Source organism: Gymnogyps californianus, chromosome Z (assembly GCF_018139145.2).
Source record: "Gymnogyps californianus isolate 813 chromosome Z, ASM1813914v2, whole genome shotgun sequence".
NCBI classification, from domain to species: domain Eukaryota; kingdom Metazoa; phylum Chordata; class Aves; order Accipitriformes; family Cathartidae; genus Gymnogyps; species Gymnogyps californianus.
This window is the reverse complement of record NC_059500.1, coordinates 12,248,712-12,392,890: the sequence shown is the minus strand read 5'-3', so window position 1 is coordinate 12,392,890 and position 144,179 is coordinate 12,248,712.

Genomic DNA, 144,179 nt, shown 5'->3' with positions numbered 1-144,179 from the left:
CTGGGTATTACAGTATTGCTTTTCTAACCCTAGCCCCTCACTGTGGGATTCTTTATATATTTGAAGTCTGCTAGAAAGAAGGACATACTCTGTGTCTCTCTCTGTGCTATTACATGGTATTGTACCTGATAATGTATCTATCTAAGATAAGATGGCATCATGACAGAATATGAAACAGAAAAGCCAGATTTCAAGTTAATGATAACTTTGGTTTAGATAAATGTGAGTAAAACAGAAACGGAGAAGGGGGAAAACACTTAATTTGAATTCAGAGGTACTGAGCAGTTCAAACAGCTAATAAAGGAACTGGGAAGAAATACAATTTGCAGCAATTTTGAAGAAGAAGGGGGGGAAAAAAAACATTACAAATAGTTCCGGGTTTATGTCTAGCCAAGCAAGTAGGAAACCAGAGGCAGATAATAATGTGATTACTTTGGTAATGATATGCATTAGATACATTATGGGAAACAATAATACTCCCTACTGAATGCAGTCAATCCAGTTATTGATTTTTCTTAATGGTAAAAGCGCTGCTCCAAACCAAAAAGAGATATCTTTTATTTATTCTCCCTCCCTCATAAGCCCCATCTCCACAGTCCCCTTGATGCAGAGTAGTAGACAGAGATAATGGAGTAATGTATATCTAATCTGACACCTACTGGGCCAGGCTAATGTTTCAAATAAAAGTTGCCTGGATCACTGCTGCTATTGAAAACAAGATGTATGAAGAACAAAAATTAAAAAATCAAACTTCATTTTTGCTTGAAACATTGGTTAATTTTATTTTGTTTCATTCACCTCCTTTCACTCCAGTTTTTAAGGACCTATAAGCATACACTTCTTGCAATGAGTTCATCTGACTGCAAAGCTAGCTAAACCTCTCTGATGGGCTGCTCCTTGCACTCCAAGGAGTCCTTGCACTCCTTATCTGCACTACTTCAACTTATATTTAATATGGTTAGATTTTTAACAAGCTTGCAAAATATAGATTCACCAAAGCTTCATCTTCTATGTCACCATACCCTGTTTTCAGTAATGAGAAAGATGTCTGACACACAGAATCAAATCAAGCTCTATAGCAAACTAAAGTTTTGGTCTTGACTCTTTTTTTCCCATGACAAGAATAAAGCCCCTGAATAGGTAAAGAAAAAGAATAGAATTGAGTCAAAAGTCACTTGCATGATTGATCTGATACATCAGTAAAATCAAAGTATTTGTACCAACCATTTTTATTATGGCTGATTTTCATTCCTATTCACTTCAAGTTCCATTTTCTGAGAGTAAAGAGAACAAAAAGGCTCTATATCATGCTGTTATCCCTTGAGCAGATTAATTTAACCCTTTCACAGATGTCTGGAAATGTCCAAGACGACAAAGCTCTGATCAACTAGAGAGAATAGGCTAGCCATTCAGTATCCTCTACTATCACCAGTATGGATACCTTTATGATAGGTGCATAACTAATGTATTTTCACATAAAGTAATAAAACAGGACACAAGATACAAATACAAATTAAGCTTAATAAATATCAAGTCTTAGTGTAATGTTACTAATTAACGAATGGCCCAACACATTTGTTGATACAAATATGTAGCTTGGTATTCAAAATCATGGATTTGGGACAGAAAGAATTATTATTTCTGGATCAAAAATTATAATTATATTCAGTATAATCTATTTAAAATATCTAATTTTGACACTACCCTCTCAAGAACTGAGAACAAATAACTAAACAAAGAAATCTGTTCAGAATCAATATATACAGCATATGATTCATGGGTTCCAATCTTATTATGTAAATGTAGGCCTCTACATCCATATTTAGAAACATAATTCCTCACAAATACTGGGTCTTCACAGTTTCTTTTGACTTATGTTGAAAATCTTTCACTGAAATGCCTTTTTATGGTGCTAGGAGCCTAAGGAGGCAGCCAAATTTGACTGTTACTACTGGGGTCCTTTGAATGCATTCTCAAAAATTTCTTATTGTGAATTCCTATCTCAAAGGTACGGCAATGATTTTATAGATCTTTCACACTGTTCTTAAATGAGATAAGGAATCTCCTCCAGGATCCATAGCTGAGGCAAAATGTGAGACCTTGACAAAGAACCTCAAAGAACTGCCAGTCGTCATATGAAATCACACCAGCCCTATGCACGATCTGCTCCTCTTGTGCTTCTGAGGACTGCTGTGGATCTCACTACAAAGAGAAAAGCAAGTGCATGCAGAAGCAGTGGAAAACATGGAGATGCCAATCCAGCTGTCTGAATTGGTGAATAGGTTATGTAAAAGGGAGCAGCAATAGGAGCTGCCCTTGAAATGGAGAAAAAAACATGCAGCAGGGAGGACTGTCAGAACCAGTCAAAGTGACGACTGCGAGTGGAGGAGGAAAGTTCTAGCAATGGAGGAAACAGGGACAAAAAAAAGAAAGGTTGAAAATCTGAATATTGATTGAAGAGTGAAAAGAGAAGCAGAATAGAAGCAAGAAGGAAGAGAAGGGATGACCAGATGCAAAAAGAGCAACAAAAGTTTTCAACAAAAATTCAGTTGTAGTTTTGTGTGGAAAAAAACCCAGCAGTAGCATGGCATGGAAGGTGGTCATTAAACAGTATGTTCTACCCGTTTTCCCATGGGCCTGTAGCTCATACCCTCATTTTTAAAAATATTATAATTATCAGCCTGGAGCTGAAATACAGTTAATATTCAGAATTTACACTGCTTCTGTGACCAGACAAAAATGAGGCACTGTAGGAATGTGGAGATCTCTCCTTTCAGTAGACTTTAACTCCTAGAATTTTTAGACTGATTTAGGAAACTAGATTATTTTAAAAGTGTAATTTATGTCTCCTCCAACACTTACATGAGAGGCACGCAACAAAACAAAACCAAAACATAATCCCACCACCAAACAATGACAAAAAGGGCGTGACTTGACCTCCAGCATCTCAGGTTGGTAACCCAGTCAGTGTCTCAGCTTTAGCCTTTGAAGAAGTCATAGAGGAAGGAAAACAGTGTTTCACTAAGGCCAACAAGACAACTTGTTTCTGCTGACTCCATCCTGAAATCCATGGAAAAACTGGTATATATTTCAGGCCTTTTCAGATATGTTCATCATTCACTTATACATTGACTTCAACCAGTAAGTTTGGCATTTAACACCTCTGCAAATCAGCTCCAGTGTACAGCTGTAAAACCTGAAGAATTAAATGCTTTAGACTTGAAAATATTCAAGGTGGGGGTTGAGTCTTCTCTTTTCGTGATCACTAGTTCTGATAGAATTTCTCTGATCCTATGTCAGTAACAGAAATCAAGTGAGCTAAATACTGATACTTGTATGCTTCAGCTGAATAGCAACTCATTCCCTGCTCCACTCCCAATATGTAACATGGACACATTAAGAGGAATAATGTTTTTTAGAATCCAGTCTATAACTGCCAAAATCAATTTAGGTCACTCCTCGGATAGGCACATATTCTAAAATAAACCTAATTTTGTGTGTTCTTGTACAATTGTTGCATAAAGAAAGCTAAGAGGCTTTTCATATCACAGGCTGTAGTTTCACTAGCATGCTTCCAACTATTGTTTTACATGTTCCTCCAGTATGACTCACACTTTTTTCCTGAATGATTAATGATTGAGAATATATTATTGAACACATAAGAAAATCTTTCTCCCCTTATAATCTAGTTCATTTTCACTGTCATTAAAATGAAAAGATAGGGCATCTCCATTTGCAATATGATAATTTTGCTGGGAAACAGCAGGAAAATATTGCAGGAGAAAATTTAACAGTTTTTTTTTTTTATGATCCACCTACAAATTTAAACATTTCTGAGAGGTTAAGCTAATAAAGCAAGGAAACATAAAGGAAAAAAAAAAGTGCTAGCTTTTAAGGATTAAATTGGGAGAGTGATAAGACCTACAATTAAATCGTTATTTAAGAATCTAAACAATTTCTTGCATCTTCAATATTAAAAGGAGTTACCATTATTTAAAAGTACCATATTAAGTTCTCTTTTTCATTTGTCTTTATTTAGAACCTTCCCAGCTTTAAAATGTACCTAGTTAGTTCTCCAGTTTAGACAGAGATCATTCTTCAAAGGTGAAATGCTGTCTTTTTCCAGCGGTTGCACTTCCTATATCCCCAGCCAAACATGAATAGAGAGCTTTAGCAAAAACTCTTTGTGCTATTTTTGAATAGAATACTAGAGAAACATTTTCATCATTTTCACATTTTCCACATCTGGAAATGCCCAGAAATCTTTGATTCTGCATTTTCTTCCGTCTATCCTTAAACTTCAGGGGTTCAAACCAGAGCTGATACTGTTATTTTGAAATGTGCACTGAAAATGCAGCTGTTGATGTTTGTTTTCCTGCCAAAGCCTATTTGTTGAATGAAAGAAAATCCTTAGACAGATTTTGAAATTTCTTTATGTACTCATAATAAGCTATAAGAATGTGATCTCCCTCCTGGTTCCTTAAAATGACATTGTGGCAGTCTTAAGTCAATCAGCTTCAACAGGCAATGCAGCTATATAGAATAAATAGATTCCGTATGATTAGAAAGCAGGCAAAAATATAAAAGTATTAAGCATTCATACCCATATGCTTAATTCATATTCATATATAAACATTGACAAAAACAATGAAAACACATAAAGTTATATATGCTTAAAAATGGGAAAACATTATAGGTTGTAACTGGGCTTCCCAGGTTAACATGTTTTTTAAAATACCCAGCTTTGATTAGACTGAACTAAACCAAATCCGCATTTCTTCTTTTTTAATACAAGTGTGATTTTGTCAAGGTATAACTTTTCTGCAAAAAAGATGCAAATCAAATGAGGTAGAAAGACGAAAATTCTAGGCATCCACAATGACAATATAGCCGTCACCCTCATACCTATGATTCCTATAAAAGTAAAAAAGTCTTCTAAATGAACTTAGTCACATATGACATATTTATTTTGTTAAGTAATGATGCTTTGACAAAGGCAAAGAAATTGGGAAAAAATCTTTAAGGGATTTGTGGCTGCTGCTGTACATAAATAAAACATATGGTGAGTTACATTTAGAATATGAACATTTTCTTGGATTTTCGTAGCCTTTTTTTTTCATCTTAACATCACATGTTACTTAAAAGAGAAACAGTCTTAATTTGGAAAATATAAATTTTAATATCTTTCATAGCATTTTGTTTTCTTGCTACTGGTTTATATATTATTATTATACTGTCAGAGGTACTTGCCCTTGCAGAGTGCTTTGCATTTGCAGCAACTCTACAAGCTTGTGTTGTGGCACAGTTTATATAAGGAGAAATATAAAATCAATATTATTATTTCCACAAGAGAAATAACCAGCTTTGTTAGCGTCCTGCCTCCATTGCATGAAACCTGCTACTGCTGATAAAAACTAAAACCCTCTGTCATACTTCACATGTTTTTTGGTTTTGGATATTGTGGCTGATGGTGCTGGAATCCTCCTTCTGCTGCAGGATAACCAGCCCAGGGAAAGGAAAAGTGAAGTTTAGCTAAAGAGATTGGTATTTCAGCTTTGTCCTGAACCTCTACGTGGAAAACCGGGGACGATTTAGCATCCGCTCTGACAGCAACTGTTGTCTTGTCTGGTCACTTACATCTTTTTACTGTGGCTGTAAAACCCTACCGAGATGAGCTTATAGTATTTCAGATGACATCTAGCACTAATTTTTCACACAAAGTATGGCAGCGAGTGGAGAAGCAGAGGGGGGAGGAGGAACCAGCCCAGCACAGGCTGCAGAAATGCTCCCTGCAGTCATTCCATCCCTGCCATTGAGAAGCACAGCTGAAGCACATTCTCGTATCTCGGGGAAACAGCTCCCTCTCCTTCTCCTTGTGCTGTGAATTAGGGAGACCGGCCTTCATCTACAAAGACACTTTTCAAATGACACGCAGAGGCCTGCTGTGCATTTGCAGCCTAGTGCAGCACCATGCAGTGGCAGAAACAAAATGCTGCAGTCTAATGAAATGCTTTGAAATCTATTTCTCTGGAGAAAAAACTTTGCTTGGCAAAGGAAACAGCAAACATGAGTACATTTGAGAATCCAAAAGCTGAATTTTCTAGTAATACAAAATATAAAGTTTCCTATTTGATAAAAATTGAATTTTTTTTGTGATTTCAGTAGTGAAAAGTGGGTGTGGGGATATGCTCTAAAAATGCTGAAAATAAAAAGGGTTTCTACCATGTTAAATGCTTTCAGGGGAATTCATTCAGCTCTATGTGAAGGCCTATGTATAAGTGAGATGCATTTTAATTAAATTTTGGGGGACAGCAGCTCATTAATTTTGTATTTCCATGACCTTTCACATAAAAGATCTATACTAGGGTTGTTATTACTATAGTAAAAAGAATAGTTTAAAATAGAAAAATAAAGCATTTAAAATTTCCATCTGCAGCACTAAGAAAGGGAGTAAAATGAAATGTTACATACTTCCCTCTTATTGGTAATCAGCAGAGTTTAGTAAAGTGGAAATTTTGTCCAAGTGAACTAACAGTTGTTTTATTATGGCTGTTACGTTATCAAGATCCTACACAACTACCTGAAAATTTTCACACAGATCCCACATTTTGTCTTTAGCCTCAAAACACTGATCCATTGAAGCAGATCTTGAGAGAAGTTCATTGAATAAATCTTAGAGAGGAGTTCAGATCTGGCAATGAAATATGTGTCTCATTCTCCTGCATGCATCTATGTGTGTGTGAGTAACATGCAAAACCCTGAAACATTCATTTTGCATTCTGCATATCGGTCCAATGCCAAAAAGAGCTAACATGCAGAAATAGCACAGTGCCCCTGGAAAATACCTTAAAAAATTTGCACATATATCCACCAAGACATATGATAAGGAAGAAACAGTGAAATGCTAATGGAGAAAGAGATCATTTCCCCATAAGAAGGCAAGGTAAGCTTTAAAGGGAACCAAATTATGTCTGCAGGGTAAGGACAGATCTGCTGGCAGCACTTAAGTAAATTTGATTGAAAGCAGCTAATAATTCCCAAGTGTAGAAATATTAGACTGCTTGTACTAACAGAAATTATATTCCACTTTGATGATCTAATTCTTGAAATGTATAGCAGAAATGCATAACAAACACAAAGAACTGAAACCCTCTCCAGGGAGGCACTCAGCTGACGAGTCACTGGCTTCCAGTAATTTTTGGCACATTCCCTACATTTCAAAAGGCCAGCAATGGCCTTTTGAATACACTACCATTCCTAGTGTATAAGAATGTTCTGTATGCTTTAAAGCACAAAACCAACATGGCATGCAATTTAACTTATCCAGTGATATTCGAAGGGCTTTAATGAGCAGGATTTTACAAATCTGTTACTGTGTTTTCTCCTCCTCTTCGCTGGATTTATTCTGCTCCTGCATTGTAACTCAGAGCAATGATCCCTAAAAACTTCCGTGATCAGCTAAATGAGCTTACGTGTTGATCTTCAGCATGAGTAAAGAAAAGAGACATCGCAGAGGACTACCTTTGTGTGTACCCCATACTCCTTAAAAAAGTCTCATGTTCTCAGGAAATTTCACAGTGTATCATGATGACAGTGATGTTCTGGAGATGGGCTTTGCACTGTCAGCATATTTAGGCCATCAGTTCTATTGATGGACGTTGTACAGCCACCCTTAGCATCAGCAGCTTGTGGGCCATGGAAACAATTCTCAGCTCCTTTAGTAGGATTTCCATTTAGGGTTTTGGGTGGGCTAATAACATTAGATAAGAAATACTCGTTCAAAACAAAATATAAAAACTTGCAACGTTAAATGACTTATAGTAATTTGCTATTCCAAAGTCTTTCGTAGTCCTCCTTTTCCCCTTTTATCAGTTCCTAATTACAACTTGTCTGTGACATAGATACTCAGTTTTCTCCCTGTTCAGCTGAAACAGAAATATAGACATATAAGTTTGCATTACTCTTCACTGAGATGTTCCATTATGCTCTTTATTAAACAGGTACGGTTTCACCTTGTATCCAGATATAATCACTGGAGCTTGCAACAAGTACACATGTCACTTACTTATGTGATTTGACTTTTGCAGACAGAGTATAAAATGGAGGAGAAGGAAAAGGAATTCAAGCAATAGCTTGATATGTTCATCATTCATGATGAACAAATATTGTCCTACTTGTGTCCTACTTGCATCTAACTTGTTTTTGTCTTGTAAGAAATAAAACAAATCCTGACTAAAAGCTCATTTAAAAAAAAGAAAAAAAAAAAGAAAAAGAAGCTTCAGTTCCTTTCATTGGCTAGTAAAATTGCCCCAAAAATTCTTAGGTAAAAACTTATAAACGGTATATTTTTTGTAGATACATGAATACTTAGAGCATAGGGTTGGAATTTCACACATCTGACTTTCTGTACCACCACCTTCCTTTTGCGCACTGGATGATGCTGAATGGGTCACTTGGTGTATTGTCCCCACCAGCATGCTTTAGGCATAATGCATATAACTCTGGAAATGCTGGGTGGTGCTGCCAAAGTTAACCTGACTACTCATCTTCACACAAAGTTAGGGAAGTGGAAAAGTATTTACGGATCCATTCTGAATAAACCCAAATATTACAAAAATAAGAGATTTACTTAAAAATCTTAAATTGAAACTCAAATTTTTATTTTGTTTTTATATGTCCAGTGCTGTTTGAGCCTTTCTAGGAGCAGATGGGTTGTATTTACACATTTGTGTTTGTAGGAGTAAATGAACAAATAAAGATCACCATATATGGATGTAAACTCCAGAGGCAGGTTTCTAAGAATAAAACCTAATTTTGCACAAAATACTTTTTTGCAAATTTATCAACTCTAGAGCTCTCACACCTTCCAGCAAGAAATTGCATTGGATCAAGATCAAAATATCTAAAAAATTTTAGTGATGATATCTGATTGTCATTAACTTTTTTTAAGTCAAAATGGTAAGAGCTCTTAAGCAGAAGAATGAATGAAAACAGTAGTCAGGGACAGAGCATAAACAGTTGGTTACTTTTTAGAAACCTTTAAAATTGCTTGATTTGACACTTCATGACTGTCTTTTATGATCAATGTTATCCTTGGAGCTACTAAAAGTGTGTTGTCTTTCCAACAATTGTTTCTGTGATTCATTTCTGAAGTCGGTGGAGCTGCCTTGACTCCCTCATTGCGAAGAGTAACAGTTTGGAGACTGTGGTCTGGTCTCCTGTCAATGCTTTGAGGATTAACATGCAACACTGCTATTGGCATGACAGGTGCTACCTGTGTAAGTCCATGTGTCAGTGGGAAGAGACCCCATAGCATCAGGTTGTTGAACAGATAAGAGGATTATAGTTAAATAGTTCCTAATGGTGTGAATGATGCTCTTTCTTTTTGTTGGTTTATTTTTTCTTGGCTGGGGCTGACCACTGAAGGCAAGAACAGAATATTTTGACAGACACAGAATAGCCTGATCTATAACTCTCTGACAGTTTTCTCTAGTTTTCTAAGGATGGACAAGAAACACTGTTTATTCCATCAGGAAACATCGTGCTTTCTGTCTGCATGATCTGGTTAGTTAGTAGAGTTTTTCAGTTTACATTACAGAGACCTTGCAGACGCTACATTTGAATTTTCAAACAAAAAACATTCCAAATGGGTGGCTGCATAAATTTTAACCATTAATTTTTAATTATAAATGTCAAAAAGTGCTCAGGCCCATAACACATGCATTGTGGAACTACACAGACTGCTCCCTCCCTCACTAGCAGTGGATTTGGCCCTTTTTTTGCAAGGCACTCTATTAAAACAAAACAGAACATTTAGAAGATATAGATATATAGGTATATAAATATACGCACACATATATATTTCTCCCTCAGAAGCTATCCCCACTGCAATAATCCACTATGCACAAAGAGAAAGTGTCTGCAGTTTCAGTCCTGCAAGTGTTCAGACTCATGGCTGATATTCAAAAGCATCAGAGCCTTAGCATCTTATGAACAGTAAGAAGTAGGAAGAAATGAAGGTTATTAGGTTTATACAGATGACACATAGTTCTCCATTATCCTTTTTTGTCTAAATCCACCTTTAAAATACTGAATTTAAAATCTGTGGCTACTCGGATGTGTAAAACTTAGATGCTCTTAACATAAAAGCATTTGAAAAATATATGCAAGAAGTGACACTGCCTTGAAAGACAAACCAGCCATGACATTTTTTGTTGTTATTATTTTTATTGTCACATTTCCTCTCCACTTTAATTCATCCCACAAGACACCACAGCAGCTGCCTTAGAGGCAAGCTGCTGGGAAATGCAGGGTCTAAACCAACCTACTATTTAATTCCTATCCTTAGTTATGAATCAGTGAACAGGCACTACACAGTGTTTTGCCTTATAGTTTTTGCCTTCCTGATTGAATTTCCTCCTTTGTAATAATTGCTTTTAGCACCAAGAACACCGAGTTCCAGAAAACAGTCTCACCAAGAGATGAAGTCCCCAGCTGGGACGTGAACTTGTGGCACTGAAGTGCAGGGGAAGAAGTGCATCGAAGCAGTGACAGAGCTTTGTCTCACTAAAATAAGAGCTCTTCTGTAATTAACTCAGTGCTGGCTGACTCCCTATGTTTGCTCTCAAAAGAAGGGGAGGTTGTACAGTAGCTTGAAAAATGAAAGGCCTCTCATTTACACACGAAAAACTATCCTCTGGAGCTCACCAGGGCAGATTGTGGTGCTGTGTACACACAGTGTACCCAGGGGCTTGGGTGGCTGCCTGCACGCTGCCCGCACGCTGCCTGCACGCTGCAGTCCCACGGCCCCCCAGCAGCCTGCCTGCTGCCATGCAGCAACAGGCTTTGCAGCCACATCTGATTCCCTTTTGACTTTTGGGGTTTTTTTTCATTATGATTGTCTGAAATCCAGCATTTCACTGGGCGTCCACTGTGAGAGCTGCCAACAGAGCTGAGAGCCAGAAGGTGCAGGCTAGTTCATGCATTGCAAGGCTCATCACAGGAAAATGCAAGTTTTATTTTCTCTAAGGCCTCTCTTAGGAGACAACGTCTTCTGTGTATCGCTGTGTAAAGAGATTCATATCAACATAACAGGCTGTCTTGCTGAGCTGATAAAAAAACCCAAACCCACAATAACTTTTCCCCAGCTCACCAGAGCTAAACTGGGCCAGTGATGTGAAATGCAGAGGGAACTTGCTTTGAAGTGCTTTCTGCACCTGCGTTATCTCAGAAAAAACTGAAGAAGGATATAATTCCAGTTGCAAAAGCAGATTTTTTTAGACATATAGACTGGTATTACATCAGCGTTGCTGAATTGTACCCATCCAATAGATGTAATGGTCTTTTCCCTCCAGGAAGGAAAGTAGAGTCAAAGAGAACATTTACACTTTGTCCAGCTGGTGTACCAACACCCTTCCAAAGAGGTGGAACACAGCCACCAAAACAATATTCACTTTTCCTTTTTAAGGTTGAATTATTAGAACCATGAGACTAATTCCATATAAAGATACCTCATTTCCTTGCCAGAACACAGATGCAAAACTGTCTTCAAAATCATAACATTGAAAAAAAGGAAAATGGCAGTTTTTTCTGAAATTATTTGTAGAGGTCTCTTACCAAGTTTGTTTTCCAGTCACTTTGTTTTCTCCCATTCTGTTGCTCTTTGCTCACAATTTCTTCCAAGAAACTATATTTTCCCTTTTTCTTATCTTGATATTTTTTAAACAATTTATTAAACATTTGTCTTCTGTGACTGTGATAGAGCCTATCTTTTTTTTATTTATTTGCAGGATTTGCATCCCAAAATAGTGGAAGGACACCATCTGAATAGATAAAGCAATACAAAATAAAAACAGACAGACTGAAATATTTGTCAAAAAGGCAACATTTGCCCACACAGTTATCACTGTGTGAAAACTAAGACACTGCAATTATTTTGTATTTTAATTTAAAAATCTCCATGCATAGAGTACAGGCAGGGGCAGTAATAGGTAATATCTTTGGCCACATTTTCCTTTCCAGAGAAAACATTTTCCTTTACAAGCATTTTATGACCTTTTAAAAAAGTGCTCCAGAATTACTTTGATTTGCTGTATGACTTTGACATTTGTCCAGGCAGCAGTCCTAGAGTTTGCTGCATTTCAATTTGAGAATGAATCTTTTCAAAGCAAAGGAGTTGCACTTCAGTTCACATTTTTCCACTGCCACCATCGTCAGTTAAGGCCAGATACATAAAGTTATTTAAAGATCTAGGGAGGCAGATAAGTGACTCAGATGCCTAGCTCTTAGTACTTAATGCCTTCTTTTGTGTACAATTACCTGAATGTTTCCATTCTATTTGTCATGTTTATTTGCATCAATATGGGAAGTCTTGTAATATCACATGTTCAAGATCAGCTTGGATATCAGACAACAGCAATCAGCATCTTAAGCGACTTAAGATAAAAATATGTCAATATTAAGTTAAGTGAGTTGCTCAAGGTGAAGGCAGAAGTTTGTACTCAAACAAGGAGCGTGCTTCACATGGGTCATCAGTGCCTGTCAGATGAGCCCAAAACAGGCATTCTGAATTTGGAAGAAACTTCCTGCTAACGTCTGAAAGCGTATTTCCAGTCTTGCATTTATGGGAATCAAAGCTGATTGTCATATTAGCAGAAACAAACCAGTAAAGAAAAATCCTAAAAATTGTGCAGAGAAGCCATCACTTAAGACCAAAAGGTTCCTCATGTCCTACGAGTCCTCCAAGTTCAAAACTGAATGTTTTCCAGAGGCACAAGCATGTCCAACAAACAGCCTTCCCTATCCATACGCCTCCATATGGTCTTAATTTTAAAAATATTCTTAATTCCATCATTCTTTATCCAAAATAGATTTCAAATGCTGGATACAGTACTTGGTTTAATTCAATGGCAAAGAAGTATTTTGCTCCCTTTTCAACTTCAAGTATTTTCATTAGTAAAACACATTTTGGAGAGTAAAAAACAATTTGCCATCCAGAACTATCCATATTGATAAAAAATGTATTCATAAAGTTGTGTTGGTGTTCTGCTTGAAGCTAACAGCTCTTTATTTCCTGACTGTTACTGCTAAAAGCATCTTTCTGTAAAATAAATGGTGATATGTAGGCCATAAGGCAAACGTTCCCTGAAAGAAATTGTCCCGAAATTGTGGTTTACTGAAATCTTCTGGCTTCTTAAAATTAGTTTAGCATTGATAACCTATGTGATGACAGGAGGTCTTGAACTAATAAAAGTTTGGGAGAGAAGATGGCTTGGGAAAAGAAGCCTAAGTATTATTTAATATAACCCATTTAAAACCAGAAATGAACCATTAGGTTGGTGTTCAGGCAATCTTTCTTGTGGCATATGATCTACAAAGTGCTATAAGAGCCTGTGTTTCAATATTTCATACCAACAAAATTATTTTCTAGAATTGTGGTCATATGCTGCAGTTATTTTTAATATCTTTTCTAATTGCATAGTACTTTACTTCTGACTGTCCACTATAAGTAATTTGAAACTTCTTCTGGATGAACTACAGTAATCCTTATAGTGATTATTTTTGTCGTTACTGATGGCTGCAAAATATTTTCTCTATTTGTCTCTTTATAACAGGTGGCACTTGGATAAGTGATGAATAATAAAATCATGATCACTGCGGTTGCCACACTCCATGTATAGATCTAACGCTACTAGTTTAAATAAATAAATAAAAAATAAACAAATAATATTTGCATTGAGAATTTGGTTATTATCACCTTATCTGATCTGCCTTCACTGTGTGAATAAACAAATTACATAAATATTTTACAAATATTATGCTATAGAAAACTATTAACCCATATTAAATTGATGAGGTAAAAATCATATCTTGCTTAAAGAAATCTTGAGTGTCCTGCGGCTGTGCTTCATTCAGTTAGATGAAAGCTAATCTGAAAAATTTTAGAAGAAGCTTTTCAGATTTCAGTGGTGACCGTAGCAACTTCTTTTATGAAATACATGAAGAAGTTTGATTTTAGCAAGGGCTACTTAAATGTAAACTATCGTTTGGCATCAAAATACACAGGACAAGAAGACAGAACTGTCCTAAGGTGGTTTCACTTCCAAATCTGGTGTATTACAGAATTAAACAGTGAGCTGTGCTCTCCAAAGCGTATCTGCTAATTGATTCCCCTTGCTCCAGTGAATCAACTGAAATTCCCCATAAGGTGGAAATCGCAGTCGTCCTGCCACCACTGAGCCCTGCCTTTATAATGAAGTGTATCCTGCCTCACCACAGCAGGAAAGGCAAGACTTTCTGGCCATGTAGGATCACGCCGCTCTCCGAGACCTAGAATAAAAGTTCTGAACTTCTTGTATACAGGGTAAGTGGACCCGCTATTTTGTATATTCCTGAAGTCCACCATGCCTGAGTGCTGCATCTCCAGCTCCACATGCTGGTGCTGGAAGCTAATTCTGAGAGGTAGTGCTCAGGAAAAGTTTGTATCATAACTGCTTTCCACAGTTGAGAAATGCCTTGAAAGTCTTAGGTAGAAAACTAAAGAAGTCTACAGTCAGGTACACTCAAAACCTGTTTTTTCTGTTCTTGCTTTTTTCTTTCTGTAGCTGCATTTACAATTTTCTAATTGACTATTTGAATTGCTAGAAATACACATTGTTTTTTCTCTCAATGTTTGCATAGCATTTCATCCATCGAACACAAATAATTCCTTTCTCTGGAAGTGAGGATCCAAATATAAAAAAGTGGTTGTAAACAAATCCCAAGAATTTTTGTGTATTTGTCAAAAAGCTACAAAGTTTGGCTTGAATTTCAGTGTGAAAGAGTAAGTTGCCAAGTGAAAAGAAGGAGGTCTACTTGCAGGTGTAATTGAGGATCCTTCTGGCAAGGACATGCGATGGAGAAACACGCAAAATCTTCAAGCAGTCCCCAGTTTATTGTATCATGGAAGTGCCACAGACACCTCCAGTTTCTTCAGTGAGACTTGCACATAACTGACCAAAAGCATATTCATGTGTTTCCACATGCAGGATTCTTGTTGAACAGGACTCTGGAATACGAATTTTCCTCACACCTTGCTTGCAGTATTTCACCTGTATATTCTCCCAGATGCTCTGTGAACATGTGTGATCTCTTTGGCAATTCTACCTTTCCCCCAGCTCCTTTCCCCTTCTCTCGTCTCTGTGAACTAACATCAGGGCCTTCAGCAGTTCACAGTAAATTTACAAGTCATTTAGCATAATCTTTGGACAACTTCTCAAACATTTACATGCCTACAAAAAAAAAAAAAAAAAATCCCTAATTTCTTAATACAGAGCAGATCATGCTGCAGTTAAGCGTTCCTGAGTTTGATGCAATGATCTTCCCTTAAAATCAAAGGGAAGACCTGAATTCTTTCAGTTAATCCTGATCTCCAGATGGGATTTTCTTGTCTTGTTCTCTTGTCTCTGCTGGGTGTTTAACTTGAAAAACTGCAGATTGTTACAAAAACATCACTGTCTTTTAGAGAATGAGCAGTTCTCACATCCCCTTCCAAGAATTTCAATTGCCTCTGTTTTGAAGGCAAGCAAGTTACTCTTTATCAGTAATATTAATTTGGGTCATGAATCTGGAAAACTTAAAACTTTATGGAACTTTATGAACCACAAGAAAATCCACGCTTCTGTTTGCAGTGCAATAAAGTTGCATATGTAATTCTTTGCATGATGTTAAAGCACTAGGATTAAGGTTATGAAAACCTTCTAGAATACCGTAAGTAAGGATATATGAATCTTCCAGGACATAAAGAATCATAAATATATTGATAATAATTTACACATAGATTTTTTCACATCATAATTTTAAAAAGATCTTCATAGACAGTTTTGTAACTGTTTACCTTGCAGATTTTTCTTTTAATTAGCTCATCCTCAGCAACGCAATTTAATTGTGTAGTGGTTTAACCCCAGCCGGCAACTAAGCACCACGCAGCCGCTTGCTCGCTCCCCCCTGGCGCAATCAGGGAGAGAATCAGAAGAGTAAAAGTGAGAAAAATCGTGGGTTGAGATAAAGACAGTTTAATAGGTAATCAAAAGCTGCACACACCAGCAAAGCAAAAGAAGGAATTCATTCACCACTTCCCATCGGCAGGCAGGTGTTCAGCCATCTCCAGGAAAGCAGGGATCCATCACGTGTAACAATTACCTGGGAAGACAAACGCCATCACTCCAAACATCCCCCTCTTCCTTCTTCTTCCCCCAGCTTTATATGCTGAGCATGACATCCTATGGTATGGAATATCCCTTTGGTCAGTTGGGGTCAGCTGTCCCGGCTGTGTCCCCTCCCAACTTCTTGTGCACCCCCAGCCTACTCGCTGGCAGGGCAGTATGAGGAGGAGAAAAGGCCTTGACTCTGTGTAAGCACTGCTCAGCAATAACAAAAGCACCCCTGAATTATCAACACTGTCTCCATCACAAATCCAAAACATAGCCCCATATTAGCTACTATGAAGAAAATTAACTCTACCCCAGCCAAAACCAGCACAAATTGCTAATGGGTTTCTTGAGTGAATAATGAAAAAATGTTTTATTCTTTTACTGCAAATCCTTTTGCACAGAAGTGGTTGACTTAATTCTGCACAGGATTTATCCACAACAGTTGGCTACTATTAGTCTTGCCTTGTCTTCAAGCTTGTAATGAATCTGAAATAAATAATCAGAATGTTTAAAGAAGAGCAAGGTATATCCTACTTATTCCTGTATGCCAACCAATACTACTGGTTGACTCTTGAAGATCTAGCTATACTTTAAACACAAGCTACAACCAAGAAATGCTATCAAATCTTTCTCTATACTTCACATAACTGTAAGCAGCTGAGTTACTACCCAAGATTATTAATTCTACAGTCTTTTCTATAATAATATCTGTTTAATATCTGTTGCAGGTTTTGGCTGGAGGGTTTCATTGTCTTCAACAGTTGAACTAAAGATCTTTTGAAGTGGATTTTTAGTTAAATGTACCAATTTTGCTGGAATTAAAGAACCAAAAGAACTGAAAATTCTGGGTAGCTATTGTAATTTATCTAACATCGTCACTTGTCACAAAAACATAAAGATGTCCTGACTGGCTCGAATATTAATAACTTGTCCTCATAACTGAAGTTATGGCTTCCCTCCTACACCATATGTAGAATAAGAACAGGGCAAGCATATAGGATAAATTCTTGGTGCTATTACTGGCTCAGCTTCCAGTTGTTTACTTTTCAGTGCCTTCTTGGGAAGGGTATGGTTTCTCTGTATTTAATAGCCGCCAATGGATTTTTTGCCTTAGCTCACCTTGAGCTGAGGAAAACACAAACTCCTAGAGTCCACCACATCCTGAGCAAAAACTTCCACAAATCAGTAACCTACTGCATGAGGAATCACTGGTTTTCATTTTTTCTGAACCTGGTTTCATTTGTTTCTCTCTGCTCCCATACCAGAAGAGACATACCCATCCAGGTTCTCCAAGGTCTTTGTAGACTTCTGTGTTATCCCTCTCAACTGTTTCTTCTCCAGACCGGAGTCCTAGCTTACCCACTCGTCCCTCTTTTGGAAAGTATTTAATGCCTTTGTTAATTCTTATTGTCTCTCTGAACTTCTTTGAGTTCAACAGGTATTAAACTTTGAAAAGACTAAAAAATGCTTTACAAGGCAAAATATAATGGGACTTCACATCAGAGAATTTGAGAAATTATGGTAAGGAAGAGAAGATAATAGTCCAGAATTAAGGTGTAATCAAAACAAACAATAAAGTCAAGTGAAGTCCCCTTACAATATGTTGCTAAAGTAAAAACTATACCCAAACTAATGTAAACATTAAGCAATCTACTTCACAAATTACCAATAACATGATCCAATGGTGACTGAACTGCTTGAAAAAAATCCTGTTGGTTTCACGGTCCACAGTGTCAATAAAATTCTCTTTTGTGGCACTGGTGCTATCACGTCTGAGAAGCAATAGAAAGGTGTTGCTTGGCTGTTGGAGAACTTTCATATAGGATCGAGAAACTGGGAAGGTTTGGCTTGCTTCTAGCTGAGAGATGGAAGGTGTTGGTGAGTTTTTGGGGAGGCTGAGGAGTGGAGGGACAGGGGTCTCCCTGTCTCCTCTTCTTGTGCCCAGTCCCTTCGTACACTAACCCTCTCCCCTCTTTTTTTTTTCACTCGTTTTGCAGAAGGAATGAAGGGGAGAAGAAGGAGCCAAAGGCAGTCCTGCAACAAGAGGAAAGGGTTGTGGAATAGGAATGGAAGTGAGACAGAGATTGATGCTCACGGCTTCTTCTGCTGGGGATAAGCAAGAGGGCTTTACAGGCAGAAAGAAGAATCAGTGGTTGGGAAAGCAGGCGTTGCTCCAGCAGCCAGCCTCCATCTCTGCTGGCACGAGCTCGGCAGGCAGTTTGCATCCTGCCTGCTTTGCCAGTGCTTAAAGCCAGCCCTCCCTGGACCATAGCCTGACACCCAGATACAAAGCTTAAATTACAAGAGGAAAGTCTGAGCAGTGCATACTCTTATGCCAGCTTGGAAACACGATGCTTCTACTGCATAAACTGAAGCAATTTAGTTTTGTACTTGTCTCTGCATTTACTGTAGTTATCACGGGTATATTGCTACCTATCCCTAGATTTCTAAATAAATGCATTTACATGGCAGCAAATGGTTACTCTAATCAGTAAAAAGAAAAAGAATAGGAATCAGTGTGGTGTGCAAAATATACAAATAAACTCTATACCATTCTGATTAGCTGCTAAATATTTTTAAATGCATATTAACTAAATATAACTGTATTGTTAAAGTTGAGATTCAGACCATTCAAAAAAAAAGCTCACTGATTCTCACATGACACAGCAATCTTATGAACATTGCATGCTGAGTCAGCCCATTGCCCATGGGCTTGTCTTAGAAAAAAGTGAGTTTTTTGAGCCAGGCTTTGAAAAATGATTCGCCCACGCCATACCTAGAGGATGCTATCACTGACAAATGATAACAAATGGCAAATGGTTTTGTAAAAGCTTTGAGAATATAACATAAGAAGGCAAAACAGAATCTTAGAACAGAAATAGTGTGTTTCCTAATCTTAATGTAAGAACAGCATTCATGGCACTGGTGTCAAGTAATGGACCAAAAATTATGAAACATTCTCAGTAGCACACTAATTTCTCATCCTGCCTTTTGCCAGGGTTATTAATTTTTTACCATAACTTATTGATAAGGAATTATTCTAAAACAGAGTAAAATTTCTCCAGTGTAAATCAGAAAGTACTGAGATTACCATGCTAAGGGACCTGCAGAAGTTTATAACCTGAGGGAAAAATGGTAACAGATTAGAGAATTAATTTAGAAATTTTAAGTGCAAAAAGGAAGCTCCAAGGTTTTTCAAAAATCATTATTGTTAATTGAAAAAAACAGTAGTGTTTATATTTTGTTGTTATCAGTCAAGTATTGAAGGAAAGGAAGAACATATATGTGTGTGTTTAAAAAATATCAACATAAAAACTAAAAAGAAAAAAAATAATTTTTTGATCTGCTGTGAGAAAGACTTCAACACATTACTTTTGAAAGTATTCTTTGAACCTGTTACATCAATGACTGATTCTTATTAAGGTTGCACAGCTAGACCAAAGAAACCAGGACTGTACACCCATCTAAGCAGCCTTAACAGCAAAAAAAATATTAGCCCTTGCAGGTGTAGAAACAGAAGTTTGCTTAGGGAAAGTCCTTATTTCAAGTGTAACTTTCAAGATAAGTGGGAGGGCTAGGCAACATGAGAAAGGATAGCCCTAATCCCCTGCTTGCTCTGAGTGTATTTTAACAAAGTAGATTGTTCCAAACAGCTAATTTTGGCTTGAAACATTTTTAATACAGTAGTACACATGTGCTTCTGAAGGATAGTCTTTTTGTGCACTAAGTAACCGGTCTGCCGAGTCTATCATTGCTGAGACTGTGCAGTCCATGCTTATTCTCAGCATATCAGACTCTTGCTTGATTCCTACACAGGCTGTTTACTAAATCATCAGTCAAATTGTTCAGATTGAAAAGACGTCTCTGCCACTTCGTGGTTATACATCAGAGATAGAGAAGTCTAATATTAAGGAAAAAAACTGTTTCTCAGCTGCTCATTCTCCTTTTTTTCCATCCTTCCCCCCTCCTTCTTTTTATCTTATCCTGCCTCATTTTCTTTTATAAAACCAAAATAAAAAAGTTCCTGACAAAAGGCTTCCATGGTGCAAAATTACATGTACTCCCTTCACCCTACTGCAATACAAACAGGATTGCTGTGTCAATGAACTGGGTGGACTGCAGTATCAGACCAAGGTCAAGTGAAGAAAGGTAGGAAATAAATGGATACGAGCTGGAGTATGCTAAGGTAAAGAGATACTGTGAGTAAGTGGCCAAAGAGATGGGTGTTAGTGAGGTAAATCCTGTAGGGAAGGGAACTAGTGAGGAAACCTGTGCGATCCACCTGTAATGCTAAGAAAAAATATTGCATGTCGGCTTCATTATTTTTCACTGTTGCTTCCCACAATTGTTTTTTTTCAAAAAGGGGTCAAAGAGACGGAGAAGGAGACTGACTACATGAGTCTCAGGGAAACTTCCTAAAAGCTACACAAGAATTACGTGAAGCCTGGGGCATCAGAGGGAAGTTGTACAGATTGTGCAGAACATGAAAACTGAACTTCATGGCAAATTGCTTTAACCAGTCAACACTGTGTCCTGTTTTCAGCTCAGATAGAGTTAATTTTCTTCTTAGTAGCTGGTACAGTGCTGTGTTTTGGATTTAGTGTGAGAATAATGTTGATAACACGCTGATGTTTTAGTTGTTGCTAAGTAGCACTTATCCTAAGTTAAGGATTTTTCAGTTCCCCATGCTCTGCCAGCAAGCAGGTGTGCAAGAAGCTGGGAGGGAGCAGAGCCGGGGCAGCTGACCTGAACTAGCCAAAGGGCTATTCCATACCATGGAACGTCATGCCCAGTATATAAACAGGGGAAGTTGGCTGGCAGGGGCAGATCGCTGCTCAGGCATCAGTCAGCGGGTGGTGAGCAACTGCATTATGCATCACTGGTTTTTTTGCCTTGAGTTTTAGTTGTTTGTTTGGTTTTTTTCCTTTTTTTTGTTATATTCCTTTTCATTACAATTATTAGTATTATTGTATTTCATTATTATTGTTAGTATTATATTTTACTTCAGTTATTAAACCGTTCTTATCTCAACCCACGAGTTTTACCTTTTTTCCCGATTCTCCTCCCCATCCCACTGAGAGGGGGGCAGAGTGAGGGATTGGTTGCGTAATGCTTGGTTGCTGGCTGGGGTTAAACCATGACACACCAACAGTTACCAGTTGTGGATTTAAATGTCTAAAATATGTGTAAGAATAAAAGCATCAGGCTACACATTTTGGTTCTTCTTCCGTTGCTTTGGGTATAGGAGAAAGCAGGGTTGCCCTACACAAATTCAGAAAAAACATAGACCATAAAGCAGGCATTTCTAGCCAAATTTTTACATGCAAGATATGCTTTAGTATGATTAAATTAATATGTAAATAGAACATCTAACTTTGTAATTCTGTTTTTGTTAATTCTATGTATCACATTTCTTTTTACAATAATGCAACATTTATTACATTAGCTAAGTTTTTTCACATCCTGTGCTTTCTCAGTTCTTGAGCTTAAGTGGAGGTATAACTTTTTGTACCTAATTGTTCTTTTCTTTTTTGTTTCTCTTCATTATATTGTATATGCATTCTTTTCCTCTAGACAGGAACAAATGGTTCTGCCAGAAGAAGCAGCTCCACAACTTTAATGAAGTTTCTGGATGGTGCCCATGATTGATTTTAAACTAATCCAATTTCTTGTAAAGACCATGTATCTCTTCTAACATCACAGCATTTGACATCACAACCAGCCAAAATCATCTCACAAATGAGGGATGAACAGCCTCAGAAGTACCACTGACAGCACGCAGAGCCTCAGTGCTTTCCACAAGGATGTCAGGAGAGAAAAGCACTGTCTCCTATACAGGAAGTCTATTTGTGAGTAATGTCTATTCTTTCAAAACTCAGAAAGTTCTCAACAGCTGGTTTTGCAGCCAGATTTTGCAGTCATCTAATGCATACTCAAAACAAATGAAAAAGTTTGTGTGAACTAGCAGGGCTCAGGACTTAAAGCCCAGCTTTTTAACTCATGCATCTGCTTCGGGGCAAATGTAAATGGATGGGGTTACAATGTGTTTCACTTATGCCTATTGTATCCTTATACCAAAAGGTGAGTTCCATGAACCTATATTATTTGATCACCTCGGTGCACCCCGAAAAAAAACCAATAGGAATATATCCATAAACTTCAGCGGAAACTGACTCCAGCTTGTAAATTACTCACACACAGACATACGAGCTCAATAACAATTTAATACTAGGTTTTGAAATAAAATCATGACATTTCGTCAGTACTTTTAATTCTTCCCTCCTCACTCACACTTCCCCCTTCTAAACTTTTAAAAAGAGCAAAATATTATTGAGATATTTTAACAGTGACCATATCAAAACTGCTTCCATAAGTTTTCAGGGCAGTGGGGCTTTTTGAGTTTAAAGATCTAAAATATTTTCAGAAGTGTGGGCAACATCTCAGTGACATCTCATTACCCATCCTGCACTCACAGGACACTCATTTATAACAATGTCCAGTTGATGTTTAAGCTTTAAGTGAAAGGACAAATAATCACAGTATGAACCATTACAAGTACTAGCAATAAGGGAACCATCCATTAAATCAACTGTACCATTTACTAAAACCACTTTGGAGGGAAAATGCTGCTCTTACATTGCTAACTTCACAGCTGGTGTCTCCTAAAGATTTACGGTATATGTCTGCAAAATGTGAGGTTAAAAAGTCATACCACTGGATAGGAGTGAATTAAAAAAATCTTCCTGATCTGATTACTAGAATTAAAATCATAGAAAAAGAGGACTGGAAAGGACCCAAGGGATCACCTATTCTTTCCACTGTTCAAAAGATAGGATCAATTATACAATTTTTTTCATGACACAGACTCCTCAGTCTTTGTAAGTCATTTATTGTACACTTTCATTACCTTTATCAATTGAAATAAAAATAAACTGAAAACTCCTATAAGAATTTTCCTTACTGCAGTTTAAGCTAATTTCTTTTTCCTGATCTTTGCAACAGCCTTTGCATACCTGACTTCTTGTTTTTCCCCCTCTATTCTTTCATCTTCTTCGGGTTTAAATAGTCCCAGTCTCTTTTCAGACAGATCTCCCAGAGTGATTTTCGATTTTCTGGCATTCATCTGAATACAGCCAGATATTTGAGGAGGTAAGGTTTTCTCTTAAAAATTTTCTTTTAAAGTCCTCCTGAGTCTTCTGATGAAAATAGATCCTTATTAATGTATTATAACATTTCTGATTTTTCCATTAATAATGATAGCATTTCTGCTTCAACAACAGGATGTTTCACTAATACAGGGCTCAATTTAATATAGAATTCAATATTTTTTTAAAAACTATGTACCATTAAAGTGAAATAAAGATGCAAGTTACAATATCGCCTCTTGCTCGCTTTTTATTCATAGAGAATTAGATGGACTGGAAAGTATTGCTAAATGTCAAGAAAAGGTATTTGGCTTACATGAAGAAAATAAAATTCCGAAAATGCATAGGAAATCTAAATAACTGTTTCTAAGAATAGATACTGTGCTCCTGCTTGATTGCAGTGAAAAGCCAAGAACTTTTAACCTATAGTAAGCTTAAGTATAGGATTTAAAATAGCTATTTTATAAAATACTATTTAAAATAGTATGGGATTTAAAATAATAAATTATCTCTCTGCCCCACAATATTATTGACAGATCTGAAGTTACTGAAATAACTTTTTTGGTTTTGCTAGGTCTTTCTGTACTCGCTTAAGGTAATAACATTTTCTCCTTTTTGTTTGTCATTCATTAGTAGCAATTAGGACTACTTGAAAATCAAAATCTTTTGTGAAAAAAAAAACATTTCTTTTGCAATGGTTGGAAGACAAACTAGTTTTCAAAAAAAAGTGGTTATCAAAACAGATTAACGTTTAGATTATTGACATTTAATTTTGCCAATTCTCTTTATTTCTATTTTGTCCCCAGTAAAAGTGTACACATATTAAAACAGAATTCACATTTTGAAAAAATGTAAACAATTCATGAAAACAATGAGCATTATCAAAATATTTATCTTAGGAAAAAAGGGCTATTTGGGCACAAAAAGTTGTAACATCTAACACTTTTCATTTGAAATGTTCAACTTTATTCTAGCAGCAATGGAATATAAAAAATATTATGCACTTTACTTTCCACTAAAACCAGCCATATGATCTTTCATTGTACGGGTTGCTAACAATACTACACTGTTGCCTCTGTATGCAGTTGCATTAATTATAGAGCTATAGTTATATAGTTATTTTAGAAAGAACATTGCAAAAGACAGATTTTGGCCTCTGGTTTGCTTTCTGTCTAGTGCACCACTACACATGAATCAATACAGATTCCAAATGTAAAATACTGATTGATTTAGTTTGCTGCCACTCATGATACAAAAATTCTGAACGGTCACTTGTGGGTGGCCCACATGCTATGGAGATCTCAGGTAGCAAGGAGGAGCAGGTTGCCCTCACCTGTGCCCTCAAAAAAATTGGCAAGTACAAACTTCTTTCCTTGGAAACAATTCAAACCACAACACTTTTTTCCAAAATGTTTCCTCCTCCTTTCATCCTTTATTTTAAGAAACAAAGTAATAAAGGATTTTGTAGTTCTTTTACATTAAAGAGGGATGCAAGAAACAGATTGGTGTCAGCACCTCCCTACAACCATAACACGCTAGACTGGTTCACATGAAGTATCATCTACCAGTTTCTGTGAGACTGCTCTCAAAACAGGTATTATTCAGTGTAATGATGGCAGAATCTATTCCTGAGGGAATGCAACCTTGTATGTGTTCAAGGAAAAGAAAGAGAGATACATACATACAAGGAGAATAGAAGAAGGACAGAGACACTAATGTACTTGAGAAAATATATTCATTTTTATTTCTCTGTACTGTTTCAATCTAAACCAATTTCTTTATTGTCACAGGCAAAATTTAGCTTGGACAAGTGCAGAGAAAAAACTGCTATGAGGTCTGAAAAGAAAGACTGCTTTATTCTAAGCTGCCTCCTAGTCCTCTGCATTAGACGGCTGAAAAGTTAAGTATACAGCAGTCACTGACTTCAAATTAAGTGCTAATGTATGCAGATTTCCATGAAGATTCCACGAGTCAGTAATTACAGTTTTATTGCAATTGGAAATGGTGAAATAAACTCAGTCTCCACTGTCCCATACATGTAATTGATGAGTTAATTTGTCTTCAGCACTCACAGTTTTAATATTTCTGCATCAATGTCATGAAAATTAATAGGATGCAAAATGTATAAAACATATCCCCCAAGAAACCACTGTTCACTACCAGTGAAGTTTATTTATTTCATTTGCCTTTGGTGTGGGGTCACTATCTTTTTTTTTTCTTTCTTTTTCTTTTCTTTCTTTTTCTTTTTCTTTTTCTTTTTCTTTTCTTTCTTTTTCTTTTTTTCTTTTTTCTTTTTCTTTTCTTTCTTTTCTCTTTTTCTTTTCTTTCTTTCTTCTTCTTTTTCTTTCTTTTTCTTTTTTTTTTTCTTTTTCTCTTTTCCTTCTTTCTTCTTCTTCCCCCCCCCCTTTCTTTCTCTTTCTTTCTTTTTCTCTTTTTTCTTTTCTTTCTTTCCTCAGTGACATCTTCAGTTTAGCATTTGTGACATTTTCAGTTTCATATTGCTAACGCTCTGGCTGCAGAATTAGAAGTACACCCAGAGGAAGAGTTGCATTCAGGCACATCAGCAGAGGTTTATATGGGCTCCTGTCCTTATGAATATTTACAAGTAGACAGCTTTCATATGAAAAGGCTAGGTTGATTTTTCATTTTCTTTTTGTCTCTATTGTGGTTTCTGTCGTGATTCACTTCATTTTGTAAAACCTGTGGCTCCATAGCATTCCTCTGGGATTCAGTCAAGCAATAATAAACCAGAATAAAAAGAAACTACTGCTCTGCAGCGGACTGTGGTTGTACTAGGTGAGGGGAGACTCTGACAGAATGGGGAAGAAATAATCCTCATGCAATAATTACTCTTCATCTCTGTTCTGCACACATCTGGAGGAGTGACCTGCCTTGCTGCTTTTTGGCAAGAGTATCATCTGCATTTCTGCAAGGGGTCACTAAGGTCCCAGTAGCTGCTGTGCAAGCTATGGTGCTAATCTATTGCCAACAGCAGCATTTTGGGGGGCGGGGATAAGTATGGTTTTTAATTTTAATTGATGTGTAGTGTAAAATATTACCTCAAGAACAGTCCAAAGCAGTCCAAGAAATGCGTCCTCATTTAACCTCCAGGAAGGTGAGGAAATAAGGTACTTTTTATGGGAAGGGATGAGTCAGGACTGTTTGCCCCTGCCACAAGTAGTTTTCTTCAAAGTGAGGCTTTTTACCTTAATAATTTCTCTAAGGATTTACCTTAATAATTTCTCTAATATCTCATCTAAGGAAGAGATATTCATTCATCTGACCTGCAGGGCTATTTGCTTCAAGGTCTGAAAGTTTGACTCCATCTATATCTGCAGGCCAAGATAAAATTTAAATCTAATTAACAAACATCTCATTCAAGTAACATTTAGGGTTTTTTTTTCCTAACCTCATATTGGTGTGAAGCTGTTCTTGTGTCTGTGTGATATCTAGATGTTATTTTTCCATCAGATATTTTTCCTGTGGCAAAATGGCTTTTCTGCTACACAAGAATGCTGGTGGTACCCTCCCCTCCTTTCCATTTTTTACAATATTGTTGAAGTAATTGGGTTTTAGTTTGTAGCAATTGTTCAAAGAAAATAGACGAATGTTTAAGAAAAATTCAAGAGTTTTAGTATAAAGGAAAGGCATCATAGGAAAAGAAATAATTTCCCAACATGCACTATGAGAGAAAATGAACAAATACTTCTAGTTTTCCAGAGACTTATTTAGCCAGGGGGGAGCAAACAAAAAAAATCTAAATATTCAATGTATATAAACATTTAACAGTACCCTACTGGATGTTAATTCGGAAAGAGGTGTGACAAAAAGACACTCAACAAGATACCATGTCTCTCTTTTTCCCTCCATAGTGTGTATTCCCCCCAAAAGTGAGCACACAATCTCATGTGATTTAAACAGTAGAAGAAGAGAAAGAAAGAGCAAAATGTAAGTCTAAAAACAGGCAGGGCTCATTGACAGAAGATAAATTTATATCTACCTTGATACCAACATACTGATGCCTTCTTGCTGCAGTTTCTTTATGGAAGTCACTCAGTGAAGACATAATCATTAAAAGTGCCAGGTTGAAGCTTAAGTAACAGTGGGACTGTCATACTTATTTATATCTACATAGATTTATTAAAAGCATCCCAGCTATCCTCCAGGCACTAGTATAAATATTAAAAATATGAATCAAATGGCTGTGACACTCAGGGCTGCCACTGGTGGGTTGTGAACCTACCGTACAAAGAAACACCCTATAACTGGCCATCTTGGTCACCTCTGCCTGTGTCTAGCTAGGTAAAATGACCAGCCCTGAAGGTCAACAGCTGGAGGCTGTGCTTATCTAGCCAGTGAGAAGTATATCAGATTTATAACCACTGGATAGATAACAGAAAATCCCTTTCCTGCAGGTTTATCTACAAAGCCACTGTGCCTCCTCTTTTTATAGGTGAAGACTGGGAACATGTCAGCATCAGCAAGGTTAAACTTAGCATTACTAATGCATCTATATAAATAATATCAGGCATGAAGTTTGTTGATATTTTCTTTTACAGCACAGTTGTTTTAATGATCATGCTGTGTATTTTGTGGAGAAGTCTAAAAATTCCCATTTTCTTGTGATTTTAGGGAGCATTCAAGTGTGAATAGTAGCTGTTTTTCCCACAGCGTTTGTCTCCTGTCCTTATCATATTTTTTCTCTAGCAAATGGAATATTCTGTCAGCATACATAGCTCCATCTATTTTCATTACCCTTCTACTTTTCTTCTAGATCTAATTACTCTATATATAACAAAGACCATACCTGTTATGGATAAGAACTTCTTAAGCACAGAACAGACTTTGCGTTTGTCTCTTCACAGTTTCCCAGCATGCAAGTATGGTTTAAAGTTTATAACTTTAGAAGGCAGAAAACCGATTGATTTATTCCTTACTTATACCTGCAATATTCTGGCCTACAGCCATTGCCTAGCATGCCTATCAACTAAAAGATCTCCTTCCCTATTATGCCACTTGCATAATCTAGTCAGCACTAAAGCAGAGGTATTATCACTGAGGTTTTGTCTAAAAAGGCTCACAATATGAACAACAACAAAACAAAAAACTCCATTTTTGTATTTCTAATATATTTGTGCTAGCACTCCACAATTTCTTAAAGTGGAGGGAGAAAATCTATTCAGTGGCAAGTCATAGTGTGTCACTGACGTTACTTACACAGCTATGGTGGACTAGCAATGTTTCAAAGTAATACTGTGAAAACCACCTCTAATCCAGTGCTTTCACTTCTCAACCACTATGTACAGTGCTGGTGTCTGCAGCTCCAGAATGCAGATAATGTAGTTTGAAAAGATATAAGAAGAGCTAATAGAATTATTAGGAAGAGGGACTAGTTGCCTTACAAGGACATAATAAAAATGCTAGACTTCTTTCTCTGTTTGAAGAGGAAAAGGCTGCAGAGGAATATAGTTAAGGTTTGCAAAATCCTGATTGTGTTGGTAAGATGAATGCAGAACTGCTACTCAGGAAATTCTGCAACACTGGAATCATGGGGTGCATGCTGAAACTATTAGGAGATCATTTTGAAAAGAAAGGAAAGTGCTTTTTTATACAGCAGATAATAAGCTTCTAGGATATGGTGTCACAAAAGGTTTACAAAGGCAAACAGTGTTAGCAAATTCAAAAAAGGATTAGCCTGATTCATGGATAACAGGTCTTCAAACAGACCTATAAAGTAGACAGGTACTGGGTAACCTAGTTAATATGGGGATGATTGTGGGAGCTGGAGGGATATGAGGGGAAAGGACTGCCAACACCACTGCCACTGCTGGAGGGAGACTACTGGGTCAGACTGACCATCAGCATGACCTCCTGGGGAATTTCTAACTTTTCTTTGTTTGAAATGTAACCCTTTTCATTTGCTTGCAAAATCTGACCTGCAGATAACTTTTCATAATTAAGTTTTCAGGTAAAGCCATGTTTTCTTCTTTAGTGGTGTATTCACCAAGTGCCTACACAGTCTTTGAGAACAGCTGAAACTTAAACAGTAATCTATTGTGGCTCTTTTCCAAGTGAAGACAAATCTTCCCTTGGAGGTGAGTCCATGACAGCTTTATTAAACCGTATTTAACATTTTTTACTAATCTCACAGTTCTGATATTTGAGGATTCAAATTCCAATGATTTGACTTAAGATTTTTAATAGGAAACTCATTTTTGTCTCAGGTCTGGAAAAATTTCCATGTCACAAAAAAAAAAAGGTAGTAAAATTTGACACCAAAGTCCACCTGTCCTCATGAGAAGCCAGCACAAAGCAGGTAAGGGATTGGCTTGTCACCTATAGGACAACCTATGCATCAAATCACAAAAGCACATCTTCACTGTCCAATAACTTTCCTCACAGAGGTTTGGTCTATGGATAAATGGGGAGACATATACCCACGCACTGTTTCCAATCTTTTAATCATCATAAACCACTAAAAATAGAACAAGAAAAAGAGCAGCAGCAAACAGCAATAAATACTAAAATAAGAGAAAACAATTTTTAAAAAGCAGTAAAATCATCCTTCAACATACAACTTAAAGTATGCAATTTAAGTCGGCTGAATGATGTGTAATATTTTTTTGAAGTCGCAGTTTGTTCTCAGCATTCAGCAACAAGAAAGGGAAAGGGTCAATGTAAGAATACCTCCTTCTTTCGAAAAATAATAAAAAAAATTCTTCTATTTGTCAGGGATGACCCAACAAGAGTTAAGTTTAATCTACAGTATTAAGCAGAGTCTCACACAAAGCAGAAGTATATTGTATTGTAGGAAAGCAATATCTCTTTTAAAAGGTACTGTTTGGTTCTCCCTGTTCCCTCCTGCTTGTGTATAAACTCTTACAGAAATGGTGCACTGCACCAAAATTCACCTATAACTGGCAGTTCAAATAAAAAAGAAAAACAAAACTGTAAAAAATACAGTGAAATGAGCACTTTGATAAATGAGTTTCCTCAGTTTCTTAGGCAATGACGCATGCAGGGTTTCTAATTTTAACATAAAGGCAAAAAATACACAGTACAAAACAAATTTTAAAAATCCTTTTGTTGAAACAACCCTTTACTCTTAAAGAAAAATGAGATCTTTATTATGGATTTAGTTTTTTTCCAAAATACAGTACTTCTGTTCACACAAGGGTGTGAAGGATCAAATCACTGTCTACAACAACTTGGAAAGAATACAGTCAGACTTGATGGGCATAATGATATTTATAAGTGCAGCCAGAGTGCAAAAGAAACAAACCCCTCAGGTACCTGTCAGAGGCAGGTGTGATCTGCCTAGGACAGATTCACACTGTGCTTTGGGCTTTATCCACTGTGTCCACTTGTCATTAGTGCCCATTTCTGATCTGGTGAAAGGTTGTTACATAGCAGCATGCAGTCTTTGCCATTGCTCTCCTTTCTCTCGGAGTTATTCACATTTTTTCCCCTTCCTAAGTTTTGATGAAAAGCTTTTGATCATTTCTGATAATCTGATGAAATAACCTCTTTTCATGTTTTTGTGCAACTGGCCTATTTCTTGGTCCTGCAAAATAGTTCCTGCAAAGGGAAGGCGATAGTGGTTCAACTTCTCTGGGACAGATGTCCCTCTGCTGTAGAAGCAGCCCTGTGTGTCCAGCATTCGTTACAGATCCTGACCATCAGCAGCGTGCTAACGAAGCATCGCAGTATTAGCTAACAGATGGTAAGGAAAACAGCCAAAGCTCCTCACACTGTTTATTTTGAGCTGTGTCTATCACACCCATGACCATTTGCAATTTTCATAAAGGAAGGCGTGCAGGTGAAGCAAAACCGAATCTGCCCCAGAATTTACAGGTGCCTGAAGGGACTTTTTGACATAGCAGTCATGGAGCTATTAAATGCTGTGATAACAAATTTATTACCTGGAAGGAATTTACAGATTGAGAAATTTAAAAGTTTGTTCACAAGAGCTAGGCCAGGTCAGCACAGCAAAATGGGGACATGTCTTTGTTAATTAAAAAAAACTGTGAGGTAAAAGATAGGACTGGCAGATTTTCTGGCAAAAGCTTTAGCATTGATTCATCTTATAACAACAACTTAGAATACATTTTCTGCTATAAGTTATTTAATTCAGGGGAATGTGGAATAGACTGCTGGCAAAATCTTAATTTCTGTAAGTTACATCCAAGTGCTTTTTTAGTACACTAAACCAGTTAACAACACTGGCAAAGCACTTCAAATGTAGTCAGCCCGAATCTCCCTAGGCTAACACCTAACTCTTTGCAATAAAGATCCTACTTGCACATATATGATACTGTGATCATACCTTGATCACATAGTTTATCTTTTTCCATATTTCAGACTGTATGCATTTCAGACCACGGGACATTGATTCCTTGATATAAAAAGAATGAGGTTCAATGTGCAGACTAGACCTCCTGTGAGATAAGGAATACACAATGATTTTTAATCCATTGATTTCAACAAAACACAACTGGAAAACAAGCGGAAGTAAGTATGTTCCTCTAGATTTATGTTTCACTTTAACAAAATCAGAAATGTTTTTTGTTGTAAATCTACTTAAATCTACTGTCGGAAAAGCAAGTAGAGCTAAGAAAATAATGTGAAAGTGTTCTAAGACAGGTATTGGCTTGGTCATTATGCATATGTTAAGCTTAGCATCTTCATTTTGATTTTATGGCGGGGAGGGGGTTTCTTGCTTGTTTGCTTTTTACACAAATGTCTGTTTTCATGTTTAAATCTCAACAAAAATCCAGACATTTGCTACTTATTTTAGGCCTGCCTTAATATTGTAACAGACAAAATAGCAGACAGATGTTATTAAAGGATGTACACTGGTTTCTTTTTTAAATGTCTGACTGGTAGAATCTAGTGAACTAAGTAGGATTATTGTAAATTTGTAAGTAGGAATTTGTAATTTTTTGTAAATGTTAATTTAAGGATTTCCAGAATGCTTTCAACACACTGAATTGTACTTGAATTGCTGCTCCATGATAGTACCTTTCCTGATTTCTGTAAATGATGATAAGGATTTTCTTATAACTGAATGCTTGCCATTGGAAGAATGCATATCTGCAAAAAGTAACAAACACTATGAACGAAATCAGAGTCACATTATTGGCAAAGAGAGGCAAGGATTTTATGATTCCACGTGCTTCCAAGTTTACCAAAGCTACCAGCAGACCTTACCTAGCCTTTCCAACATGTGACCTGACGGAAGGCAGGGAAAGGGTTTTGGAGTTTATACGAAATGCCACCTAGCCAGAATGAAAACTTGGTAGAAGCAACATAATTTACAATTTAAGGTTATTGTATATTAATGATTATTAAATTTTCCTGAATCGGCAAGTGAACATGAGGTCTCTGGTATACCCTCTTCTTCCGATTTATCAATCATTAGTAGCCAACAAGAAAGATATTCTTTCCTCCCCAGCATTCTTGGCTAACCCAAAATGTCCTATATAGCTATAGCAATAAAAGTAATCTGTCCAATAAGTGTTGCCAGCCTCTAAGCCTCTTGAGTTCGTTCCAGCTACTAACATTTTCTGGGAAGAAGGATGTGTTCACTGATACTTGGCAAAGTACAGAAATTCAGGGATATCTATTTGGTTGTACTATTGGAATAAACTAGTAACTAGAAAATTTGTTTCTCGTGATGTATAAACAAACCAATAAGCTGAAATGAAGCATTTGGAGGAAGAAAACAATACTCTATATAATTAACCAGATATGGTATCCGTCAATACATACATCACAGCAAGCACAGGAAAGGCCCCAATCCTGAAAAGCGATTAAAAGTAAAGACAGGTTTATAAGTGATACTGGATCTGCAGCACATTGATAATCTTGTTGAATCACTGACATGACTTGACTTCTCTGTGTACATTATATCACAGACATTATATATTTAAGGAAAAAAAAATACTTGGTCAGTGTCTCTTTTGAATGACATGATCCTTCACTGTTTATAGAACCCTAACAAGTTGAACATTTTGAAGATCAGGAGAATAAAATTACCCTGTGGAAAATAGTATATATGTGGACTTTATAGGAAAAGAACAGGAAAAGAGATTATTCTGTTATATACTATTTTTTCTCTCAAATTAATAATGGAAGTTATATGAAATGATCAATCTGTTTTTAAAGCTCCCCTTTCAGTTCCAATCTATAGAATATCTTGCTGGTTTTTCGTATGAATAAAGTAAGGAACTCTTCTTCCACTGATCTTAAACCTGGAGGTTTATTCCCAGAACCTGTGTAGGTAATTATTACATCAAATCGTGTTCTGATTTCTAAATGGTGATTGAAAGTTGACCAGTCACTCTTGCTATGATCAAGGCAGCAGCCAAGACAACTTTGTCAATGGTCTATCACAGAATGGCAAAGAGTAGCATTGACCATTTGCTTTCTGTTATATGTTAATGGTTTCCAGAGGCCAAACATTTTATTTTGTTAAAGATAAAACCACATTATTCTACTGCCTTTCACTCTTCTTTTGTCCCCATACCTCTTTCCATAGCAGCTTTCTTAAACATGCAAAAATTACTCTTTTACGTGAAAGTAACTATAAAAGCTGGGTAGGTTCATTTGTAGTTTCAGAATTCAAAACTGAACAATATCCATCTTATATAATTTATAGTTGAACCAACCTCTTTTAAACAAATTTAATATAAACAACAAAAAATTCTCTTTTGTTACAAACTCAATAAACTTCACTAAAAATAACTTAATTCGTCCCTTAAGCAAATCATATGATTTATTTTTTTAAGAACAAAACAAGAAGTTGCAAGTGCCATGAGAATTACAATGTACCACCTTGCACAAGTTAGCCTGGTGATCGCCCATGGCTGCTAACTTTTGTGAATGCACCTGTTTCTATAAGTGCTTTGTCCTCTCATCCAGCTCACCATCTGCCTTATCTACCTGTTGCATGATGCCTAAATCTTAGGCTGAAGTCTCCAGTGTAAGGACTGTTTTGTGCCATTTGTGAAATGCTTGGGACAATTAAATTCTGACCCCTGTTGAGATCCTTAGGGACTTCTATCATTCAGGTAATGAATAATTAGAAGATCAGAAATATAAAATACTCTATGATGATTTCACATAGTCTCAGACATAAACTTAATATTTTCAGCCAACTTTGCTCTCATCAACTATGAAATCAGCTTAAAACTCTAGCATCTGTAATGCTAGAATACAGGCCAATATGCTCCATATTTTACGTCACATGGTCTGTGACGATGACCTAATCTTGAGAAAGGATAGCTGTTTGAAATAAGTATGTCTCTAGAAATGGCAGAATCTTGGAGTCAAAGGCACGTATGCAGAAATATTTTATAAACTGAAAACATTTTCCATTTTCTCTAATTTAACAGAAGCATATAATTAACAAATACTCACATCTTGGATTTAGAATGAACATCTTGACTGATAGTTCAGTAATATCATACATCATCCAAACGTGAACTGCAGTGACTCTGTAGTCCTGATGTAGTTTATGGTATGAATTGTCCATTCAACCCTAAACTAAAATTCTGGTAGAAAAACAGTGGTAATTATATATTTGACAGCATTAAAAAAACCATGAAATTGAGTTAATATCTTTGCATTTTGAAGAGCAGAACTGAATTTACTTTTTGGTAAATTCTCTGAATTTAAGTTTCTCAAACTATGTAGTATGCACAGCTTAGGCTGAAATTTAACTCAGAAAGCAGCAAAACTACTTCTGTATTTTATATTTTGGCTGGGTGAATGGTGCATTTCCAGAATGTACACAGGATTAGCTGAAGCCAATTTGGAAACAGGGTAGAAGGAAAAAAACGTACATTTAAAAAGGATATGAAAACATACAAAATGCTAACAAAAGTGTTAACAGATGCTGGAAGGCAGCAGATGATAGCCAAAGTCTACCTACCATTGATCAGCAGCTTTGCTCTGATCTGACATCCAAAAGAGCTTTTGAGTTTTAAGAGGCTTTGGTGAGCAGCTCAACCTTCACTCTTGGCAAGAGTGGGAAGAAACATCGTTCGTTTGGATTTTTTCCCTCTGCCAATGGCAATGACCATTTGGGCCAGCGTTTGGCAAACAAGAGTTTTTGTTCAGCTTTTATAATCTGGCTGTAATTGCAATTGCCTATAAACAGTAAGCACTTTCCAGTTCAGTAATATGTCTACTGAGGCTCTTGTTGCTCTGTCTGGTACGAAATATCAATTTTCATGATAGACATCTCTCTGGGAAGGTGAATGACTTCCTTTCATTCCTAGTGATAGCATTTCAACTCAAAGTTGAATATGGACTTGAATGCCTGCTCCTGGATTCCTTCTTCAGGCAGGCAGCTTGTGTCCCTCATAAGCAACAAGGAGTCCCAATACTTACAGTTTTGTGGTTTTTATCTTAAGACACTAACTTCCAGAATTCAGAAATTATTAAGAATTACATACTGTATTTTTCTCCTGAACACAAGTTGAAATTCATGCTGCTCCAGACTGAAAGAGGGATACTTACAGACAGGTCACACAGAATTATGTGTATGAGGTATTATGTCTTTTAAGATTTCAGGTTCTTATTATTTTTAGAATATTTTGGTTTAAATATATGCAAACAACAATGAAAGCCTGTTGTCATCAGGAAACAACTAATTTATGCACAAAATGTACCTAAATTCCTCGACTCATCACACCAGCTGCTTAAACCATGGACTTAGGAAAATAACTAGGGTTAGTCTGTCTACATGCATAGACAGTTTGGCAAAGATGTTTTGTTCCCAGCTATCTTGCTGCTGGATGGTTTCATTTACTTTTGGGGAAAGAAAATGTTGTTGAACTTTGACATACATGTTTCTCCACCTCTTGAAAAGAAAATTACCTTGTTCTAAAACTAACTAGTGCTATCAGTAAAACACAATGCAAGTCTGTAAAAAAAGACAGAGAGGTGACATCACAAAGACTTTGGAGAGGGAGATTTGCCAAATGTGTAAAAGAAATCACATGCCTAAGTGAAAAAAAAAGTGATCTTCACACACAAATACAGCTTGTTGCTTGGTGTGTCTCAGTGGTACCGTTCCCTTAAAAAAGACATTATTTTCTGTGATATTGAGGAAAGTGAGATTAGCCAATGAACATAATTTTTAGTATTAATTTATTATAGGAAACAATCGAATCATTAGTATTTTGCTTGCCTGTTTTTTATAGATAAATTTTCCCATTCCTTGTGTTATCTGCTAACTTGCATTTTGTTGACTTTTCATGCTCTGAAGCAAATAAAGAAATCAGTGAAAATTTCATTTGGCTTTCTTTACATTATGACTCCTGGACCACAGAATCATTTAACACTTTAATAAATTCAGCTGTGTATTTTCTAATTCTGATATGTTACAAAGAATTAGCCAGAGCTAACACAGTGAGGGTCAGGGCCCTGACAGCATCTATAGGTCTTAGCATGCCCTGCCAAATCTCCCTTGGGATGCCTCACACCCCTCACCGTGGGACTTGGACCCAGGCCATACCCTTGTCTCCAGTCCTGCCACTGGCCCTATTTCCTGCTCCTGGTCTGACCCTGGACCTGACTTAACCCCTGGTCATGTCCAGCACACAGCTCTGCCTATCACATATTAATAATAAAACTGAACTCAAAATCCTGAACTGTGTACATAAGAATGTAACTTGCACATCCACCAACAAATGCACAGCTCTGTCCTAAGCTATGTGATTTTAGTCCACAGGGTCTAAAGACTGCTTAGACGCTGCACATTCAGTTACTGTGGTAGTGAGCAACAAGGTACATCAGTAGCTATTTATGTGCCTAATTACCCTGTCTTCAAACAAACTCACAGCTGCATTAGCAAATTCAAGGGCATGTCTACGTAGCTTTTGATGATAAGCACTATAGTTAAAAAATATTAGCTCAAAATGCGAGCACAAAGATTTACTGTTTGCATTATGGTACTTTTTATTGTAATTAAGAAGAACACCTCATGTGTCATAGTTGACATATTAATTTACAAGGAGGGAGAGTCCTGACCAGAAGAATTTACTATACAAGAGTAAAGGTAGAAACTTACTTTTAGTGACAGTTTGAGACAGCAAGATTATGTAAGCTGAGTAATACTACATGGGAAGTCCACCCAAGCTGGGTCCCTAACCCATATTTTCTGATACCAACTCTTCTTTTTTCTCTTCTGTGTGCTACTTACTGCAATATGTCTTTCCCCTTATAAAGATTAATCACAGGTGGTTTTGTTATACCTAAAAAGGAGGAATTCTAAAACTGTTCAAAAACTATTTATTAGTACAATGTGATAAACAAATACCCATGAACAAAAAAAAATATTACAAATGCTATTTCTTTAAAATAAGGCCCCAAATAATACCTTGCAAAATCCTTCCAAATGATGATTCTAATTTAAATAATTTCTTTGGTATAAATCATATACTTGAAGTGAAGAACCAATTGGTGTGATTTGCATACTTTTTACGTTACTTCTATCAAAAGTAAGTGTTTCACATACCTTCACTCACTGTACTCAAAGTCAGTGCATGGCAAATATGAAGACCAGTATAATTGTCTGTAGTTATATTCATTGATAAATTCTATACGTGATATCAAAATGACCCAAATAAACCTTTATCAACTAATGAACTTCAAATTCTGTCCTCTGACCCAAAGCTGTGGGATCCTTTCCAATATAGATAACTTCTAGACTAATTCCTTATTGTATTTTATTTTTTCACTGTAGAAAGAGAAGTAGAAACCTTACCAGTTTATTATGCTGAATGAAGCCAGCTTAAAAATTTATTGCTAATCATCAGACCATGAGTTTCAGTTAGCTTTACCTTTCATTACTTCTATAAATATATACATGTATATAGACACATACAGAGTTTTGGCCTCCTGAAGCTATTAATGTATTCAAAATGAATAACTGTTTTGAAATAAAATCGGTTTCGCCATTATGGTGACATTGGTTTCTACTGTGCAAATGGACTGAACAAACTAAACAACACTGTTAAGAATAAAAGCATATTTTCTGTATCTCTGTATTAACCGTTCATGTTGGTCTATCCACATCTTACAAGTATACCTAAATTATGACAAATTAAAATTTTTTGAAATGAAATCTAGAGTTAAAATCACATGTAAAGTATATCTACAAAATTTAATTAACACATCTCAGTGAAAACTTCATGAGAGAAAATGCAAAAATAGAAAAATGTTTTTAATGGGACTTGTAGGAATGTATCTTATCATACCTTGGTCTGAAGGTACGAATACAGAGAAGGCACTGCATTGCTTAAATAATCTCGCACTTTCTATAACAAGACAAAACTCCAGTGCAGATATACCCAAGTTACCTTTAAGCCTGCCAGCTAAGGTATAAAAAACCATGCTAGCTACAGCAATAGGGAGAGCTCAATGAGGACTAATTTACCATCTCAAAAAGCAGAATTATACTGTGCTGAGTTCAGTACCTACAAGAAGCCTGGCTCATTTTGGTAATTAAGCTAAGGCAGAAAGCTAAAACTGGACAGGGAGGGATGTGGGGAGCTGCGGTTTGTGACTGCAGGACTCCTTTCCGCTCCTGTACCTGAATGTGTCTCTGCACTGAGCACTTCTGGTCAGCATCCCTTGGCCTCCGAATCAATGAATCCCCTGACTCTGCATCCACCTACTATTTCTCTTTTCTGTAGCCATTTAGCTCCATATCCCATTTCCCTCCATTGTATCTAAGAATACTTTTCCCCCTTGATATTCCTGGGACCCAGGGTGGGTCAGCAAGTACCATCCTGTGAAGCTGGGGCTGGGCTTTAGGAGAAAGAGGGAAACTTTAGCTGCAAATCTCTTTTCTGGAAGGGAGGCAAAGCAGGCGGAAAGGCAGTCAGTGACAGGAGGCAGATTCCTCTGTCTGGGCTGAGATTTGGGAGGACATGAAAGCTGGAGTTCCTGGCATCGTTCTGAGTCTGGCTTCACCCCTGGCTGAAATCTCACGGATAGCACCCACACACCCAGACTCCTGAGAACTGGCAACACCACAGCCTCGACATGAAAAAAGGCATGTGTTAAAGCTGCCAGCAGTTATGGGCACTGCGCCCAGTGTTCAGAAAGAGAAATGATTGGGATGTGCTGGGGAACCGCTTTTTCATGTTTCCTACCTGAGTGTCCCAGCAGAATTTGGGCCTTTTTAGACCCTGTATCAAGCTAATATGGATTTCTGGGGGCCATCTCAAAAGCATGTAATTTCCACACTCTGGAGTGACTGAGGTATTCATCCTACTTGTGTATCCCCAGCACAGCTGTGCAACCACCAGCTCAGTTTTCACTGAGAGACAACAGATAGAAACTGATGCGCCCGTAAGCTGGTGTTGTTATGGATGCAAGTAAGGTTTAATAGTTTTATCAGCTTCTCAGCCAGTATGAATTGATACAGCTTCAATGTTCACGTTGGCTGTGGGTCCAGCCCTTAAAAATGAATGTAGGTGCCAAAAGTGACAACGCGGCACCTGGAGCACACTGTTCATCTACACAGTAGCAACAGCAATGAGCCATGCAGGCGGCCCTATATCTCACAGCAGTGCATTACGGGTAATCATAAAGGCTCTCTGTTTCATCGGAGTGGGTAATAAGAAACATGGCACGACACCTATCTGTTTCTTCAGCTGCCTTATCTCTTCTCCCATTCAAAAAAAGAGAATACCAATTACAGTAAATTGGGGTGATGGTTTTATGACACGGACACCTGCATGTTAGGAACTGAACTGAAATCACATCTTTCTGCCATGGAACAGACATCATATGTAATGACTTTCAGTCATCCTTATCTCACTGTGGACTTAAACCAACAATTTAGAGATGAAGAGGTTTGGATGTCCTTAGCAATTCCCTAAACTGGAGCAGAAGGAGCCATTACTAGTCCCCCGAGTTCCGAAAGTTATTCTACTGAAAGATGGCAGAGCATCCGTATCTTCCCAGCAAAGGAAATACCACAAATTGTTACCTAATTGCAAAAAAATAAAAAGAAACATCATTGTGAGAATGAAAGCAAAACTCAGTAACTACTTTGTATTTTCTTACAATTTACATATTGCACTTTAATCAATGAAAGTAAAATATAGTGTTTGTTTCTAGGAATCTAAAACATTGGAGATGTTAAAATCTTCATTTAGTCCTTATTTTATGTCAGTATTTATGTAAAAAATGTATTTACTTCAGGATTATGTTTGTGTTATTGCATAAAGTTGTAACTTTAATCCAAAAAAGCCTATGTAACATCAGCTATTCTGTTAACTTTGTGCCCCATAGAAAGTGTTCCTGTCAATATTTTAATTTCAATGAGTCTGACTGAGAGAAAAAAAACAAAAAACCATGTCATTCTAAGCAGATGGCTGTCACAGACTGCATACCACAACTAAGAGTTAGTATACAAGTTTTTGCAACTTGATACACTACAAACAATTCCTGCATATAAATGCTGAATGAAATAAGCCTTGAGTAACACTTCAGCAAAATTCATTTTTATTATTTCCCTGTTTCTCAAAGTGTTTTTTAACATTTCTAGATATATAACAAATAGATTACTCATGCCCACTGGCAGATGTAGAGTTTCTGCAATGTTGTGGCTCCTACAGCAAGTTCCCTGTATCTCTACCTTTGCACAAAGTGTGAAAAACAAGCAGCCGCCCCTCCACAGCAGGACTACTGCAGGCATTCCTTCAGGCCTGACAGTAGAAATTCTAGTCCTGAAAATAAAATTATAAAGAAATGCAAGAAGCACCAAATGGCTTTCTGAAATGTAACCTAAATATAAGCCATTGTCACTTTGCTTCCCCATTTACTTTCTGAATACCAGGAATTATGCAGAAACAGTTCCATTAAGGTAACAGAGGTCACATATATGGGCATGCACGGGAGCAGTCTGTGTCTTCCAAATGGATGCATCATTTAGTAACTTTGAGGGGATTTAGGTAATCCCTTCACTCACAGGGAGGCAAGTGAACTTTGGTGAAAAGCCATGTAGTAGCTACACACTGTTTACAAGCCTTTGTCCATATATTTAAACAATTATATGAAACATTGCTTTGCCTATACAATATTCCTTCATTTTCTCTTTCTTCAGCTACCACCTTCTCCATGTTTTTACCTCTGAGCTCCTCAAATGAGTCATCTACTGTCATTGTCTAGTTTTCTTTAAATTGCTGGTGAAAAATCACAGGACCTCTTAAAGTTTATCACTGTACCCCAGTGTGCTAGGCACTGTACCTACATGATAAAAAGACATGTGCATCACACTGAATCAGAGAACTATTGTAACTGCCAGCAACTGTCCATGGCTAAGCAAAAAATGAGTTATCCACTCATGCAAGTGTCCAGCCAGTAGCAATCACTATACGATATCCATGTAAGAATAATAGTGCATATTTTGATTCTGATCAAATTATCTACTCCTGATGCAAGGAAGTAAAACAACTTGTGTAGGTTCACACTGATAAACTGATTGAAATTTTTTTATGACAGAAAGAATGAAATGAATTTTTCTTGTCTACATGTCTCCCATTAAAAAAAAAAAAAAGAGGAGGGCAGTTGCTGACTAACATCAGGTATGAGATTATTTTTTTAAATTGAGATGTTACTGGGGGAAAGGGAGTTGAAAGGTTCTTTTTGGAAAGCCATATGCTTCAAAATAACATGGCAACACGTTCTGGATTTTGTCACGCTGATATATAGAAGAACCCAGCAAAAAGCAGTATGTACAGTTGTGCTTTGTAGAGATCACTGTACACATGATTTAATCTGAAAGGATTTCATGTAAAATTACCATCATCACATTTTTTATATTTCTGTCCAACATATTAAATGGCAGCTGATTGACCTAGTTTGAGTTCACACTTCCTGATTTTTCTCAACAAGTACTTTTTTTTTTTGGCAATTACCAGCTATGGAGATAGTCCAGAAAATCATCCAGTTTAACAGACTTGGGCTATTTAAAACTTAACTCTGAAAACTATTTCTTATCCTAAAGAATAAGATCTACTAAATCCTGAGCAAAACACAACATAGGTGTGGCTACTCTGATACGCAAGACTAGTTTTCCAGGTGACCTAAAACTTTTCAAGCCACATCTTTCTTATGCAGGTCCTGTCCCCTTCCCAGGGAGGTGCTCAATGCTCAGGGCTAGGGCTGCCCCAGCTGCCCACCAGCCTGTCCTGCTCCCCAGCTGGGGGTGGTGGGACAGTTGCCACAACCCCCAGGAGCCCACAGCCTCCGCAGTGCCCTGAGAGCCTGAAGGGAGATCTTACAAGTGAAATCTGGGACAAAAAGATGTGTTGAGGACTTCGGCTTTTCAAAACCCTTGGTCACGAGGTTGCCTGCTGAGTAGCAGACCTATGTTAGTCTTAGCCTTTCTTTTGGGAGGAAGCTTCTCTTCTCATCCTTCACATCCCTCAGTGGTTTCTAGTCTGGTTGAGGACTGGATTGTTTCACCTTTCCATGTTCAGGGAATGTCTCTATGTTCCTCCCAGGCAGCCCACTCCTGAATGCTTCCTGTTCACCCCTGAGCTCAGTCAGGAGCTCCCTGTTCTTCTGTGCTGGCTCTCTGTCTGTTGGAAAGGACTGCTCCTGTGATTTGAGGAGTTGTCCTTGAAGTTTACCAGCTCTCCTGTTCACCTTTACTCTCCAGCACAATTTCCTGTGGGATCCTACCAAGAGAGTCCCAGAACAAGCTGAAATCTATTGTCCTGAAGTCCACAACTGTGACTCTGCGAAGCTGGAGAAGGGTCTAGAGAGCAAGTCTTATGAGGAGCAGCTGAGGGAATTGGGGTTGTTTAGTCCAGAGAAAACGAGGGTCAGGGGAGACCTCATCACTCTCTACAACTACCTGAAAGGAGGTTGTAGCGAGGTGGGTGTTGGTCTCTTTTCCCAAGTAACAAGTGATAGGACAAGAGGAAATGGCCTCAGGCTGTGCCAGGGGAGGTTTAGATTGGATATTAGGAAAAATTTCTTCACCGAAAGGGTTATCAAGCACTGGAACAGGCTGCCCAGAGAAATTGTTGAATCATCATCCCTGCAGGTATTTAAAAGACTTGTGGATGTGGCACTTAGGGACATGGTTTAGTGGGACCTGGCAGTGTTAGCTTTACGGTTGGAGCTGATGATCTTAAGGGTCTTTTCCAACCTAAATGATTCTATGATTTTATGATTCTGTTTTCTGGGCTTCCCTCAGGATCTTAGCTCCACAGTTTTGTGGTGACTGCAGTCAAAACTGCCCTTGGCCATCACATACCCAAACACTTCTTCCTTGCTTGTGACGAATGAGGCCAGCAGAGAATCTCCCCTGGTCAGCTCTTCGATTATCTGTGTTGAGAAATTGCCATCAATGCGCTCCAGAAATTGCCCAGATCACATATACCCAAGTCTATTGTCTGCCCAGCAGATACCAGAGGCATATGTGCAACAGATAGTTTTCCTATTGAGGACGCCATAAAATTTTTTTATCTTATTCAAAACTATGTTTCTGAAAAGTAAATACTTTCATTTTTGATGATGTTAAACAAAATAAATCATTAAAATTAATAAATGTAAGAAAGAGCTGCTTCAGATAAATAAAATAAACAACATATAATAAAACATAAGTATTGTAAATATTCTGATTTGGTAGTAGTCTTGTAGTTCAATGGGCTTATTATTATTACATCTCTCATTCCCTCTGAAAGCTAAGATTACATAGCCCATCCCGTGTCCTGCCTCACTTATAGTTTGTAAGTCTGGCACTTGGATAAGGATGTATGGCAGCTTGAGCTATCTATGAACTTTTCTACATTGCTCAAACCTTTTCTGCAGTACATACAGCTCACTGGAAGATGCTGAGAATGATTCAGAGTAGTCTGCTGAACAAACCTTTGCAATATTTTCTTGACAGTTCAATGGTAAAATTTCCCATGGGGATGAATGTATCAAGTTTTACTCAGCTCTAATTCAAACCTGCAAGTGCAAAGGGTGCTGTCATTTTCAGTATCCTTGCACCAGTCAGACAAATTCATCCTGAGTGCCTCTAAATAAGGCATGTGCTTAAAAGCAAACACATACATTTATACATGCAATACCAGCATAAAGTGTACTTAGTGACTCCAATTGCCAGAGCGATTGCTCAAATTGAACGTTTCTGCCAAATACATCACACCCTGTTTCTATCAGGTATATGGAATTCAGATATCCTCATGCGTTAGGAATACAATTAATAAATAATAATTAAATACAAATAAGTAGCGATCAAGAGAACAAACAGCTAAGGACTGCTAGATAGAAAGATTTCTTATTATTCATCCATGTAATTCAACTAATTTCTACAAAGCTAATAATACTATTATTCAAACCCAAAATTCCTTGTCTTCATCTAGCAGCAGAAAGTGATGTGGATTGGCAGTTATGCAAGTGTTGCCCATATACCAAAATCTGAGTCGTTTGTGACTGTGCTTTCAAAGAAAAAGTTTAGTTTGAGTTTCTGCTACTGAGACTAAACTGGCAAGCACTGCGAGAGGTCTAGGTTGCGTAACACTCAGGTTCAAGTCTGGCATTGTCAAATATCTCTCAATAATCTCTAACAGCTGAAGATGGAAAGAATATAATGGATCAAAACGTCTCCATCTCAGAATACTCTATACTTGAATTCTTCAGTTTGCCTTAGATACTTCAGTTGGTTTATTTTCTCAAAACACATCCCATTGCTTCTCGTGAATCTCCTGGTCTGATTATATGTTTGTATCATGCAAATGTCTCATCCAAGGTCAGTTTTCCATTGCACTAGGCTTTGGACAGAGAGATGAGAACAAGTTGCCACTGCAGTTTTAGATACCACAGTGCAATTCTCTTTAGAGAAAAGAATCATGCACATTTTAGGTTGGAAGCCCCTTTGCAACAAGCGAATAATAGGTACAAAATATCTGATCCACTTGAAAACCTAAAAAAGTAGTTACATTCAGTAGCTGAAGTAGAAATAGTTCCGAAATTACTGCTTACTGTTGAAATCCATATTGTGTTATCAGAGTTCGGGATTGTTTCCATAGTAAAATGCAGGAGGAAAAAAAAATGTTAAAAAATCTGTGAAGAGTGATAACATATGTTTCTTAATGGAAGAGGGAAAGAGAAAGAAGTAGGATTGCACTGATGATATGGCCTGCAGCACTCTGCGTATGATAGTCTTTACAGCAAGACACAGTCTGTCTGCATTGGCTGGTACAATGTTTTTACTCATACATTTCCACCAGTGTTGTTCACAGTGCACATGATTTGATATAGCTCCTGCCAACAGTTTTAATGGGACTTATGCTGACTGTGCAGCAATAAAATGTTGGTGCTGCATCGACTGTGCATTTCTGCGATGACAGCTCTGGGAGGCAAAAGGAGCTAAGGGTGAGCAGCGCCTTGCTACCTGTTGCAGAGCCCACTGAGGTCAAGAGGATTTTTTCCAGTGGTCTCTGTGGGGCTTGAATTAGGCATTACATTTCTGGCAGGAAGCCTTCACTCCATCCAACCCTCCTCTAAAAATAATGGGATATGACTTCCCCTTTGAACATATTAGGCATAAAACAGCAAACTACGTAGCAAGTCCACACTTTTTGCTGAGGCACCTTAGACCAGTTCTGTCCATGGCTCCACTAAGGTTGTACTGGGGGGGGGGCAAGAGCAGAATTCAGCTTGATAGATTAGATTTTCACCTCCCAACTTCTAAGAGTGATCCTTCAGTCTCATTATCTTCTGTTAAATGATCAGCCCTGGGAGCAATATGCACTTATCTGGCCAGCTACAGCAAAGCCACCATGGTAAAGGTGGGGTTTTTTTGGCTTTTGTTCAACAAACATAAAGCTATGCTATCTGGTCCTGAGGTAATGGTCAGAAAAACTGATTGGATTCTTTCAAGGTTCATCTGAGAACAAATCAGTATCTCTTCAAAGTCTCAGAACTGTTTTTCTCCTGTTGTTCTAATCTGATTATTTCTTTCAATGTTATATTTCAGCTGATGGGTGCTTTTGTTCTGTTATTTAGTCCTCTCACATTCTCTTTTCCCTCTATGCTATTTCTCCTGCATTTTCCTGTAACTTTGATAAACTTCTTAAATTTTATTTGTAACTATTTAAAAATAGTGTTCACAATAAATACAGGTCATAGGGAAATAAATGAGTTTTATGCTTGTACCGCAGAAATAATTCTCATGTCCTGTACTAAATTCACGTATCATTGCAAATAATAAATAGGATTACGGAATGACAAGTGTACAGATAGGTGCTTAGGAAAGGATTACTTTAGACTATGATTTTATTTACATCACTACACACCAAAAGGTACTGGCAGTATCTAGAAATTCTTAATAAAATCAGGATCTAATTATTTTCCCATTTATATTACTTCACTTCTCTCCCTTGGTTTCTGAAATACAGCTGATATATCCTGGCTGGAGTTTTCTTCTCTCTATCCAAAGTCAGTCACAACACTCCCCAACTTCACAAAGTAAGACTATATCAAATATCTGTCAAGATGTCAAAAAATCAAGCACAGAAAAATAACAAATAAAATGAGTATGTGCATGAGAGTGAGAGACATTCTTGTAGGACTCTTGAATATTTTATTATATAAAGGAGAAAAAAACTAACAGAAAACAGAAATGAAAAAAGCGAAACACACAACACATGTTTACAGCTAAGAAAATATTTCTTATTAAGTTCTCCAACTGAAAATTCTGTTCAATTTAAAACAAAATGTTTAAAATTAAAAACTAATTCTAGTTATTGTTTAGTTTGAATGTTTCAGCAAGAGAATGAGAAAGAGTCTAGAGGAGTCAGCAACTAATATTTAAGAAAACACCTGAAACATAAGCGATTTAGGATTAAGAACCTTCTCTGCTGCATTCAGAGTTTGCTTTGCACCAATCTCATGTGAGTTTCTTAACCATCTTTCTGTGTGTGCATATCTTGTGCTTTCTGGTTTATTCCCTTTGTCTTCACATCCTTTTCCAAAACATAGAAGATGTTGCATTTTTATACCCCATAATGAAAACTAGTTGTGAAATCTCAAAATTCATCACAGAATATTGTTTCTTTCAGCAGCTTTACATGCTTTTACATGGTTTAACAGCTGTAGCAAAGTTCTGGCATAAATCTAATAGAAAACTAGGTAGGACGTTGTGAAGGATGAGTGCAACTTACTCACCTTAATTAAGTAACTGATAAAAAAGTATTGGAAGGAGTTAAAAGGAAATGGTGTGCTATGTATGCTAAAAAGCTCCTCATCGTCGGCTAATGCAATAAGAGCTCCCCCTTGTTTTGTTCTGTTGGCTTTTTTTAAATGGAAAGGTGCTTCATACAGCTGAACAGACTAATGTGGTCCATCTGTAACACCAAAGTGATGCAAGACTTCAGTTAGGATCCATCTTTTTACACTCACACCTGAAAAGAATGTTCCAACAAATTTCTTTTCCAATGGAACTGCTATTAAAGTGGTGTTAGATGGAGTAAAGTGGTTTGTAATTACGATCCTCCAGAACCGGGGGCTTGAAGTCGTATAAATAAAACTATGTTACTCCTGCAAGCATTACAGGAGTTAGTAAAGAAAGAGAGAGGGAGAAAAGGCCTGGAGATGAGAGGCTGTGGTTCAGAACTCCAATTAAAACATATGAGTGTGTGTTTGCGTGCTTTTGCACACAAGCACAAAATTTCCAAAAGCTATATTGGTCCTCTAAACAGACAAGCACGTTGGTCAGGCATGAATGAAAGAAGTTAAACGCAGTGTTTCTCTTAAGGCTTTCTTCAACCTTCTCTACCTTCCAGTTTGTGTCTTAGACTCACAAATGATGTGAGCGGGGGTTGAATCTCTGCAATGTCAAATGATACGAGGCAGAGCTTCTCGTGCTCAATAGCCGTTAGAGTGCTGGACTGATTGAATAGGCTGTTTAAACATGGGCTTAATGCAATTGCTAGAGCTGGCAGTGGTTTAGTCAAGGATAGTTCAGAAACATACCCACTACATTCTGCTCTGCACACTTACATACTGTGGTGGGTTGACCCTGGCTGGATGCCAGGTGCCCACCAAAGCCGCTCTATCACTCCCCTCCTCAGCTGGACAGGGGAGAGAAAATACAATGAAAGGCTCATGGGTCGAGGTAAGGACAGGGAGATCACTCAGCAATTACCATCATGGGCAAAACAGACTCAACTTGGGGAAAAATTAATTTAATTTATTACCAATCAAATCAGAGTAGGATAATGAGAAATAAAACCAAATCTTAAAAAAAACACCTTTCCCCCACCCCTCCCTTCTTCCCAGGCTTAACTTTACTCCTGAATTTTCTAACTTCTCCCCGACAGTGGCGCAGGGGGATGGGGAATGGGGGTTGCGGTCAGTTCATCACATGTTGTCTCTGCCGCTCCTTCCTCCTCAGGGGGAGGACTCCTCACACTCTTCCCCTGCTCCAGCGTGGGGTCCCTCCCACAGGAGACAGTCCTCCACAAACTTCTCCAACATGAGTCCTTCCAACGGGCTGCAGTTCTTCACGAACTGCTCCAGCATGGGTCCCTTCCATGGGGTGCAGTCCTTCAGGAACAGACTGCTCCAGCGTGGGTCCCCCACGGGGTCACAAGTCCTGCCAGCAAACCTACTCCAGCGTGGGCTCCTCTCTCCACGGGTCCACAGGTCCTGCCAGGAGCCTGCTCCAGCATGGGCTTCCCACAGGGTCACAGCCTCCTTTGGGCATCCACCTGCTCCGGCATGGGATCCTCCACAGACTGCAGGTGGATATCTGCTCCACTGTGGACCTCCATGGGCTGCAGGGGGACAGCCTGCCTCACCATCATCTTCAGCACAGGCTGCAGGGGAATCTCTGCTCCAGCACCTGGAGCACCTCCTGCCCCTCCTTCTTCACTGACCTTGGTGTCTGCAGTTGTTTCTCTCACATCTTCTCACTCCTCTCTCCAGCTGCAATTGCTACTCCCCTGTAACTTCTTTTCCCTTTCTTAAGTATGCTATCCCAGAGGTGCTACCACCATCGCTGATGGGGTCGGCCTTGGCCAGTGGTGGGTCCAACTTAGAGCCGGCTGGCATTGGCTCTATCCATCAGACATAGGGGAAGCTTCTAGCAGCTTCTCACAGAAGACACGCCTGTAGCCCCCTGTAGCCCCCCTGCTACCAAAGGCTTGCCGTGCAAACCCAGTACATATACTCTTCACCTAATATAATCCTTCTGTTCCAATACCTGTGCTCCTCTTGTTCATACACACAATAAACTCAAGTAACACAAGTGGACTATTTAATAATAATTATAGGAAAAAACATGGTGGAACATTTACTACACAAGGAAACAAATGTTAGTGAATTCAGAGCAGATCTTGATTATTTTTGTGCCTTTATTTTGTTTTTAAAATATTTTAAACCTGGTAAAAACAATAATCTAAACATGAAGGATCTCTATATTTGCATTATGGAAGATTTCCAAAAAGTAATTGTATTTGTGTGGTTGTTTTGTGTATGGCACTGTTTCCGCAACTACCTTGAGCTGTTTTAATACCTGGATAATCTTGTGAATATCAGCTGCAGTGCATATTAATATTTTTATTTGTATTGATTCTGTCTTATTTTACTGAAGGCATCAAGTTTATAACAAGGATGATGAAAGTACTGCTCGGTCATAAGTTACCATTACAAAACCCACCACTTCTCTTGATAGTATCTGGAATAAAGATGTTCTCCATAAATCCTGGGTTTATTGAAGAAAACTAAGGACACCAAGCACCTTACAGAACAGGAGTAGCATGTGCAGTGGTTCAGAAAGGGCCTTTAAAATTCTGCTGTCATCTTTGTCACAAGGGGTCTAACATATAAGAAAAATGTCCCAATTCTGATTCTCAGGCAGACTTTACACAGTCAAAGTGCAAGTACAGTTTTCTGCCCTATTTCCTCTCAAATTTTATCATAAATCATAAATAGCAATAGACTAATGCTCATGAGACCCTGTTTCCTCTGAAGATAAAAGTGTTCACCTCACAACAGCTGTGTGCAGCTGTGTGCAGAAGGTACAGAAAAGAGTAAGGAATGGAACAGGTGATACCAAAGAATTAGCGAACCATGTGTGTAGGATACAGATTTGCAAAACAGACCATTTTCTCAGTGTGCACTGTAGAGTCTACCAACTGATTTACCCAAGCTGTTGATATGGCTACAGTACTTAGTGTACAATCCTGTTCAAAATCCTGCCATTTAAAAACCTGCAAGTAGGCAAGCTGCTAGAAAATGAGACTATCAGAGTGGGAGCTGGTATTCTGAACTGAGCAGAGTGCATAGAGAATATGATTTAAATAAAGTTTCCCATATGGACAGAGAAAATGAACGTTATATTTCCTGGATAATTCTTTTTCATCCATTTAAAGTACTCATGTGGCTGAAGAAGAGCATAATTTATTTAGGCTTCTAAAAGGGTATGTCATAAAGTTCTTTTCTCCAGAGAGTGCCTGTCTATAAGTGGTGTGCAAAGCCTTTCCTTTTTTCTGAAGTTCTCTAGGTCTTCAGAATAAAAGGTACTGCCATACGTGTCCACATATTTGTTGAGGGAACTTGATAAGAACCTCTGTAATGCCATAAATAGAAATAAATAGCCTAGGCATAGCAAGATAAAGAGATTAATGCTTTGGTTCCTCTTATGTCAGAAGCTTTAAATTGTGCTCTTAGGAACTGGAAGGTGAAGTGAGTAATAGTCTGATTTTGGTGACCCACAGTAGGTCCAGATAAATACAAATGATCTAAAGTTTGAATCTTTTTCAGGCTCTTGTGGTTTTTTGCCTTTTCATAGCTGAGATGAAAATCCAAAGAAGATAAAATCTTCCCAGTGACATTTTATTATTTTCCCTACCCTTCTCAATTGATACATAATTTGTATAAAAAAGTAGAGAAGACTGCAAAAGGCTTGCACCCAAGCAAAGAGACTTTTCTGAAGAATAAATCTTTTTAGCTTCATCAGTAAAACAGTCAGCTTAAGAAGTTTCTGGAGTAGAAAAAAGGGAGGAAAAGCAGTCGCAATATCTTATTTCCCCTCATTTCCCTATTCCCATGCCACTTAGTAATGGAGATCTGTCAATCCTTTTGCCTTCACAGATGGACAGTTCATTCCTGCATCATCCATATTGATGATGTCCTTTCTCATGCACATTTCTGCCCTCTTTCAAGGTTCCAGTCATGCTGTCTCATATTTCTCCTTTGTCATCTGTGTACCCTAATTGTATCACCCTCCAGAAATGCTTGCAAAGTTTAAAAAAGAATATATATGTTCTAGCAAAAATGTTGGTATTTGTTACCTTTCCTCCTTGGGCTACTTATGCCACTGCCCTCTCTACCCCTCATAGCTCCCAACTATCTAAGGGAAAGGCAAATGGCCTTTGGAAGAGTCAGCAACATAGGTTTATATATAAATATGTATGTAGGCAAACTGTATATACATATTATATACGTAGAGAGAGATATATATATATACATATGAAGATTCACCAAGATCATCAGTACTGTGTTTTCTGCCTTTGCCATTTTCTTCCACAGCCTATAGTCTTTCTAGATAACTTACTTGCATGTTCTTTAAAGCAGCAAAACAAGGACTGTTTTATATCTAGATATCTTTCAGAACACAACACTGATTCTTACATCAGTATTTCAATGTTATTGGCATAACTAGTGTATTGCAAACATCAAATAATCCCCTAAATATAAGTGTTTCATAGCCATGCTAAATGACATACATGTAAATGCCTGTATAAAGATCCACAGGTCTGAGGACAGTTGAGTACTAAAACATTTTTCACAGAGTGCTGCAAAGCCAGCGTAAATATTTTGAAAATTTTTATTTGTTATTGTTCAACTTTGTACTATCAACAGCAAACTTTCAATTTCTTAGAATGTGCATTAGCTCTCCAGGCCCCTGTGTACTACTCTATTTTCCCCTGATCTCAGAGGCTATGATGTGGTTTAGGTATAGTCAACCTGCAAATGAGGTTCTGCAAAGAACCAGAAGTCATACTGCAAAGATACTTTAGAAAATCTTTCTTCTATGATCTCAGCTAGTAATAACTCTGGCAGATTCAAGACACTGCTTAGATGATGGCTTTATCAACAACCTGAGGGATTAGGAGATTTTTCAGGCAGATACCACTGGAGGCTGCAAGAAGTCTCTGAGTCCTCAACTCCTCCCACACTGAGGGCTACTGAGTTGCTTTCTCTCACGGTTCTTCCATACCATGGTACAGCCAGTGAAAAATGCCTCACGAAGGCAGCATGCATTTTTTTATTACTTTCAATTTTGTCTAAAGGCTTACTAGTCTTATTCCTCTGGAAATCACCCTTCTCTTACCTGTCTCACCCTTTCTTCCAAACAAGACTACTTTCTACTTTAAGGTTTCTCAGAAAGCGCATGAATGCATTTTCTTTTGTCTTTAATAAAGAGAACTCTGAATATGCTTCAATAGAGTCTGATTTACCATCAGTAAAAGTAACCATGTCAAAATGTAGTCATATGCTTATTGCATTATTGCATGATTTAGATCATTTCTACTTGCCATAATACTTATGATTAGCTAGGCAAGAATATGTTATTGGAGAATTGCTCTAACGTATGTGAAGAAAAATTTTAGAAATTGAGAACATGTAGAGAGACACTTAATGTCCACATAGCACCAATGAATTCTAGCATAGATAGATAGATGTTCATCTTTATCCTCCATTTAACATTAAATTAAGAGAAATGTAATTAATAGCTATTTATTTCATACACTTCATTACTGAAGACCTGTTTTATGAATAGTGAAACCCATATAATACAGTCATATAAATTAGTTTTACACTAAAACCTGCATGTTGTCCTGGCTCTTCCAAATACAAGAAAGACAGGAAAAGCAGAATATTGGCAATGTTGGTAATGTTTTTTAATCCGTTTTTATTTTTGGAGGGATAGATAATAATAAAGACCTGAGCATACAGGTTCATACCCTGAAAGAATACATCTTGATGATCCTACTGTAGACCTGGAGAATAATTCCTTCCAGTCACTGACCAGTTAGCTTCTTGGTAGTGTAGTGAATGTGTTGCAGAAAAGGATAGTGTCTGCTGTTCTGAGCATAAAGATCTATACTAGCAATCCTTAATATAGATGAATATGTGTATCAAAATTTGCCTAAGCATACAATATTGAAGCTGTTTGCCTCTTGTTCCATAAAATCTAAACCAGATAGTGAGGGATTGAAAGAGATAGCTTGCTTGTTCTTTCACTTGCAGAATCATTTTTTAGTTTTTTATTTACCAAAGAGAGATCAAGTCAATAAAAAAAAAATCATATAATTTAATATATATTTTCATTGATCCTACCTGTTAGGTAAGAAATATATTTTTTTTTCATTGAAGGACTAATTTGGTTTTTATTCTTAGATGGAAGATATAGCAGTGTTTAAATTTAGTCACTTCCCAGATTAAATTAGGTGTCAGATCATGCCATGACCTACAATCCGTGTAACGCCACCGCATGAACTAAGGCTGCTTGTAACAGAAAAATGCTAGGATTTGATCCTGTAAATTGCTTTATGTAATGTTCTGCTAGAAGATGGTGCTAAAAGGAATTCTGTTATTACACCTTGTTCTAAAATGGTTGAAAATGATGAAGCACTATCAAATATGAGAAAGTACGACTAAATATAAGTAGGACTTGTTCTATGTACATTTAAAGCCAAATAACAAAATTCTTTTCCACCATGGACAAAGCTCATTCCTGATTTTCAGTCTGCTCCACTTTCCTTATGTACTCATAATAACTTAATCAGTGATTGAGGTGTGTAAACAGCGAATAATGGGGTCCTTTAATCTCCCCAGCTGAAGTGATGGCCGAAGGGGAAACAGGTTGCACACACTACAGATGGACCAAGACCCAGCTTTCTTTAATAGATTTACACCAGGGATAAATAACTGGTCTGCTGTAATTAAAAAACCATCAATATCAAAATGTGCAAATGACAGTGCAAAGATTTAGTGTACACACACACAGAGGATGAAAAAATATTATTTATGTGGTTAGTAAATTAATCACAAACACTACCTAGTCTGTGTGAATTCATCTCTGAACTACCAGGTGCTGTTTATCAAAAAAGTAGAAATGCAAACATCCACAAAGAAGAGAACAGAGAGAGAAAAAAAGATGGGTTGAAAAATCAGCCCTCTGGAATATCTACATCCAATGATTTTACATATAGAAGCATCTTTAAACCTTACTTCCTCGAGTGTAAAAGTCTCAACAGTACTCTTGCAGAGCAAATGTAGCTCTTGAATCAACAAATGTAGTGTTTCACAACAAAATCAGAAAAGCAAAGATCTCCTCATTGCAATGCACATTTCAAAGGCAATTTTTATCTCTGTATCTTGTAAAAAGCTTTCTAAATACTTCAGAATCAAAATGAAAACAAAAAATCACTTTTACATTTGGCAGGAAACAAGGAGATCCTAATTTGTAATTATAATGGAATTTACAACAAGTTCCTTTCATGAAATGTTTCTTCCCTACATAAAGTAGCACAAATTTTGACTCACCAACAGAGAAGAAGTCTTTCTTTCCCTGTAATTAAAAAATAATCCAGAAATTGATTCCATATTTTTAAATTAATCAGAAGACCATAAGATCGATCCTAGGACATTTCAGACTGACAGGCATCATGAGAGGTCTTCCATCCAACCCCCTGCCCAGACCAGGTTGCTCAGGGATTTATCCTGTGGGGGCTGGAAACCCTCCAAGGAGGGAGATGGCACCACCTCCCTGAGCATTGACCCCACTGACCCACCATTCTCAGGAGGGAAAAGCTTTCCCTTATCTTCAGCCTCTCTGGCCCTGCTCAGCTCGCTGCCAGACAGGACGCAGGACCTTCTCCCCAGAGCTGCCCCCAGCCCCACCAGCATCGCTGCCGGGGCTTTGCCTGCCTGGGGCAGGGTTGCACAGTGCTCCTGCCCCAAGTGCATGGGGGTCTTGTCAGCACCTTCGTCCAGCCAGTCCCAGGCCCAGTGAGTGGCAAATCCTGTCCTCACACCTGTTGGCCAAGTCCAAGGATTCAATATTTTTTTCTGACTGTTTAATGAGTTGTGAATGTTGCCCCAAATATTTAGCAATTTTTCATGGTCTGTAATACACAAAATAAACTGGGATGAATTATATGCATATGAACTTCAGAAGAACTTAATCCTCATAAATAAAAGGTATCTGACTATCCGCCCTGTCACCTAACCAGCATGACTGCCTTTCCCAGAAGTGCAACCCCTGATAGACGCGATGCTGGCAACGCCAACAGTCCAGTAGTGTGATGTTACTAGTAGGAGGGACACACCTGTGTTGTGCTGACACAGGAGTACATGAAGTTACACATCTAATTATTCTATTTATTTAAGCAGCTGACTGTTCTGGTGGGGACTGCAAAAATTCAGATAAATTTCCAGGCTCTCTCTGTGAACTCTTTTATCTGCTGAAAATTCCCCCAGAGCACATAGTATCACTCTCTCTAGTTCTCAGGAGCTGTGCAGAAAATCCAGAGAGAAAATGGAAGTAGAGACGGAAAGGCGGAGTGGGGGACAAGCTGTTCTTTTGCCTTTTTTTTTTTTTTTAATTACTACTAATAAATGAACAGAATGGTAATATTTACTAATGCAGATGGCACTTATTTTCTGTGTGCATAAGAGTTAGTATCAGTAGCACTAGATCTCAGCCATAGTCACTGCTTTTTTGTAACTCCAGACAGAGAGTAAACCTTGAAATCTCCTGATTGTCTCATTAAGCAGGCTCTATTAAGGAACTGTAAAACAATTTGCGTTACTTAATCTTCTGAATCCAGATGAGGCTCTAATCAATTACAGCCATTAACTGTGGGTGCATAATATAACAAGAAGCCTAATGCATTCAATTAAGAGTCAGGTGGGTCACTATATCTTTTCTATCATAGACTAAAAGTTATAAAAATAGCTAAACAAGTTATATACCACATGAGGTAAACAGTTTATTGTTCAGAAAACCAAATGATTTTGTTATGTGGTAGCCTGAGGCACAAAGGGACCTTAGTAAACTCATTCTCAGGATTAAGGGATGGAGAATTTGGCTGTAGCTTAAGCTGCAAGTTTAAAAGGAAAGTTAAAGGAAATTCAGTGCAAATTCTCTACCCTATAGGCAAATATCCAGATACCATGTGATGCAGTTACATTGATAAACTGCACAACCCTTTTCCTCTTCCTATTCTTTCAATTAGAGATGTATTTTATCAGCTTCATTTCCACTGAAAATAGGATATTGAGAGGTTTGGGAAGACCAAATACACAATACAATATAGTTACCTACAGTGTTCCTGAGTGGGGAATGGCATCAAACTGTAAGTGTTTAAGTAGCAAGTACCTAGCGCTTTTTGAAAAATGTGTCTATTTAATAATGTCTCCAGTTGGAAACACAAAGTTTTATTGAATTAGCTTACAGAATCAGGTAAATGGAGACAAAAAATAAGGAAAATATAATTTTTGAAATAAATATTTCTGAAATTTGGCATACTTCAGGAATAAAATAAATAACTTAAACTTCAAAAGGATGTGGCATAAAACTATTTTATGCTCAAAATATGCAAGACAATACTTTTCCAAAGAATTCTAATCTGTGAATCCAGAAAAATCGCGGCTGAGACCCATGAATGATAACCAGTACAGGTATAAAAAATATTTGTCTTTTTGTCCTTTACCATTTGCTTTTAGAGCAAATGAGGGCAACTAAAATACACTGAAGCATTACATGTAGCAAAATGAGTTTTGTTCATTAAAGGAAAATTGATATTAAGTTTGAAACAGTGGAAATAATCTCATGACAGCTGAATGAGAAATTAAAAGGTAACCAGCTGGTAAATCAGTAAATTGTGATTTTATGAGCTGTGAATTTGATCCACAGACCATTTTAATAAATAATCTTTGAAATCAAGTTCATGTTTCTTAATTCAAAAGCATGTAGAAGCATTCTTACTTGTTTTATTTATGCCATTCAATGCAGAATGAAATCATGCATTATTGAGATGTTACTCAATTCTTGGTTAAGACACAGCCCAAATCATAACAACAAACATAGCAGCATTTTAAGAACTAGAGGCTAAAGAACAGGAAACTATAATTATGCAGAGAGGCAGGTGGCACATGGCAGAAGGAGTACTGTGTTCTATACTGTATAGACATCATCTTTAGTTTTATAACTATCGTATTAATAAGGTGCACATGGAAATTAAAGTAATTAAAATATGTTTAGAAATTATGATGAAAGATGTAAAGTGTCAAAAAAGAGCTTTGAATAAACCTGGCTTTGTTTGCCACTTCAGATTTGAGATGAGGACAGAGCACTTAGAAATCCTACTATACCAAGTCTGTGTTCCATGTTGTATAAATTTATTACTCTACTAAATGTCATCAATTTGTCAATATTATTTTTTAATTAATATTTGGGTAGGACAGCTACCTTCAAGAAAAAAACAAACCATGCTTTTGAGACTAACAGCTACTGTGCACTGCAGATCAATATTTGATGATGGCCAGCAAGTCTACAGTGAAACACGTCAGACGGTAGGTGATCTTAAATGTGATTTCTGACGTTGTCAATGGTACAGGGCTACAGCTGTGGCAATGGACTTCCCTCTCTCCTCCACTCATATCCATCTATCTATTCCTTTCTATACCATAATTTTCTAGCCTCATCTTCTTAGTCCACCTTTCATGTAAGTGTACTTATTTGCTTTTTATAGGTTCAGCTTTGAAGAACACTAGGAAAAAATAAAAGAGAGAAAGGAGAAAAAATCATTGCCACTAATCTATAATGTACACGTGCTATGAATAGTGTTTAATCTACCTGAGTCTTGAACTGGTCTCCTTCATGAACACTGCATGCAATTATTTTTAGTGCAAAAGTTGCCAAAGTGCACCTGCAACTCCTGTTCGTAAATACAACTGATCATACATTAAAACTCATCTGATATTTTAAAAACAGGTGGGGTTTTTTTCCGTATTTATAATTTCAGCTGAATTTTAAAGCCATGATCAACTTAGACTTCAAAATTTCAAACAAATGAAGAACAATATTTTCAGAAATTATAAAAAAAAAATCTGTTTTCACACAATGCACAGTTCTGCTTAGAGGTTTTCTACAACAGAATGTGATTGAGGTAAAAAAAAAAAAGCAACAAAACCAAATCAGACTAAGGATTGAGGATTTATGCAGCCAACAAGATAAGTAACCACAACTGAAGTTAATGAAGGAAAAGGTTTCTGTGCTTTCCACTAATACATCGGGAACTGACCACTGTCAGAGACGAGGTACTAGACAAGTAAATCCTAAATTACACGATATGGCTCATTACTTAAATCTTGTGATATTCTTTCTATTCTCTTTACTGCCACAACGGGACAAGGTCTCTGTCAGCAAGTTGTCAGCTGTATTATCGCTGGACCATGTGTGCTCCTTATAAAACACTAGCAATATCCAGAATGCCACGACGCTTGTAGACTTGAGTCCTTCTTGATGACAACATGCAGAAACTGGTATTGGTGTTAAAAGTGTTAGAACAAAAAGGATCTTCCAGATGCTTTGTAGAGACCAGAAAATATCCTGCCTAAGATACAAAACCAACTTGTATCCATCAAGCACTCCCATCTGCCCTGTTTGACTCCTGTTAGAAGTGCTGATAACTTGAGTAACAAACCTGAAAGCAGATGAAGCTGATACTTGTCTTATCAGCCCTTATTTCCATCTCAGTGCACAGAATTTGTCACACACTGAGGCGTTTATTTGGGACATGGGAAACCCATCACCCCTTTCTGCCTTCCAGAGCAGATATTGAACCAATTTTTCCCAATTCTCTGCAGAATGCCCCAACCACAGGCATAGAAACTTATTCCCATTTTTCCATTCTCTGGTTCACTGAATAATGAATTTTATTTTCCAGTTGGAAAAGGTTCAGCAGATGATATTAAGGAAAGATGACCCAAAGAGTGTTCCAGAAAGCTAAGGGACTTCTGAATTCAGAAAGCAGAATTTGAACCCCAAACTTCTATGCTTCATTAGGCCCTAAGTTATGACCAAGGGAGGAGGATTTTTTTCCCCCAATTTTTAATTTGATATAATGCAGAAAATTCTTTTCACATTACATTTTTCCTTTTTATGTTCCAGAAGAAACTTCTTTTAATTTATATAAAACCATGGACTCTATTACCAAAGCATCTTGGTTTTTTACCTTGCTGCTCATTATTCAATCTTTTGGGGGGAGGAAGGTTGCTGCCTTGTTGCCTTTTCCTTCACCTTTCTTAAATTTTTATTTTTTTGGTCTCCAGATGACAAGAGAACTTCAGCATGAATTTTAAAGATGTTAGAAATAATCCTGTTTTGTCACTTATTTATTTATTTAATACAAAATCTGACTTTGTGTCATAGAATAACTGTGTTGCTTTCTGCTTTCCCTAACAGTCCAATGAAAGAGTAAGGCATATAAATCATTTTACTGTTTAAAACTTTTGAATAAAACATGCTAACCTTGTCATACTAAGTGACAGACAGAAATGTCACCATTGTTTGCCTAGGACAAATAATCCATATCCTTCATGTATAATTCATCTGATCTTTAAGAATGTTTAACAATATTGAATTTAGATAAACTTCAATAGTATGGTGCATCAGACTCCCTTTATCAATTTACACGTATGCCTCATCAATTTAAGTGTCTATCTATATCACTCTACCTCTATGTTAACGCTGGCAGTTTTGGAGGTTGTTCGTATTTTATAGCACACAGACACTAACACTGCCCAAATTGTATCATTCAGTATCCTCCTTGTGACCTTCTCTCTACCATTCTGAACTGAAGAACCTACAATAAACCAAGGTTGTACATCCATCACAGTGGCATTGGCTGCGGAGACACGTGTCTAGTAGTAGCTTGTCTCAGGGCCGTTGGATTCTGAAAAGGGATTGAAACACTAGTCTAGATAAGATTTAAATCCCTCCCAAAATAAGATTCCAATCCTTTACTAAAGCTTCCTGTCCATCAGACTTGGAAACGAACAAATCTGAAAACAAAGGCTTTTGAGTGGCAGAGAGAAGGGAAAATGTTTTATAGTAAAATGCCCATGTGCACACACATACATACACGCTCACACGTGCAGAGTCCTGCTGGCATTCCTCAGCCTCAGAAGGGAAAAGATGCGGGCCTGGTAGCTTTTAAGGTATCACTTTTGTGAAAGGTACCAGCCCTGTACTGTCCATTTTGCATCAGCTCAGTACAAACACTTAGAGGGCTGTAATATGGCATGATCAGGTACATAAGAGTTGTGGCTGGACATTTCTAAAATGCAGTGATTTTTTTCCCTTAAGACATGCAGTATGCTTTTGAGTAAAAAGGCTTGCACAATGCAAATACAGAGGAAAATTAAATCTATCTGAAGGTTTTATGTGACAACAGCAGACAATCATAAATAGATTCTCTTTCTTCTAGTGCTTAACAAGTTTGCATGATGAATACAGCAGGTACTCTCAAGCTAGAATTTGTGCACAGGCATGGAGAGAAGCTGGCAAGTGGGACAGAATCTCTGTTGCTGTAAACGAATTTTTTCCTAAAATTATTTTTCCCCAAATAGCTTTTGAACTTGCCAAAAGCTTGGTACCTCAATGTGTTTCTATGTCCCTGATGAGGAAACCAAAGCAACAAAGTATTGCAAACAAACAAAAAAAAAGCAACAAAATGCAAACCTGCAAAGAAGCACTGCCTGGTATCTTCACAGATTTTTATTGCTGTTTCCTGGATGGAGAAAATGTAGTCCAAATGTACAAATCCAAAGGGTTGTATGCCCAGGTACAGCCCTTTAGACAACAGGGACCTGGTATATGAATGAAGTTCTTTGCTCTTACCACAAAACTCTTCAAAGTAGCATGAAGTATGTTGTATTGTACTAAAGTGCATTCTGCTTCTACCTAAAAAAACAAAGAAAGAAGAACAAAGAAAGATGATAAAAATAGAAAGCTTTAATGTTTTAGTTTTACACACACACACACACAAAGAGTATCAGCTTTTCTCTGGCCAGATGGACTTAGTGTTTGGCACTAATCTCATTCAGAGGTAGCCCTGTACAGGAAAATCCTAATATCTCTTTTGGCACGATGCTAACTTTTCAGTTGTCCCGGAATCAACAGCCCACTTTTTGAAACACTTTTCCAAAATGTTTGCTACACCAGTGCCAGCAGAGGAGCAGTAACTGGAAGGTTACAAAGATGATTGCAGATGAAGAAGTGGTATCAAGATTTACTATCATCTCCACAGAAAAAAACCCAGTTTTTTTATGAATTTATACCTTAGCAAAGTAGTTAAGGAAATCATGCAATGTGTTTAATAGAGGGAGAAAGAGAGAGAGAGAATAAGGATTATTCCCATATGTCTCCTCTTCCCTGTACATTTCTTTTCTATGTTCTGTCCATGAATGAACACATCTGCATTTGAAACACAATTGTAAGCTGTTGAAAGACTCGTTACACTTCTATTGTGACATATCTAAGAGTATCAACCAGTAAGGAGGGCAATATTAACTGGAAATCCGGATCAAAGGCCTCAGAATTATCTGAATTCCTTAATACAATCTGGATAGCGGAATAATCCAATTTGGCTCCAAAAGTCTTAAATATATAAAGGTCAGCAAGATACTCCAGTTCTCTATGCTTCTTTCAAAAATTTGTTTTGATTTGCAGCCAGGATTCATGGAGGCTGACAGTAATCCTAATACCTCTAAATTATGGTGCTGGGATGTGCTGATCTGTGCAATCTCAAAACTAGAAGGTGAAAGAGAGAGTATTTCTGCGTATAAATTTAGATGGGACTGCAAGTCTGTTAAGGTCATCTGCAGGCATATAAACAGAGATGGGACATGGCTCCTACTCTTTGTACAAAATCTGATATTGAGTGACCTTGGATTTCCACTTCCCCTAGTGTATCAAAGTCTGCTTAGTGCATGGGGTAGAAAACCATTTGTGTTATTACAAAACTTCTTCTGTTATAGGAATAGTTATGGGAGTAAATCAACATCTGTAAGGGCTTTTAAAATCTTTAAATAAAGACTCTAAAAATTAAGTCCAGAACAATAATAAATTATTTCAGTTGAGATCATCTTACCTGTCTGAACATGAGCATACTAACTAATGCAACCCTGATCTGAGTGAACTATTATACCTTCCCATTTACTCGTCACATCCAAGTTAAAAGTTGTAGAATTAGTCAAAAAAGCAGCAAACATCATGACAATAAAAAATTCTAAGGAAGATGTTTTTCTACAATAAAGAACTAAGATACAGAAAACTAAATTAGACAGTTTTATTTCTTCTGGTTTTTCACCTTACTTTCTATGTCTTGCCTATCTTAAACTACTTATCTGCTGGAGTGTTTTACTTTTATCAATGGTAACACACTTTTCCATAGCAGAACAATAGCAGATAAAAAAGGTCAGCTCATTATAAAATGCTAAGACCATTGTCAACATTTCTACTCAGTAGAGATGTTTTGGATGGGATAGATTTCCTTTTTAAAGAAATCATATTTTGGTTCTCTGTCAGGAGAAATCTCAGACATTCAACTGCCATATTCATTCTTCATTGGATCTTTCCCTTAGCAATTTAGTAGGAGTGGTAAGCATTATGAATAACGTGTTAATTAATTTTGATTGGAACCTCCATTATTGTCCCCTGAGTTCAGAGTGAAATTCTTACATTACTTGCAGCTACGTTACCTTCAAAAATAAAAGTTCAAAATAGACGGAAATTTTTTTATTCACTTTAATGGGTTTGGTCATCAATTCTGCCTGACAAAATGCTCTAATCACCGCATGCTTGAAAATCAGCTCTCCCTGTACAGAAGCATCATGTAAAATATTTATTTATGGAAACTTAGCCTCTATAATATTAATACAAGCACACAAAAAATGGATGGCTGAGTCAAACTTAAGAATAGGAAAATACTAACTCAAATATTATTGAGTTTTCACTCTGCATTTGAGGAAGGGCTATAAAGTAGAACTAAGTATTTCAAATTTCTTCTTAAACTTTTTATCAAAGCATCTGGTGCTGGCAATAACAAAGTTGAAAGTAGAAGACTTATTTTTCAAGTAATATAGTTAACAATATACACATATACTGTGGAAGGAATATTTAAGGACTTTATTTTTTCAGAAAGTAATGCTCTGGTGAATTTATAACAAAATACCCTTCTTTCTCTAGGGATTATTACTCATAGTACTTCTGTACCTGTCCCATCTGCACCAGTACAGAACACAGAGCTATGTATATCTAGGTAGAAATGTACTTAGCCATGGGAGAAAGTAAAACATTTATATTGCGCTTTTTTTTTTGCCTGTTTTTTTTTTTCTTTCTCATTCACATTACTCAGCAGTTTGCATGGATAAAAGCACAAACAAATTAGCAAGAATTCCCTTCAAGAAATTAATGGGAAAGAGACAAAGAGAAACCAGGAAAGAATAATTATGCTTCTGCATTCACCTTTTCAGACAGAACAAGTCAGCAGCCCCAAAACTTCTCCAGCCTGTGAGGATCAACATGAGCAATTAACCTGAGGAAAATCATCTTGTTCTCTCTTTCTCCTGCAGTTGCAGTCCATAAGGGAAATCACTGCAGTAGACACCAATGAAAAGGAGAGGAAGGAGCTGCAGTAGCTAAAGGATGTAGCAAAGAAGAACTGGTTCAGGGGTGAGTGTTAAGTCTTGAGACTGATCCTGAGATGGTGGGGTTTCAGCTAAGGTCATGTTTTGTGTCACGGGCAGTCTGGACAACTGGAAAAATGCTACCATAGAAGCTTTTCCGTGGCCAACTATTGACATGTATACTTTTTTAAAAAAGTATAGAAATCTTTACTGAGAGGCAAATCCACTTTTGTTACTCAAGTAAATATTAATGCGTTTTCCTCCAAAGGTTGACCAGCTTTTGAGTCTATTACCCAAACAACTATGTTTGGATATTCTTGACAACATTTACCTTTTCATCTCAAAGCACTATCAAAATATTAAATCTAGTTTCTCATTATGGGAGGGGAACAGGTCAGGGAGAACTATTGCCCTTTACTAGGTGAAATGATAACTGAAATTTCCTCTCTGCAGTTGTGTGATTCTCAGTCAGATTAATTTTTAATTCTTTAATTTCGTAAAGGGCAAATCTTAAAAGTATTTTTTCCATCTTCTGCAATGCATAAAATTTAAAAATATCATGATCATCAATCAAATAGCCATAACTACACAAGGGTATGACTTCTACTATTGGTTCAAATCCAAATAGCTCAGTCCTGAGTAAGTAATGGTCGGATAAGGAATAGCTGATGTCTAGTCTTTCAGAAGATATATATACAGAGCTGATTAAAATAGTAATGGTCATGATAGATTTCACTAAAAAGAAGCAATATAATTCACATTTAAAAGCATAAATTTATACAATACATATTATACATATCCACAAATGCAACAAGAAAACAAATGCACAGACAGACATCTCTCATATATTTTTAATATACGTATACTGCTCCTCTTTTCCAGCATACCAGAGCTCCTGCTTAGTTGTCCATTTTTAATGTTGGGTTGTCCCCCTTTACTTGCACTGAGCAGAGGCTTTCTTCAGATGTTATCTAATAAGTCTCAATGGTTCCTTTTGTAGAGCTAGACTTAATTTAAATAAGATTGGTAGGATCTGGTCCCCATATCTGGAGCTCTGTTACTAGCTTAATAACATGAGGCATTTGCCATCTCCATCATTTTAAATCTAGTAAAAACACACATCTCAGCTCTACAGTTAAAATAGTAGTTTATCGGATGATATCTAAGCAGCTGAGAGTGATACTAAAGAGAAAAGCATGAGTATAATTATTTTCATACACATTTTGTATTTTAGACATTAAAAATACATAACTTCTTGTATACTGAGTTCACTGTTAAGTGATTAAGTGTTCATATTAAAGTACGTTCATATTAAAGTATGTTTTATTATAAATAATAAAAGTGATATAATTAATATAATTATTAAATTATATATTACATCATAAAGTATTTTATTAATGAAAGTATAATTAAAATATGTGCTATTCTTATTAATTTAAATTAATGTTTAAATTTAAAGGAGTTAATATTACCTTATTTTTTAAATATGGAAACAATTCCATAATTGAAATATGAGGGCTGAGGAGAAGGAGGAGATAGATGCTCAAGTCATGACACGATTGTGTTCAGCTGCAAGGCAGGTTAATGAGATCCATATACAACATGGTGGGTTGACCCTGGCCAGCAGCAAAGCACAACACAGCTACCTGTTCACTTCCCACCCCAGTGGGACTGGGGAGAGAATAGGAAAGCAAAAGCAAGAAAACTCATTGGTCAAATTAAAGAAAGACAGTTAAATAAGTGAACAAAAGAAGAAAAAGTGATGCAAAGGCAAACACTCACCACCTCCTGCAAGCAGAGCAATGCCCAACCAGTCCCCAAACAATGGCTACCTTGGGAGAGCAAACCCCTCTCAGTTTTTATGGTTGAGCATGTTGTTATATGGTACGGAATATGGTCAATATATTGAACTTGAATTGACCCCCTCAGTTCAGGTTTTGCTCACCTTCAGCCTACTCAGTGTGGGGGAAGAGTGGGAAAAAGATAAATCTTCAATGCTGTGCAAGCATTGCTCATCAATAGCTGAAACACTGATGTGTTACCTTCACAGTTTTAGTCACAGATCCAAAACACAGCACCATACAGGATGCTGAGAGGAACAATAACTCCATCCCAGCCAAACACCAGACACACCACTAGTTAGGTTCACCACCCCTTCAGTTATTTCAATACAGATGGATGGCAACAGCTTCCTTTGAATCAGGGATCTGATTTTAATTTTCTGGGGCATTCTATTTTCAGCACTGCTGTAGCTACCTTTATGAGGGTCTGATGGGCTAAATATAGGGGTATGAAAGAAGAATGCAGGTTTTTATTGCTGGAAAATGTATTTATGCAACCACAACTGCAGAACATGTCTCCAACATCATTTGCACCTAATCCCTGAACTACCAGGTCACCAGATTTGTCTGGGTCTAGCTTGGGACACACACTCACCTTTTCTCAGATCGGTTAAGCTTATGAAATGCATTCTATATTGGCTTTATCATTTTAAATCACTTCATACCAGCAGTGGATGGACAGATAATATTTACCCAGCTGATACGGAAATACCATACTTAATACAGCAGATGTCTTGGTGATAAAGAGTAGACCACCAAAAATGTTTTGATCAAATTTCAGCCAGCATGATTAGTTTCAACCAGTTCAGCACTCTGAATCAAGTGGCTGCAGCATTTTTAATTTGTTACTAGGAATTCTAGAAAAGAGTAAAAACCTCTTAAAAAATTGCATCTTCTGTCAAAAAACACTTGTTTAGTTTTAGGATTTTAGATATAATTTTATAGGTATGTGAATGTGAAAAAAAAATTTGTGCAACAAAAAAGGAGTTTTCATGCTATTTGGTTTTATGAATCAAAGAGTGAAATGAAAGGACTCTCTGACAGACACTCCTTTATGAACTTTAGAAGCTCATCTCACACCCATTCAATAGCCCAGTGCTTCCACTGGCAGAGATACAAGCACAAAGAACATAAAACTTGTTCTATTTGGCAACCATCTAGGATAAGTTCATCAGGTAGTTTAGCAACAGACTTTCACTTCAAGTATTCTTCTTGGTGTAGAACCCCCTGTCTTCAGCAAAAAAACCAACAGCACTAGAAATTGAAAGAGAGCACATTTAAAAGTCTCAGTCAGTCTTCAAGCTTGTGATGCTACTGTCATGCTAAACTGTGATCTCGTAAAGCCTTTTTTTTCAAGAGTCCAATCTCTTCCCTGACCGTCTTGCTGACCTTTTGTCTCCAACTCCACTTTGGTATTTTCTGTTGTCTACATGCATGTATGTTGCACAACAAATGAACCCCTGTGCTCTCAAAATCTCCTTATGAGCTCTGCAGTCTCTCAGAAAAATGGTATTTAAAATAGTGAATCAACAGGGAAAGTAATAGTGAGAACCTACTTTTCACTGATGGTTTTATATTTCCCTTGGTACAGACACAGCAAAGCAATGGAAGAAGAAAAAGTAAGTCAGGTGATAACACAGGTCAAACCTTGATTAGAAATAAGAAAGTGTATTTGTGCTCTTACTTATCTTTAGAAACAGGCTAGATTGCTTTGGGACACTTTGCAAAAAGAAGAAAGAAAAAAACACAACATGCCTTCTTTGTTCTTTTAAATTATGAAAAAAATTGAAGGATGAGTTTCACAGTAAGTTTCCATCTTCCCTTACACTTTCCTTCCTTTCTTTCCTTCCTGCAACATACTTCAGACACTTCCTTCAATGCAGCTATACCAAGCATGAGGCAAAGAGTTGCTGAAAAGTAGGGTACAAACCAATAAATAAATAAGCAAATAAACAAACAAATAAATATAGTTTAGATCAGACTGGTCCGATTAGTGAAATTATGGGGCTAGCACTGTGGCCTAATAAACTGTAACACTAAAGAGAGAGGATGGGAAAGTGCAGCTGAGTGTGGGGAGAAAGAAGAAGGAACTGAGTCCATCCTACCTAACCCTTTTTCCACAGTAGTCTACAGATAGATCAGATGAAGCCTACTGTGAAATCCAGAACAAATATTTTTTAGCCTGGTTTTGCCAGTGACCTCCTCAGTGCACTAAGGAGCTATAAATTGTGCTGTCCAAGAACACAGTTTTGGCCTTCCATGAAAGCTCTTTCCTTTTGTTTGCTTCTCAGGTGTTGGAATAAAGAGACAATAGAGGAGAAGGAAAAAAAAAAGGTAAGTATCAGCAGTAAAATACCCTCTCAAATTCTAGTGTTTCAGACTCCTGTTATCTATGATGTTGCCGGCCAGCCTGTCCCAGAAAACCATAGATTTTTCCAGCTGAATTCGGTTAGAGTATCTAATATAAAAACACATACAGGGAAAGAAATGTCATTTAGAGAAGGTGCTCCTCTGTCTTCTTCGTAAAGAAGCACTAATAATTCTCCCTCCCCTCCAGCTGGTCATCCTTCAACTGTTCTATAGAGGTTTTGCCATTAATAAGCATGCAAACATGATGGAAAGTCAGCATTCTTTGTCATAAGGAAAAAAATGTAAGAAGTTCTATTGTCAGAAAGCATGACATAAATTTTGGGAACTTACTGGGGAAGTTCTAAGTCCTCCGTGCTCTGTCGATGGTGTGTTTTAAGGCACAAAGAAGTTAAGAAAATTAACGATCTGTCATAAGGGAGCCATCAAGAACAAAGAACTCTGAAAACCCAAAAATACCAAATCAGAAAGTTATTTAACGCAACTGTAAATTGGCTTTAAATGATTTCTTGTACCTCTCCACAGTGAGTACACAGTTAGCCCTTCACATGTCACTTTTACAAGCTGACAAACACATTCCACACAGCAATGGATATCTACAGATTAATTAAAGATCAACATGATCATTGTTTTGAAGACTGATGTATTAAAGATCTAAGATTTGCTCCTCAAAATAATTTACCATTTGATCTCCTTTATAACTTATGACACTCATTTCATAATATTCAATTATCACCATCTGTGCAGAAAAAAGTACTAGATAAGCCTTTTTTAAGCATTTTAGCTGACATGGGGACCCAGCTTTCTTTTTTAAACAAAGTAGGTTCAGAACTTGTAAGCTGTAGGCACAAGGGAAAGTCTCAGGGGGAGTTTAACTTTCCAAATGATTTCAGAAAATAAAAATAAAATATTGAAATATTTGTTAATAAAGAAAATCTTGTGAAATCAATGTGCATATTTTACTTTTCAGAGAATATGATTTTTTTTTCTTTATTTTAAAAAGACCCTGGTCTATACATAGGCTTGAATATAGGTAAATAAACAGGCCTCCTAAAATCAATTTGAATGGATTGGAATGGGCCTACATTTGGACATTTATGGAATAAAAGTGGCTAAAATTAATTTGGTTTAGGCCAATAATAAATGTATTCTCACTAGCTTTAGGCATCTAATTTGGGTGCCTAATTTAGAGACCAAAACTCCATATAGTTAATAGAAAAAGCAAGTCTCATCTCCAGGTGTTCTGATGAGCTGCCTTCAGAGAACTCTGTGGAATGAATTTGTTCCTCATACTTGTTTCTAATACTTTCATTTACCAGAGAAAAGACTTTCTACAGAAGATATTGGGTGATAAAAAGTTTTGAATCCTTGGCATAAATGAAAAAAATCTACTGAGCATAGAGAATAAACCATCACTTCCATTTAATGTTCCGTTAATGTTCATATTCAATACTGGAACGGTTTGCATCCCTACTTCTTACTTGTGTTTCTGAGAGAGACCTCTTGATGATGCTTTTAGTTAGATGTTACTTAAAAAACTATTAATCCTCATATACAGAATACACTGATGTATGGGTTCAGTATTGGAAATTGGGTATCTTGGTGTGGGGGGGTTAATTATATATTTTTATATAATTTATTGAAAATATATTACTGAGGGGAAAATATACTAAAAATCATAGAAGAATGACAAGCACTTTTCATGGAACAAGTTAATTTATTTAAGAATATGGTGAAAAGGTATGAAGAAATTTTAGTCTGATGCTTCAGTCCTTATAGAAATGATCCTTTTTGCTTTATGCTAGTTGCACCCAGCAAGGAGGAACCTCCAGATCCAATCTGATGGAGTTTGTTTCACTTCAGTCCAGCTAAGCAAGCTGCAAAGCTTAAGAACTTGAATTTCAGAAAATTTCCTCAGTAGGTCCTGAATTACTCATCTTGCCTTATCTATAACTTGTGGAAACTTAGGAGACTGGGGGAAGCCACACAGAGAGAAAAGTCCTATGCTCAAAGAACAAAAATGTCTTGCATTTGTTCAAGTACAGTGACTTCTCTGAAAAAAAGTAGGAAAGGACATACCAGCTAGATTAAATCTAAACAAATTGAATACTAAATGGAGCTGGCTTTGTGTCAAACTCCTTGGAAGCAGCACACCTAAATGTTTCTGCCACCCTTCACCACATCATTGATACGGTTATTTTTCTTCAAAGCAAGCATAACCAATTAATTCTATTGCCATATTTTCTAAAGGAAATTTTGGAGGATTTTTTTTCTTTTTTTTGAGAAATTGCTTTCTACCTGATGCTAATAGAGAGAGAAGTATATAACCTTCTCAGTAATTCTTATCTCCCCTAAGCAAAGGCTAATTGTTGCTGGGAGAGGAGAAGAGAGGAGAGGAGAGGAATCAGAATTATTTCTTCCGTAGGCATGCTGTTTACTAGAAGAAATACTCATATCCTGCCACCTCTCTTTTGTGACCACTAACTAAATGATTAATCCCCACGTTCCTTTGTGCTCAGCGTTTTTTGAGACTGAAACAAAAACTGTTGGTTCTTATAAATACTTTAAATCATCCATTCTGTTCTTTCCTCTTCCACTTAACACAGTTTTTATAAAAATCTAAGAAATGTCTTTTTTTTTTTAAATAGTCAGAAAGTCTGTTCCTGAAGAACACGCAAAGTTTTCAGGCTACATGACTTGAGCTTGCAAGCTTTAATGTTTATAAGCAATGTGACATGATCCAAAGACATCAGTAGGTTTTGTTCATGCGAGTAAAACTATTAACAAGGGTATATTCAGCCCTTAGTTCATAATTATTCAAAAGGCTGAGATTTTCTTGGATGAAATTTTAAAAATTTCTATGAATAAAATATATCTGCATGCTCTTTTACATTAAAAAGCCATCACAGTACATAAAAATCAATATACTACCAGCAATTTGTTTTCTGCCAAACAATACTTACATGTCAAACGATTTTTTATCTGCTGAAATATGTTTATTATATAATGTACCAAGGAAAAAATGGCCCTTCTACCTCATAAAAGCTGTGTAAACAGGATGATGCAGGAAAAAAAGACCTTGAAATTAAGTGGTAAATTAACCTGAGATGCTTAACTTCTTGCCTTGAATCCATCATTGGTGAAAAAGAAAATTATGTTATTGTCACAGAGGAGAAAAATGTAAGAGCTTGCTTTGATTGAAAACTCTGTATAATTACCACCTTGCAAATTAATATTGTGCAGTTTGGTACTGAATCTTAATCCAAAAGCTGCAGCATTCCTCAAATTTTTGTTGGAATTTGTTCAGAGGTGGATTGATATTTTCTACCACCAGGCGCCCTTAAAAAGTTTTGCCTATTCTTGACAGACTTGTTATACAAAACTTGAAGCCTACCCAGGAGCACCAATATGCGAAGACGTATGCAAAACTCATTCATGTGCCCTAATCTTGATGTGTTACAGCTGATACAGTACCAATGACCTTTTTCCCCAAAATCAGAAGTGGCTCCAGTAAGAAAACAATTGTTCTTTTCAAACTACCGCATGATAAAGAAGTGCCTTCTTTCCAGAATTGCCCTCTCAACTTCTGCTACACCCTAAACCTGCCACTGCTAAGGATTAAGAGATGAGTGAAAAACAAACAATACATATAAGCTTCAGGTCAAAATTTCTGCAAACAAAGTAGATGGTTCAATATACATTGGTTCTTCAGGAAGAAGACAGGCCCTTAAAGACAGAGCAAATAATAATTTCAATAATAATAATAATACAGTTATGGCTGTAAAGGCTTGAAATCTGCACTTAAATCTGAGCTTTCTCAAAGTCTGAGAGTTTCTACACTTCCCAGGGATAACGAGAAAATCATAGGAAAGTGGGCAAAATTTGAGTACAATATTCCGAAGATCTTTCTATAGACTACTTGTATCAAGATGTAAGAAAGCCGTCTATTTAGAAATGTGTACGTTATATTGAAGTCTGAAACTTTATCCCTCAAAACTGATTAAACATCTTCATCCATGATTACATGTGTGAACAAAACATTTTTATATAACAGTCTACTCCCATTCGAAGGTTCTCCCATGAAGAAAAACTTCATTTATTTGTGAAAAAAATTAATCAGAAGGATAAGAAATAGATACACCTTGCAAATAAATCAGTTTTTCAGGAGCTTGTTTGAGTCCTAGGTCCTTTCTGAAAATAGATTAATGAGAAATAGAAGGTGGTTTTCCTCTGAAATCTTACATGTAGAAAACATACGGTGACCATCTCCAGGAATTAGATTGGACAACATTATAACTCTGTGTGATTGTCTAAGAAATATGGTGGAACTTAAGTGAGATTTTAAAAGTTCACGTCTCATGTACATGATTTAGGAACATAACTTGCACTTCTTTGTTTTCTTTTTTATTCAAGGCCATCAAAGAGCTTTTTGTTTTAAACTTTTGTCTTTCCATGTACACCTCTCATCTTCCCAGCCTATTGTCAGTGCACTACATAAAGAAACTTACCACTTCATTTTTAATACAGAAATATAAAAAATTGTGAGAAAAAAAATACTGTCTTGAATCCACTGTTTACTAACATGCAGTCTTACAGTGGAGAGCATGAACAAGCACTGAAGTAAACACCAAAAATGACCCATTCGTTGCTGACTCATATTAAGAGATTACCACCTTCTACCTCATTTTTTTCTCTCTACCCTGTCCAGATGTCCCTACATCCATGTTTACCACTGCTTAACAGTTTTCTTCTTCATCGTCTGACCTGGCTTTTTCGAGTGACTTTGGTTTAACTTGTGAAAACTAAACCATTTCATTTTTGTCCAAGGACTGCCCTACACAATCAGGTTAAAGGACAAAGTGATGACCAATCAAATCATAAAAACGAGACTGATACTTTTGAGCAGCTGAGGGCTGTGACCTCTGAATCCAGACCCTACTCATGTGAAAGCTTGCCTGGAAACACAACGAAATGTAGAGATGTCACATTTGCTTAAAGTCCTCAATACACCTTTCAAAAGTAGACTCGTTTTCTTTCCATAAAAATATACAAACAAGATAATTTTTTAGGAATGCTTGTCACAAAGACTACATTCTCTGAAAATGAAGTTTGGAATTTAATTGATATTACTGCCTTTCAGGAATTGTAAGATTAGAATTTTAGCCACAGTGAAGTGAACTTTTTCATAAGACTCTGATTTGACACTGCAGTGAAATCTTTGTGATTAACAAGACCATAAACCTTCAATATCTAGCTAAGAATTTTCCTGCAGTCTGTGGCTTTGTCTGTGTTCTACCCAGCAGTCTAGTTCTTCTACACAAAGATTTATCTGACTCAGAGAAGATTCACAAGATAACACAAAATGCTGCACAAAGCCCCTCCCCCTTTATTTTTTTAGGAAATAAATTTTATCTGCATATAGATGATTAAAAAAAAAAAAAGGGGAAAAAACCAACCTAAATTTAGGATCTTAAATGTAGACCTGAGCATTTTTTAAAGTCCTCAGTGCACAAAAATTACTATTACACTCAAATAGCAAAATTCGTGACTGTCACAAATTTTAATTTTGCATTACAGATTTTTTTTGGCTAATGTTGCTCCTAAAGGCTACACAAAAATATTATATGTAACATTACAGGTATATATCTAACTTTAGACATAGAAATATGTATTTTATACATATGAATATTATATGTAGCGTTAGTAATTGAAAACTGTTTAAAAAAATCTCATAAGGCATTAGATCCAATTTGTTGTGCAACTTTCTTAGTGTTGGGCATTTAGAAGATAGAAAAATCAGGTAAGTGAACAGTCACGGGTTTACTAGTGTTAGCTCCAGGGTTTTTCCAAATCTTAAACAAGACATGCTGTAAAGTTTTGTGATGTTTTCACTGGAAAGTAATAAAAAGTTACCTAAAACTTGAAAGTTTTTGAAAAATATAAGAATGACAATTTTCTGCTGTATAATAATGGCAGATATACTCAAAACACCAAAAATTACTCTGGTTCCTTTTCTACATAAAGAAATGAGGCCAAGTTCAAAACCAACATAATCAAGCTCAACTCTGTTACAGCAGTTTTTAGCTACTATACGTCTCAATCTCATTAATGTTACTGTGATGCTTGGAAGTGGAAGAGTTTACAAAAATTTAGAAAAAAAAGGTCACCATGACATTACATCTAACTCACTACTTGGTAATTAGTGTTGCTTGGAGCCTAATTTGAAACTGGAAAACATCATTATAGAAAAGCAAGAGTTTCCCCGTAATATTCAAGTCTTGGTATCTCGGATGCAAGGTACTGAAAAACACAAAAGCTAGAAGAGTGTGTTGGAAACTCACATTTAACAGTTTTTTTGCAAATACTATTTCCGTGAAGGCCAGCTGAATCACCAATGCACAATCACCGTAACTCTGAGACGTCTGCTTGGCTCAGCAGTTTTAATACACAGATCAATTTTGCATTACCTCCTTCTGGCTGTGAGTGCCTGTGAGTGCTCATAGAGGGAGGTCATAAAACATTTATAGGCCTAAGAACGTAAATTGCAGCAAAGAGCTAATTCTCAATCTGTGGACAGACCCTTGAAAGAGATTTTTCTGAGAAGTTTGCGGTAAGCATTTGCTCTGTCTCACACCCCATAAAATTTTCATTTTCAATTCCTTTACAGAGTTTACCTTTTGATTAGTATTTGGGATTCTAATATATAACACTAAATGCCACATATACTAAAAATAATATGCAATAACATTAATTGTTTATTATTAATGTCCCATGTACCAAAAAGGGGGGGAAAATAAACAATACTCCAGTTCTACTCTAGGTGATAAAGCCAATAGATAATTCAAGAAAAATAGAAAGACACTGACAAAAGAATGTATAATAACACTTTGAAACACAAGGACTGGCTTTTTTCAGATCAAATATGAATAGAAAGATGGTTTGTTTCACATGACTTTGTTGTGTGACAACGTTCATATTGAGTGTTAAAAATGTCCAACTCCTCCCTCAATATTCTGTCATCAAAGTCAAATAATCTTTTCACTTAAGCATGCTGTGGTCATTGAGCTCCTAATTAAGAAGTCCATTTGAGGCTTCGTACCTCACAGCATAGACACCCAAGCCTTCCTGAAAAAGTCTACAGTATGAAAATAGTACCAAGATTTCAAGTTCTGAACCATGCGGGAATTCAGTGATGAGAAAACCACAGAATTCTCAAACTTATTGTGTATGTACATCTTTCACGATTTTTGGAGTGGTTTACTAATATAACAAAAGGGGTAAACTGGGCTGGATAGAGACAAGCATGCCTTCTGGCCGTCACTAACAACGGGTGTGACCACTGTCACTAAATCAGTCCTGAAACTATTCTATTAAAAAGTGAGAACCAAGGAGAAAATACACCATGAAATAACTACACAAAGCCAGTCTTTAGCCACAATGACCCAGCAGGCTTCAGGTATTGTCCACATCACACAAATTCTACTGGGAAGAAACTATGAAATAAGGTAGGGAAAGAAGTCAATAGCGCTGACAAATGAAATCAGGAGAAAGTCAAACACAATATACATCTTTATTCATAGCAGACGACTGATATATATCTATGTCTGACAACTGAGTAGTCTGTCCCACTTAACCCCTGCTTTGACATCCTCTCCCACAAATGTTAGAAAGCTATGTTATTAATTCAAAAACTAGAAAAGTACTAGTCTTGAATCTGATAAGAATCAAATGACTAAACAGCAGACAGGTATCCTATGCATATATACATGTTGGGAAGGTGTTTTTTAGAAGGTTTTAGTGTGACAGAATCACGGAGTAGTTGAGCTTAGAACAGACCTTTTGAGATAGTCTAGTACAACCCATATGCTCTTTTTCATACACGCAGTTGGAATTTTCTTCTTCATCAATACCTAAGCTGTTCCTTTCAATCCAGCTCATGCGAAGCAAACAGTACACTCCTATAATCAAGTGCACAGAATTCAGGAGAAAAAGAATCAGCAATATGTAATTCAGTTAGAGTGACATTTATTAAGCTCTGAAGGTCTCATCTGAACTTGAGTGAATGTTATATGCTGGTTTCACAATATTTACTTCTTATATACTTTGTAGGTTGAAACAGCATTTATACGTCTTGCCTTTCTATGATAATGAAAATTGAAATCTAATATCCACAATGCCTGGGTTTTTTCCACAGCCACTCAATAAAATTCAGGACCTTTAACCACAACTTGAGTTTGGCCTTAGAAATGACAGATGAAACTTTTAACATCTAGGCAGGGCAGGTACTGGAAAATATATGCAAATGTATTAATGTAGGAGTCAGAATATGCAATTTCTCTCCCTACCAATACCAGTGATTTTTGTTTTCTTTCAAATTTGGAAGTCATTTAGTCTTATCTGCATAATGGGGATAACAGCTGTTTGACAGTATGCTCAATCACAGATTCTATTCTTGGATCCCTGGGGACGCAAGGTAGCAATTACACACCTTTCTTCCTCCGTCACCTCCGGTCTGTTGTGGCAGTTACTATCTCCAGCTCAGCTCCCTACCTCTCTCATCCCAGTCCTGGTTCTCACTTTCACTCAGTGCTACGCTGTAATTCCAGTCTTTTCTTGTTGCGGAGCTCTTCACCTCAGTATCTGCTCCTGCTAAACTCTTTCCAAGGGCTCATCAGTTATTTGCTTTTCTGCATCCTGGTATCCTCTGTGGGACCTATGACAGCAGGAACTTGGAAAGTAGAGGGAAGATAATTTCACGGGTTTCTGTTTCAGTACCTTGTACTGCTCCAGTCCCTTGCTGCAAGAATAACAAAACATAACAAAAGTTTTACCCAAACCTAAAAGTCCCAAGCTGGAACATGTATAGAACAGATCATCTTTCACAAAGTTAAATGCCACACTCTAAATTTAAAGTCTTCATGAACCATGCAGAAAAGTGTGAGGTTTTTCATTTTTTCCTAAAGCATGGAATTTAGCCAAATTTTAATGATTTAAAGGGTTTTCAGGTGGAAGACAAATATTTTAAAAAAAAAACCCAACCCCTCTCCACTCATCAGGGGAATGCAATATCCTTGACAACTTTCAAGACCCTCTCCAGACAGGGAAAATAATTTCTTAGCAAAAAGAAATTCTTTTTTTATGGTTTTTTTTAATGACAAATGACTGTATTTTCCCCTGTGTCTCCTGACAAATAGGCTGGTGTTTCCAATATTACCACCTAAATTTGGCCTGAGAGAAATGCATCATCTAAATCAAACATTTGCAAAGTTACATGAAACTTTAAAAGGGTAGTTCAAATGTTGTGTGCCATAAGAGGTAATGTTGTTACCTGAACCTGCTGTAAGAATGCTGGCTCATACTCCACTGATCGTAATTTCCTGTAAGAAGAGAGGTGCACTCTACAAATGCCTGTGAGTAAGTTTTAGCACTTTTCAATATTAAAACACAAATTCTTTCTGATTGTATAACGAGAACAGGAAGGTAAGAGTGTGGAACTACCATAGTATTCTTGAAGAAAAAATCTGGAGCAAATAAAATGAGTAAAGCTTCCACACTTCTCCATTCTGATCCTGAAGACCAGAGCCTATTAAAAAAAAAAAAAAGTTTATTTTTTAACTATCCACAAGTAAATGTGGATATTTATCCTTTAACTAATAAAAATTTATTTACATATTAAAAATTTATCCACATTTTAAAAATTTATCCTTTAACTATTCACAAGAAAACGGGTTCTCTGTCTTCCATTTAGGCAGTCTGATATTTTCCTGTTTCACATTGTGCTCTCTTTTTTGTGTATTAGTCTTTCCTTATGACTCATGTGTGCCTTTGTTGGATTCTTCTGGCTGTGTCTTTGTCTAATTCAGTACTTTATGACATAAAATATTAGCCTACAGAAGCAAATACCATGAAATACCATAGAGACAACACAAAAGGATTTTTTTTAAACAGATAATAAGAAAACTCCAAACTGTAATTTGTGTTTCTTTTAAATGTGTTCTTTGGAGGGTAAACAAGCAAATGAATGTTATAAATTCCCTTCTTGAAGGCTCTTCCACAGGACCCATCTCCAAACTTTTTTGTTTACTCTTCTGAACCAGAGAATGCATGAAGGGAATAGGAAAATCATATATCTTATGAACTCCACTAATGTGGCTTGTATATTTCTAAGTAAAATAAAAATATCCTTAGCATTTTATATCCAGGTTATTTATACACACATGTTATGCTACTTTTCTTTCTGAGGCAATGACACTGATAGTAAGGGTATTCTCACAGCTAAGTAGTGGTTGATTGGGTGAAAGGATGGCCATATGCCTTCTGAGTGTCTCTGACTCAGTAGTTTTTATCTGTTATTTTCCTGTGCTTCAGGGAGGATGGGAGGAACTTGTTTCCCTAGTTGTTCACTGAATTTTCATCTAGAAACCCTCTTGAAATTACAATGGTTACACAATTCTTGAGTTACCTGTTCTGTGGAAGATGCACACTGCAGTGCAGCTAACAAGCATAAAGGTATCAGTGTAAGCAAGAAAATAAATTAGTTAACTGAAGTTCAAACTATGGGGGCATGGAAACCTTTAATGTAAAATGGAGGGGGGGGGGGCAGGGGGAAATCTGACCCTTAATGAGTATAAATAATGACTGCCACAAATGCTTTAGCTAAGAGAAAAAGGTCAAAAGACTACTTAGCATGTAAGAAGAGATGAAAATGACTCAATGTAAAATAAACTATTTTCTGACTTAGACTTGCATATACTGTTCAGTATACCTTGTAAGCATGCCACTTTTTCATACATAATAAGTTTCACCTGGCATTCCTCACATTTCATAGCAGGTCTTGTCAGCAGTCTAAACAAATAAAACTCAAGTTCATACCTGATATCGCACACCTGGGGTGATGTTACTTGGGATTCATGTAATACTATGCCGGAGAAGATCTGCTTACTATTTAACAAGATTATATACTTTTGACAATAGCTTCTACATCTTGTTCTGTAATGCACCAGGTCATTATAGAAAAGAAGACAAGGCCATTTCTTTCTTCTTTTCAACTTTTCTTCTAGAAACCTGAGCTACATTGATAGTACCTCCTATCATTCATATGATTTAGCATAATTATACATGTAAACTTTATGCCTCTTAAGACTTAATTCTACACCAATTATCAAATAGCTTTACATTGTACTATATAACTTTATATAAGAAACTTATTAATGGACTCATAAAAATCAGAGGAAAGTTAACAACATAACTGAACCATCCCACATTTCTTATACCTGAAAAATCCCATGTCGTATATTTGAGTAATTGAAACTTTGTATTAGATCAGCTGCAGAATGATACCTGAATATGTTAAATCTGTGAGACTGGTCCGTACATACGTCAGTATGTTAAATTTGGAGTGTTAATTTTGTTATTTTGTCATTGTTCAATGACTGCTTGTTTTATTTTGTAACAACTGCATTGTTTCCTTTTTTGGTTTGGGTTTGGGTTTTTTTTCATTTTGATAATTTTGAAGGTTAACATATTTTATTCTGGTTTTGGAATTTATCATATGTTAGCTTAGTTGATATTGTCTACAGTGAGAATGCCTTTTTTTAAAGTTATGAGATATTCTTTTCATTCACATGCTAATGATACGAAACTGTTGTGACTTATGTGTTTGTGCTAGGTGTCAATTTCTATTCAATCTCCCCCCCCCAGCTTACAGTTCAGTCTTACTCAAAGTCTGTGTGAGAAAAAGTTGTTTCATCTATATTAAAAAAATCTGACAATTGTTTCAGTAAGAGTGCTAACTTTTGAGCAGGGACTCTACTTTGTAAGAGCTCTATTTGTTCATGAAAAATGGTATCACTGTGAAGATTTGCTAATGCAAAGATACAAAACTGAATTTTCTTGCTCTTTTGGTACATGCTGTAGCATCAGACACATAGGCTTAGAATAAGGAAAGCTGCCACTTTTACTCTCAGTGTTTCTTACTAGACCTAGGCAGATTGGAAGAAAGGGAATAGCCTAGTTTGAATAAAAACGAATTAAGAAGGCTGCTCTGGAAGGACTAACAAAAGAACTAGGAACACTAGAGGGAGAAGCTATCAGGAGGAATGGACAGCACCTGAAGACAGTGAAAAACAGGCATGGGGAAGAGCTGATGAAGCTAGAAGAAAAAGAAGCAGTGAGGGAGAGATGCCACCAAACTGTCTGTACAACTATTGATACCAGACTGACTCTGGCTGGTACTCCTTTCCTAGCAGATTTCCTTCCACAACCTATCAAAATGCAGAGGAAGCAGACTGAAAGAAGAGATAACAGCTCTCACTTCTATTTCTGTTCAAAAAACTTGGGATTTAGGCAGAGGACACTGTACTCTCATGATTCCACACCCATGCAAATCGCTGCAGCTGTACTGTAGAGATGGATTTGGGACTAATTGGGAATAATGGAGAAACAACTGCAAAACCCAGTTAAAAATACCCCGCTTTCATCCACTCTACACCAGAAATGGCCTGTTAAGTTTTGGTTTATTGGTGGCCTCGCCTAACCTGTGCTACCTAGCCTCTAACACCCTTGTTGAGAGTTGATTCAAAGAAAGACCAAACATTACATATCTGTACATTATTTAATAATGGATTCAGCAAAGGGGAATGTATTTTAAAAGATTAAGAAGGAGGCACATACTCTGCACAGGATTAAGAAAAAGTCTTGTGTTTACAGGCTGTCAGTAAGTATTCCAGTGAGGTACTGGGCTTTCTCCATGTCACCATCTCTGGCCTCACCTTGTCACTGAATTCAAATGTCAAAAAGCTGTCAGAACTTTTCTTGCAGATTCACCTGGGCAGCAACAGTGAAGGGGAGGAAGGTAGAGGAGACAAAGGGAAAAGAATTATTACACAAACTCAAACTATCTCGTCTAGGTTTTTTATTAAATCTATGAACACTATCATCTACTTTCTCCAGATTTATGAACGTTCTTATTTCATGCTTGACTAACAGAAATTCTGAAATCACCTACCTGAGCTATCAAGACTTTACAAACAGGGCTAACAAGTTGTCGTGGTTTAACCCCAGCCAGCAACTAAGCACCACACAGCAGTTTCCCCCTCCCCCCCCAATGGGGTGAGGAGGAGGAAAGGAAAGGAAAGAAAAAAAAGTAAAACTCGTGGGTTGAGATAAGAACAGCTTAATAACTAAAGTAAAATATAATACTAACAATAGTAATAATGAAATATAATAATAATAGCAATGAAAAGGAATACAACAAAAAAAGGAAGGGGGGGGGAGGAAAAAAAAACAGTGATGCACAATGCAACTGCTCACCACCCGCTGACCGATGTCCAGTTAGTTCCCGAGCCACAATCCACCCCTCCCGGCCAACTCCCTCCTGTTTATATACTGGGCATGACGTTCCATGGTATGGAATAGCCCTTTGGCTAGTTCGGGTCAGCTGCCCTGGCCATGCTCCCTCCCAGCTTCTTGCACACCTGCTTGCTGGCAGAGCATGGGAAACTGAAAAGTCCTTGGCTTAAGATAAGCGCTACTTAGCAACAACTAAAACATCAGTGTGTTATCATCAACATCATTCTCACACTAAATCCAAAACACAGCACTGTACCAGCTACTAAAAAAAAAGTTAACTGTGTCCCAGCCGAAACCAAGACACAAGTTGAGAAAGCTTTTCTTTTTTTCTTTTTCTTGCTAGATGTAGACATATCTTCAACAGGCAAATGAACATTAGCTGTATATAAAATGCAGTGTCTACTATATAAGAAAAACTAGCATTTGAGGTGTCCTCCTTATACTGTCACAGAAAGTGTTGCCATACCTGAAATGGAAACTGAAAAAGTGTGATTTTCTCAAAAGGACGGCAATGGTACATCAATTTAAAAGCAAAAAAAGAAAAAGGGAAATTATTCACATGATGTTTGCTGATTTTTAGTAAGCTTGGATAACTGATAAACTGCCTTTAAGAAGTAAGGGAAAATATACTGATTTTGAGGCTATGCTGAGCAGACCTGCTCACTGCTTTGGACACTTATTCCACATCCACCACATAAAAAGATGGTTAAAAGACAAATTTCATTGTCATGCAATAATGAAATGTGATCAGAAGGCAGAAGACTGCCACTGCTTTGTATAATTAGACCTATGCACTCGACCACTGTTTGCAGCAAAGAAGTGAAAGGAAACTATTTGCCACTTTGTGCCTCTTGTTTCTCTGTAGTCCTTGGGAAAAGACTCTTAATCCTGCTCTTGTTGTAAAAGTAAGCCACGAAGACCATCTTTTAACCAGAGCAGCAGAAGATGGAGTCAGAACCATGTCCCTCTCTTCCATCCTCCAGGGATTTCACATACTAAAAAGAAACAACAAAAGGTGCACATCTTCTGTGGAATGTATTTACAATTTTTCCCTACACGTTTCCAGTTCAGCCATCTTGATGTATTCTGGTGTAGTGGGTTTGCATGGCAAGGTTTTGGTAGTGGGGGGCTACAGGGCTTGCTTCTGTGAGAAGCTGCTAGAAACTTCCCCTATGTCTGATTGATAGAGCCAATGCTAGCCATCTCCAGGTCGGACCCACCACTGGCCAAGGCCGAGCCCATCAGCGATGGTGGTAGCGCCTCTGGGATAGCATACTTAAGAAAGGGAAAAGAAGTTAAGGGCAGTAGCAATTGCAGCTGGAGAGAGGAGTGAGAATATGTGAGAGGAACAACTCCGCAGACACCAAGGTCAGTGAAGGAGGGGGAGGAGGTGCTCCAGGTGCCGGAGCAGAGAGAGATTCCCCTGCAGCCCATGGGGAAGACCATGGTGAGGCAGGCTGTGCCCCTGCAGCCTGTGGAGGACCCTGCACCAGAGCAGAAGGATGCCTGAAGGAGGCTGGGACCCCAAGGCAAGCCCACGCTGGAGCAGGCTCCTGGCAGGACCTGTGGACCTGTGGAGAGAGGAGCCCACGCTGGAGCAGGTTTGCTGGCAGGACTTGTGACCCCATGGGGGACCCACGCTGGAGCAGTCTGTTCCTGAAGGACTGCACCCCGTGGAAGGGACCCATGCTGGAGCAGTTCGTGAAGAACTGCAGCCCGTGGGAAGGACTCACTTTGGAGAAGTTCATGGAGGACTGTCTCCTGTGGGAGGGACCCCACGCTGGAGCAGGGGAAGAGTGTGAGGAGTCCTCCCCCTGAGGAGGAAGGAGCAGCAGAGACAACGTGTGATGAACTGACCACAACCCCCATTCCCCGTCCCCCTGTGCCACTGTCGGGGAGAAGTTAGAAAATTCAGGAGTAAAGTTAAGCCTGGGAAGAAGGGAGGGGTGGGGGGAAGGTGTTTTAAGATTTATTTTTTATTTCTCATTATCCTACTCTGATTTGATTGGTAATAAATTAAATTAATTTTTCCCCAAGTTGAGTCTGTTTTGCCCATGATGGTAATTGCTGAGTGATCTCCCTGTCCTTATCTCGACCCATGAGGTTTTTGTTATATTTTCTCCCCTGTCCAGCTGAGGAGGGGAGTGATAGAGCGGCTTTGGTGGGCACCTGGCATCCAGCCAGGGTCAACCCACCGCATCTGGCCCACCTATAAACACCTACAGGGATTTATTGTTTTTTTAATCACTAGCGAACTCCTAAAGAAAACAATACCTGAAATAAATCTCAGGTCTGCAATCTGCTAAAGATTCCCAGAGATTCATAAAGTCTATTTATTAGAATATAACTACTACTGTTCATGTAAATGCCCAAATTATTGTAATCCTACCAAAAATGGAATAACATAAGGCAAAAGTCAAAAGTCCCATATTGGTCATACTAAAAAAATTAAAGTACTGAATACTTCACTTGACTGGCATGCAGCCCAGTGGAAGAAATAACCTGCCAAATAAGCAATGAATCCCAGTTACCACAGGCTCGTATGAGTACATTGTTTCAGGAGATATTAATTTTATTTTCAGAATTGCTATAAAATAACCATTGTGCAAAGCATTAAAACATTGTTTTCTGATTATATGAAGTGAAATTAAGTCACTCAGCTACTGTAATGGAACAGAAAAGCTCCCTGAGATAAGCGAAAGGACCACTAGCACCAATGAGGTCTGTGCCAGCAGCAAGTAACACTTTGCACATGGTAACTGCTCCACATAGGCTGCTAGGTAACTACCATATCTAAAGACAAGGCATGTGATTTTGTCTCCCTTTTTGTCCTCTGCGCACATTTGATAACATTATGTGGATATACTTATAAAACAAAATGAAGACACTTTCTGTCCTGAAGTCTCATAAAAATCAAAATCACCAAAGCAAAACCAGTGTCCAGAAATAATACGAGTAGGTCCCTAGAAAGCATAGTTTAAAGTGCAAAATGTACAATCCTCCTTTTAATCTTAATTGTACCTGCAGATTTCACTATTCTGCTTGAAACACAATCTTACCTTTCCCTATTTTATCTTTTTCTTGCAAGCCTACCTTTCATTTCTTTTTTTCCTCCTTTTAGTGTCAAACAGTTTCTCTGCCATACAAGTATTAATGAATTCATTATATTTGATTGTTTTAAACTCCTTTGGGTCCAAAATTTGGCACTTTTTTCTGTAGTCTTATCTTACAAAAAAAGTAAAAATGGAATCAGTATGGGCATACACAGGAATTTGGCAGTTCAATAGCTATGGAGGTTTGCTTCAATATTTCTGTTCAGTGGCCTCATATCTTTTCCAGGCTGGAAAGTTCTCACCTCTGTTTTTCATTTTTCTTCATTTCATTTGTCAGCTTTCTAGATTAATGCTGTACTCTAGTTTACACATGAGTTTCCATAAAGAAGATGACCAAAACTTAACAGCTCATTTCCAAATAGTAACCTGCTATTCCTCAGAGATTATACAGTTATGTTGCACAGCACCAGAGGTGTCTTAGTGCCTTAGCTACAGATGTGCTAAGGGCCAAATGTTTGCTGTTCTGTACCCATTCACTAGGCTGCTGTGGCAGTGTTATTCCAGAGTCTCTGTGACAGATTTCTTATGTGTTCCCATGCTGTTTTCCCAGTGTAAATGCTTTCATGGGCTTGCACCTCAAATCAGTCTTATGACAGGTTCTCATGGGAAGCAATTGTCACTAGCGCGAGAAATGCCTCTTTTTCCCTCATTTCTTGCTTTGCAGATTTTAGTTTATATTAGAGTAAACCAAATATAGAGCACATCAAAGCAGATAAGTCATTGAAATACTTGAAAGATACTATCCAATATTTCATGTGCACAGAGACTGAACAGCCAATGAATAAGCAGCACTTATGTTTAATTAGCATGCTCCAACCAGTGCTAAGAGCATCACAAGCAGGAACAAACAGCAGGAAGTTTGAGCAGGTCCTAAGGAAAAGTATGCAGTATTAGGGGAAAAGCATGGCAAAAATTGTCAGCATCATCATCAGTATCTCCTACTGCACTGGAGAAACCTGTCCCCTCCCTGGAGGAGGACACTTTGTCTGGGATACTCATTGCTGTTTTTCTCAGCTGACTACTGCAGAGACTTTTCTGTTTCTCATCTGTCTCTATTTTTCCTCCAAAATTAACTTTCACTGCTACAGTCAATGTATGTTATCAGCTATGGATCCCACTAAAAAAATCTTCATGCATGTGAAACTGTCTCACCCTCCTTTGTGCAATGGTTACTTTCTTCATATGAGCCAATAGCTGTCATCCTTCTTTACCACTTGCTGCCGAATTTAAACATCAGGTTTATCCTTTTTAGCCATAGAATTACCTATATTTCAGGGTTGTTAAACTATCTTATCTTGGGAGTGGTTTCTACCTTAAAGCGCTGCTTTAAAGGTAGACACAATCTCTTTCACATTCTATCTCTGAGCCAACTAAAACAATCTTGCAACTAGTGTTCAATGTTGTTTTAAATGTCATCATTCCTAGATCTAACCATACAGAAATACATAAATCTAAATCATACAGAAATGCAATTGTTTTAAACAGTCTATCTTCCTCTAAAATAATTCATCAGAAGTACTACCTGCTAATTACCATGGACTTGACTCTTCATTACCTTCCATGAGCTGCAGACACCATTAATTCTTATCCCTAAGCCATTTCATCAATTAATAGACAATCTTTATTTCTAGAGGCTGGACAAGTGAACTCTCTATTTGTAACATTAAAAGTTAGAAGAATACTGTTTCCTACTACAAGAGCTTGCTGGTGTATCAGCCTGTAAATTGTAGAGCTTGAAAGAAAAGACAAGGTTTGGAACATGTTATAGCTTCACATCAAAGAAAGACAATGAATGTTATACGAACTGAGCCAGCAACTGAGCCAGAATGTGGACTGGAACATTTTTCAAAAACAGATTGCAAACCACCGAAAACATCATATCTAAACAGACAAGAAGTGTCATCAGACCTGATTTTTTTTTCTACCTTCTAATGTGTTTAAGGAAACACAGAAAATGGGTGGAAATCAGAAACACAGGTGTGAATTAGAAATTGCTACAAAAGCATTTTGATATGTAGGACTGACGTTTCCCTAGAAGTTTGAGTTCTTTAATTCATTTTCTGCAAGCAGAAATGGATGCATCCATGACATCCATCCCGTGGTGTATCAGCATAAAATTTTCTGGTGTAACTTTCAGTCTAAATACATATTGATGGCCATTGACACCTACTAGCACTCCTCTTCTTTTGCCCCACTGCTTAGGACTTGTTGGCTGCTCACCACAGCTCCACTGCCAGCTCGTTAGTTCAGTTCCTGGCTGGGTTGCAAGAAAGGCAGAGAGCTAAAGCTTGCAAATCACTGATTCATTTCCCCCCTCACCTACATCACTTTCTTCTTCTTCTTTGTTTTTTTTAATGAAATGCACAATAAATTACTTTGGGAACATTTATTAGCTTTTTTTTTTAAAAAATACTGCAATTGTTGTTTGTGGCAAAAATATTGATAAATGCCCAGTTAATAGCTATGCAACATCTTTCCTTTTTCTGCTCTGCAGAAAAAGCAAGGTTTTGTCAAATTATAGGGCACATGCAAGTTGGTTTAAGTGATTCAGGTCAATATGAAAACTCCAAATGCACAGTTAATTTCAGCTGTTCCTACTGTGCTGTCAGTACATCTTATCCCAAATGGAAGATATTTTTCCCACTGTGTTCCTGGCAGGACACATGCATTCCTCAGATGCTTCATTCCCTGCTTCTTTAAAAGGCAACTGTCATCACAAACAGTGAGCAACCCCATCTCTGCTTCTGGGAGATGAGTATGCTTCATCAGTAAGGTGCAGTAAAGATAAAATTAGCATCTATGGTCTTTCCACAGATAATGCATGAAAAAAGGAAAGTTTCCACCCCTGCAAATAAACCACATGGACTGTCACAGTGCTGTCAGTGTGGATGAAATTGCTTAGGTTTATCTGGGAGCAGGGAAAAACAACACTCCATTCTTTTGGTAACTGCATCATATTTCTATTTTTGTATTATAATACAATTCCTTTAAAATGGCAAATTAAAAAAGAAACACCCTGAAAGGGAGAGATCTTATTTTGAATACTGATTTATCTCAAAAAACTTGGTTTTATTACATACTCTCAAAGTACTCCTCAGCAAAGTTTCAGCTTCCGAGAAACCAGTGAAAACAGGCAGATACCTCACTCTTTGACCCTTTACTGACTTGTGGCCCTATTCTCAATAAATATCTCTATACGGTCTGAGACAGATACACTCAAAAGAATAAGTACACTCTGTGAACATGAAAGCAGAAAGATTAAATAACTGAAATTACTATTCTATCCATTACCAGTAACTTAACAGGAAAGAAGGTTCTCTTTTTTTAAACTATCAAACTTACAGTATTATTGATACAGGGAATTATGATCTGTGAACACAAGACCCATCTGTCTACGTGCAGTGCAGCAGCAGGAAAATAAGCCTATCAGCTTTCAAATATTCAGTAGATGAGTAGGACATTACAAAAGGACCTATTTTATAAATGGTAAATAATCTTATTTTCTAATTCATGGCTAATTATTTTCTTCACAAATCCATTCTCTTCCTCTGCTTCATTCTTTTCAAGAACTCTAGTGTCCCTTATAACTGAAAGATTTTGCAAATTAGATATTGCTTTTTATTCCTTTTTCCAATTCTCCCTTACACAGCATTTAATCCAAATCCTACGTTTAAAAGGCTCATATAAAGCTGTGTGCATTTAGATCAAGACTAAAGATATTAATAGAAAATTCTTATGGCTGCCTGCGTACCTCAGCACCAAAGTCTACACATCTCCACACCTTTCCCAATACCATAGTTTAGTCAACCAACTAGCCCTGAACATCCCATCTTACACAAAAACTAGTGTGTCTCTTTCTGGGATCTTCTCTTCTAATGCTGTCCATATCATCTCCTATCCTCCTGCCCAAGCGTATTCTTTTATGCTGACCTATAAGCCATATTTGTAAAAGCTATACTGCTACATCAAAAGATTCAAGCACAGCATGGTTAACAATCTCCAGGTGACAGCACAATGGTGTTGTTTTGTGTTCTCCAACAATTTATCTGTCTTGCCCCTCCCTCTGCCAGCGGTGCACTTAACAGTCCTCTGAGAAGTGCCATGCATGCTCTATCTAAGATGTCATTTCACCAATAAATGATAGCTATAATATGTAGGTATCTCTAACTTCTGTAATAATATCTATCTTTAATAAAATAATAAATATACAACTACCAGTATTCATTTTTATTGCCTGCTATTCATTTTCCTTTAAAAGTGATTCTTCCAAATGATGTTATGAACATATATAGGCCACTTAATTCAACTTATCATCTCAGGTGCCCCATGCAACTTTTCTGGACTTTAGTGTGTCTGTTGCCACTCATCTAGGAGGTTGCACATAAATAATATGAGTTTTTCCTCTGTTCTTTGGTGTTTTAGCCCACCAGTAGTCTAAATTTTTTACTACAGATGTTCAGTAAGAATTATAAGTTTGTAATGCTGTGGTGGTTTGACCTTGGCTGGCCACCGGGTGCCCACCAAGCCGCTCTATCATTCCCCCTCCTCAACTGGACAGGAGAGAGAAAATATAATGAAAGTCTCATGGGTTGAGATAAGGACAAGGAGATCACTCAGCAATTGCTGTCACAGGCAAAACAGACTCAGGGAAATTAATTTAATTTATTGCCAGTCAAATCAGAGTAGGATAATAAGGAATAGGAACAAAACTTGAAACACCTTCCCCTCACCCCTCCATTCTTCTTGGGCTCAACTTCACTCCTGACTTCTCTGCCTTCCCACCCGCGAGTGGCACAGTGGGATGGGGCATGGGGGTTGCGGGCAGTTCATTACATGTTGTCTCTCCCACTCCCTTCTTACGCTTTCCCTGCTCCAGCGTAGGGTCCCTCCCACAGGAGACAGTCCTCCACGAACTTCTCCAATGTGAGTCCTTCCCATGGGCTGTGCTTCACAAACCGCTCCAGCATGAGTCCTTTCCACGGAGGGCAGTGGAGGCTCCTAGGAGGAACATTGCCAGCCAGTTGAGGGAGGCAATCCTTCTCCTCTGTTCAGCCGTGGTGAGACACATCTGGAGTGCTGTGTTTTGTTCGGGGCTCCTGGGTGTAAGGGAGACATGCACTTACTGGAGCTGCTCCAGCTAAGGGCTGCAAAGATGATGAAGCGACTGGAGCACCTCTCATGCAAGAACAGGCTGAGAGAGCTGTGACTCTTCTGCCTGGAGAAGAAAAGACTCAGGGGGTTCTTAACTATGTGTATAAATACTTAACGGGGGGAGTAAAGAAGATGGAGCCAACGTGGTGCCCAATGACAGGACAAGAAGCAATAGACATATATTGAAATACAGGAAATTACATTTAAACATAAGAAAAATCTTTTTTACCGTGAGGGTGGTCAAGCACTGGAAAAGGCTATCCATAGAGGTTGTGGAGTCTCCATCTTTGGAGCTTTCAAAATCCAATTGGACACAGCCCTGAGCTCTAGCTGATTCTGCTTGATCAGGGGGGATTGGACAAGGTCATCTACAGGCATGCCTTCCAGCCTTTGTGATTATGTGATTCAGTGAAAGCAACATTTAAACCAATCATCTAAGAAATAAACTGTCCTGGTTTCAGCTAGGACAGAGTTAATTTTCTTCCTAGTAGCTGGTATAGTGCTGTGTTTTGGATTTAGTAGGAAAATAATGTTGATAACACACTGATGTTTTTAGTTGTACCTAAGTAGTGTTTACACTAAGTCAAGGATTTTTCAGCTTCTCATGCCCAGCCAGCAAGAAGGCTGGAGGGGGCACAAGAAGCTGGGAGGGCACACCGCCAGGACAGCTGACCCAAACTGGCCAAAGAGCTATTCCATACCATATGACATCATGCCCAGTATATAAACTGGGGGAGCTGGCTGGGAGGGGTGGATCGCAGCTCGGGAACTAACTGGGCATTGGTCAGCGAGTGGTGAGCAATTGCATTGTGCACCACTTGCTTTGTATAGTTTAATTCTTTTAGTATTGCTATTGTCATATTATTATTATCATTATCATTGTTTTTCATTCCTTTCTGTCCCATTAAACTGTCTTTATCTCAGCTCACGAGGTTTTTTTTCTGATTCTCTCCCCCATCCCAGGGGTGGGGGGGGAGTGAGCGAGTGGCTGTGTGGTGCTTAGCTGCTGGCTGGGGTTAAACCATGACATAAACAAAAGGAACGGGAATAGCGAAGGAATTATGGATACCTTCCTCTTAGGTACAAGCGTCTGTACAAGCTTTAGCTGATTTGCTTTAGCCTTCTGAGTGTTTGATGTAACAATAGTTACAGTGTCCATGCTTAATAACACTAGTTTGTCAGTACAGATGAATATATGAATTTTTATATACCTGACCCGTCTATGTGTTTATCTATTAGAAAAATCTGCCCTAGTATTTATAGAGGCTTGAAAGTAATAAATCAAATGCCTATTTCTGAAATATATTTGCTTGGGTTTAGTGCACATGAATGATAAGGAAATCAGCACAGGCAGGTCAAAGCTAGAGGACCCTCTGTTTCCACCATAAGCATCATAATCTGAATGATGAGGATTTGTGAAATTCAGAAAAGACAAACTGGAAGCAAGGCCTTGAAAAAAATCAGTCAGAAAATAAAATTCACCTAAGCTTTAACAGCAGGTAATGGGAGTCAGATCTGGAAATGAGGTAGGTAAAACTATCAGATAAAGCCTTCAAGCCTATTTATCAGGCAGAACTTGAAGATGTAGAGAATCTCTTATATACTGTCTGTACATAAACAAGAAAATTATTAACAACTTTTCATTTATGCAGACAGCTAAAAAGCACCCATTCTAGCCAAGGCAGACACGGTGCTTTACTTTTGGGTATTATAAGTGACATTTCAGATAAACGTATCTTTACTTTGAATTATGAAAGGCTATTGATTGTGTATCATCATCCTTGAGTTTATGCAATTCACATTTTCTACATTATATGGCAAAAGCAGCTAATTTCAGCTAATTCTTTTTTCTTCTCAGAATAACTATCTTCCTTCACTTTTTTCCCTTACTTACATTTCCCCTTACTAATTCTGTATTGTGAGCATTAGTATTCTCTCCCATCACACCACTGCTCACTAAGACATGAACATCACACATCTATCTTTCTATCTCCTCTGCTTCTGCCTGTCCTGCAGCTATAGCCTCCAACCTCTCTTATCCTTCTTCACCTATGTACACCCACTGACAACTGAACTGCCGTTGAAGGCATAGAGTTCTTTTCTATCCCATTTGGATTTTCCTGCAGGGAGAAAGAACAATGTGTGAGGAAAGATGTTTCTTCCTCCTTTTTTCTTGTTTCCTGGGAAGAATTACTATCAATCTGCCCTTTGCTTTCATATTAAAATAAATGCTAATTAATGTTAACATCCCTGCAGCTCCACAGAGACAGGACTGTCCCAAATCACATAGTGACCCCTTTTACTTTTTGCCTGTCAGCTGTTCACCAGCAACTTTCATTGCTCCAATGCCTGAAAGTTGAGCTGACGGAGCAAATGAGGAAATACTTTTAATGGGAGAAAGAAGACAAAAATAAAGTCTTGGGACTCCATCCTTAGCTCTTCTGAGACCAATTCCAAGACAAAAACATTCAATCAACAAATAGGACCCCTTTAAAGCCCTTCTGCAGGAATCATCCCTTGAGCAAAATCAAACACAGCTCTGTAGCATAGAGAATCCTCGGAAGACCTCTTAGACCACATAAGCAACCTTTCCCCTGACAATACCCAGAGATACAGGAAAATAAGCAGTGACTATTTTAATATGTTCAGGAAACTGAGCATATGCCAATCAGAAGCCAGTCCTGCTAAATAATAAAAATGCTCCATAAATATGGAGCATAACCATGACTACAGGTAAAAATAAAGGAATGCAAGAAAAGCTGTCATCAGATAATTTAATAATAAGGCAGATGGTCTTTTGGCTTATGGAGGCCATTTAACTGTTAATGGCATTGTCTAAAGTGTGCTTTGCTTGGAGATATTGGAGCAATTGATGCACTTGTAGTAGAGCAGAAAGGAAAGTTTTACTTACTTCTCTGGAGTTCTACCTTATTAAATTCTAACAGTCTGATTAAGACCTTGGCTACCTTTTTTGTACTTTCAAGTTTTCTCCCTGACAGCACAGAGTGTTATTTGAATATCAAATCTGATTGCACTAGCAAATCGGATACACAAGGCATCTCTGTAACATTGACTGCAATTAAAATTATTTGCACTTGAAATTTTTAGGAATAAATCGGTGAAAAAGAAAGACAAGTGAACTTTCAAATTCAGATTATATGGTTTCTTATATTAAAGTTTTAGGGAATTTTCTGTAAGAAATAAACAAATGTGCCTTCTCCACCATACTCTGCTACTTCCAGGTGAGGGCCAGAACTTCACTGCATTTCATTTCCTTGCCACCATAATAACATCTTGGGTTCAACATAGCATTAGAAGATGTACCTACATTAGAAGTTTGCACTCACAGATATGTTCTGTATTTAAGACAGCTTGTGTGTGGTTTCTATCTTACTCTAATCTTGCTAAAACATCCATTTAAAATAAACAAGTGCTTTCCATAACTAGTCAACAATCATCACACTGTCTATCAAACATTTACCAAATATTTTTTTTGTTTTTTCAGATTGCATCATTTCCACTTATAACAATATTTAATTTGATAAAATTAGAGCTATCTTACTTGAATCTTTCTTCCTCAGCTTCTTTTAAGATCTTCTCCTGTGCATCTAAGTTGAACTTATTTCTCTCAGATGCAAACACAAAAAACCCAATCAATCTCATCTTCACTTTAACTTTTACCAATGATTTTGACTCTTGGACTAAGGGCAGATAAAGATTTCCCATAAGCTCAACAATATGACTTTCCCGATACCTGATTATTTTACTTTTACTTGTTCTCCTGAGCTCCACAAGAAGTTTCAGAGATTGCACTACGCTTCCACCAGCACAGAGCAGCAGGCTGAAAGGGCAGTTAGCTAAAATTAGAATCAAAGCCACAAAAGCTAAAGGAAATTTTAGGTTAAGGTTACCTTAGTCAAATATAAAAAATTACATTGTTTTAGCAGTCAGCGTAAGGATTTTAGGAGTACAATTTCAAATGCATTAACTTTTAACTTCTACTAACAACATATTTTAGAGAATTCAGTTTCAAAAAGTCTGTCCCTTCCTTACAAACAAGAATATTCAGGGTGGCTAGTTTTTCAGAATATATTTTGCTATCTGAAGAATAATAAAAAAAAAAATTCAAAAGAAAGATACACTGAAATTTCCAGATAGTAGCAAAAATTCATAATCACATTGAATCAAAAAAGCGCCAGTCTTCCATCCTCATAGCCTGTCTCCAAGGTTGATCAGTATGTGATACTTCATAGGGAGGTGGATTTAAAATGATGACTGTACTTTTTATTTGGAAATTTTACAGTAATGTCTAAAAAGGAATACTGGCTTACATTACAAAGATCAAAGATGGGTCTATAGTCACTCTCCTTAAGCTAACAATTTTTAACAGAGGACAACACAAAGTCTCTTGATTTGAGTCCAAGCCCCATTATTTTCTTATTGTAGATAGTAGACCTCAGTTTTGTAACAACCGTCTGTTGGAAGATTATTTTGGTTTTCCTCATTTACTGTTAAATTCAATTTTCTTTAGCTGTATATATAACACATAATGTAATTTTCTGTGCATACAACAAGGTTGAATAGTGGAAAGTTTCTGCTTGCACTGTATGTGCTTAAGTCCACATCTCCTACTCCAATCTGTTTGTACGCTGAGCAGAACCACCACCTGCCACCTCTCAAGAGCTCAGGAAACCTCTTACTTCATAGCTTATATTCCTTATATATTGCCGTACTTTTATTGTCGCTCAACAAAATATCAATGACATTTTTGTGAACTTGCATAACCACTGCCACCACTGCACTTTCAAACTCTCATTCACCTGCTTTATGACTGACAGCATCCTGATGCATCCAGTTTGCACTATGTACTTTTTAAATTTCATTCTTTCATCGATGTGCTGGAGGACAGAAGTGAGTTTGACTTTGGATGCAATCCACATTTCTGGCTGTTTTCCTTCCCTTCATTTGCAGCTTTCACAAATAACAGCAAGCATCAAATATCTGCATCACAACATGGTCTCAACAGGTTATGCTCATTGCTGGGCTCAAGTATGCCATTACAGAATTGATATTCAATTGGCAGCATTCACCTGCAACCATCTGTTGTTTTTATTAATTCTCTTCAGCCCCTTGTCACCTTTAAGGAGTCACCATGTACCTCTGTAATAGATGTATTTGAGATTAAACGAAGATAGAACAGCTATATAGCACGACTGTAAGTGAAACATGAAAATATCCATGACACAGTAACATTCAAGTTGATGAATTCAGAAGAAAAAAAGGAACTACAGACCTTGGTAAAAGTGTCCAGTAACTTCAAGATTCAAACAGACAAGCAAACAAATGAACACATAATGTTAAAGAGAAAAGGGAGATGCGGGATTTTGACCCTAAGCACCTGCAATTGCTTGTTCTGCACAAGTATCCCATATGTTTTACAAATCTGGAGCTTTATATCAGAATAGAGTGAGACTGTGAGGATATTTACTCATGGTACACCTTGGCTGAAAGCAACAACTGCACATGAACACACAGATGTGCATTTGAGTTCCATAAAAACACATGATTTTATGGATTCATAATGGTTGTTGGCAGAACAGTTTCCCAGCATATAGTTGTTATTTGTTATGTTTTCTACTGGTAGCTCTAAATAAAGACTGTCAAGTATAGAAAGAAAGAAAACTGGTCCTCTAAAGCACAGGCATATATAGTCAAATTAGAGAGTTGCAAAATATTTCTGGAAAGAAGAAAGATATATCACAAGGCTATTTGCTCAACCTTTTTTTGTAAAGTGAGGTTAACAAAGGGAATTGAAATGTGCCAGAAGCAAAATATAAGGAATTAGATTAATTTGGCATTTTGAAATTAGCTCCAGAAACACCAAAGTCAACAAGAAAACTCAAATGTCCAGGGTCAGCAAATCTATACATTTACATGTTTGCTGGTTAACACCAACTGACCTTTTTAGTACAACAAATTATCTGATTTTGTTTCAGGAGAGTGGGGCTTGGCAGTTGAAAGCTCACAGTGTTTGGCAACTTGTTGGAAAAAATATTTTATTTCATCAGGAAAATATATGTGAAATACAGAAATCAATAAAATATTAGTTCATTTTTTTAAATTAATACGATGGAAAACATGACCTGTAAAGTTTTGTTTCTTTGTTACAGACGTTTACAATAGAGCTCTGATCTCAGATGCATTGGGGAAAATTATATGATGGTGTACAGAAGCAAAGCCAGGTCTGCAAATCTTTAATGTCGGAGCATAACCATGCTCAGATGAATCTATTCACCAGCTTTTAAAAGAAGCAGATATATAATCTGCTTTGTTAGCACCACTAGGAAATGAGACTTGACACTTTTCTACTGAATTCAAAAGATCTAAGATACCCAAATCACCTACAAGTTTAAGACACACCATTTACCACCATGTTGCACCTTTTGGCACCTGCATCCTTTAAGTCTCCTGAGTTTAATGAGGTATGTCACATAAACAAAACTCCTTATGTCTTTGACACCAAGTGACAGCTGAAGTTCTAAGAAACAAATGAAATATAATGATATTTATGAACTGGGTAAGAAATTATAATCTCACTACATAAATCAATAATATTATTTCATCTGGACCAATGGTTCAAGTTCACTGGCAGTAAAATTCATTTCAGCAAGAGGAATTCCATTGCAAAGAAACTGGGCTCTATGTTGAGCTCATTCCCCGTTTGACATGTGCACACACACACATGCACAAGCACACACAAAGGCACTGAAAATGGCATGGAGCTGAGCAGTGGACTACGTATGTGACTGAGGAAATAATTTGTCTGGCCTTCCTGAAATGAAAGGAAGAACAGTTAGGCGGTCATACTTCACTGGACATCCCTCTAGACCCTTCCCCAGCCAGCAGACCAAGCAGTAAACAATGCACACAATGATGTGCAGTATCTTGCAGGGGTAGGACTGGTGATGTATGAAGGAATAGAAGCAAAGAAGTAGTAGATGGAGCCTACTTCTAACAAACCAAAATAACTGAAGTGCCCCAACTATCCATGGACTGAACAACTCCAGGCTACAGAAGTAGAAAAACTTCTGGAAATACGAAAATCTGAAAAAGACTTCTCAGAGAGGCAATAAGTAAGAAACTCCAGGTCAAAACTATAAAAACAAGCATTTGGTATAAAGAAGTTAATCAGATGTTTATATTTGCTATCTCTTGAGTCCTAACATAAAAAAGGCAAAAATGAGTATAAAAGCAAAGTCTTCATTTTGAACACAGTGATATAATAACTTTTTAATTCTCTCAAAATGTTGAGACCAAAAGCTTAGGAGAATTAAAAATAAATTATTATACATTCATACATATTATGAAAACACCAAAGTACTGGAAAAACTGAAAATGCAGTAAGGTTATTTTGTTAGATTAAGAATAATCGTTATGTTTCAAAGGATGTCGCAGGAAGAGGTGTTTGTCACACTTTCCTCTGGTGTTTCTGGCACTGTCAAGGAGACAATACTAGTGCAGGTAAAACAGTGATCTGATTCACTGCACTAATTCATATGATTTTTGCATAACTAAGCCAAAAGATAGCAGAATGACAGTACATAAAATGCAGATGAAAAATGTTCAAGCACACTAGAAAGATTTAAAATAAAAAAAAAAAAAGCCATGGAATTAAAAAAAAACCCTCAACCGCAGTCATATTATAATGCAGTATATATCAACAAGTGCTGGGGGAAGGAAAGGGTGGGTGAATGTAGAGAAGAAATCAGACAGCTTATTATTAAGTCAAAAGATTAATAAAAGCAGACCACATTTTATCAAAGTTTCCCACTTTATCAATCAATTTAAATGAGACTCTTTCCATTACAATGAGAACAGCCAGCCTGAAACTGTGACCACTGATTGATGGATTGGAAGTGGGTTAATTTTAGGGTCATAAGAAAAGAATGAAACGACCACTCCCCTTGATACCGTTAATCCCCTGAAGAATTAATAGATCCACTGCAGTAAATAAAAAAGAGTAAGGAGAATGGGAGCATGACTTTTTTGAAGGGCCAAAATATGTATCCTTGAGGAAAAGATAGTTTAATTTTTTTTTTCTTCCTAACTCACTCGCCGATATTTATCACAAATATCTATGAGCCACAATACTATAGGGTTGTACACTCTATTCCATACATGTCAGTGATATACAGAGAAGTTGGTTGTCATGCTGTGGCAAATAGGTAAACCTACGGATTTCATTATTTCTGTTTCCTGATATTGATTTGCCTGAAGAGAAACAAAAAATTATTAATAATAAAATAATAATTAATAAATAATAATGATAATAATAAACTGTATTCCTAAACCAAGTTCGCTGTTAGTTAATGATATATCAGTGCTATGGAGAGCAGAGATGTGTCAAAATACTGTAAATGAAGATGTGACCCTCCACGTAGTTTTACACATCTAGATATATGCATGCACACGTTTTAGACTGTCTGTATAGTGTCAGAACCTGAAATTGGACATCGAACTGGATATTCCCAGTTGGGACTTTGGTCTTCACTAATAATGCTTGATGCCCATTGACCATATAATGGTCTTTTGGCAGCCTCCGCTCATGCCCTTGTGTTCCACTGGCATTATGCCGGCTTACACATCCTTCTCCTTCTTTGACTAGTGCTCGGGTCCCAAATCATGTTTAGTTTAGATGGAAAACCTGCAAAATGCTGCAAGTGACAGATTATGTTCAGAAGCCAGCTGTTTGCGTATTTGAGTAGACAGCAGGAAATCTTTGGAAAACTCATGGGTAAAAATCAGAGAGATACTGCTGGTATTTTCAGACACTGTTTTTACTCTTCACTATTCTTATTGACAGGATGATAATGGCTGTCCACAGGACACCAGCCAAATGACCACATATATCCACTTTGCCACCAGGACAATGATACTGTGGCCAACAGAAGCACCTGGGCTGTCAAGGAATATATCCCTTTGGTAACTGCTGCTATGTACTTGTAATATATGAAGACTTTTCCATGCTAGAGCTGTCTTCAAATTCTGCTTTATTAGAGTTTCTTGAATGTATACATGCAGGTAGTTTAAAAATATAACCCTTAATTTGTTTATAGTTTATTAAAGCATCCTTTCCCTGTTTATTACTTCTTCATATGCAATAGCAGAAATGAAAAACAAATATAACTGACGAAATATAATAGATGCATTCCATGATACTACGGTTAAATATGTTTTCAAAGAATTTCCTTTTAATGATCAGAAATGTGTCAAAAGATTTAATTTTAGTGCCTAAAAAACCCCTCAATTTTTTCCCTAAATAGAAGCAAACAAACCTAGCTGTATTCAGACTCCTTTTATTTTCACTTTCAGCAAACATTCTAGTGGGTAATTTGCCATCTGAGACTGAATAATACTAAAGTAAAATAACCATATATATTTTACAAGTTAGAGATAAAAATACGTCTTGTAAAACTTATGTTCCATCAGGCACATTTTTAAAGTTGAAGTGTTGATTCCAACCAATCACATATAACCTTCAGAATAAACTTCTTTTATCAGGGAAGTCCCTGTGGCTTGGGAAATTGTTCTGAGCAAGGTCAAGAGCTTGCCTAGTTTGTATCTCCTTAAGGATCTGCCAAAGTTAGGAACTGCGTAGGAAAACCAGTGCCTTTAGAAATTAAGGAAGAGAACATGTTCAACACAATCCAACGTGCCTCTTAACACCTAGCCTGTGCTGCCAGCTCCCTCAATTCAATCCTGAGGACCATAAAATTTGGTATTTTCTTCGGGCTCTGACTGCAGAAGTATCTGTATTTCCTTTTTTCTCTGTTTAATGTGTATTCTTATTTTCTTCAAGCATGAAGGCTAAAAATAAAACTACTTACATTTTTATTTGTTTTCTGATTGTTTAATTTTAAAGTTCATATTTCCAAAGGCTCATAACTTCTGAGGCACAACTCACTGAATTAATGGAGATGGTGCTTCTGATCTTAAAGAGGCTAACACCTTTAAAACCACACTGGCTGGTTATCTTGTAAATCTAAGCCACACATAAGGAGTTAGTGTGATTGCATATATTAATCTCTATTTAATAGTGAGTATTAAGGTTTCTTTCATACCTTCTTGGCTAACTGAATTTTAAAATTACCTTTTACCTTTCAGGCAAGGAATAAGAATGAGGCGTAGTAGCACATGCTCATAGAAAGAAGTGAGTTACATTTGCTCACAATAGCAGTTTCATGTGTTGAAGGGTGCTGAAGGACCACCCAGGCACACCCACACGCTAGCATGTGGCGAGAGTTCCGTGCTACAAAGTCTGTCAGAAATGTAGAACCATAGTCTACAGGTACATTTTTAAGACATAAAAGAGTGGATCCAATTAGTTTTTCACCCAAGCCTCCTTTCTAGATCAAGTCAGTCCTGCTAATGTGATCATGGCTCTTGAGAGAGAAAGAAACACGTGGATACATGGTGACTTCTTGCACTACCATTATTAAGGTAGAATAATGCTTATTTAGCAGTCAGAAGCAAGCCTCAATTGGTAATTAGTTGAATTCTAACTACTAGCCTATTCTGGTAGCATTAAATTACCTCATTTTAAGATCCGATCCATTATAGTTCTCATTTCCCTCTGAGCATTTTGTCTGATAGTATTCATTTAAGAGCACAGGGATACTAAGAAAAAAATGTGAAAACAATGAAACCTAGATTTTACAAAACACCTGATTTTACAAAACCTGGTCAAGATTACAAGATATTTTAAAATGCAGAGGTCAGCCTCCTACCAAGTGTTTGGGAATATTTCTACAAGGTGTGAATTTCGTTCTGTGTGGAAAAAATTAGTCTGAAGAGAGCAGTAGCCCCTATATGCACCACTAATACAACACATAGGCCATGTCCTCATCATGCTTTTTGCCTCCACATCCCATTCATGCTGGACCTGCTTCTGCCCATTAATACCTACCCATGACATAAAAAATTAGAAATAAGCTTCCCATTGACTTGCGTTATTCTTCCTTTTTTATCTAGTGGATGTCTTATACCATTACACTAAAAGCAGATGTTTGCTTCCCTTTTCTAGATAGTAGTCTATATACCTTTGACATTCAGTGATGTTTTTTGTCAGATCTCCTGTAAACGAAATGTCTTTTAATTGGGAGTGGAAAAGTGGCGTTTCTTACTTGCAAAATTACTTTCAGGCAGTGTGTTTTAAAACCTCCTTTAAAAAATAAGCAATACAGGCGCCTACCTAGATAATATGTTATTATAACTGAAGGGAAGCTTCCTCTAAATCTGAGCACTAATGAAAAACCAGACTAGCCTCCCACAAGCAATAGATCACATTGCTCCAGATCTCCCTCACTGAACTTACAAGAGTTCAGAGCAAGAACTCGTACATTTACATTCACTTATGTTGCACTGCTGCTCTGACCTTGCACAACATCCTGCCTTAGAGATGCACTTGCAACTCAGCCATTTTCAGAGTCAGTGAAGAAAAATGAATTATGCATATGGGTCACTGGGAGAGGAAAATATCAAAGAGAAATAAAAACTAAATATATTGGTCTAAAACAGGTCCTGAAAATGAGATAAAAAATGGGACAGAAACCAAACACGGAGATAGTAAGTAGCCGACATAGCATTTCTAGTTTCAGAAAAGGAGAAAAGAGCCACTGCTATACAATAAGTTTAATTTTGGTCATCCAATGCTTCACATGTCTAAATGGTACTGTGGGTCTATTTGCTGGAAATTACATAATAAACAACTGGGATATGGTGTTTATTTTGTTGTAGTTTTTTATTTTTGCTTTTTTTTAAATTCCACTGCAAAGGCAGCCCTAAACAACCCAAAATCCCAACTAAACTAAGATGTAAAATATTCTTATAGAATTAATATTCTTATAACTATCTATATATCTTATGCTGTGAAACTGCTCTGAAAAATAAATGCACTCTAAATAAGACCAATGCCAGTGAATGAGACAAATCTTAGTTCAAGTCATTATGTTCTGGTAAGACAAATATGGTGACTAGCAGGTACTGAGACAAGTGAAATACGGAGAAGAAAAAGAAAAGGAATCTGACAGTTGATAAGAATAGGACAAATACTGTGACAAATCTGTCAAGTGCAGATACCGTCACAATGAGCTAAAATACAATGTGAAATTAGAAATGGAAATGAGACACTGTTTAAGCAAAATTGCAAGTGGGAAGTGAAAAAAGAATATCTGGTACTCTGCCAAATGCAGCTTTCAGTTTTAGGAGGAACATATATCAGACTCAGTCAGGACAGGGTCAAATATATAAAGCAGTTCACACAACTGCCAAAAAAACCTGGCATAACAGTAACTGTCAGCATCAGCTTCAACTATATCATTAGATATCTGGGTATATGCATATTATAGTCTTACGGCAAGACAGTAACACTACATTTAAAGTTGTACTGGAGTTTTCATTTTAATAGGTTCATGTTTACTTACAGATTGAAATTATTTTAATATGCATGTATGCACAAACATATCTTAAATTACAGTTCATGCTTATATTCCCACTGAAATAAAATTTCTGAAACATCTCTGTAAAGTGTCGCTTTTTCTTTGGATATTACACTGCACAGCATGACATGAATTAAAGTATACATCTACCTCTAAAATCAGAAAGTAGAGGGAGAGGATCAGAGAAAGCTGCAGTGAAAGAGAAAAGAAAAGATATCTGAAGAAATGGCAGTAAGAACAGAGATACCACATGGTAATAAGAGTGGAAACACTGCAAAGCAGCAACAGTCCAGCCAAACCGTGAAACAAAAAACATAAATTACCTATTGTTATAGACCAGAGGAAGTCACTGGAATTCAAGAGCTCCTCAAGGTAGGCAGAAGAAGGGCATGAGAGCTGGGGAGAAGACCTGGCAGTAGTACTATGACTGGGTGAGAAAGAGAAAAATATCCTCAATGGACTATATGGAGAGTATTAAATTTCCCTGATGGAGGAGGCTTTGCTTCTGCTCTGCTTACTCATCTATTCTTGACAGGGTGGAATACTCGTCACAAAAAAAATCATGAACCCTTGGTTTGGCTAAAGCAGAAAAATATCTGTCGATAGACTACGATGATGTTTGCTTAAAGTAAATTTTACATCTTTTAAACTAAGTATCTGGAACAGCATCCAGATTCCAGATAGCAGTCTCATGAATCACAATGTCACCAGTAAAAGATCTCGGCTGGAAACAGGCAGCAGAGAAAAAGTATAAATTCACTCCTTACTGGCAGTCAAAAAAATTAACTGTCACATTTTCTTCTTCAGTTTTCTATGCACTCATTTGTGAGATTATCTGGGATGTGCACTGAAATGCCATATACAACATAAGCACAAGGAACACTTCTCAGACCCCCTTCCTGAAAAAAATAAAGCTGTCAAAGTAACTGTTATACAGAAAATACTCCAACTTCCAAGTTGCTGAGTTCATCTTTGTTTCAGGACCTCCTGGTGTTCCCCACCAAGAGGGTGCCTGCACACATGACTTTTTTCCTTTGAAGGTAATAAATACAGGCAGAATGCTTCTAAAGTTGTCATTTTCACCTGAATTCACACTTAATGTCAAACAAGCTTAAAAAATGAAAATATTGCAAGCTTATTCTAGCAAAGAAAAGGACTAAATTTGTAATTACACAAATGGAAACAAGATTACAAGAGAGAAATGAGAAACAACAAAATATGTCCTCAGATTATAAGGACAAAATTTAAAATTTAGATTTTAAATTAAAATTAAAATTGAAAGGACAAAATATAAAATTTCTAACTAATGTCTTCTAAGATACTTGACAAAGGTTACAGATATTAAATATACAGAAGCTAATTAAATGGGATGCTAGTGTCTTCTTCCTGAATTCTCTTCCTTGTAAGTGAATCTGAAAGCTAGCCTAGCTGACAGGAGCCAGGCACCCCAGTTCTTACTCTCTTCCCAGTCAGCACTTCAAGACAAAATCCTTCTCCTCTTTTCACCTCTTTTAATTCCAGACTTAATTTCTGGTCCTTTCACCAGTGGACTGATATTTCATTAGAGAAAATGTGGCTGAGCATCTGCAACTTTCTCCCTTGACTGTAAACAGAAGCAAAGCAAGAAGACCACAGCCCTTCCCATAGCTTCTCAAGCTGGCCATCCTAATTTTTTCCTTTAATCAGATTGTCTCTTCTATTTTAAATAGCTTTTTTGCTTGTCAAAATGTTTTCAAGGCTGTCACAATATTTTTATAAGTGTTATGTCACAAGGAATATTTACTGTATGTACAGCTTTATCAAAACTGCAGTCTTTGGTTTGGACAGATGCCCTGAATATCTAATTTATAGTTTATGCTTTTAGAGTTGGATGTCATTTCAATAGAGGGCACCCCCCACCCCAGACACGTGAACACAAACATGTGCACATATACTTATGAAATTTTATGGCCCTATAGAGTCACACTGTGGATTAAAACCACTGCTTTTGCAGACACCCAAATAAAAGCTTTGTGCTGAAAACCAAACAGCCTCTTTGTTATACTCTGCATAACAGAGAAAAAAAAAAGAGCAAGAGAGAAAGAAATTAGTGCTTGAAAGTTGTGAAGCATCTGTAGTATGAAGACAGCAGAAGAGTAAAGGGATATGACTGTTTTCCTTTTCATATGCAGGGCGCTATACATCTTAAGATGTTAGCATGAGTCAGTGGGAGACCAAGCACAGCTGCACTCAGCAAAATCTTTTTTCTCTGCAATCAGCATATATATATATGTGTGTGTATATGTATAAATATGCATATAAATATATACAACAACCATAAGTTAGAAAACAGGAGGTTAAACAGCCAAATATAAAGTCACTTTCTGTAGCCTAGGGTTCTGCCAATTTCTATTCCACACAGTAAATGTCAAGAATTCATGGAGGCAAAACATGCTTTGCAATCTTGCAAATACTTCTAGCTGTTATCTATACTAGAAAAGACAGTACCTCTTATACTATAAAGCAACATCATTATCATAGCTGCCTGAATGCTGGGACAATGGTACTGAGAGCACAGATGTCTTGACAATATGTGAACAACAGTTGTCCAGTGAAGAATTTGTGACCTGTTTTTTTGCTTGTAGTGGTGAGAATGTCAAGGGTAATTTTTTGGTACAGCACAATTTCACGTCACTTTTTCTGATCAGTCCTTTATTGGAAGAAGCAACTGAACTGACTCTAGGTAGTAGAATGTACCCTTGATGACTGCAACATGAAAGGAAATTTTATATATTAAACATACACACAAAATGGGAAAATACATTTAAAAAAAATATGTGAGGCCAAAAATAGAAGTATCACCTAACAAGACAATTAACAAAAAAGAGAACAATCTAGAATAAAAAATTTTTATCCACTTTAAAGGAAGAAACACTTTTTTTGTAATGTCATTTTTTCTTAATGATGCAGTATCAACCATTGTATATAAATAGTAAACTACCACTGCAGTCATCCACCTTCCAACAAATCATCAATTCTCTCAGTAAAATGATATTTGGTGGTACTTGTTCTTCCTGCTCGTTGGAAAAAAAAAGATTCAAAACTATTGATGGGTACTGTTGTGCATATTGGGCAAAAAAACCCCAAACACATTTTATCAATTCTTCTCTAGATTGCTACTCATTGTAGCAAGCTGGCTCAAACGCCATGCTGACCAAAATCCTAGTTCTGTTTCATGATAACAACAGATGAGAAAAATAAAGGCCTACATAATAACACAAATATATAAGTTCTCACCTAATAAATCTCTCATTTCACAGAGCATTTCTACCATATCTGGGCATTCACATCATCTCTGCCAGAACCTCTGCAGTTCCTTCAATGATACACTGCAATTTTGTTAAAATCTTTCTTTCTAGGCTGCAAGAAAATGTTCTGCTGCACTCATATGACAAAGAGTAGCACTTGGCTTTTATGCAGTATTGGTCCATAGATCTCCAGGTGCTTCACAGAACATTGGGAACTGGAGACACACTAAAGAGAGCTGCTTAAGGTCACGAGGCTAGCTGCTGCTTCGGTTACACTGCATCTTCAGTTTCAGTCCTCTTCACAAATAATTGTAAATTTGTTTTGCTCCCACACTTGAATCGGAGTGTAAGAGATGAAAACATCCTCCCACGTAACCAAACACGGCCATCTCTTCAACAGACCGATATAACCTGACATAAAGCTAGGTAGTAACAATTCTGCATGAATTTTCTCATTGAGGTCACGTGCAGTACGTGTCCTGCACAAGCAATGTAATGTTATCACAGAGCAATAATGAAAGAATTAAATTGGCAACAGAGAGACACTCCAAAAATGTGATCACCTATAAAACCACATCTAAAAAATAGTCATGACAGCAGATACTTCCTCCACAACAGGCAGCATGAGAAGTGAAAGTTCAGGTTTTTGGTGTCTGTACCTTGCCCCTCACATATCCAGGAAGGAATGAACAGAGCACTAAAACATAAGGTTATATGTAAAAAGGCTGTCAGCCCATCCAGCCTCTTGTTTGCAGGAAATGTTTATATGAAAAAAACTCATAGTAATTATCTATTGAAAATTCAGGAGCAAATTTACTGTCTTGAAGAAGTCTCCCAAATCCCACAGCCAGTCACAGAGAGCCAGAGTTAGGGATGTCTCAGCAGTGACCCCATTTAAGCAAAAGTGGTAAGTCAAAGGTGCTTTATAGAACTTAACTGTATTTAAAATTCTCAGTATTTAACCATAGTTTGTTCAGAGTGGAGAAGATGTCATATTTTCAGTTAGTAAACATTCGCTATTTGATCCACACACACAAAATGAATCTGCAATTTAGTTCGGTGGACAAAAAGATTATATGCTGTTGCCTTTTTGTTGACAGAATGATCTGAGCAAAATTACGTTCTGTTGACAAAAATGAAATGAAACTTAGTTGTTGAATACTTTGCAAAATGAATATATAAATAAAGCATTCACAGAAGAAGAGGAGTGGCAGTTACTGAAAGCTTCTTTTGAAAGCAGGATACTTTAACTCACAGATGATTTTCACTACTCTATAGGGTCTCACAGAACTCCCACAGTTCAGAATACCCTTTTGGTAAGACTATTTAGTAGTAGTCTTCATACTGGGTAAGGAGGCAGAAAATTTAAGCCTGGCCATGACAATGTAATTTTAGGCTTTGGCAATAAAGTTTCCAAGTGTAGTCAGGCTTTCATTTCTAAAGTTAAAGACCTGCAGGTGGGGGAAAAAAAATATCAGTTATTTCCATTTTAAACCAAAAGAAAAGGTGACCCCTTGGATCTGGCTCCCTGCAAGTGTCCTTGTAACACACAGTAGGTAGATAACCAGCTGCACCCAGCCATCTGAAGCTTCTCTGTCTTTGATTTTTAAGGTTCTTCAGTGAAACTGGGAACGGATGCATTGGCACACTATTTTAAAGCTCATCAGCTTCATCTACTTCAGTAGAATTAACTCTCTCTTAAGCCAAATAAATCTTCACTGTTGCATTCAGTGACAGAGCAAGTTTGTTCCACCTTGTTCCTTTAGCAAGTATTATACACTAAATCCAAGAATTAGTTACCACTGCATTGGGCACTTTCTTTCTCAGCAAGTCACCAATTTTGGCAAGCGTTTCAATACTCAGCTTTTTTTTCATATATTCTAAAGACATAATTCTAACCTACAGAAGAAAATGAAAAATTTGGAAAATCTTTTCAAAATGTAGCCCCAGTCCTGTAGTCTCCACTCAGACTTCTGAAATCTTTTGCCTGAGTGAAAAGTGCCAAAATAAGGCATTGCAAAATGAACATAAATCGAATAACCTCTTTAGGTTTGCTCTACAGGTGTTTTTTATAGACATGGCTATGGAAGAAGTTCTAATTACAGAAAACACAAGAAAATTGGGAGGAGGAAGAAGACTAAAATATATCTTCAAAAGCCTTTGTATAAATAGAAACTGTTTGCAGCTTCTGGTAGTAAATCTACAGCCAGGTAATTTTTTCAGTCATAAACTGCTATATTCATTGTGACCACTTGGGACACTGTGGCACACCTATTGACAAAAGCAATTTGGGTATGACACTGCAAAGTAATCCACCTCTGGAAACATGCTAGACTCACACTAACTCTGTTTGCTATAAACTAATCATGGCAGCTTGATAGTCACATGCCTTTGGGAAGGCCTGACATTATACCCAAGAGAACAGAAAGTACGCTCACGTGCATTATTATACATGATAGAGCTTACATGTATCAAAATATAGAGCTATAAAATAAAATACAAGAAATGGAAAAAATTAAAATCTAGCCTTTTCTGTGATAAAACCAACACTAGTGTTCCATCTTAGTATATTTTTAGAGGTTCATTACTGGATTATTTCATAGTCTCCTTCAAAATGATAATACACACACATGTTTGGCCAATGGGTGACAGTGTGTCGTGGTTTAACCCCAGCCAGCAACTAAGCACCACGCAGCTGCTTCCCCCTCCACCCTCCCAGTGGGATGGGGAGGAGGGAAAAGAAAAGGTAAAACTCATGGGTTGAGATAAGAACAGTTTAATAACTAAAGTAAAATAAAATGTACTACTAAGAATAATAGTACAAATATAATAATAATAACAATTGTAATGAAAAGGAATATTAAAAAAAAAAAAGAGAAATAAAACCCAAGAAAAGACAAGTGATGCACAATGCAATTGCTCACCACCCGCTGATGGATGCCGAAGCCACAATCCACACCTCCTGGCCAACTGCCCCCCGTTTATGGTATGGAATAGCCCTTTGGCTAGTTCAGGCCAGCTGCCCCGGCTCTGCTCCCTCCCAGCTTCCTGCACACCTGCTTGCTGGCAGAGCATGGGGAACTGAAAAGGCCTTGGCTTAAGGTAAGCGCTACTTAGCAACAACTAAAACATCAGCCTGTTATCAACAGTATTCTCACACCAAATCCAAAAAACAGCACTGTACCAGCTACTAATGAGAAAATTAACTCTATCCTAGCCGAAACCAGGACACAGTGTATATGAAACTTTGATTATGTAACTTCCATGAACAGAAAAGACCTGGGTAACTCCTTTATTGAATTAGATGGGGCATTTACAAGAACAAACATGCTTTCCAGAGCTCTGTACAATTGAAACACATTTTCAGCAACTACATGGACCAAAAAGAAAAATGTATGTATGTGCATACGTGTGTTTTTATATTCATGTTGTTGAATTAAAATTCAACAGGTAAAAAATGAAAGTGTTAAATATCTACTAAGTAATGTTGTGTATGAGATTTCTTAACCTTTTCCTCTCCCAGTGTAAAAATGTATATATACAGTGCAGCTAATTCAGCTTTGCCATAGGGATGGGTTATTCATCCTCATGAGAGTTAACTGACAGCAAATACTCTTCTTTGCACTTTCTCTTTCTTCCAGAGATATTGCACATATTCTCTAAATTATTTCCTGATGTCACCTGACTGTTACGAGGCATTATGTTCTGTCTCCAGTGAATCATTATGTTGCTACTCCAATCATATATGAAATACAGAAATACAGTATCATATGTTGAAATAATTATTTCCTTAAGAATTAATCAAATCAGTCACAAAGGCTGTGAAAAGCTATTTTTGTTCCCATTCCTGTTAAATTCAGACAGGTTTGCTAGGTGTCCTCACAGTTGCCTTTTACTTAAAGAAACATGCACTTACTACCTTGCATGTGATGCAAAATGTTACCCATCTAGTTATCTTCTCATTCAGCCTAGCTCTTGCATAAACTCCCTGCAAGTTTTTATTTAAATTGAGTGAAGTCACTGGGCTTTGCTTGAGACTGTAAAACTACCATCTAGAGTGAAATGCAATGTAATATTAACGATGTATAAGTTTCCCAGGCAGTTCTGCCAAAGTACTATGATCATCCTAACCACCTGCTATTTTGCCTGGGACATTAAGTGAGCCAAAAGCCTTAACCATGCCAGGTGGTGCATTCATTTTGAGGAGGAAGCAGAAGTCCAGTATAGAGGATTCCCATAAATTTGATGTGGTGCCAAAACGAGAACAGCAAGATATCAATTTGACCAAAATATGTACACATTATGGAGAAAGAAGTAAATTTAAAAAAACCCTTTCCCACACAACAGAAAAGACTAGATATGCAGTAAGAAACCTTAAAAATATTTTCATTCTAAATTAATACAAGAAGTTGAAATAAACACTCTTAAATTTTACTACATCTAATCAAATGCAAGCAAAAATTACTTAAGAATACCAAGGACTGTGGCAGGTCCTTGAGAGGGTACAAGACATGGTTCTTTAAACTATCAGTCAAAAATCATCCTTTAAAATGCTGGTCAGTTGTCTGAAGAATAAAATAAAAAATACTCCTTTTCAGTTATTCTCATGTCCACTCTTACGAGAAACCCATGACGTTCCTTCAACTAGGCTGCAAAGATTAAAGACGACACAGGTATATTTAGACAACACAGGTATATTAGACAGTTCTAACAGCATGCTACTATTTGTGTAACAGCTTCATACATCCTCAAGCTCACTGCATGAGCTTGCAAATTAGTCTTACTTTGTAGTATCCCTAATATATTTTGGCGACACAGATGTTATGCTTAGTTTTACATGTTTTTTGTGAGAAATAAATGGAAGACATGTAAATTACAAATGCATATGCAGTTTCTAGAAACAGATGGAAATTTGTATGTCATAACGAGCACAGATTAGAAGCAGCTTGACAAACTTCAATAAATAAGTGACCACTGTGGATAACCAGATAAACAGAGAGAAAAAGTAAATGAAAGAGCAACAATGAGACTCAGTGCTTCAGAGAGGTTGCATAAAAGCTTAGAGTAAAGGAATAAATGACAAGGATCAAGAATGCTGTGACAAAAATGAATGAAAAAAAAAGCACAGGGTGAAATGGTAAATAATAAATTATTTTACAAACACATAAAGAGTAAGAAGTTCGCAAGGGAGGCTGTGGATTCCTTGAGGGAAGGTGAAGGAACAAAGCATCAGAAAATGTAAACATGAGAGAAAGATTTTCAAGGTGAAAGGAAATAACAACTAGAAATGGAGTTAAAGGGTGTAACAGAACAAATGTGGAAGCAAGAAAGGAAACATTTGGTGTAACTGAAAATACAAACTGCCTCAGAAACTAGGAGATATAACATCCCAAAGCTGCAAAGCAAAGACCAGGTGAGAGAAACACCCCCCACAAAACCACCTAAAACAGGAATTACTGACCTTGTGTTTATTTACTGTCATAAAAGGCAGAGTAATGTCCCACTCCACAGGCATGGCTGGATCTGCAGTGACTTACAGAAATAAATCCAATCAAAATACTGGGATTTTCATGTAAAAAAATTGGGGGATATTATTAAAGATGGATCAAAAGGACACAAAACAAAGAATTAGAACAGACTTGAATTGGTTGGTTTAAAGTGGAGTAGCTATTATCTTCTGCAAAGCTATTCTGATTTATCTAGAGTCTGAATTCCTTCCTGAGATTTTAAGAATTTGGGTTCAAATCTGCTTACTACCCCTGACTTCTTGCATTGCTGAGACTTTATGTCTCAGTTTCATATTTTAAAAAAATATAGAAATAATAGAAAGCATGACAAAATGTTCTCCATTGTTTCTAACCTCACACAAAGCCTTCTGCGTGATGAGGATTTCCATTTTGATCAGAGGTGACAATAAACACAAGCCAGGCATTATTTCAGACTGCTGGGACATGATTAGCTCAAGGAGTCTTACAAATTTTTCCCACCATTTGGACTGTAGATTTGCTCCCTCAAATATACACAGACCTTCATAGAGTTCCTTCACCCAAGACACCTTAATTAACTGTTCTGATACGACTAAATGAAGTTGCATTATTACTGAGACACCTTCTTTTTGGAGTCCTCATGTTTGGCCCTCATAAGAGCCCTAGTGAAAAGTCTTTTCAGGAATACGGTTCATGCTATCACTAGAAACTTCAGCAGGAATGCACTCGATTGTACCTTCCATAGTTTTTAATGGGAATTAAACCTACCTCTTACTTGGGAAAGAGGGTATGAAGTAATCTCAAGGCCACCACAGTACTGATTTTACCTTCATGTACACCTGGGCTTGTTGTAGTAAAAAAAGAGAGCCATTGTAAACCACAACACAAGGGACTATTTTGCATTTTGGCACCAAAAATTGAACGAGTATTCTGAAGCCAGGTGACCGAACTTTTGATTAAGAAAAACAAAAAAGTAAAAATGTTAAGGTTAAAATAGGTTATTCACAGAAAGAGCTCATAGGATGTAGCTGATAAAAACAGGATGTGTGTAGAAAGCCTGCACCAGCCCTCAGCAGAGCACTGGGGGTGTGAGGATGGAGGATTTGCTTGTGCTCCCAGACTACCAGAAAAATCATCACAGGCAATGAAATAAAAGAAGATGTGGCAAACAGGTTGTTAGTCAGTATATTCTTCTAGGTAATAGATGATGAGAGATGCCCAGAAGAAATTAATTTTGCACTAGTTACTGTATCACTTATCATGATGGAAGAGGCACCAGTTCTGCAATTCTTGCAGGAATATGTTGAGTTTTCTTGAGAGGCTGTAATCCTTCTTTCACTAACAGGAAGGTAATCATAGGAAGTATTCTTGTTATAAGGATGTCATGGCTTTTCAGCATGAATATGTGGAGAGATACAGATTTTATAATAGCACATGTTCACATTTTGACTTCAAGGATAGTCAGCATACCAAGAAAACTTCCAGACCTGTAAAGTACCTTCCTACACTGACCATCATCAGTTGTAGTCTCATCTAAAGTACGTGCAGATAATTAGGATTTTTTCTGAAAATAAATTAATCTGGGGGTAAAAAATGCATGTTTACTGTTCATTTCATGGGCTAGCAGAGACTGCACAGGTTACAAGTCCTTATCATTTTATGGTATTACCTTTCAACTGCACAGCTTTCAATAGATTAGGGTTCTCAGTTGCTGTTAAGATATTTATCTCTCCTCATGGGATAATAGAGAAGATTGAAATCATCAAGCTTGAGTTACAATGCTTGAGCTAAATGCCCCCACCTCATTTTAGAAGTAAGATGGTTGTCATTTTCAGAAAGTTCAAAGCAAGTTTGGAGGAACTTTTCCCAATATTTGTACATTTGCTTAAGCATTTCCAAGATACTCTTCTTGAGTTATAAATTCTACCCAACTTTCAAGGAAGTGGGAGAAGTTGAAGAGAAGCAACAAAAGGAGGGAGGGAAAGAAATATCTTTGGTATCCAAGAGTCTCATGCAATCTTGGTTCTAATGAATTTGATTAGGAAGTGTAACAGCCCTCTGTATGTATCCGTTATTTCAGAGAGGTTCGTTTTTAAAAGCTAGAAAAACATTACATAAGCAGTATGTACATCCTTCCTTCCCCATCAGTATGAAGTGATAGATCTGTTCCATCAGAGAGCAGCTTAACAATTAATTTCTTCCAGAAGCAAATATGACATCTCACAAGGTGCATTTGATTGCACAGTAATCCAGCAATTTTTTAAAAAACTAAGTTGTATGAGTTATTCGGTATATTTGGGGATAAATAGCAGGGGGTAAAGAAAGCTTTTGAAGTACTAGCACAACACATTGTTTCAAAATGATGGGCTCCTAGAGGGACTGACTCAGATAAGTACTTGCATTTTGGAAGAAACACATTTTAATTAATGCAGTGCAGAAGAAATGTGCTGCAGCAGGACAGACTTTTTTCATAAGACTATACTGTATTAAGTGTACTTCAATTTAGGATTAGAGAGGTTTATTCTCTTAAAACAAATCCTTTTCTTATCAGGTGAACCTATTAATATAATTAGACTCTTGTATCACACTGTACATTCATTTTTTCAATTGAATTTTGACCTAAACCAGCCCAGAATTTTAAAGGAGTCACGTTAATTCAACTCAAATAGTTGTTTGCAGTGGCAAAGAAATGTTACAACACCCACTAGTGCTGCTGTGGATAAGGTGGTATATAAATTCAGTTCCCTACTTTTTTGAAGGCTATAACACCCCTAGAAGGTTTTTTTTAATGCCTCGTGGTCTGGAAAGCCCAATGTATGTGACTTTCTATCAGTGTCCACTCCTTACATATTTTACATACATACACACACACTTTCCTTTGGGTGGGGAGTTCAAAACTCAAGTGTTTGAAGGGCAAAAGATGTCAGGGAGGACATTTCCGTTGCAAAGAAGATTCAGCTGTGTGACAAATATACAGCCTCCAAGGCTCACATGCTCAGGAGCCTTCATACTTCCTCTCCCAGAGTTCTTCACAATTAGGAGAACAAAGAGTTCAAGGAAATTTGTATGGCATTTTACAAGAACACAGTGATTTTTTACTTTATTATAAATTTCACCTCCTCTCAAAATGCTGGCTTTCACCCTAGTTTTCTGCTATTGTGTTTTCCCTGAAAATATCTTTCACTTTCCTTCCCTGCTCCTCTTCCAAGAGTTGGACAGCACTTCAGTCTTCATGTTTATGAATTATTTCAGCAAGCAGTTGGTGTAGGGAATAACTCAAATGCTAGGAAATGTTAGAATTGAAGCTGACCATGGTCTTAACTGTGGTCCTGCCATGAGACATTTCTTACTGCACACTTTGGTAGAATAACTCAAAGAATCAGCTTGGAAGAACAAGAGGTTCTAATCCAGGAATTAAGCTACAGGGTGACAGTTATATCTGAGAGGACTAGAAATGATTGATGTGCTCACTGAAGTATAAATAATTAGAGATGTTAGCCTCTAGTCCTTTTAGGATTTTCCTAAATATACTCTTAGTAGAGACAGAATCAGAGGGTGCACCGGCTAATGCTGGTGTTAGCAGGTTTGTCTTCAAGTTATTTTGAATTTAATGTAATGATGTGTTTTTTCTCATTTGTTTTTCATCTTTTCATAGGAATAGCTGCCAAAATCCATATATAACTCAAGGTGCAAGGAACATAAGACCTCGCCTCAATCCCTCCTTAGTCTCCTCTAGCTGTTGCCCACCTCTGCTCACCCTGAAACCTCTCTTGTTTCCAGGGCAAGGACAGGTGGATATCTACAATGTGTGCTATGACTTCTATGTCAGCTTTTCTCTAGCCTGTATGATAGTAACACTTGAAAAGTATCAATTTAACCTGACAAAATTACTCAGTTTCTGTTGGTTTTATCAATAATTTTCAAGTCAGTCACACATACTTTGGTATTCCCATTTTGCTGCTGAATGAAACTAGAGTTTCTAAGGAACAAATTTGTACTAATGTAATTAAAATTAAAGCACAATGCACAGGAAGAAACCATGGGGGAAAATGTTTCTACAAGAAAACTCCAATCGCCATTTTTCCAACTTATAAAATTGCATTTTTTTAACCTTACTGTTCTGTTCTGATAGCTTACATATAATATTGTATAACTAGATATATGCTGATTTGAGTTACTCCAAATTTTCATAGAAAACATAGAAATACAGAGCTTGAAGGGATCCAAGAAAGACATACTGCTGTTCTGAGACAAAATTAGATATGACTGAAATAAACTTTCACAATCAGTTCTGTCATCTGAGTCATTTTCTCTTTAAGAATGCCTCAGAGTTGCTTTTCCTTTCTGGGCTGTAAAAATAAATAAATAAGTACAAAGAGACAGAAAGCATTGGAAGAAAAATACGTTCCCCAATTTTTAATAGAGAAAGGAGAAAAGATAACAACAGAGATTGGATACAAACACTCCCTACCTGTTTTCCTTTCCTTTCAAACAAACAATGTGGGGCAGTGTGAAATCCAAATTACCTATTTAAAAGAACACTCTAGAGAGTCAATCAGCTATAAAAATCTTAGAGATCTGAAAGAAATAGAGCTAGACTAGCATAAATAGCTTACAGAGCAAACATGTAGTTTTGCTTTTAAAATTATCCACATACAGTGATTAGTTCTTCATATCCAAAAAGTCGAATATAAGCTTATTTATAGAGTAGAAGTGAATCTTTAGAGGAAGATAATCATAGAAGGAGAAACCAAGATTATTTAATACATTTTGTGAAAGAAAATTTGGCTAAAGAGGCTATGTTACAAAGCCTGTACAAAAAAAAAAAATAATCAGGCCATTACTTAAAATACAGATATTATTCTTTAGCAATAATGAGCCAGAAGCAAAAAAAAGCATAAATACAGACCTTGTTCCAGAAGACTGCAATGTAAGTTAAACTACATACAGTGACATGGGAAGTGGAGGAGAGGGAAGAAACTTGTAAAACTGCTGAGATATAGGAGTTTTACATTTTTTCTTTTTTTTTTTTTACGTATACACACATCTACATACGTACATGTACATAAAAATAAAACAAACATACAAATAACATAAATACTGTAAAAGAGTACATTTATTCTAAAAGAGAGAACTATGTGAAATAAATTAGTAAAGAGTTTGTAGTTGGAGTCATTTCAAGTAAGGATTTTCTTTGTTAAATGCATCTTTAAAACGGCTCTGCCCAAAATACCACTATATTGTCAGAGCCACTGCAACTTACATAGAAGAGATGCATATACACATCGTACTTTCTTTACAGTTAAGTTTTCACTTGCTGTTTTTTCTCAGTCATTCAGTAGACTTCTTGATATGAAAAAGCAAAGTCCAAGGTACAATAGCCTTCATCTATCCATCTTCACAGTTCGAGTCCTTTAAGACACTTACAAAACCCCCAGGGAGACTGAAGGTAAAAGCAGTTTTCCAGTTCTCCTAGCTAACTGTTGGCAATACTGCCACAATGGGCCAAATTCACATTTGTGCAAGGGCATTTCCAGATCCTGGCCACATCAGAGAGGAGCAGGGCTCTACAGTTGTTCCTCAGACAAAGCAGTACAAATACTCTCCCATCCCCAGGCGGAAATGTGTATCCTAGTTTTTAAAAGATCTTTTTCCTTTCTGAAAACAAAAGGTATCTCAGATTAAAGGTCACTGAATCAAGTTAGTACAGTGAGCAAAACAGTAATAACTGCTAAGTCATGTCAGAGATGTCCAAGTGACTGGCTAATTACTGCACACTCTGCTCTTTTGAGCTTCACATTTAGCAAACCTACAGTGGTTTAGTACCTCACTGCTGCCAAAACCAATTACCAAAGACAATTTCATGCATGGACAACACTGATCTTACCCTCCCCACACACAGTATTTAAACTGGAACTGATGTCTTTCTCAGCCTTCTCAAATGCAGATTAATAAATGAACACAAGGGTTTCGCTCCACTTTACAGGCAATTTTGTTATTTTATTGCTTTTTCTTCAAGGGGGATACAGAGATGTAATCACAGAATAACTATACGGCTAACCAGGTGCTTTAGAACTATGGTGAAGTTTAACTATTGGAGCACAAAATGGTAAGGAGGGAACACAATCCTTCACACCTAAATAAGCTAACAAGTAAGCAACACACTTTAGTGAAAAATCATACAGGAAATATACTGCAAATTGTTATAGCAGTTCAGTGAGAACATCTTTCGTGACTCAGGTTACAAAGAATAAATTCTTTCCATAAATAAACCAAAGCATAAAACTCTATAATAAGCATAATGGGAAGATTAGCTGGCCATAATGATGAAGATGCTACTTTTCTTTCTGCCTCCTCCTTAAACAAATGTGTAAGATGATACCATCAGCTTTGTTTTCATTACCCTCCTGTAGTATAAGAGGAAGGAGGCAGAAGCTGAAGCAGAAGGGCAAAGAACAGATATATATTATTGCTCTAATCTTTACCAGAACCTAGGATTTTGGTCAGAGTGTTGGTTTGGTTCGTTAGAGACACAAGAACCTGATATAAAGTTTAGCTAACTCAACACCCATACAGAACTGAGCAGCATAGTTTTGTTTCTATCCCATTTATGCTCTGATCAATGAACTGTAAGGTCTTCCATTACATAAATATGTAGCTAGTGTGTGTGTGTCTATAAATGCCGATAAAGACAGTAGTCCTTCAATTTTTTAAATTTGCACACAGTTACAATTTGGTTTAATAAGAGGTGTAAGGAGCGCTCACTGATTTTGAAATCGGGCTTTATTAATTTTTTATCAGTTCAGTGTACTGACAGATCAGTTTCTTTAATGATGAAGTAATATGCTTTTAATTATTATATTTCAGAATTTGAAATCCGTGGGTACACTAACTGGACATCTTTGCTTACTTCATAATATTTGTAAAAATAGAACAGAAGTGCTAAATATACATTTTTTTAGTATGCTTCAAGTATCTTGATTTTTTTCCCTAAAATATTATGTAATTATTAATACAATTGCTGACTTCAGTCACACTGTCTGAATAAGGCCCACATCAGTCAGACTTCATGTTATGTAAAAGATTCCTAAGAATAGCATTACACACAGATGTGCATTTTATTGCGTTCACTGTCATTTACACAGGTGGTAGAATTTAGTACAATTTCTGTAGTTATTTTTGCTTTTAAGTATAAAGTACCGGTATAGATACGGACTCATGAAATTTAGCTCAGTCTTTTTTAACAGGATTCTAGACACCAGATACCACACTGGAAAGACATGTTCAGTCACAAAAGAAATACTATCACATTGAACACAGGTCAGAATACCATTTATTTCCATTTAATCAGTCAGCATCACACTAACAGCTTAGAACACATATGATTATTTAGAATGACAGCTCATAGGTAAGAATTTTAACAAAAACAAACAAACAAACAAAGCCACCAAAATTTGGTTAAACACAGCCAGTCAGGAATTCAAACCCCAAGTTATATACTATCCCATTTATCTATACAACACCTTGAAGGCTCAGCAGATATATAGTCTCAACAGACAGCCCTAACCTTTAACAGTTTTAGAATAATTTTTAAAAGAGGTTGAACCAAATATCAGAACAAAGACACCACCATGCATAATGCCCTGCCAGTAGTGACTTTTATTGTGATAGGAGAGAAAAATGGTACTATATTAATGATAGTATGAAAGATGAGCCCTCAGATTCCACACTATTTAAATGTTTTATAACTCCAACCAAGCATCTCAAACTTTGCCCAGATATCTGCCAATTGATGAGACAATCTGCTATCCTGGTAGTGCTCTAAAGAAATTGAGTAATGAGTTTAGCACCAGCTTCTGCTTCTGGATGAACTCAGGGCACAGGCTCAAACAAAGCATATTAGAGTAATTTAATTTTGAGAAAGAAAAGGTCATAACCTCCTACCCAAACACAGATGGCCAAACAGCTGACCTTGCTGCTAAAATAATTTGATAATATAAATGCAAGTGATGATCAGAAGCCACTCCTAAATTCCAGACTGGGCAACTCTTTGAGTCATTGAACACCTTGATCCTCATACAACTGTGTTGTGCAGAGAGCAGGTAAACTTTATGTCAGTACCAAAAGAGCATTTGGCTCCACTCACAGCTTAAGGCTTTTGCCTACATCATTTGACTTACATGAGGCAGTCTTAAATTTGGATATCATTTGCATGCTAGACATGCTGTACTATCTTGCCAGCCTACAGCTTATTCAGTTGTAACAGGAAGGGCAACATGATGCAATGTTGTGATTGCAGGCACTTTTCAGGACTGCTAGGGGTAGCAGAACAATATTTGCAAGGACCCATTATGCTGTACCACTGAAAGAAGTAAAAGACAGTCTTGCCTGCATGAACCAAGGACTGAATGGACATTCTGGACACCAAATCGTTATTCATTACCTTCAGAGTGATCCTGCCACAAGTATTTTGGGCAGAACTTATTTACATTATCATTGCCTCAGATGGGCTTGATTTTGTACATGTGAGAATTCAGTTCCCATAATATCAAACTGACACAACATAAGATTTTATGAATGTTAAAAAAAAACAAGCAAGAAAAATGTTCAACTTGCAATGTAAGAAAGCTACAATTTAGAGCTCACGCAAACCAGGCTGTCCATTGAGACAGAATCAAACCTATAAAAGACTAAGCCCACAAACTTGTCCCTCTCCCCATGGTTGCCAAAAGCTCCCTGTTCTCAAACAGCAATGTAAGGCAAAGTCCGCAGAAGTGTGTATCACTCATGGAGACAAATAAACCCATAAATATTCAGGGTACTCAAGTTACATTACAGTGAGAATATTTTTAAAACAATATATGCCTTTAATCTTGCAACATAACAACATGTCATGACTGCCTTACGGAGAAATTCTGCCTCTCTCTTCCTCACCCACAACACTTTTCCCCTACTTGTTTTTATATTATCATTCACTATGGAGATTTATGAACCTCCCCCTAAAACATGCAACTCCATCCACTGGCTTCTGAAATGAAGGGATGTTTGTTCTGGTCTTCAGTAGTTTCCAACTTGACTAATAAAAGCAACTCAAACCACACCAGTGTGTAAAGAGAGACACCTAAGTCTACACAGCAGGTTTAGCAGGGTTTTGGAAGCTTTCAGCAGCTTCTTTAAAGCCAGCTATTGAGCAGGATGATAAATGTGAGGAGTTAAGAGCTTGCAGTGCTGTGCAGGTGCCAACCATGAAAGACTGGGGTATGTAAGAAGTTAAATGTTCGAAACAGTTCAGGAGCATAGCAGAAACCAGTACACTGCTCTCAGTAGGGGAGAAATTGGCAGAGCAATTTCATACATTTTTTTATACCCTCGAGACAGAGTTTTGAAAGAGTCGTAATCAGTGCAGGAAGTTGTTAGACCAATGTATAGTGAGGTTGATGTAATCCAACCTGCATGGGGTGAATGCACAGACTAACATAATTTTCCTCATCATTGTTGGAGAAATAGATATTTGCATATATACACTATCTGTGTGGAAGTTTTACATGCATATTTTGGGCCCTCTGAGTTAATTGTGAGAGCAAACAAGAAAGTAGCTCCACTCAATTCCATTTGACTGAGCTAAACCCTTCCTTCATGAAACACACAGTTCTCACCACCTCTACTGTTTGAGAAGCCCAGTAAAGTTCATTAATCAGCTGTCAAATATTAACATATCATTAACTGACTAAAGGTTGCGTAAAGGTGCTGTTTACCAGCTAAGTAGCTCAGAGAAGCCCTCCTGTTCACTGCTGCTGGCAAAAATTCATGCTAAAAGAGTATTGCCTGCTAAAGACTATTGTTGCCTTTGTACTGTGGCTGCCACCAAGAGTGACAGACTGAACAACCAAAAGCCAGGTTCACAAAGGACTTTCTGAAAGAAAGAAGATGGGCCTTGCAAAGGGCTTGACTGAAGTGCCCTTGCCCATGGTATATCAACCTTGTCCTTCCTTGGCCTTGGTCGTCTTCTTCGCTCCTCCTTTGTCTCCTCCAGCAAACTATGACTTGCCTTCCCATCAGGGACGTTCGTCTGGAAGAGAATTTTTTTTTCCACATTTCTAAAGAGACAGATGTTTCTTCCACAGGCTTCCTCACTGGTTTTCAGAGCTCCTAAAAGAATAATTTCTTTTCCTGTCTATTTTTTTATTTGTCTGTGGCTTCTCAAAATTTAACACCTGCTAGTTACCATGGGTGTTCTCTCATTAAAATGCAGGCCAAAGCCTGCAGTGTTCAGCAGTCAGAAAGCTGCTATCAAGAAATGCCAACACAGCCACGTAAGTACCCTCTTGCTCAGAAAATAAATCTTGATCTGGGACATTTCAGTGCTACACCCAGGTGGCTTTCAAGAGGAAAGACACCAAGCCTCTTTTCTGGCAGAGCACAACCACCTGGCCTGCCAAGAGCCAGTTTTCATCCTACAAATTTCATCATGAGAAGTGCACCTTCTCATTTACTGTTACTAATAATTATAACTGAGGCAAATCTGGAGGTCCTTGATCAGTTTCCATCTGATCCAACTTTCACAGAGGCCAGTGGTAGATGTCAGGAGCTCAGAAGCTGGATCTCTTGCTATATTGTCACAGCACTAAACTAAGAAATGATCAAAACCTCGCAGCCTCATTCTCAACATTTTTACAATTATCACAATATTTTGCTTCAGCATGCAACACTCTTGTCAGTGACAATAGCGCTCATAATTAATCAGCTGGCTACCAGCAAGTTCCTAAGCATAACGATATGATTTGCACTCAAGTCAGGTGAAGAGAGGTGCCATGCACTCAAATGAGATGAAGTCCATCACACCAAGCTGGTACCCATAGTAAGGAAATCTAAAAGAAAGCAGTAAAGACTGTGGAATAAAAGATAAGGAGCAAGTGTAATGTATCAAACCAGTTATATCATGAAAGCAAATCACAACTCTTTAACAGGTCACATTTAAAACTGTAAACCATGATGTGCTACAATTTGGGCCAATTCACAGTATTCCCCTGACAGATTACGTATATTCAAAGCTGTCCAGTTAATAGGGTCTCACAACAACCTTACAACCAGAGCACTGCCCTATAATTTAACCTAATTACAAGGATGCAGATGGATCCTGTGCATTCTGTGGTATTTATTGATTGGGATTTCTGATTCAGAATTGAACATGATGCTCAAGTAAACATTACAAGAATCGCAGTTTGATTAGTTACATTACTTGCCTGCTTAATCTGCAGTTTGTCTTCACATTTGCTTTCTAAGATACATAATGCATATTACAAATCATGAGATTCTCCTCTGGTTACATTAAACAGATATTAGAAATACCACTTCTCTGCTTCCTTTGTCAAACGGCCTTCAGCAGGCAGACAGGAAGCTTTAGACATGGATAAAGAGAAATTAGAGAGATGTTGGGTATAGAATTTCAGAGACTGCATCTCTGCAAACAGCTGAAGGGGGATAGTTTTCACTTCAAATATTTCCTGTTCCAGAGAATTCTCTGGAGTCCCATTTACTCCTGACGGTTTGGAAATGGCTCAAAACCAGTAGTTAATAGTCTTTTTCCATTCCTGTGTTGGAAGAGATCACATTTTTGCCTTAGCATAGAACTTTGTGTAATGCCATGTAAACAGACCCATTAGAAAGGGGCTGAGTGAGAAATAACGTGTAGTTTTGACATCACATTTGTATTCCTGCAGTTGCTGCGGCTTTCACCGGGGGCTACCAGAGAGGATGCAAAAGAGGGCTGCCAACTGGCTGGCAATACTGTGTGTCCATCTGTGAGGCAGTATGGTAGGTAAGTCCTGGCTGGGAAGATACTGGTGACTGCTGAAGGAGGACCATAATGACACAAAGACTAGGGATGGAAGCAGAGACCTGAAATGCTGCTTTGGCAGCCCTACGGATGCATAGAACTTCACCATAAGTAATTGTAAACACACCAGAGACTGACAAGGTATTTAAGGAGCTGATTTCTTTCTTCTTTCCCCTTTTTGATGGTCTTAATGCTATGCTGTTATGACTGCTTTCTCTGAGTTCTCAGTCTACAACTCGTTGGTACTTCCTAACGTGACATCTTTTGATTATACCTACTAAGAAACCCTGTTTTGAGACAAGATCAGATTTAATTTGGAAATAACACAGAAGAAGTAGGCAAGGATGCAACATTCAAAATATATTTCCATATAAACCTCTGCAAAAAGCAGGTTTTCATTTGTATATAATGTAAATAAAAATAAAAAGAGCAAACAATGTACATTTTTATTGCAAATAGGTCATTTAACTGTAACTATGACTGCTACCTGACTGCTACAATACGAACAGAAGGAAAATCCAGCTGGTCACAACTGCAGAAAAACATTAAATCTTATTTTTGCTTCAGAGATCATCAAATCTTCTGCTGACATTACGTGGTAGATTTTCAGAAGCATGTGCAGCATTTTAGATAGACAAATCCCTTTATTTGTTGTGAAGGGAGCTCTGTATATAAACTCCTATGCACCAGGCAGAAAACAGATCCCTTAAGCTTCACAAATCATATCACTCATTTTTAACAGAAGTCACTGTCCTGACTACTCGTCTATTCTGTGGAACTATCCCAATCAGTTAGTCGCAACACCTGACTATATCCCTTTTCAAATATTAATTTTAGCTATTCTGCTTTATGTATGAGCTATTTAAGTGTACAAGAAACAAGCACTATAGTGCCAAATCTTAAGAAAGGAAAAGGATATTTGTTATTTCATAACATCTGTTTCTTGATATTATCCAATTGTGTCTCCAAAATTTTATCTGATGAGCTTTTGTGTGCAGGGTTTTCCATACAGACAGACAGTAATAAAAGAGTCCTTTTTTAAAAAAACTGGTTATGCTGAATAGAAAGCAGCCTGAAGGCTCTCTGCTAAAAAATATATGATTTGTTTTTAATCCTAAATGCTGAAGGGGAAATTATTAAAATCTTAAAGGGCAGATAAGATATCTTTTTTTTTTTCACACTTTGTTTATTGTAAAAAAATAACAGGTTAGCTAACAAGCAAAAACAATATGAGTTTGTGACACAAGTTTCTGATGCAGTGCCCTTGTCTACATCTGCAAGCCTTGGACTGGTAGAGATGGAAACTACAAAGTGCCTGTCCTCAATAGAATTTGGCCTGGTGTCCGCTGCCACTTTTCCAAGTGAAAGCAGTGCTTGAAATGATTAGAACATCTCACTTGTCTTTGTAATTTGAGAACTAACATGGAATAGGAATGTTTTTGCCTAGAAAAAGTGGTCTTGAAGGTCAGTAAAGGATTAACAGAGAAAAATGTAGTAATTTCTAAAAAAGGCTGGAAGAGTATGTGTTCACAGATGCGTGAAGTATTTCAATCACAGCTTTCTCAAAGAGTGTAACATTTAACTCAAAGGTGAGTATTTTTGCCATCTTTAAATGTAAGGTTTCATTAAGACTACAAATACAGAGATCTTTGCAGATCTGTTCCCCCAGTCCTTCCATTAGACATCCAAGAGAATGTCAAATGATCCTCTAACTGAATCAGTGGCAATTAGATTTGACATTTTCCATTTTTCTAAAGCTAAAATGCAAGCAGCAAAATACTCTATGGAAAAAAAATAATAATAAAAACCCGAACAACAACAAAAAATACCCACGTTTCAGTTGTTTATTCACCATAGAAGGAAAAAAAAGAAGACCCTGGCTATCTGTCCATCTTTTGCAGATTGGCTGAAAATTTTTGATTTTACAAATAACTAGCATGGTAAATATTTTCAATTGGCAAACTTATCTGGAAGAGGAAAGAGTCTTAACAATAGTTACCTGCTTCTTCTATAGCAAACTTTTCATCTTCATCTCTTGCCCTTAAGCAGTTACTTAATGGTTCCCTCTGGCCTTAAATGCCACTTTCTGTCACTCTCCTGAAGAGGGCTACTTGTCAATCATAGTTGAAGAAAACCTTTAATGAAGTGTATTAGTTCTCTAAAGACCATGTAACATGCAAATGCTTCTTTTGTCTCTGCACTTAATCTTGATATTTTGATTAATATCTTAACTGGACCTATTTTTCCTTCTCCCAGTTAACCCATCTACCCTATTATTAGCCTCATCAGGCATTGGCCTGTTTGCAATATAAACCCTGTATGAAAGACACTATTTTGTCCATCATTTAGCTAAAAGTTTTGTCTTGGCCCTAAGACAAGCTACATATCAGTTCTTCTAAGAAGAAAGGCAATGACCCATTCCAGCCACCTATGCAGTGTGGTTGACATGGAACCAAGTTTTTACAGTAAGATACTTTCCTCAGCTATGAATAATTCATTCACATGGCAAACATCCACCTTACATCCAGTCTGAACCTCCAAGAATTGCAAGAACCGTTCATTGGAACCATCATCAAAATTGTCTATAGCAACATAAGCATCACTCTCAGATAATTTTGCTGATTTTTGAATCATTTTTAGATGCAGTTTAAAATGTTAATTTTTGAAAGAGCCCATTCTAGCACAGGTCCTTGATCCATTTCTCTTAATTTTTCCCCTTCAGTCCATTTTCCTACACCAGTAATTGTTGGGGTATTGGTGGTCTTCTTTCATGAAGACCTTTACCAAATATCCTTTTTTTTTACATTCAGAATCTCATTTTAAATGTTACAAGGGAACAGATTTCCTCTATTCTTCCACGCTTACTTATTTTGTTAATGAGTGGAAGAAAAGATATGTTTATTACTTAACTCTCACTAAACAGTTTAATCCTGGAACACACAGAACCCTTGAAAATCTTTCTGTGGGTCATATGAAAAGTACTATTTTTTTTTTTAACATTGTTAATGCAGTAAAAATTCAAGAAAATATTTCAAACTCCAGTATTTTTCAAGGTGAACTACACGCCTCTGCAAGTGAAGCAAAAGACTTGGGAGAGTGCTATAGATCTAACGTTTTATTTCTCTCTATGCCATTGACATACTTTCTGGTTTCAGCTAGGACAGAGTTAATTTTCTTCCTAGTAGCTGGTATAGTGCAGTGTTTTGGATTTAGTAGGAAAATAATGTTGATAACACACTGATGTCTTTAGTTGTTGCTAAGTAGTGTTTACGCTAAGTTGAAGATTTTTCAGCTTCTCATGCCCAGCCAGCAAGAAGGCTGGAGGGGCACAAGAAGCTGGGAGGGGACACAGCCAGGACAGGTGACCCAAACTGGCCAAAGGAATATTCCATACCATATGACATCATGCCCAGTACATAAACTGGAGGGAGCTGGCTGGGAGGGGTGAATCGCTGCTCAGGAACTGATTGGGCATCAGTCGGCGAGTGGTGAGCAATTGCATTGTGCATCACTTGTTTTGTATAGTCTAATTCTTTTAGTATTATTATTGTCATATTATTATTATTCTCATTATTATTATTATTGTCATATTATTATTATCATTATTATCATTATCATTATTTTCTTTCCTTTCTGTCCTATTAAACTGTCTTTATCTCAACCCACGAGGTGGGTTTTTTTCGATTCTCTCCCGCATCCCTGTGGGTGGGGGGAGTGAGCGAGCGGCTGCGTGGTGCTTAGCTGCTGGCTGGGGTTAAACCACGACAACATATCAAGTGACTGTGGGTAATTCTTTCATCTTTTCTGTATCTTACAATATGCCATTTCCCTCCCTGCAAATGACCAACAAAAGAAAATAGGTTAAAGGAGTTCATTGTTAAATACTTGGTTTTGTTCATAAAATGGAGAAATGTTACCTACAGTTACAATTAGTTACAAATACTGAAATCACACTGACCTTGTCTATTTGAATTTTCACTAGAAATTTCGAAGTAAGTCCAGGCATATTTTAGGAAAATAGAAATTCTTCCTAGTGCAAAAAAAAATCTTTATTTGAAGATTTTCACATTTCAATTCTAGGCAAATCATTAAAAATCCTAAAGTGACTACAGGTTTTCCACAACATGCAGCTGAACATGTTCTTAAAACAAGAAATATATAAAGAGAAAAATGTTGACGATCTTGTTATTTCCAATCAGAACTGGGAATTTCATGCAATTTTATAGTGAAATGTTTTGTGGTTCTGCTCTATACATTTTTCTAAAGTGAAGCTAGTCATTGTTGACAATATTCAAAATTCATTGTATTATTAACAGAGCGTCTATAGCACAGCAATGTAATAAAAAATCTAAGTCCTCTCATTACATAACTTCCCAGATTTTGAATGAAGATGAGAAAAGGATTTTATGCACCATTTGGCCTTCAGAAAGGAAGACTGTTGTCTAAAAAATAGTAGTTTTTCAGTGGAACATTAAAGTTCTGAGATTCCCACTTTCAGAAGAAGTTATTATATTCCTAAAAGTGCAGGCAAAACCTGTTCTGTGAAAGAGTTAATTTTACATCCTGCTTTTCTTTGAAACATTGACCCCTCATTACAAAGAGAGAAAAAGCCAATGGCAGGTGTAGGCTGGGCTTAGACTGAGCTATAAACAGCATTAGATCATCATCATGAGGAAATCTTATCCTCCTTGGTCATTAATCTTAATTTAATTAATCAGATTTGGAGTTGCAATTTTGTTTGTCTATGTCTGGATGGTCAAAAACTCAGCAATAAAGAAGACACTAAGCAGATTTTTAAGCTGAAAACTATGGAGTCATTATTTGGACTTCACCCCTAACAAGGGTGTCTTTAATTAGCTTCCTTTTTCTGCAGAAAACTAAGAATGAGATAATGCTATAATCTTACTAAAAATATGGATGAGTATAGATGGTCACTGCTTCTTTTAGCAAATACTGCTAAGGCAAAATCTCAGAGTGTAAGAAGTTTCATATTTTCATTTTTCCAACATGGTTAAAAAAGTGAAAGTTACGCGACAACATAGTAAACTGATTTAAAAAGTGTTTCTGTCAACGTGGCTTATGTCGTTTTGAAACTGCCACAACATATGTCCTTATGAAACACCTTTTTACTACTATGCAGTTATAGTATAATATCAATATTAGGGCCTGGGTCAATATGCTGTAACAGTAAGAAATGGCACACTCAACCTGCATACTTGTACAGAATATGTTTTTATTTATCTTATGCAAAATATATAAAATCCTTAATGCTATTTTGCACAAATCTGACCACTTAAAATTCAGTGAGTCAAACTACAATACTAGTTTCTTCAATGTGAATAAACACACTGCGTAATCCTGTCAGAGAACTTTGTTTTTAACACTGTGTTAAATGATAGGGAGTGGAAAAAACCTAACTTACTGACACCATCTTTTTTATACCAAGGAGGTTAGGCCAATAATATTTTTGCACTGTATAATACAGTCACTTAATGTACCAGGAAGAAATCCATTATCAAAGGAGTAATTAAACATAGACGGTAATGGCTGAGTTACCTTAAAGTGCATTTCTACTCTACAAAGAGACTGCAAAAAATGGCATCATAGCATTTGCATGTTTACTGATTGCCAGATTTAGCTTGCCTTTGTGAATTCCCTTGTGAAGGATTTTTTTTTTTTTTCATTTTCCTGCTACCAGCTCATAAAATTCAAAAATTAATCAGAACATTTTGTTAAGCTTTTTTGGTTTTGGTTTTGTTTGTTTGTTTTTTTCTGAGGGAGAGATGTTCTTCTGTTTCCATGATCTCAGCACTGGTACTAACTGTGGGCCAAACTATGTTCTCAACATTTTCATATGAATGCTAATTGGCCTTTAGAAACTGCAGTAAGATAAAAGAATGCTTCAAATCCTGTTAAACCAATACAGACAATCCTATAGACAGAGTTACATATGTGTATGCAGTTATTTCATTCATATACAGTGAAAGCTTGACTCCCCTCACAGCTACAGACAAGGCCCTAAGGTATTGGATGTGGCTGTAATGTAACACAATCTGAGAAAGCAGGTAAATGTCATTGCCCTTTTCATTTCAGCAGGGTGCCAGCTCACTTACCAGTGACTGCCCAAAACATGTAAGTTCCCATGTCTAACTTAATGGTGTTTCTTTCCATTGGGTATTACCATAACTTTTGAAAGGCTCATCTGGTCATTTTGCTGTCTTGGGGATTATCCTGAACATAAGTACAAGACACTGAAAAATTATAGATCACTATGTGTGTTGCTCTAGTGTTAACCTCTCAAAACAATCCGAAGTCTTAATTTTCTACTTCCAACACTTTTCCATTCAATCACATAACACTACCTCCTCTGATTCTTACTTAGGTTTTTCTTAATCCACAAGCAAGTTTAACTGCTTATTTTTTTCTGTCAGGAAGGAGCTGTACCCAGTGAGTTCAAGGGAGGTCAAGGGTATGTCAAAGAATAGCTGGACACAGGTATCTAAGAACACAGACTGCTGCAAACTTGCATTTTGAACATCTGTAAAACTAGGTATGAACAACGTCTTGCCTTTCTCACTCCTATGAGCAGAAACCATGAATACCGCTTTCTTTTCTGAGTTGCAACTCTGTCTTTTATCTTTCAGGTTACCCAGGTAGGCAGACCATATGTGCAGCTGTCACTGTCACCAGGGCGGCTCCCTGTTAGGCTTAATTATCCAAGCCTATATTACTCCCTAAATGGCTTTCTTGATTCATGAGCCTAACAAATCACAACTAAATTGTAAGTGAAGCATAAAGAAAAATCATCAACATCTGAAGGCAGACATATTCTCTGTGTACAATTCAATGATAATAAATTTCTAAAAAGTAATTTTTGACTAAAGTAACCATGGACATGCTGCCAGCTAAAAATTGAAACCTAATGGAAATGGTAATGAGATTTAGAGACATAAAAGAATTGCCGTTTCTTTTACCCTCCTGTGGTCCTTTATAAACTGGACTTCCTGATGTCTCTGTTACTGCCCATCATGCTGTGATGAAACATAATCTTGCTTGTGGTAAAAGGAAGCAATTGCAATGGGATATTTTCTGGCCATGGTGTTGCTTGGCAGATGTAATACAGCTGAGAAATCCAGCTTGCAGAGGGGAAGCAAACAAACAAACAAACCAACCAACGACTCTTAGTAGAGCATACAAGAAAACAAATAAAATGAAATTATTTTAGATTTCAATGCCATTATTTAACATATGGAAGACTTGACTTGGAGAAATCAAGTTTTCCTTGCAAAAGCAAACATCTTTCTAAATATTTCACTTAGACTTCACACCAATTTTTCGGCAAAAATATGTGCACTAGAAAATTTTCATGAACCTCAGATAAAATCTCTTTTTTGCCACTGAACAGATATGTTTGAATTCATAGGGACTAGCTTCTGTTCACTAAGCAAGCCATTTTACTTTATTTCTTAACATTCAAAAGAATTACCATGTAGTCCTGGGGACACCTCTGTTACCACAAAAAAAATGTATTTTCTGAATCTCTGAAATGGCCAGGAGTTATATATTTTTGTAGAACAATTTGACAGCCAAGGCACCAATTCCACAAGTCACTTGCAGGTACTGGATTTTGAGCACATGAACAATCTCATTGTTTTTGATGGGATTTGACTGTTCATGTGTCATTTAGGAATATTACCTGGCAAACAGAAGCTTTCTTTTGTAACATTTGCCCAATTGAGGAGTACAATTACTAATTTAATCTTAGGTTCATAACAAAGGTTCATAAAATAATGATGCTTACAATATATTTTTTATTAGAGCAAAGTTTGTGAAAATATTAGTCCTTAACCAGCACACACAAATCCTTCAGTCCTTCTAATGGCAATAGTACCATGAAAGCCAGTTGTATATAATGGGTTATAGGACTTAAGTTTTTTTCCAAAAATCAGAAAGGAGATGGAATTTTCCCACAGGTCTGGACAGAACCATTCTCTTGGCGGTGGTGTTGGGAAAAGCAGGTGGTTTACAAAAGACTAAGTATTCACACCTCCAGTGTACAAGCTCATAATATCGTGCTATTACTGTTAATTAGGGCTCAGAAATTTTTACTTCTTGAAACATTTGACAGATGATATGCCCTGTTTCAGCCCAGCCCAGGACCTCAGTCCCATCCCTATCCTCATCCTCAGGGAGATGCCTGCTGCCCAGGGCTGGGGCTGCCCCGGCTGCCCCCCCGCTGCCCTGCAGCCTGGTGGGGCAGTGGGATGGTCCTGGCTGCCAGGTCCTGCCCTGCCAGCCCCGGGGGAAGCACCTGACTCTCCTGGTCCCCAGAAGCCCCCAGCCCCACAGTGTCCTGTGTGCCGTTTTTGTATTTCTGTGTGAGAAATCAATACTATGCCATGGTTTGTGATTAAATGGACCATGAGTGAAGAAAGTACTTAACTTATTACTGTCTGTGGTTCAAACCTGAAGCAAGGTGCTGTTGCACTTTTGCATCTTTCCGTTCACGTGGTCCTTTCGTGATGGAGTTCTCAGACACAAACAAAATACAGTCAAAAGGAATAATACTGTCTTGTATAGAATATAGTCCCTTAATCCATGCAGGGTCTGGGTTGAAGTCCTTGAGCAATATTACACAGAGCTTGGTGAAGTTTTACATATCTAGGTGTAAAGACTTCTCACTGTCTAATTATAATAATATGTCTCCATTGCATTTTAGCTGTATACTGTATGTGGACTTATCCTAAGGAGACTGCAAAGGCATCTTTACTTTGTAAATCTGTTGAAGAGTAAATTCATTAGATTCAAGTGTCTTAATGAAACTTATGTCCCCCTAATTACCTGACTGTCTTCACAGGGAAATCCACTGTAAATATGGAGGATTCTGATAACCCCCACTGATACTGCTCTAATTATACAAAACATATTATTCCAATCTGAAAGCCTTTCTTTTAGACCTGCTCTTGATTCCCATTTTTTGATAACATGAAATATTATCTGTTAAGTGTAACCCTTAGAGAATGTATACAAAACCCAAAGGAAGGAAAAAAAAGGTGCAATATAGTAGAAAGACGCCCAGATTAACTGTGCATTAAAGCAGAACCAAGAAAAGCAAAGACATTGCACAGCATGAACAATACTTTTATACAAATCTGAGATTTGCACAGCTCTGAGAAGGAGATCCATCTAAGGATTTATGGCCTTGATCAGAGGCACATCATCATGCAGCCCTCTGAACGTAGATTACTCTGTCTGGACCCTGAGTCTATTCATGCATGGTTTTATCAAGGATTGTGGGTGTGTTCACCTGAACTACTGCTTCCATGACACTGAAGCACATCTCCAGGTTCATGTGTAATTAATACATTCAGTATTCAGCAAGTTACATACAAGCACGAAGTTGAAAACCCAAATAGTGAAATCTGAAGCAAGACTATGCCTTGAAGTGAGACAATTAATTTAAATACATATCCCTGAATTATTGTCTGAGTATGCCTCGCTGCTGTAGTGGAAGCTGAGGATACGCAGAAGATCATGCACAAAGTGCCATCTTATGTTTGCATGTAAAATAACTCAAAGGGGACCAAAGAAAGATGTCAGAAAGATGTCTGCTATTTGGGTCACATCTTTCATTCCACTGTGTCCTGGTTTCGGCTGGGATAGAGTAACTTTCTTTTTAGTAGCTGGTACGGTGCTGGGGTTTGGATTTAGTGTGAGAATAGTGTTGATAACACGCTGATGTTTTAGTTGTTGCTAAGTAGCGCTTATCTTAAGCCAAGGACTTTTCAGTTTCCCATGCTCTGCCAGCAAGCAGGTGTGCAAGAAGCTGGGAGGGAGCAGAGCCGGGGCAGCTGACCTGAACTAGCCAAAGGGCTATTCCATACCATGGAACGTCATGCCCAATATATAAACAGGAGGGAGTTGGCCAGGAGGGGTGGATCGTGGCTCGGGAACTAACTGGGCATCGGTCAGTGGGTGGTGAGCAATTGCATTGTGCATCATTGGGTTTTTTTCTCCCCCCCCCTTCCTTTTTTTGTTATATTCCTTTTCATTACTATTATTATTATTTCATTATTACTATTGTTAATATTGTATTTTACTTTAGTTATTAAGCTGTTCTTATCTCAACCCAAGAGTTTTACTTTTTTTTTTCCTTTCCTCCTCCTCACCCCACTGGGAGGGGGGAGGGGGAAACCGCTGTGTGATGCTCAGTTGCTGGCTGAGGTTAAACCACAACACACTGTTAGACCATTCAAGGTCTGTAGACATAGCAGTACCATTGTCTAGTCACTGAATAGAATGTATTTCTACTAATGTCAGTAAAAGGTAACATTCATCTAGAAATCCCCAGAAATCTGAAGTTCCATGGCGATGCAATACTTTAGGAATCTCTGTATAATACATGTCAATAACCTATGTAAAGTCCGTTTCTCTATAAGAGAGATACGCCAAAGCCAGTAGAAATGAATATATGCTGCTATCTCTTCTTCAGAATTTTTCAGCAACATTGGTGTATTTAAACAGAAAATTATATTCATACTATAGGATTTTATAGGCTAGCAAAAAAATAAAGAAGAACTAATTCTGTGTTAGATTATTTAGCATTCCACAAAAATTGCTTTAAACCCCATTAAATTTCTCTACAAGCTTTCCTTTTAATTCCCGTTCAATTCTACAGAATCTTCCAGAAAGAAATACTGGTTTTGGCAATACAAGCAATAGAAAAGTTCCTGAGAAGGAACTCCTTTGGGGCCAGAGACAGAGAAAGTATGTATTCATCTGAATACAAAGAATCAGAACAGAGTTATAAATGTACAGGATTGCTATTCCCCTTTCTCAACTGCTAGAACGGAAATGTGAACTATTTCCATAAACTTGCCAGCATCTTATGATCTAAAAAGTTATTTTTGAATTTATTTCTCACAGAAGAAATCCTACATCTTCCAATCTAAAATTAGACTGTGAGCCTACCTTATCCTGCAGCCAATCATATGTAAGGTAGGTACTTAAATAAAAATGAGAAATCTGAGAATTCTAAAAGCATTAGAAGTAGGTCACAGGGAGCCTTAGCTATGCTTAAGAGAAACTTTCAGTAACAAAGGTATTCTTGTTAATGAGCTGTAATGTAATCAGCTTTTTCATGAGGAAAAATCGCCTCCACATAAACTGTAAATTGCCACATATAGACCCAATTAATGAAGCTAGAAATTTTTTTACATGCCCTATCCAACGTACTGAGAGGAAAAGTCCTTGCATGTGGAACAGCTCTCAGGTGCACATTAGATAGTCACTTATTGCTGGTTCTGTTTAGCTGCATTAGATTTAAAGCAAGGTGTTCCACTTTCACGAGGTTAGTAAAGAAACACTGACTCAGTGAATGACCCGCTTAAGTCGTTTAGAAAAGGAAAAGAATCAGTAACTGGTGTCTTAATTGCACAAGTTTCGTTTCTACAAGCCTGAGCCTGGAGACTGTGGCAGCCCTGCGTCTGCTCCCTTTTTTTTATGAGGAACCAAGTGCGATATGGTGTCTATTTTAAAGTTAAAAGTGCCAGGAACTGCAGACGTGTGGAGAATGCCCTGTTGGTGTGCAGTAACAGTACAGGAAAAAGTAACATCTTTTCTTATTCAGTATCTTTTCTTTTCCAGGTTTAACAAAACAAAAGCTGCCTGCAGGAGCTGAAGAGCAGTTGCACACTCTTGGACTTAGCAGCTGAACTTCTATATTCAGGGGTCAGTTTGGAGCTCATGTTCTAACAATATCTGTCAAGATCTCAGGTACATTTGCGAGGACCTTGTTGCTGCCTCACTAGTTGGCTGTCAATAGCAGGAGATGCTACTTCTGATTAAACTCAGACTAAAAGTCATACAGGGACTAAAATGTGCTTTTGTACAGAAGGAAAATCTAGTTAAGATCTCAGGAACAATGAGTGAGCTACAGACTCATCCTTTCTAAGACATGTGCAACTAGAAAAAGAAAATATTTCTTTTAATATTAAAAGAGTATTACTTATAGCTTAAAAATATTACATTTCCTAAAATTTTATAGACTCAAGTGAGGCATTCATTTTCTTCAGTGATTTCAAACCACTTAGCTAATCTCTTCCATTAATTTTCTGAGTTCTTGGCAATGTTTAGTAAAAGTTTTTTTCAGCCTGACTAATTCCTGATTAGGTTTTTTTTTTCAGCCTAAACTCATTCCTGATCTAGAGATTTAGTGTACTTTTGGTGTGTCTAATTTGCTATTTATTTTCATAGAATCATAGAATCATAGGAAGGTTTGGGTTGGAAGGGACATTAAAGATCATCTAGTTCCAACCCCCCTGCCATGGGCAGGGACACCTTCCACTAGACCAGGTTGCTCAAAGCCCCATCCAACCTGGCCTTGAACACTTCCAGGGAGGGAGCATCCACAACTTCTCTGGGCAACCTGTTCCAGTGCCTCACTACCCTCATAGTAAAGAATTTCTTCCTTATAACTAACTTAAATCTACCCTCTTTCAGTTTAAAGTCATTACCCCTCGTCCTGTCACTACATGCGCTTGTAACAAGTCCCTCTCCGGCTTTCTTGTAGGCCCCCTTTAGGTACTGGAAGGTTGCTTTAAGGTCTCCCCGGAGCCTTCTCTTCTCCAGGCTGAACAACCCCAACTCTCTCAGCCTGTTTTCATAGGAGAGGTGCTCCAGCCTTCTGATCATCTTCATGGCCCTCCTCTGGACTCACTCCAACAGGTCCATGTCCTTCTTATGTTGGGTGCCCCAGAGCTGAATACAGTACTCCAGGTGGGGTCTCACAAGAGCAGAGCAGAGGGGGAGAATCACCTCCCTCGACCTGCTGGTCACCATTCTTTTGATGCAGCCCAGGATACGGTTGGCTTTCTGGGCTGCAAGTGCACATTGCCAGGTCATGTTGAGCTTCTCGTCAACCAACAATGCCAAGTCCTTCTCCTCAGGGCTGCTTTCAATCCACTCATCACCCAGCCTGTGTTTGTGCTTGGGATTGCCCTGACCCATGTGCAAGACCTTGCACTTAGCCTTGTTGAACTTTATGAAGTTCGCATGGGCCCACCTCTCAAGCCTGTCAATGTCCCTCTGGATGGCATCCCTTCCGTCCAGCGTGTTGACCGCACCACACAGCTTGGTGTCGTCGGCAAACTTGCTGAGGGTGCACTCAATCCCACTGTCCATGTTGCCAACAAAGATGTTCAACAGCACCGGTCCCAATACCAACCCCCGAGGAACAACACTTGTCATATTTTTGTCGTATAATTTTGTCATATTATTTGAAGAACAACATGCATATCACCTATAAAAGGCTTACTATACAGTTATTTTTTTAATTACCAGATATTTTTAAAATCTCTAATTTTTTGGTAGTCCTTATTTTGCAATATGATATTTGGGCTAGATAAACCAAGAACTTTCTGCAACTCTATACATCTAGCAAAGACTAAAATGTATCTAGCATTCAATTGTATTTGCATACAATTTAAAAATTTTGGTGGGATACCCATACAGGTAAAGGAGCAACTGTATGATTAAATGGAAGTGTTGGTATTTCTCTTAGGATGCTATGCGGGGGCAATTCTTGCTATTTTTAAAGACTAATGGCATAATCGTATTTTCAATTACATGAACCACTAAGTAAATTTCCTATTTCCAACTGCCCTAGTCTCTTACATTGCCCTTATAAAAACTCCTCTTTATTCCTCTTCTAATTCTTTTTATTTCTACACAGTAAAAGCATTGTGCTGCATATTTCAAACACTTTCATTTAAAATTCATTGGCTAATAATAGCACATTTAATGTACAGATGTGTTTACTGGGCCTTCACACTTCATATTAAATCAGCTCAGAAAGAGTAACGCTATTCTCTCTTTACTCCTACCCCTAACACTGGGTAGTGCAATTGCGCTTATGAAATCCCCACACACCCACTCTTTGGTCACTTCAGGATGTTTTTAATGGTCATTTTCTACCAAAAATATGCAGTAAATACAACATGCCTATTTCTTGAGAGTCTTTAGGCACTGAATTTCTGAAGCAAATTTCGAAAACACGTTCCCTGTATCTGACCTTTAGAGTACTTCTCATGAGAATGAATATAATAAACATACCACTGCAACCATCATATGAATATGATAGTTGTACCACTATAGCAGCTTCAGATATTAATGAGGTCAACAGCTTAGCCATTTTCTTTTAAGAAGTATTGAAATTATATATTTTTATAAATAAGATAGTTTAGTATTAGCAGTGATACTGCTCAAATAAGATCATTCAGAGGTTATCAAAGCTACACATTTCAGTGCCTGATAATTTAGATTTTCTGTTGCATAACCTGTGAGAAGCATTAGAAGAACATTTATCATTTTTGCAAGTATCTAGAAAAAATAGCCAATAGAAATACAAAAGAACACAGGATAATTTGTCCATCTCTGGCTATGAATTCTTAAGTTCCTTCACAACCCTGTCTGCTTGAGATCATGAACTTATTACCCCATTTCAGTTCCAAGAATTTTACAACATTTATTCCTGATTCTCAGTAATTTCTATTTAATTTAAAATATCTTTGGAAGAGGTTTTTTCCCCATCAGTCTCCTTTGCCACTTCCAATACTGCTTCATCCCAGGCAACTAGTTGGTGAAACCATAGTATATAGACTCATTCACAGACAGTGCTTGGTTTGTTCACTTTTTATGTAACAACAGTTTCTCCTCTTTCCATCAACTAGGACAATGGAAACTGTGCTTACAAAGAAACATGTCTCATAGTTTACATTAACCTTTGCATGACTGGATTATGGAAGAAATGCTGGAATTTTAGTTTCTGCTTTTTTGCAGCATTTATGGAGGTGTCATTTTTAGTTTCATGTCTTCGTTTCTATTTTGTGGCTTTATCTTCAAAAAGATAAAGCACTGATCTTCAGAGAAAGAGTTTAACTGTTGGAACTGTCAAACAACTGTTCCGTGAATGGTTAATTTTTCAAATGTGAGCATAGATACCAGATGGCACAATGAAAAAAAAATCAACTTGTTTCATTGTTCAGCAATAAGGATTTTTCCATCTGCTGGTTCAATACTAACTTAGTTTACATTCACTTACAGCCAACACAGTTAAAAGTCTACTTTGAAGTGAAACCTTCCAGAAATGGAAGAAAATGTCTGAGTGGATATGCAATGAAGAATTTCCCTTATGCAGCAGACCATTCCCACTGCCTTATACATACAAACACTTATAGCCCTTTTGTAGGGGTGAGAGTCATGTGATAAATTGCATGATCAGGTGATAAATTACAGAGCCATGTGATAAATTAATTTGTCATGTACCTTTGACTGCCTTAGCTGCCCTTTATCCACTAATCTATCTCCTGGGACTTTCTTTAACATCCAAAGCCCTGAACAGCTTCAGATATATGCCATCTTAATTTTAAATCAGCCAGACAGTAAAAAAAGTCTCTTTCTTCTTATATTCAGAAAAATGAAACAAATCAACGAAGATTCACTGAGGATGATGTTAACTTCTCTGGCTCTGACAAATTTTCTTAGACAAAATGACCCTCATTTTACAGTCAAATCTCATTTACAGAGATAGAAACTTTTGTGTTCTTTTCACTGGAAAAGGGGTACATCTTCAGCTTTTTAGTAACAACCACACAGCAGCTTTTAACCCTGGAAAATTCTCCCTAATTGTTCCTTTTTACTTAAAGAAAAGCTACTATAGACCACAGTCAGAAGGTTTTAAGTTTCACTATTCCTGTCCTGTATTTGATAACTAAGGCATCTAATTCTACATTTGGAAAGAAAGATATATGTATGTGTGTCCATGTATACATATATATAAAAACCTAATTTTCCAATTTTAAAAACTTCTAAAATAATTTGTTAAAATAGGCTTTTTGTAATATACGTGCTATACACACAGTCTCCATTGGTATGTGATCAGTGCAAAGGAGTTATTGCTACAAATTTGAGAAGTGGGGACCTGCAAGTCGTCAATACAGGACATCCCTACTGTGTCATACACTTACCCACTCTGTAGGCCCATGTGCATGGTCCCAGATTCACAACGCTTCAAAGATTAGCAGCTGGTGGTGAAATTGGCCTGTACCAAGAAGAAATGCTACTGGAATACAAGTACTCCTGGCTGCCTTGAGATCTCTGTGATCAGCTGCCAAATTCTGTAAATGACCAGCCAGCCTTTAAAAGATAGTATCTCACCTGGAACATTCTCAGGTAAATATGTAGCCCCAGATTACACCGTGATTGCCTTCTTAGGGTAATCACCTTAGGGTAAACCTTAGACTTCTCATATCTTTGCAGTGCTCTGTAAAAACCCTAATGCAGAGGAATGCTAAGATTTTCTTTAACAACTCTGGAGAGGGACTTTCCTAATAACACACCTGCCATAAGAGTTCTTCCACAATTGGTGTCTCATCATGTGCATATGCCAGAAGGAGAATAAGAGGTATAGCTAAAGTCTTCCAAGGCTAGATTTCCTTCTCCTACATGACTGATCTATCAACAAAGGCCATTGGATCTTTCTGAGAAGGTGACAGAGCTGGCACTAATGGCTACCCATACACCTAGCTGGGATTGCAACTGTCCCAGTGCCTCTCTTTATTTCCAGCACTGCCTTTCCTACATGACCATTTATGGACAATTAGATATGGATAACTGGCAGCCCAGCAGGATAAATTCTAAACCAGTTGTGCTGTTGCATCACACAATTCCTGAGGGCCTTGCTTTCCACATCTTCATAGTCAGTGTAATAATAACAACTGGCTGAAACAACTAATGAACGCTAGCAAAATGCTTCACCTGTGGCAGGGGAATGACCAGAATGCAAGACCTCTGACATTTAATTCAGCTGTTCTTTCTTTGCAGAAGGAACAAAAAGTGGGAAAGCAGCATAACACATTGATATTTTGTATGAAATGTGATTTGCTGGTATCACTTGCCTCATGGGCTAACTTTTCTAGATTCAGGAAATTTTGAAAAAAAGAAATAAAAATCCAGAGGTGAAAGTTTAGGCAGAAAAAGGTTAGAAGTTTTCCATCACCTGTTGTTGGTTTTTATTATCTGACCTTGCTTTAGTGTTGCTGTATACATGTCGGTTACTTATAGGTAACTGGCTATGAATAATTCTCTCTTTAACACAGACTTGGCATTTGGGAAGGCACAGTTCACTGGAAACTGCAGCAGTATAATAGCAACTCATTCATTGTTTAGCTTATTTGTTTATTTGCAGAGGAGACAGTTCAGCTGATGAACATTCAATAAATACCCTTTTAGAGAATCTCTGGTATACAACCTCCCAGCTGATGATGTCAAAGTACATTTTAAGTGGTTTATAAAAATCTTGCAAATTTAGCCTGCCTGAACCATTTTCTTCTGCATGTAAATTCATCAGTCCTACCATAGCAATAAGGAAGTCAAGGCAGAGCTCTTGAACATTTTCCTAAAGATCACACTGAAAGTCTGTGACAGGAATCATTGATGCTAAATCTCTTAAATCCATTCCTATTTTGGTTTTGGTTTTGGGTTTTTTCTTCGTTGTAAGTCCATACTTCTGTTGTGGGATAGGTGGAAAATAATCAGACAACCAAAACAGCAGGTAGTAATTTCAGTGCCAACATTATTTTAGTAGTGATTTTGTCCAACTTTCTGACAAGCCAAAGAATAAGGATCTTGAAACCATTCCCTCTAATTTAAGAATAAGGACTTAGAATAAGGTATTGAGCTTAATTCCCAATGTATAAGTAGGGCTGTGCATCAGTGAAGTCTGCATTTTGCCAGGAGTTTCTCAGAGAAATATGAATCAATGGTGTCATTTCTTACAAGTTAAAAATGAATGATGAACAAAGAAATTTGATAAAATCATTGGCACAGCATCAGTTCATCTCACCTTTTGCTTAGGCTTTGATATGCAGAGGAAACAAAGACTTTTTAGCCGCTTTTGATGGAAACATGGAGTACCACTTGTTTCCGTGTGAGGTTTCTTAGTTGACATGAGTGAAATAAGAAATCTGCAAGCAAAGGATTTGGGGTGACAACCAAACTTGCTAAATTTATTTTATAGAAGTCTTCAGCATGCAACTCTGATCACCTATTCTGTCCAATGTTAGTGTACTACTTTTTTCCTAACCACATAGTGCTAGCATGTTGAATCAGTTTTCAAATTACGGGAAAAGATTATTCAACACTTGCAATAGCAACAAGGCGAAGGTCCTCAAACCCACATCCTATTAATTATTTTCATATGGGATGTTCTTTACCAGTGTAATAAGAAGATAATTGCGATGATCCTATCTAAAAACTCTCCGTAGCTGGAGTCTATTCAGTTGGCTGCTTGCCTGAATTCATTCATGATGCCAAGTCACCCTATTACAAGCCTTAACTTCAACGCGTATCACAGGAGCCATTTTCTGAGGGAGACAAGCATTTGAAAGAAGAAGCACTACGAGAAAAAAATACTTTTTCTTGCTTAATCTCTGATAGTCCCTACATTCTGTCAATACATAGCATTATTTATACATCCATAATGTCTAAAAATTAATGGTAAATTGACTGGAAAAAAACCCTCATTTACTAGCCAAAGCCCAGATAATACACTTCCTGTTTTCAAAAATGAATCAGTTCGGTTTGATTCTCTTTTCGTTTGCATTGAATTTGTGTACATAGAATACAATAAGCAATTCCATGTTTATGCTTGATTCTGTTTAAAGACAATTTATAGTGAGTTAACACTAATGAGAGACAAATTAAGAAAATCAAATTTTTGCAAAGTTAAATTGGCTCAAAGTAAATAAAGTACTTAGTGAAGTAAGTGGGAAAATTACACTAAATTATTAAGTGTTGAACCACCATCCTATTTATCTCACCCTGCCATTTTTAAAAATAGCTTTCAGCATACATGTTTGCTATCATTCCTACCGTAGAAAAACTATGGCATATATTTTTTGAAACACTTTCTTTCTATTCGGCAGACAGGAAACGTCACTGTTGATCACAGCTTTGATCCATCTATGAGACTACAGTTTCCCTTCCACACAAGGGCCAATAACTGGTGTAGTCCCACAATAACTAAAACACTTCAGAGTGTTCCCAGCAAAGTAGTCTGAACTCTCAATGTATTATCTGTGCTGAACATATTGTAAGATACAGACTTCCTCGACCACTCCTGCTCTATAATAAGCTCAAGTCAATCAATCACTCCACTTACTGTTACAAAATTAATATTTTTATAAAGAACAACGATCCTCCTTTTTTTTTTACCTGACAGCTTGTCCTAAAATACATGTCACCATCTTTTATAGAAATATCAGATTAATGTAGCCTGATACCACTGATCCTAAGGGGAGATTACAAATGCTAAATGATCTTCAGTTTATATTTTCCAACACCATAACAGCAATAATATTTTGTGTCAGTAATGCCATGGAGTTAAGTCTATAGGGAAGTTGGGTTCAGTTTCTGGTCTTTTGCTTAGTCCCTAAATGGAGGGAATGATCCATACAACTTGGGCGCAAGTCCCTTAGGCCAATTAGTTCATTTTAGACACAGTCCGTCTAGAAAGACCTAACACTTTGGATCATGTTCTATTAGCACAAATGCTTCTGACTTCATGCATTTCACATTCACTTATACAAAAGTTTTTGGAAGGGAAACATCACAGTCTCACCTAAGAAGGATCTATCATTCCTGAGCAAAGGAGAGAGGACTACAGAGCAATTGCAAATTAGAATAAAGCTCCCTGTGGGTAGTTCTTGAAATTTTTGTGTCTGCTATGGCTCTTTCAGGAATACAGAACATCCTACCATCTGCTTAAGAAAAAAGTTGTATGTTGAATTAACTAGACAATTTTTCACCTGTAAATATAAATTATTTAAAGTCTGATACTCAAAGAAAGAAATTAAGGGCTTTTTTAATGGAAAATTTTTCCTTTCTAGCCAGGCACTTTCAACAGTTTAATGGTAGGCAATAGAGATGCAGAGCTGTGTAAGTATCCGGTTAGCAAAAAGTCAACAAAAGTTTGCACGATGTTATTACTATGCAAAACAAGGACAGTGAATTGAGTACCTTTGCTATCATGGATGCTGACATTATCTAGGAAATAAATCATCTCCCCTGCTACTACCCCAAAGGAAAGAAATTTAGAAGGTGTTTGCATGGAAAGAAGAGTGTCTGCCAAGAAAGATAAATTACTATACATAGTACCTCAGAAGAAATAGTTTGTTCCAAATTCATTCAAGGTGTAACTCTATTACCTACTAAAGACTCTTACCAAGAATGTATAAAGCCTGCTCACAGTTAATATTTTTAATGTATACACTATCAGTATTTTTCATATAAAATAATTAGTTCTGTGTGGAAATATTTGTACTTAACAGCTGACTATGAATTTTCCTGCTGCATGAGATTCAAAATCACATACCTTATCCCCACACATTCACTGTTGATAAGTTTGGTTATATATGCACTTGCAGTCTCAGGTTTTTCCTTTGTAAGAACTACTTCTTGACACTACCTGAAAACAGCTTTTAAAGTTTTGCAATAGTGCAATGAAAGAGCAAAGCTAGTGTTATCCTTACAAAGTGCTCTGCCATTACAGTGGGCATTATCTAGGCATTTTTCATTTTCATTTAATATCCAGAGATCTTGTATGATTTTATGTCCACATGATTGCTTATGGTTTAATTGCAAAAAAACAACCAAACAGAACAAAATATTTCACATACAGTGTAAATGGCTACAAAGTACACCAAAAACGACTCCTCTAGTATATTAAAGTGCTTTGCTGCTCTTACCTCTTTTTAGATTTAGCAAATCATAATGTATAGCCATGACAACTTGTGTAGAAATTTCTCATGATCTCAGGAATTATTTAATTTATTTAATTTAGAGTAAATGCTGTCTACGCATTACAGTGACCCAGCATGGAACTTTGACTTAGCAGCACAGATTGCACAGGGATAATTTTGGAAAAGGCACTGAGAAGCCTGTTTGTTTGCATTCTGCTGGCTAGAAAGGTAACATCAGCTTTAGCATCTCTCTAAAAGACTTTTTAATTAAAACCATTCTATCTCAGAAGCACAGAATGCTTCCAATTTACTACCTGGTGCCTGATACATGAAATAGAGCCATGCTCTCACAGAAACACA